At 45.1% G+C, this 144179-nt stretch overlaps 1 protein-coding gene across 1 annotated transcript; it reads left to right on the top strand.

The window, feature by feature from the left end:
- The first annotated feature begins 53161 nt into the window (after positions 1-53161).
- Positions 53162-135493, top strand: LOC149446173 (phospholipase A and acyltransferase 2-like). The gene is made up of 5 exons (XM_089652788.1): positions 53162-53262; positions 55685-55729; positions 82970-83069; positions 127297-127556; positions 135008-135493. Exons 2-5 carry the CDS (start codon positions 55718-55720, stop codon positions 135125-135127), a joined length of 492 nt encoding a protein of 163 aa, XP_089508914.1. The 5' UTR covers positions 53162-53262; positions 55685-55717; the 3' UTR covers positions 135128-135493.
- The last annotated feature ends 8686 nt before the right edge of the window (positions 135494-144179 follow it).

The raw sequence follows: 144179 nt of genomic DNA, 5'->3' as shown, positions 1-144179 counted from the left end.
GACACAACCGTTAGTTGGCATGGCCCGGGAGCAAGCCCACTGAAATCACGTGTCCTCTACCTGCCCCTGTCCTTTGGTGTTCCCTCACCAAGCGAAGTATCGCATGCTGTGGGCTCAGCCCCACTGTACAGTGAGGAAGAGCTAACAGAGGGCGGTCAGGAACGGGGGGAGACATCCGCCTCTTCAGCAGCCAGGCGAAGAAGTACTGGCGAGGAGAGTGGCTCAGTAGCCGGTCTAGAGACACGTCTGTCTCCTGACCCACACGCAGCCGAGGGGGCTAGTAGTGAGGCGGAGACCCTAATTGATGATGATGAGGCTGATCGCACTTGGCAGCCTCGTCGTCATCAGGCTATTGCTTCCGCATCATCAGGAGAAGAGGGTGCCAGCTTGCCAGCGAGCAAAACAGTCGGTGGGTTGCCCAGGAGGCAGCAGGGTCGCAGCAGTGTCAGTGGAGGCAAACGGCCACGGAGTAGAGCACCAGCTCCACTGCAGCCTACCACCACGGCCAGTAGTGGTGCCGGTGTGCACGGAGGAAGTAGCAGTCAGCCAGTGAGGAGTAGCGGGGGCAAAGTTTCCTACTCAGCGGTGTGGCAATTTTTCGTCAAGCCGCCCGAGGAAGTAAACGTAGCCGTATGTCGACTATGTGGCCAGAAAGTCAAGCATGGCCAGGGGGCCCATGTTGGGACTACAGCGTTGCGTCAGCATATGCAGCGTCGCCATTCGGTGGCCTGGGAAAACCGTGATAAAGATACGGCGGTTCTGCCTGCCCCTGCCCCCGCTCCATCACCCGCTCCGTTACTTGCTCCGTCACCCGACGTCAATCGCCCTCTATCAGCCAGTCAAGGCTCCAACACCTCTGCTGAGGGGAGTTGTCGCTCGTTGGTATCTTCCGCTCGTTCAGATGCTCCTTCTCCTGCTACTCCTCTTCACGGATTCCGTCAGCAGTCTTTCTTGGAATCCGTTTCCAAGAGACAACAGTTTGCGAGCACGCACCCGACGGTGCAGAAGCTGAACGTCCTCCTGTCCAAGTTGCTGGTGCTGCAGTCCCTCCCTTTCCAAGTGGTGGACTCAGCACCTTTCCGAGAAATGATGGCTTGTGCCGCGGCGCGGTGGAGAGTGCCAAGCCGGCATTTCTTCGCCAAAAAGGCAGTGCCAGCCCTGCATTCACATGTAGAAGAGATGGTGGCCCAGTCTTTGAGCATGTCGGTCTCTGCCAAAGTGCACGGCAGCGCCGACGTGTGGAGCTGTAACTACGGTCAGGGACAGTACATGTCATTTACGGCCCACTGGGTGAACGTGGTGCCGGCACAGCCGCACCAGCAACTTGGACAGGTCACGCCGCTTTTGCCTCCACGTTTGCACGTCCTTGGTCCAGCAAAGATGTCCGCCTCTACCACCTCTTCTTCCACCGTGTCCTCAGCCGCCACCCCCGTGCCAAGTCCCATTACCCGACCGGCATATCACATGTGCAGGGCGCAACGGTGTCACGCTGTGCTGCACCTGGTATGCCTTGGCGAACGTAGTCACACAGGGGAGGAACTTCTGAGTGTAATGAACAGAGAAATCGACAGATGGCTGTCTCCGCGCAAACTGAAAATCGGAACCATGTTGACCGACAACGGAAAGAACATGGTGTCTGCTCTGCATCAAGGAAGGTTGTGCCATGCGCCATGCATGGCTCACGTGTTCAATCTGGTTGTCAAGCGGTTCCTAAAATCCACCATCCCACTGCAAGACATCCTTAAAATGTCACGTAAACTTTGCATGCATTTCAGCCATTCCTACACCGCAAAGCACACCCTCCTTGAGCTGCAGCGGCAGAACGGAATTCCACAGCATCGCCTGATCTGCGACGTTGCAACAAGGTGGAATTCAACCCTACATATGTTAGACCGCCTTTACGAACAGCGAAAGGCCATCACCGATTTCTTGATGTTACAAGCGGATAAAGGTACTCCCCTGTGTAACTTAGATGTCAGCCATTGGCAGCTCATGCGTGACACCTGCCGCTTGCTCAGGCCCCTTGAGGAGGCCACGCTATTCGTGAGTCGGCAGGACTATGGGATGAACGACGTCATTCCTCTGTTGCACGTCCTGGAACAAATGCTGTTAACAATGGCTGGTCAGGGTGCGGTAGACGTGGCGCACAGATCTCAACGCCACATGACCCCTGTGGGGGCAGGACAGGAAGAAGAGGAGGAGGTAGAGGAGGACATTGGTGCTCAGGAATTATTGAGTGAAATGGGTGGTTTTTCCACTCAGCGGACAGGAGTGGAGGAGCAGGAGCATCTGGTAGAGGAGGAGGAGGAGACAGAGGACCCAGACGCACCGTGGCAGTATGCTGTGGAAATGGAGGCAGGGAGTCCCTCGCATTCCTTGGCACAAATGGCCCATAGCATGCTCGGTTGCTTGCGTAGCGACAGCCGAATAATAACCATCAGACAGAGGGATGACTTTTGGCTGTCCACCTTGTTGGACCCTCGCTACCGTTCAAAAATGGTGGCCTTTTTCACACCTGCTGAGAGGGAGGCCAAAATAAAGTACTATAAAAACCACCTATGTAGTCAGTTGGTCTCTGCCTTTCTGCGCCAACGTCCATCCTCAGACACTGTGGGCCCTGTGCGCTCGCGTTCCGCTGCCATGGCAGCAGGGGAGGGGTGGGGTGGTAGGAGCAGTGGCAGCTCCACCAGCAGCGGCTGCCTCAGTCTGCAGTCGATGATGAGTAGCTTTCTTCACCAGCGCAGTGAGGAAACTACTAACCAGCCGCAGCAGCAGCAGCATCAGGTGGACCTGGAGCAGGACCTCAAACAACAGGCTCGGGCCTACTTGGACAGCACCCTGCCAACCGAGGTAGACAATCCCCTTGACTACTGGGCAACGAAACTTGACCTTTGGCCCCAACTAGCTGAATTTGCCCTTGAAAGGCTGTCATGCCCGGCCAGTAGCGTGGCATCGGAGCGCGTGTTTAGTGCGGCAGGAGGTATTGTAACTCCGCGGAGGACAAGACTGTCCACCCAAAGTGTGGAGAGACTCACGTTTGTGAAAATGAATCAGGCGTGGATTAGTCTGGATTTCAAACCACCAGTTCCTGACACAACTGACTAAATCCGCCATGAATCATGCCCCAAACATGTTATTATTTTTAACATAGGCCTCTGTATGGCCTTCAATTTAAGCTGCTTACGCTTTGCCACTCTGCCATGGGCCCCTGTACCGCCTCCTCTTGCTGCTGCCAGGTCCAGAGTGTGTCATGGGTCCCTGTACGGCCTCCCATTGCTGCTGACTTCATCGCCAGACTCTGCCATGTGCCACTTTCAGGTCTCCTTACACTGTTGGTGGGTTCCATTTTGTGATAGGGTGCTGTATGGCCTTCCATTGCTGCTGCCTCCACCGCCACCCTGCGCCATGTGCCTCTGTCGTCTGCTCACGCTGCTGACGGCTTCCGCTTTTTAACCGAGGCCTGTGTTTGGCTTCCGAATACTGCTGCATCCACCGCCACCCTGCGCCATGTGTCTCTGTCGTCTGCTCACGCTGCTGACGGCTTCCGCTTTTTAACCTAGGCCTGTGTATGGCTTCAGAATAATGCTGCCTACACCGCCACCCTGCGCCATGTGCCTCTGTCGTCTGCTCACGCTGCTGCCAGGTCCATACTAATTCATGGCCCCCTGTACCGGCTCCTCATGAACGTGGTTCAGCGGGTTTGCATCACTTAACGGCAAATCGTTGACAAACGCTGGGACGTTCAGTGTTGTGCGCATTAAGCCAGACACCAAAGGGCAGCACAGACCTGTTATTACTCGCTCAAGCATGGCTGAACAAAACCAGTCTCTACCACAAATTGGACCCAGACCTGCCCAGGGTCTCGTAAGTAGATTGCACGGAGGAGTAGAGTTCGTTATTGGAATTAACTGTGAGGGACTTTTTAACCTAGGCCTGTGTATGGCCTTCAATTGAAGCTGCTTCTGCTCCGCCACTCTGCCATTGGACTCTTGATAGGCGTCTCCCCACGCTGCTGCTGGGGGGACTTTTTAACATAGGCCTCTGTATGGCCTTCAATTGAAGCTGCTTCTGCTCCGCCACTCTGCCATTGGACTCTTGATAGTCGACGACTATCAAGAGTCCAATGGCAGAGTGGCGGAGCAGAAGCAGCTTCAATTGAAGGCCATACACAGGCCTAGGTTTAAAAGTCCCTCACAGTTAATTCCAATAACGAACTCTACTCCTCCGTGCAATCTACTTACGAGACCCTGGGCAGGTCTGGGTCCAATTTGTGGTAGAGACTGGTTTTGTTCAGCCATGCTTGAGCGAGTAATAACAGGTCTGTGCTGCCCTTTGGTGTCTGGCTTAATGCGCACAACACTGAACGTCCCAGCGTTTGTCAACGATTTGCCGTTAAGTGATGCAAACCCGCTGAACCACGTTCATGAGGAGCCGGTACAGGGGGCCATGAATCAGTACGGACCTGGCAGCAGCGTGAGCAGACGACAGAGGCACATGGCGCAGGGTGGCGGTGGAGGCAGCAGTATTCGGAAGCCATACGCAGGCCTAGGTTAAAAAGCGGAAGCCGTCAGCAGCGTGAGCAGACGACAGAGGCACATGGCGCAGGGTGGCGGTGGATGCAGCAGTATTCGGAAGCCAAACACAGGCCTTGGTTAAAAAGCGTAAGCCGTCAGCAGCGTGAGCAGACGACAGAGGCACATGGCGCAGGGTGGCAGTGGAGGCAGCAGCAATGGAAGGCCATACAGCACCCTATCACAAAATGGAACCCACCAACAGTGTAAGGAGACCTGAAAGTGGCACATGGCAGAGTCTGGCGATGAAGTCAGCAGCAATGGGAGGCCGTACAGGGACCCATGACACACTCTGGACCTGGCAGCAGCAAGAGGAGGCGGTACAGGGGCCCATGGCAGAGTGGCGAAGCGTAAGCAGCTTAAATTGAAGGCCATACAGAGGCCTATATTAAAAAGTCCCCCCAGCAGCAGCGTGGGGAGACGACTATTAGCCTCCTCATGCTGCTGCCAGGTCCAGAGTGTGTCATGGGTCCCTGTACGGCCTCCCATTGCTGCTGTCTCCATCGCCACACTCTGCCATGTGCCACTTTCAGGTCTCCTCACACTGCTGGTGGGTTCCATTTTGTCATAGGGTGCTGGCAGATTACGGGCCTCCCATTGCTGCTGCCAGGCCCGTAATCTGCCATGGGCCCCCGTACCGCCTCCTCATGCTGCTGCCAGGCCCGTAATCTGTCATGGGCCCCTGTACCGCCTCCTCATGCTGCTGCCAGGTCCACAGTGTGTCATGGGTCCCTGTACGGCCTCCCATTGCTGCTGTCTCCATCGCCACACTCTGCCATGTGCCACTTTCAGGTCTCCTCACACTGCTGGTGGGTTCCATTTTGTCATAGGGTGCTGGCAGATTACGGGCCTCACATTGCTGCTGCCAGGCCCGTAATCTGCCATGGGCCCCCGTACCGACTCCTCATGCTGCTGCCAGGCCCGTAATCTGTCATGGGCCCCTGTACCGCCTCCTCATGCTGCTGCCAGGTCCACAGTGTGTCATGGGTCCCTGTACGGCCTCCCATTGCTGCTGTCTCCATCTCCACACTCTGCCATGTGCCACTTTCAGGTCTCCTCACACTGCTGGTGGGTTCCATTTTGTCATAGGGTGCTGGCAGATTACGGGCCTCCCATTGCTGCTGCCAGGCCCGTAATCTGCCATGGGCCCCCGTACCGACTCCTCATGCTGCTGCCAGGCCCGTAATCTGTCATGGGCCCCTGTACCGTCTCCTCATGCTGCTGCCAGGTCCACAGTGTGTCATGGGTCCCTGTACGGCCTCCCATTGCTGCTGTCTCCATCGCCACACTCTGCCATGTGCCACTTTCAGGTCTCCTCACACTGCTGGTGGGTTCCATTTTGTCATAGGGTGCTGGCAGATTACGGGCCTCCCATTGCTGCTGCCAGGCCCGTAATCTGCCATGGGCCCCCGTACCGCCTCCTCATGCTGCTGCCAGGCCCGTAATCTGTCATGGGCCCCTGTACCGCCTCCTTATGCTGCTGCCAGGTCCACATTGTGTCATGGGTCCCTGTACGGCCTCCCATTGCTGCTGTCTCCATCGCCACACTCTGCCATGTGCCACTTTCAGGTCTCCTCACACTAATGGTGGGTTCCATTTTGTCATAGGGTGCTGGCAGATTACGGGCCTTCCATTGCTGCTGCCAGGCCCGTAATCTGCCATGGGCCCCCGTACCGACTCCTCATGCTGCTGCCAGGCCCGTAATCTGTCATGGGCCCCTGTACCGCCTCCTCATGCTGCTGCCAGGTCCACAGTGTGTCATGGGTCCCTGTACGGCCTCCCATTGCTGCTGTCTCCATCGCCACACTCTGCCATGTGCCACTTTCAGGTCTCCTCACACTGCTGGTGGGTTCCATTTTGTCATAGGGTGCTGGCAGATTACGGGCCTCCCATTGCTGCTGCCAGGCCCGTAATCTGCCATGGGCCCCTGTACCGCCTCCTCATGCTGCTGCCAGGTCCAGAGTGTGTCATGGGTCCCTGTACGGCCTCCCATTGCTGCTGTCTCCATCGCCACACTCTGCCATGTGCCACTTTCAGGTCTCCTCACACTGCTGGTGGGTTCCATTTTGTCATAGGGTGTTGGCAGATTACGGGCCTCCCATTGCTGCTGCCAGGCCCGTAATCTGCCATGGGCCCCCGTACCACCTCCTCATGCTGCTGCCAGGTCCACAGTGTGTCATGGGTCCCTGTACGGCCTCCCATTGCTGCTGTCTCCATCGCCACACTCTACCATGTGCCACTTTCAGGTCTCCTCACACTGCTGGTGGGTTCCATTTTGTCATAGGGTGCTGGCAGATTACGGGCCTCCCATTGCTGCTGCCAGGCCCGTAATCTGCCATGGGCCCCCGTACCGACTCCTCATGCTGCTGCCAGGCCCGTAATCTGTCATGGGCTCCTGCACCGCCTCCTCATGCTGCTGCCAGGTCCAGAGTGTGTCATGGGTCCCTGTACGGCCTCCCATTGCTGCTGTCTCCATCGCCACACTCTGCCATGTGCCACTTTCAGGTCTCCTCACACTGCTGGTGGGTTCCATTTTGTCATAGGGTGCTGGCAGATTACGGGCCTCCCATTGCTGCTGCCAGGCCCGTAATTTGCCATGGGCCCCCGTACCGCCTCCTCATGCTGCTGCCAGGCCCGTAATCTGTCATGGGCCCCTGTACCGCCTCCTCATGCTGCTGCCAGGTCCACAGTGTGTCATGGGTCCCTGTACGGCCTCCCATTGCTGCTGTCTCCATCGCCACACTCTGCCATGTGCCACTTTCAGGTCTCCTCACACTAATGGTGGGTTCCATTTTGTCATAGGGTGATGGCAGATTACGGGCCTCCCATTGCTGCTGCCAGGCCCGTAATCTGCCATGGGCCCCCGTACCGCCTCCTCATGCTGCTGCCAGGCCCGTAATCTGTCATGGGCCCCTGTACCGCCTCCTCATGCTGCTGCCAGGTCCACAGTGTGTCATGGGTCCCTGTACGGCCTCCCATTGCTGCTGTCTCCATCGCCACACTCTGCCATGTGCCACTTTCAGGTCTCCTCACACTGCTGGTGGGTTCCATTTTGTCATAGGGTGCTGGCAGATTACGGGCCTCCCATTGCTGCTGCCAGGCCCGTAATCTGCCATGGGCCCCCGTACCGACTCCTCAGGCTGCTGCCAGGCCCGTAATCTGTCATGGGCCCCTGTACCGCCTCCTCATGCTGCTGCCAGGTCCACAGTGTGTCATGGGTCCCTGTACGGCCTCCCATTGCTGCTGTCTCCATCGCCACACTCTACCATGTGCCACTTTCAGGTCTCCTCACACTGCTGGTGGGTTCCATTTTGTCATAGGGTGCTGGCAGATTACGGGCCTCCCATTGCTGCTGCCAGGCCCGTAATCTGCCATGGGCCCCCGTACCGACTCCTCATGCTGCTGCCAGGCCCGTAATCTGTCATGGGCCCCTGTACCGCCTCCTCATGCTGCTGCCAGGTCCAGAGTGTGTCATGGGTCCCTGTACGGCCTCCCATTGCTGCTGTCTCCATCGCCACACTCTGCCATGTGCCACTTTCAGGTCTCCTCACACTGCTGGTGGGTTCCATTTTGTCATAGGGTGCTGGCAGATTACGGGCCTCCCATTGCTGCTGCCAGGCCCGTAATCTGCCATGGGCCCCCGTACCACCTCCTCATGCTGCTGCCAGGTCCACAGTGTGTCATGGGTCCCTGTACGGCCTCCCATTGCTGCTGTCTCCATCGCCACACTCTGCCATGTGCCACTTTCAGGTCTCCTCACACTGCTGGTGGGTTCCATTTTGTCATAGGGTGCTGGCAGATTACGGGCCTCCCATTGCTGCTGCCAGGCCCGTAATCTGCCATGGGCCCCCGTACCGACTCCTCATGCTGCTGCCAGGCCCGTAATCTGTCATGGGCCCCTGTACCGCCTCCTCATGCTGCTGCCAGGTCCACAGTGTGTCATGGGTCCCTGTACGGCCTCCCATTGCTGCTGTCTCCATCTCCACACTCTGCCATGTGCCACTTTCAGGTCTCCTCACACTGCTGGTGGGTTCCATTTTGTCATAGGGTGCTGGCAGATTACGGGCCTCCCATTGCTGCTGCCAGGCCCGTAATCTGCCATGGGCCCCCGTACCGACTCCTCATGCTGCTGCCAGGCCCGTAATCTGTCATGGGCCCCTGTACCGTCTCCTCATGCTGCTGCCAGGTCCAGAGTGTGTCATGGGTCCCTGTACGGCCTCCCATTGCTGCTGTCTCCATCGCCACACTCTGCCATGTGCCACTTTCAGGTCTCCTCACACTGCTGGTGGGTTCCATTTTGTCATAGGGTGCTGGCAGATTACGGGCCTCCCATTGCTGCTGCCAGGCCCGTAATCTGCCATGGGCCCCCGTACCGCCTCCTCATGCTGCTGCCTGGCCCGTAATCTGTCATGGGCCCCTGTACCGCCTCCTCATGCTGCTGCCAGGTCCACATTGTGTCATGGGTCCCTGTACGGCCTCCCATTGCTGCTGTCTCCATCGCCACACTCTGCTATGTGCCACTTTCAGGTCTCCTCACACTAATGGTGGGTTCCATTTTGTCATAGGGTGCTGGCAGATTACGGGCCTTCCATTGCTGCTGCCAGGCCCGTAATCTGCCATGGGCCCCCGTACCGACTCCTCATGCTGCTGCCAGGCCCGTAATCTGTCATGGGCCCCTGTACCGCCTCCTCATGCTGCTGCCAGGTCCACAGTGTGTCATGGGTCCCTGTACGGCCTCCCATTGCTGCTGTCTCCATCGCCACACTCTGCCATGTGCCACTTTCAGGTCTCCTCACACTGCTGGTGGGTTCCATTTTGTCATAGGGTGCTGGCAGATTACGGGCCTCCCATTGCTGCTGCCAGGCCCGTAATCTGCCATGGGCCCCCGTACCGACTCCTCATGCTGCTGCCAGGCCCGTAATCTGTCATGGGCCCCTGTACCGCCTCCTCATGCTGCTGCCAGGTCCAGAGTGTGTCATGGGTCCCTGTACGGCCTCCCATTGCTGCTGTCTCCATCGCCACACTCTGCCATGTGCCACTTTCAGATCTCCTCACACTGCTGGTGGGTTCCATTTTGTCATAGGGTGCTGGCAGATTACGGGCCTCCCATTGCTGCTGCCAGGCCCGTAATCTGCCATGGGCCCCCGTACCACCTCCTCATGCTGCTGCCAGGTCCACAGTGTGTCATGGGTCCCTGTACGGCCTCCCATTGCTGCTGTCTCCATCGCCACACTCTACCATGTGCCACTTTCAGGTCTCCTCACACTGCTGGTGGGTTCCATTTTGTCATAGGGTGCTGGCAGATTACGGGCCTCCCATTGCTGCTGCCAGGCCCGTAATCTGCCATGGGCCCCCGTACCGACTCCTCATGCTGCTGCCAGGCCCGTAATCTGTCATGGGCTCCTGCACCGCCTCCTCATGCTGCTGCCAGGTCCAGAGTGTGTCATGGGTCCCTGTACGGCCTCCCATTGCTGCTGTCTCCATCGCCACACTCTGCCATGTGCCACTTTCAGGTCTCCTCACACTAATGGTGGGTTCCATTTTGTCATAGGGTGCTGGCAGATTACGGGCCTCCCATTGCTGCTGCCAGGCCCGTAATCTGCCATGGGCCCCCGTACCGCCTCCTCATGCTGCTGCCAGGCCCGTAATCTGTCATGGGCCCCTGTACCGCCTCCTCATGCTGCTGCCAGGTCCACAGTGTGTCATGGGTCCCTGTACGGCCTCCCATTGCTGCTGTCTCCATCGCCACACTCTGCCATGTGCCACTTTCAGGTCTCCTCACACTAATGGTGGGTTCCATTTTGTCATAGGGTGATGGCAGATTACGGGCCTCCCATTGCTGCTGCCAGGCCCGTAATCTGCCATGGGCCCCCGTACCGCCTCCTCATGCTGCTGCCAGGCCCGTAATCTGTCATGGGCCCCTGTACCGCCTCCTCATGCTGCTGCCAGGTCCACAGTGTGTCATGGGTCCCTGTACGGCCTCCCATTGCTGCTGTCTCCATCGCCACACTCTGCCATGTGCCACTTTCAGGTCTCCTCACACTGCTGGTGGGTTCCATTTTGTCATAGGGTGCTGGCAGATTTCGGGCCTCCCATTGCTGCTGCCAGGCCCGTAATCTGCCATGGGCCCCCGTACCGACTCCTCAGGCTGCTGCCAGGCCCGTAATCTGTCATGGGCCCCTGTACCGCCTCCTCATGCTGCTGCCAGGTCCAGAGTGTGTCATGGGTCCCTGTACGGCCTCCCATTGCTGCTGTCTCCATCGCCACACTCTACCATGTGCCACTTTCAGGTCTCCTCACACTGCTGGTGGGTTCCATTTTGTCATAGGGTGCTGGCAGATTACGGGCCTCCCATTGCTGCTGCCAGGCCCGTAATCTGCCATGGGCCCCCGTACCGACTCCTCATGCTGCTGCCAGGCCCGTAATCTGTCATGGGCCCCTGTACCGCCTCCTCATGCTGCTGCCAGGTCCAGAGTGTGTCATGGGTCCCTGTACGGCCTCCCATTGCTGCTGTCTCCATTGCCACACTCTGCCATGTGCCACTTTCAGGTCTCCTCACACTGCTGGTGGGTTCCATTTTGTCATAGGGTGCTGGCAGATTACGGGCCTCCCATTGCTGCTGCCAGGCCCGTAATCTGCCATGGGCCCCCGTACCACCTCCTCATGCTGCTGCCAGGTCCACAGTGTGTCATGGGTCCCTGTACGGCCTCCCATTGCTGCTGTCTCCATCGCCACACTCTACCATGTGCCACTTTCAGGTCTCCTCACACTGCTGGTGGGTTCCATTTTGTCATAGGGTGCTGGCAGATTACGGGCCTCCCATTGCTGCTGCCAGGCCCGTAATCTGCCATGGGCCCCCGTACCGACTCCTCATGCTGCTGCCAGGCCCGTAATCTGTCATGGGCTCCTGCACCGCCTCCTCATGCTGCTGCCAGGTCCAGAGTGTGTCATGGGTCCCTGTACGGCCTCCCATTGCTGCTGTCTCCATCGCCACACTCTACCATGTGCCACTTTCAGGTCTCCTCACACTGCTGGTGGGTTCCATTTTGTCATAGGGTGCTGGCAGATTACGGGCCTCCCATTGCTGCTGCCAGGCCCGTAATCTGCCATGGGCCCCCGTACCGCCTCCTCATGCTGCTGCCAGGCCCGTAATCTGTCATGGGCCCCTGTACTGCCTCCTCATGCTGCTGCCAGGTCCACAGTGTGTCATGGGTCCCTGTACGGCCTCCCATTGCTGCTGTCTCGATCGCCACACTCTGCCATGTGCCACTTTCAGGTCTCCTCACACTAATGGTGGGTTCCATTTTGTCATAGGGTTCTGGCAGATTACGGGCCTCCCATTGCTGCTGCCAGGCCCGTAATCTGCCATGGGCCCCCGTACCGCCTCCTCATGCTGCTGCCAGGCCCGTAATCTGTCATGGGCCCCTGTACCGCCTCCTCATGCTGCTGCCAGGTCCACAGTGTGTCATGGGTCCCTGTACGGCCTCCCATTGCTGCTGTCTCCATCGCCACACTCTGCCATGTGCCACTTTCAGGTCTCCTCACACTGCTGGTGGGTTCCATTTTGTCATAGGGTGCTGGCAGATTTCGGGCCTCCCATTGCTGCTGCCAGGCCCGTAATCTGCCATGGGCCCCCGTACCGACTCCTCAGGCTGCTGCCAGGCCCGTAATCTGTCATGGGCCCCTGTACCGCCTCCTCATGCTGCTGCCAGGTCCAGAGTGTGTCATGGGTCCCTGTACGGCCTCCCATTGCTGCTGTCTCCATCGCCACACTCTACCATGTGCCACTTTCAGGTCTCCTCACACTGCTGGTGGGTTCCATTTTGTCATAGGGTGCTGGCAGATTACGGGCCTCCCATTGCTGCTGCCAGGCCCGTAATCTGCCATGGGCCCCCGTACCGACTCCTCATGCTGCTGCCAGGCCCGTAATCTGTCATGGGCCCCTGTACCGCCTCCTCATGCTGCTGCCAGGTCCAGAGTGTGTCATGGGTCCCTGTACGGCCTCCCATTGCTGCTGTCTCCATTGCCACACTCTGCCATGTGCCACTTTCAGGTCTCCTCACACTGCTGGTGGGTTCCATTTTGTCATAGGGTGCTGGCAGATTACGGGCCTCCCATTGCTGCTGCCAGGCCCGTAATCTGCCATGGGCCCCCGTACCACCTCCTCATGCTGCTGCCAGGTCCACAGTGTGTCATGGGTCCCTGTACGGCCTCCCATTGCTGCTGTCTCCATCGCCACACTCTACCATGTGCCACTTTCAGGTCTCCTCACACTGCTGGTGGGTTCCATTTTGTCATAGGGTGCTGGCAGATTACGGGCCTCCCATTGCTGCTGCCAGGCCCGTAATCTGCCATGGGCCCCCGTACCGACTCCTCATGCTGCTGCCAGGCCCGTAATCTGTCATGGGCTCCTGCACCGCCTCCTCATGCTGCTGCCAGGTCCAGAGTGTGTCATGGGTCCCTGTACGGCCTCCCATTGCTGCTGTCTCCATCGCCACACTCTACCATGTGCCACTTTCAGGTCTCCTCACACTGCTGGTGGGTTCCATTTTGTCATAGGGTGCTGGCAGATTACGGGCCTCCCATTGCTGCTGCCAGGCCCGTAATCTGCCATGGGCCCCCGTACCGCCTCCTCATGCTGCTGCCAGGCCCGTAATCTGTCATGGGCCCCTGTACTGCCTCCTCATGCTGCTGCCAGGTCCACAGTGTGTCATGGGTCCCTGTACGGCCTCCCATTGCTGCTGTCTCGATCGCCACACTCTGCCATGTGCCACTTTCAGGTCTCCTCACACTAATGGTGGGTTCCATTTTGTCATAGGGTTCTGGCAGATTACGGGCCTCCCATTGCTGCTGCCAGGCCCGTAATCTGCCATGGGCCCCCGTACCGCCTCCTCATGCTGCTGCCAGGCCCGTAATCTGTCATGGGCCCCTGTACCGCCTCCTCATGCTGCTGCCAGGTCCACAGTGTGTCATGGGTCCCTGTACGGCCTCCCATTGCTGCTGTCTCCATCGCCACACTCTGCCATGTGCCACTTTCAGGTCTCCTCACACTGCTGGTGGGTTCCATTTTGTCATAGGGTGCTGGCAGATTTCGGGCCTCCCATTGCTGCTGCCAGGCCCGTAATCTGCCATGGGCCCCCGTACCGACTCCTCAGGCTGCTGCCAGGCCCGTAATCTGTCATGGGCCCCTGTACCGCCTCCTCATGCTGCTGCCAGGTCCAGAGTGTGTCATGGGTCCCTGTACGGCCTCCCATTGCTGCTGTCTCCATCGCCACACTCTACCATGTGCCACTTTCAGGTCTCCTCACACTGCTGGTGGGTTCCATTTTGTCATAGGGTGCTGGCAGATTACGGGCCTCCCATTGCTGCTGCCAGGCCCGTAATCTGCCATGGGCCCCCGTACCGACTCCTCATGCTGCTGCCAGGCCCGTAATCTGTCATGGGCCCCTGTACCGCCTCCTCATGCTGCTGCCAGGTCCAGAGTGTGTCATGGGTCCCTGTACGGCCTCCCATTGCTGCTGTCTCCATTGCCACACTCTGCCATGTGCCACTTTCAGGTCTCCTCACACTGCTGGTGGGTTCCATTTTGTCATAGGGTGCTGGCAGATTACGGGCCTCCCATTGCTGCTGCCAGGCCCGTAATCTGCCATGGGCCCCCGTACCACCTCCTCATGCTGCTGCCAGGTCCACAGTGTGTCATGGGTCCCTGTACGGCCTCCCATTGCTGCTGTCTCCATCGCCACACTCTACCATGTGCCACTTTCAGGTCTCCTCACACTGCTGGTGGGTTCCATTTTGTCATAGGGTGCTGGCAGATTACGGGCCTCCCATTGCTGCTGCCAGGCCCGTAATCTGCCATGGGCCCCCGTACCGACTCCTCATGCTGCTGCCAGGCCCGTAATCTGTCATGGGCTCCTGCACCGCCTCCTCATGCTGCTGCCAGGTCCAGAGTGTGTCATGGGTCCCTGTACGGCCTCCCATTGCTGCTGTCTCCATCGCCACACTCTACCATGTGCCACTTTCAGGTCTCCTCACACTGCTGGTGGGTTCCATTTTGTCATAGGGTGCTGGCAGATTACGGGCCTCCCATTGCTGCTGCCAGGCCCGTAATCTGCCATGGGCCCCCGTACCGCCTCCTCATGCTGCTGCCAGGCCCGTAATCTGTCATGGGCCCCTGTACTGCCTCCTCATGCTGCTGCCAGGTCCACAGTGTGTCATGGGTCCCTGTACGGCCTCCCATTGCTGCTGTCTCGATCGCCACACTCTGCCATGTGCCACTTTCAGGTCTCCTCACACTAATGGTGGGTTCCATTTTGTCATAGGGTTCTGGCAGATTACGGGCCTCCCATTGCTGCTGCCAGGCCCGTAATCTGCCATGGGCCCCCGTACCGCCTCCTCATGCTGCTGCCAGGCCCGTAATCTGTCATGGGCCCCTGTACCGCCTCCTCATGCTGCTGCCAGGTCCACAGTGTGTCATGGGTCCCTGTACGGCCTCCCATTGCTGCTGTCTCCATCGCCACACTCTGCCATGTGCCACTTTCAGGTCTCCTCACACTGCTGGTGGGTTCCATTTTGTCATAGGGTGCTGGCAGATTACGGGCCTCCCATTGCTGCTGCCAGGCCCGTAATCTGCCATGGGCCCCCGTACCGACTCCTCAGGCTGCTGCCAGGCCCGTAATCTGTCATGGGCCCCTGTACCGCCTCCTCATGCTGCTGCCAGGTCCACAGTGTGTCATGGGTCCCTGTACGGCCTCCCATTGCTGCTGTCTCCATCGCCACACTCTACCATGTGCCACTTTCAGGTCTCCTCACACTGCTGGTGGGTTCCATTTTGTCATAGGGTGCTGGCAGATTACGGGCCTCCCATTGCTGCTGCCAGGCCCGTAATCTGCCATGGGCCCCCGTACCGCCTCCTCATGCTGCTGCCAGGCCCGTAATCTGTCATGGGCCCCTGTACTGCCTCCTCATGCTGCTGCCAGGTCCACAGTGTGTCATGGGTCCCTGTACGGCCTCCCATTGCTGCTGTCTCCATCGCCACACTCTGCCATGTGCCACTTTCAGGTCTCCTCACACTGCTGGTGGGTTCCATTTTGTCATAGGGTGCTGGCAGATTACGGGCTTCCCATTGCTGCTGCCAGGCCCGTAATCTGCCATGGGCCCCCGTACCGACTCCTCATGCTGCTGCCAGGCCCGTAATCTGTCATGGGCCCCTGTACCGCCTCCTCATGCTGCTGCCAGGTCCAGAGTGTGTCATGGGTCCCTGTACGGCCTCCCATTGCTGCTGTCTCCATCGCCACACTCTGCCATGTGCCACTTTCAGATCTCCTCACACTGCTGGTGGGTTCCATTTTGTCATAGGGTGCTGGCAGATTACGGGCCTCCCATTGCTGCTGCCAGGCCCGTAATCTGCCATGGGCCCCCGTACCGCCTCCTCATGCTGCTGCCAGGCCCGTAATCTGTCATGGGCCCCTGTACCGCCTCCTCATGCTGCTGCCAGGTCCACAGTGTGTCATGGGTCCCTGTACGGCCTCCCATTGCTACTGTCTCCATCGCCACACTCTGCCATGTGCCACTTTCAGGTCTCCTCACACTGCTGGTGGGTTCCATTTTTTCATAGGGTGCTGGCAGATTACGGGCCTCCCATTGCTGCTGCCAGGCCCGTAATCTGCCATGGGCCCCCGTACTGACTCCTCATGCTGCTGCCAGGCCCGAAATCTGTTATGGGCCCCTGTACCGCTTCCTCATGCTGCTGCCAGGTCCACATTGTGTCATGGGTCCTTGTACGGCCTCCCATTGCTGCTGTCTCCATCGCTACACTCTGCCATGTGCCACTTTCAGGTCTCCTCACACTGCTGGTGGGTTCCATTTTGTCATAGGGTGCTGGCAGATTACGGGCCTCCCATTGCTGCTGCCAGGCCCGTAATCTGCCATGGGCCCCCGTACCGACTCCTCATGCTGCTGCCAGGCCCGTAATCTGTCATGGGCCCCTGTACCGCCTCCTCATGCTGCTGCCAGGTCCACAGTGTGTCATGGGTCCCTGTACGGCCTCCCATTGCTGCTGTCTCCATCGCCACACTCTGCCATGTGCCACTTTCAGGTCTCCTCACACTGCTGGTGGGTTCCATTTTGTCATAGGGTGCTGGCAGATTACGGGCCTCCCATTGCTGCTGCCAGGCCCGTAATCTGCCATGGGCCCCCGTACCGACTCCTCATGCTACTGCCAGGCCCGTAATCTGTCATGGGCCCCTGTACCGCCTCCTCATGCTGCTGCCAGGTCCACAGTGTGTCATGGGTCCCTGTACGGCCTCCCATTGCTGCTGTCTCCATCGCCACACTCTGCCATGTGCCACTTTCAGGTCTCCTCACACTGCTGGTGGGTTCCATTTTGTCATAGGGTGCTGTATGGCCTCCCATTGCTGCTGCCAGGCCCCTAATCTGCCATGGGCCCCCGTACCACCTCCTCATGCTGCTGCCAGGCCCGTAATCTGTCATGGGCCCCTGTACCGCCTCCTCATGCTGCTGCCAGGTCCAGAGTGTGTCATGGGTCCCTGTACGGCCTCCCATTGCTGCTGTCTCCATCGCCACACTCTGCCATGTGCCACTTTCAGGTCTCCTCACACTGCTGGTGGGTTCCATTTTGTCATAGGGTGCTGTATGGCCTCCCATTGCTGCTGCCAGGCCCGTAATCTGCCATGGGCCCCCGTACCGCCTCCTCATGCTGCTGCCAGGCCCGTAATCTGTCATGGGCCCCTGTACCGCCTCCTCATGCTGCTGCCAGGTCCACAGTGTGTCATGGGTCCCTGTACGGCCTCCCATTGCTGCTGTCTCCATCACCACACTCTGCCATGTGCCACTTTCAGGTCTCCTCACACTGCTGGTGGGTTCCATTTTGTCATAGGGTGCTGTATGGCCTCCCATTGCTGCTGCCAGGCCCCTAATCTGCCATGGGCCCCCGTACCGCCTCCTCATGCTGCTGCCAGGCCCGTAATCTGTCATGGGCCCCTGTACCGCCTCCTCATGCTGCTGCCAGGTCCAGAGTGTGTCATGGGTCCCTGTACGGCCTCTCATTGCTGCTGCCAGGCCCCTAATCTGCCATGGGCCCCCATACCGCCTCCTCTTGCTGCTGCCAGGCCCGTAATCTGTCATGGGCCCCTGTACCGCCTCCTCATGCTGCTGCCAGGTCCAGAGTGTGTCATGGGTCCCTTTACGGCCTCCCATTGCTGCTGTCTCCATCGCCACACTCTGCCATGTGCCACTTTCAGGTGTCCTCACACTGCTGGTGGGTTCCATTTTGTCATAGGGTGCTGGCAGATTACTGGCCTCCCATTGCTGCTGCCAGGCCCATAATCTGCCATGGGCCCCTGTACTGCCTCCTCATGCTGCTGCCAGGTCCACAGTGTGTCATGGGTCCCTGTACGGCCTCCCATTGCTGCTGTCTCCATCGCCACACTCTGACATGTGCCACTTTCAGGTCTCCTCACACTGCTGGTGGGTTCCATTTTGTCATAGGGTGCTGTATGGCCTCCCATTGCTGCTGCCTCCACCGCCACACTGTGGCTCCACACTCTGGTTTTGGCCCCGTGACTGGCCAAATGAGTGAAGTGTGCGGTGATTCTAAGATCGACGGCACTCATCTGCATGTCATACTGACTGACAGTATTATTTCTCTTCCCCAGCAGACTCCAAGGGCATTTAAATTAAAGGTACAGTGTTCTGCACTAATATAAAGGCTCTCTGAAGCCTAGAAACACCCTTTTTATAAGTTAAATTTGCAGCGAATATATTCGACTCGAATCTAATTTATTCCTCGAATTCGCCGAATCAGCCGAATCGAATTTTTGAATACTTCGCTCATCTCTAATTGTGATTCCTACTGAACCAGACAGAGAGACAATTTAAAGGCTCAGGAACCCTTTGCAGGTGTTATGGCTTAATTAGCTGATTAGAGTGGGACACTTTGAGCCGAGAATATTGCACCTTTTCACAATATTCTAATTTTCTGATATTGTGGATTTGGGGTTTTCATGAGCTGTAAGCCATAATCATCACAATTATGACAAATCACGGCTTGAACTGTCTTGCTTTGCATGTAATCAGTCTATCTCATATATTAGTTTCACCTTTTAAGTTGCATTACTGAAATAAATGAACTTTTGCACTATATTCTAATTTTTCGAGTTTCACCTGTAGACGGATCGAAATTCAGCTAGTTCAGAAGGAACTGGACAAATTTCGATCCATCTATTCTATGGGAAGGCTGGTTGTACTGGAGTTGATCTATTGATAGACTTCAGTACAACCAGCCTGTTGTTTTTTTTTTGTATGATGACTGCTGTTGGCTAGTGACCATTGTATTCTTACAGAATACAGTAACGCAGCAGGAATTTCCCCTTCAGAACTATGTTGATGGGGGAAATCGAGCAATTGAAGAAAAGAAAATTTCATAGTGTATGGCCAGCCTAACCTCTGAATGGTGGGAATTGTGAAAGTTTAACCACTTCCCATCCAGCCACTGTACATAAACTGGTAAGTTCTCCCACTCCATGCGCAGCTACGTGATCCTTTGATGGCCATATCCCTCAGACATAGTGTGTCACAGATTGGGACATAGGCTCTCTGACTGGCCCTTAAGATCATGTGATGGTTTTGTCCAATCACAACCATCACACAATGTAAACAAAGACATGTGCCTCTGTATTAGCAATCCTTGTGAGAGCTCAGTGTGGAGGGGGGCAACTGATCACTGCAGCCTGTCAGGGATCTGTGTGTAGCTGCTGATTTTACTGTGCAGCTACACATAGATCACACAGAGTGCAGCCATCCATAAACAGTGCAACAAGCACCATCTTTCATAGTATTCAAGTGCACATTAACATGTACCAGTGTCCCATCAACATGTGTCATTTACCAGTGTTCCATAACATCTGTCACAGTGTACAAAAACATCTGTCATAGTGTGCCAGTGTCACATCAACATCTGTCACAGTGTACTAGTGCACAACTTCTGCAACATCAGCATCTGTCAGTGTCCCTAGATTCACATCAATATCTGTCACAGTGTATCAGTGCACATAACTATCTCTCAATGTCCCAAGTGGACTGTAAACATTGGTTGGTGTCTTCAGTGGACCATCAGCATCTGTCATTATACCCAGAGGACCAAACATCTGTCACAGTATACCAGTGCACAAAAACATCTGTGAGTGTATACGTGCACATAACCATCTGTCAATGTTCCTAGTGGACCATCAACATATGTTAGTGTCCCCAGTGCACAAAAATCTGTTAGTGTCGCTAGTAGACCATCAACATCTATCAGTATCCCTGGTGCACTGTCAACATCTGTCGGTGTCCCCAGTGGACCAAACATCTGTCACAGTGTGCCAGTGTACAAAAACCTCTGTCACAGTGTACCAGTTCACAAAGTCATGTCAGTGTCCCTAGTGGATTGTCAATATCTGTGTCCCTAGTGGGCCGTAAACATCTGTTGATGTCCCCAGTGAACTGTCAACATCTGTTGCAGTGTACACTGCAGAAAAACATCTGTTAGTGTACCAGTTCCCAATCAACATCTGTTGCAGTGTACCAGTATCCCATCAAGATCTGCAATAGTGTCCTATTGCAACATCAGTGTCCCTATTGGACCTTCAACATCTGTCAATGTCCCTAGTAGACCCTCAACATCTGCCAGTGTTCTACGTGGATCAACAACATCTGTCACAGTGTCCCAGACCTGGTACTAGTAGTGGGGTGTCCATCACAAAGAATTAGGGCCCATACCACATGTAGTATCACCATTCTCTGGAGGAGTAGCAGAATGTGTTTTGAGGTGTAATTCTAAGTATGCCTCTGTTGTGCGTTAGAAATAACTTTGAAATTGACAACGTTGTGTAAAAAAAATACATTTTCTCATTTCCAAAAGCTTGTGGCAAAAAATAAATTGACACACTCATTATGTGGGCGTTTCCACTGTCTGGGTGCTCCAGGGCCTCCAAAAATGTGATGGGTATTCAAGAAATTGGATGTGTAATTTATGCCCCTATAATGTCTGAGGGTGCTCCTTGGATGTTGGGCCTATGTGGCTAGGCTATATAAAAAAAATAAAAAAAAAAAAGTCTCACACATGTAGTGTCACCATACTCAGGAGGAGTAGCAGAGTGTGTTTTGTGGTATAATTCTTAATATGTCCATGCTGTGTGATAGAAATATCTCAACTTTGTGTAAAAAAAAAAACTTTCATTTTCTTTTCACATTTTCCAAAAATTTGTGGCAAAAAAATGGTATCATTATTCTCATTCTCAAAAGACTCATTATTCCTCATAGAAAATACATTAGGGTGCTTGCTTTTCAAAATGTGGTTGTTTTGTGGAGGTTTCCATTGTCCTGGTGCTCCAGGGCCTAAAAAGGTGTGATAGGTAGTCAGGAAATTAGTTGTGTAATTTATGCTCCTATATATATAAAGCCCAAAAGTTGTTTCTTGGATTTTGGGCCCCTCTATCTAGGTAGGCTGTGAAAAACATCTCACATGTGGTATACACATTTTCCCTTAACTTCTGTTAAAAAACATTGCAAATAAATAATCTTTCTTCATAAATGTAAACCAAAATGTATTCTATATTTCATTGGTAAAAAATAACCCAAATGAGTGTAGATTATATAGCATGTGTGAAAGTTATACAGTCTACAAACTATGTGTATGTATATATATATATATATATATATATATATATATATATACACACACACACACACACATATATATATATATATATATATATATACACACATATACACACAGTTGTGTTCAAAATAATAGCAGTCAGACATCACTAACCTGATCAATTACTGTTTTTGGTAGAAATATTTCTACATGGCAAATAATTTACTAGCAGGTGTAGTAGAGTGATAGCAATCCAACAGACCCAACAGTCATGACGTGCATGCTGCTGATTCTGTGTCATTGAATCACTAATTGAAAGGGAAATGTTCAAAATAATAGCAGTGTGGAGTTCTATTAGTGAGGTCATTCATTCTTTGAAAAACAGGTGGCAATTATTGCCCTTATTTAAGGAAGGAAGGCAGCAAATGTTGTACATGCTGGTTACAGTGCATTTCTCTCTGAAATTCTGAGGAAAATGGGTCGTTCCAGACATTGTTCAGAAGAACAGCGTACCTTGATTAAAAAGTTGATTGGAGAGGGGAAAACATATAAAGAAGTGCAGAAAATGATAGGCTGCTCAGCTAAAATGATTGCAAATGCTTTAATATGGCAACCAAAACCTGAAAGACGTGGAAGAAAGCGAAAAACTACTATTCAAATGGATAGAAGAATAGCTAAAATGGCAAGGACTCAGCCAACAATCAGCTCCAGGAAGATCAAAGAAGGTGTAAAGTTCCCTGTGAGTACTGTTACAATTAGAAGACGCCTATGTGAAGCCAAGCTATCTGCAAGAAGCCCCCGCAAAGTCCCACTGTTGAAAAAAAGACATGTGCTGAAGAAGTTGCAATTTGCCAAAGAGCACATTGACTGACCTAAAGAGAAATGGCGCAACATTTTGTGGACTGATGAAAGTAATATTGTTCTTTTTGGGTCTAGTGGCCGGAGACAGTTTGTCAGACGACCCCCAAACACTGAATTCAAGCCACAGTACACTGTGAAGACAGTGAAGCATGGTTGTGCAAGCATCATGATATGGGGATGTTTCTTATACTACAGTGTTGGGCCTATTTATCGCATACCAGGGATCATGGATCAGTTTCTGAGACAAAACCAAGAAATAGAGAAGAACTGTGGAATGTCGTCCAATCATCCTGGTCTGGAAAACCTGTTCACAGGTGCCTGAAGTTGGTTGACTCCATGCAACACAGATGTACAGCAGTTCTCAGAAACAGTGCTTATACAACTAAATATTCATTAAGTGATTCAAAGGAAAGCAAAATCTTCAAACATTTTTCAGTTTATATAGCGAATGTTTGAGTTTGTAAAGAAGAATACAAACACTGCTATTTTTTGAACAGTCTAATATTCACTTTTCTTCAATTTTTTTTAGAGGAACAACACAAATGTGATATATCTTTCTTAATGTTTTGATTTGGAATAGAATGTGTAGTGTTCCCAATGCATTTGTGTGTATGGAAATAAAAGCTATTAGAAGGATTTTGAGCTTTATTCACTTTTTTCAACACACTGCTATTATTTTGAACACAACTGTATATATACAGTGGGGCAAAAAAGTATTTAGTCAGCCACCAATTGTGCAAGTTCTCCCACTTAAAAAAGGTAGACCTCAACTATGAGAGACAAAATGAGAAAAAAAATCCAGACAATCACAATGGCTGATTTGGAAAGAATTTAATTGCAAATTATGGTGGAAAATAAGTATTTGGTCACCTACAAACAAGCAAGATTTCTGGCTCTCACAGACCTGTACCTTCTTCTTTAAGAGACTCCTCTGTCCTGCACTCATTACCTGTATCAATGGTACCTGTTTGAACTTGTTATCAGTATAAAAGACACCTGTCCACAACCACAAACAGTCACACTCCAAACTCCACTATAGTGAAGACCAAAGAGCTGTCGAAGGACACCAGAAACAAAATTGTAGACCTGCACCAGACTGGGAAGACTGAATCTACAATAGGCAAACAGCTTGGTGTGAACAAATCAACTGTGGGAGCAATAATTAGAAAATGGAAGACATACAAGACCACTGATAATCTCCCTCGATCTGGGGCTCCATGCAAGATCTCACCCCGTGGGGTCAAAATGATCACAAGAACAGTGAGCAAAAATCCCAGGACCACACGGGGGGGCCTAGTGAATGACCTGCAGAGAGCTGGGACCAACGTAACAAAGGCTACCATCAGTAACACACTACGCTGCCAGGGACTCAGATCCTGCAGTGCCAGACGTGTCCCCCTGCTTAAGCCAGTACATGTCCGGGCCCGTCTGAAGTTTGCTAGAGAGCATTTGGATGATCCAGAAGAGGATTGGAAGAATGTCATATGGTCAGATGAAACCAAAATAGAACTGTTTGGTAGAAACACAACTCGTCGTGTTTGGAGGAGAGAGAATGCTGAGTTGCATCCAAAGAACACCATACCTACTGTGAAGCATGGGGGTGGCAACATCATACTTTGGGGCTGTTCCTCCGCAAAGGGACCAGGATGACTGATCCATGTACAGGACAGAATGAATGGGGCCATGCATCGTGAGATTTTGAGTGCAAACCTCCTTCCATCAGCAAGGGCATTGAAGATGAAATGTGGCTGGGTCTTCCAACATGACAATGATCCCAAACATACCACCCGGGTAACGAAGGAGTGGCTTCGTAAGAAGCATTTCAAGGTCCTAGAGTGGCCTAGCCAGTCTCCAGATCTCAACCCCATAGAAAGCCTTTGGAGGGAGTTGAAAGTCCGTGTTGCCCAGGGACAGTCCCAAAATATCACTGCTCTAGAGGAGATCTGCATGGAGGAATGGGCCAACATACCAGCAACAGTGTGTGCCAACCTTGTGAAGACTTACAGGAAACGTTTGACCTCTGTCATTGCCAACAAAGGATATATAACAAAGTATTGAGATGAACTTTTGATATTGACCAAATACTTATTTTCCACCATAATTTGCAAATAAATTCTTTCCAAATCAGCCAATGTGATTGTCTGGATTTTCTCATTTTGTCTCTCATATTTGAGGTCAACCTATGATGCCAATTACAGGCTTCTCTCATCTTTTTCAGTGGGAGAACTTGCACAATTGGTGGCTGACTAAATACTTTTTTGCCCCACTGTATATATATTTATTTTCACACACAAAACCCACATACACACTATGTTGCCAAAAGTATTAGGACGCCTGCCTTTACACGCACATGAACTTTTAATGGCATCACAGTCTTCGTTCGTTGAATTCAGTATTGAGATGGCCCACCCTTTACAGCTATAAGAGCTTTAACTCTTCTGGGACGGCTGTCCACAAGATTTAGGAGTGGTTCTATGGGAATGTTTGACTATTCTTCCACAAGCACATTTGTGAGGTCAAGCACTGATGTTGGACGAGAAAGCTTGGCTTGCAGTCTTTGCTCTAATTCATTCCAAAGGTGTTCTATTGGGTTGAAGTCAGGACTCTGTGCAGGCCAGTCAAGTTCCTTCACCCCAAACTCGCTCATCCATGTCTTCATGGACCTTGCTTTCTGCACTGGTATGCAGACATGTTGGAACAGGAACGGGCCACCCCCAAACCCCATAAAATTGTCCAAAATGTCTTGGCATGCTGACGCCTTAAGAGTTCCCTTCACAGGAACTAAAGGGCCAAGCCCAACCCCTGAAAAACAACCCCACACCATAATCTCCCCTCCACCAAACTTTACACTTGGCCCAATGCAGGCATGCAAGTACCTGGCAACCACCAAACCCAGACACACCTATTGGATTGCCAGACAGAGAAGCAGGATTCGTCACTCCACAGAGCACATCTCCAAAGCTCTAGAGTCCAGTGGTGGCTTGCTTTACACCACTGCATCTGAAGCTTTGCATTTGGTGATGTAAGGCTTGGATGCAAATGCTCAGCCATGGAAACCCATTCCATGAAGCTCTCTTTGCACTGTTGTGCTAATCTGAAGGCCACATGAAGTTTGGAGGTCTTTATCTATTGACTGTGTGATTCTATACACCTGTGGCCATGGAGGAGATTGGAACACCTGAATCCAATGAATTGGAGGGTTGTCCCGATACTTCTGGCAATATAGCGTGTATGTATGTGTGTATATTTATTGATCAGTCATTATTTACTGAACGCCTCTTATTTTTTGAGTCATGGGGTGATTAAGGACACATAGAACTGTGCTGATTAGGGACACTGACTGGCAGCACTGGACTGGTGACATTGTACTGCTGTTACGGTGATCAGACATAATGGCTGGTGGCACTGACATCAGAGCAGCCAGCCACTGTACATGATCAATGCCAGCGTGGCACAATGTCACCATAGTGCAATTGCTCTGGCACGAGATTTTTAATTTTACAATATTTAATTGTTTAACAATGTACTACTCGGGAAGGGGAGAAATCAGGGATTTTTTTTTTTACACTGCTTGATTATCAATCTGTAACACTACTCAAAGGTTTCACTTATTAACCTTGCTTACTACTGATTGGTCACAGCCATGGTCACAGTGGTTGGCCTTGGTACTATGTAATCACTGTGGCCAATCACAGAGATCACGCAGTAGTAAGTAAGGCATCATGAATTCCTAATACTTGCCACTGCATGCCCCAGGGGTCACATGCCATACGGGCCTCTGGGAAGAAGTATGGATACCTCCGGAACAATAAAGAACCTGCCTTTGTATGTACATTTGCTGGGAGGGAAGCAGTTAAGTGTACAGTCAGGTCCATAAATATTGGGACATCGACACAAGTCTAACGTTTTTGGCTCTATACACCACCACAATGGATTTGAAATGAAACGAACACGATTTTCTTTAACTGCAGACTGTCAGCTTTAATTTGAGGGTATTTACATCCAAATCAAGTGAACGGTGTAGGAATTACAACAGTTTGCATATGTGCCTCCCACTTGTTAAGGAACCAAAAGTAATGGGACAATTGGCTTCTCAGCTGTTCCATGGCTAGGTGTGTGTTATTCCCTCATTATCCCAATTACAATGAGCAGATAAAAAGTCCAGAGTTCATTTCAAGTGTGCTATTTGCATTTGGAATCTGTTGCTGTCAACTCTCAAGATGAGATCCAAAGAGTTGTCACAATCAGTGAAGCAAGCCATCATTAGGCTGAAGAAACAAAACAAACCCATCAGAAAGATAGCAAAAACATTAGGCGTGGCCAAAACAACTGTTTGGAACATTCTTAAAAAGAAGGAACGGACCTGTGAGCTCAGCAACACCAAAAGACCCGGAAGACCACGGAAAACAACTCTGGTGGATGACCGAAGAATTCTTTCCCTGGTGAAGAAAACACCCTTCACAACAGTTGGCCACATCAAGAACACTCTTCAGGAGGTAGGTGTATGTGTGTCAAAGTACACAATCAAGAGAAGACTTCACCAGAGTGAATACAGAGGGTTCACCACAAGATGTAAACCATTGGTGAGCCTCAAAAACAGGAAGGCCAGATTAGAGTTTGCCAAACGACATCTAAAAAAGCCTTCACAGTTCTGGAACAACATCCTATGGACAGATGAGACCAAGATCAACTTGTACCAGAGTGATGGGAAGAGAAGAGTATGGAGAAGGAAAGGAACTGCTCATGATCCTAAGCATACCACCTCATCAGTGAAGCATGGTGGTGGTAGTGTCATGGTGTGGGCATGTATGGCTGCCAATGGAACTGGTTCTCTTGTATTTATTGATGATGTGACTGCTGACAAAAACAGCAGGATGAATTCTGAAGTGTTTCGGGCAATATTATCTGCTCATATTCAGCCAAATGCTTCACAACTCATTGGACGCTTCACAGTGCAGATGGACAATGACCCAAAGCATACTGCAAAAGCAACCAAAGAGTTTTTTAAGGGAAAGAAGTGAAATGTTATGCAATGGCCAAGTCAATCACCTGACCTGAATCCGATTGAGCAAGCATTTCACTTGCTGAAGACAAAACTGAAGGGAAAATGCCCCAAGAACAAGCAGGAACTGAAGACAGTTGCAGTAGAGGCCTGGCAGAGCATCACCAGGGATGAAACCCAGCGCCTGGTGATGTCTATGCGTTCCAGACTTCAGGCTGTCATTGACTGCAAAGGATTTGCAACCAAGTATTAAAAAGTGAAAGTTTGATTTATGATTATTAATCTGTCCCATTACTTTTGGTCCCTTAACAAGTGGGAGGCACATATGCAAACTGTTGTAATCCCTACACCGTTCACCTGATTTGGATGTAAATACCCTCAAATTAAAGCTGACAGTCTGCAGTTAAAGCACATCTTGTTCCTTTCATTTTAAATCCATTGTGGAGGTGTATAGAGCCAAAAATGTTAGAATTGTGTCGATGTCCCAATATTTATGGACCTGACTGTATATCCACTCCAGACAAATGATTTTGCAGCATATTACGTTTTTAAAGAGATACTGTCCATTTGCAAGTGTCTCTAAAGCCAGCACCCCACCACCAACCCACTGATCCTGCTCCAGTGCTTCCAACGACTTTCTTCTCCATCACAAACTCCACCAAAATACCTGGTGACAGAGCCTACCGGGTTGGTTTGTAATGTCCTTTCATTGTGAACACACAGCTCAAAAAAAAAAAAATCTATAAACCAGTTAAGGACATAAGAGCTGTTTGAAGTACATTGTATATTATTTCTGACAAATTACAAAAATGTTCTTTAGTTTTTGTAGGGCTACACCTATCAGCTTTGTCCAAGCATGGAGAATTTTCTAGTCCCACAGAGGGAGCATGATAAAGAGTTCAGTAAGGGAATCATGTTGTGGCTAGAAATGGAAGCCCATTTAAATATTTCTGCTATGGTCCATGTATTAATAGTTTTGTATTTGTAAAGGTTATAGATGTGGTCTTGTTCCTAACAAAGACAAAAGTAGTCACAAAATTAAGATAATGAAATTAATAGGAAAAAAAAAAAACACAGAAAAACAAGAGTGATATTCTCTCTAGTTTAAATACAACTTCAGATGGAGATCAGATATTAGCAAAACACAAGTAGTTTTATTAACTATTCACAGCGATAAAAAAACACTACTACGTATCCAGAATGCGTATGCTAGTATGATCACACAAATTGGTCACACCAACAGTCTGCCGACACAGACCAGAAAATTTAGGATACAATTCTAATCCAACATCCTCTGAAGCCATAAGTAGGCAGAGTCAATGTGCAAGTTGGAAATCTCCACCACATGTGCCACTGAAAACGACATTTATAAAGATGTCTTAAATCCACGATAGAAGAGACTTCCACTGATGGTCAAATATGTAGACAAAAACACCCTGAACCCCCTAATTGTACAAAAAAAAAAAAAATCATTGGCATTGTGCTGAAATGTATCACTCCACATGCCATTAGGACAACTATATTATAGCACCATTTCCACGCAAGGCCCATTTATTGTTCAATACTGTTCTGTTAGATACAGACAATTCTGTACACAGGTCTTATTACCAAGCCAATACTCCCATAAATAAACCCACCCAATTAACACACTGTATATAAACAAAACATTCATTAGATCCCTCAGGAGAAAGCTGGCTCTGCATGATTGCCCAATAAAGCAGGTGGTGCTCGTGGGCTCTGGCGGGGAGCTGGCCAGACAAGAGGTGGAGGACGAGCTTGGAGAAGACGTCCAGGCTGGAGTGGAGGTGGCTGACGATGAAGTATAGGAGCAGAAGGAATTGTTGGTCTTAGCAATGGAGGTGGGAGGGACATGGTAGCAGCTGTTGGAGTTGTAGAAGCTGTTGAAGTAGTTGTCACTGTCTGAGAGGAGGCAGAAACAGATGTGATTTGTACCTGTGAAAGGAGAAGAGGATGAAAATTTAGCATGTTTCCATTGTCACATTAGGCAATTTTTATGTCAAAATAAAAGTGCAAATAAAACAAATTAGACATGAAATTAGGCAATTTGTCAAAATTAAAAGTGAAAACAAAAACAAAAAAAATAATGGGACAACATGAACCTTTGCTTTAGAGCAAGGTTTCTTAACCAGGGTTCCTCCAGAGGTTGCTGCAGGTTCCTTGAGCAATGAGCAATTTCTGCCTCTCAGATAAGTTCCCACTAACACCAATGATCGTTTTTAGCTTTCTGTAAGGGGGGACTCTTCGCACTGACCACAAATGTAAGGACCATTCTTCCCAATGAAGAACACAAATGCAAACCAGTTTTTTGGTCAAATATAAAAGATGAAGTTGTGCTGAATAAATAGAGAACTAATGCATCAAGCCTTAAAGCTGTGTGGTCCCATGAAACAGCAATTACTTTAGTACCCTAAATTTTCCATAGTCAATTCACAGTTCACTCTAAAGTCACGGTTCACTAAGGCCCTAGAATTATTACGCTCACTCTCACTGTGCTATACGTTATATACTGTCAGATATACCAATGTTTTTGCACATAGGCACCCCTGACGTGTGCATTTATGTTTATATGTGGAGCTCAAAAATTTTTTAGTGAGAGTTTGATTGTAACTTTTTGCTGCATAGAGAAGGTTTTTTCCTAAACAGTGAGCATAGGAAACAATGCGACTGATGAAAAAAGAGGTAGCTCTTGGTGTTCATCCCAACTGGCCTACTCACTGGGGTTGATTTACTAAAGGCAAATAGACTGTGCACTTTGCAGGTGCTATTGCTCCAGAGATTAGTAAATGGGGGAAAAACCAAAACAAAAAAAAAAAACAAAAAAACAAAAACACCACAGCATTTTTGCTTGCACACAAATTAATAATTATTATTATTATTATACAGTATTTATAAAGCACCAATAGTTCGCTCAGCGCTGTACATTACAAAGGGGGACAGAACATGTGACAGAACAATACCAATACAATGCAAAACATGAGGGGATTGAGGGCCCTGCTCTTTCGAGCTTACAATCTAGGAGGGAGGGGATAGTGGTACAGGAGGAGATAGCTGTGGGGGATGGAGTGGTAGGAAGGGTGGAGGAGGTCGGTCAAGTTAGCAGGGGGGTAGGGTAGGCTTCCCTGAAGAGATGGGTTTTCAGGGTGCGGCTAAAGGAGAGGAGAGTAGGTGATAATCTGATGGGTTGGGGCAGGGAGTTCCAGAGGATGGGTGACACCCTGGAGAAGTCCTGGAGGTGGGCATGGGAGGAGGAGACCAGGGAACTAGAGAGAAGGAGGTCTTGTGAGGAGCGGAGTGTGCGTGCTGGGCGGTACTTGGATATTAGGTCAGTGATGTAGTTCGGGGCAGTATGGTGGACGGCTTTGTACGTCAGTGTTAGGATTTTGAATTTGATCCGTTGCGCAATTGGAAGCCAGTGGAGGGATTGGCAGAGGGGGGTGGCGGAAACGGAGCGGTTGGAAAGGTGAATGAGTCTGGCAGCCGTATTCAGGATCGACTGAAGCGGGGATAGCCAGCGGCGAGGCAGGCCAGTGAGGAGGGAGTTTCAGTAGTCAAGTCGTGATACGATAATGGAAGTCAGCAGACCTTCCCCTTATTTACCAAGCTCTGAAGCATATGCAGTTGCAGAGTGCAAAGTCTATTTACCTTTGCTAAATCAGCCCCACTGGGTGAGTCTGTAAGGACAGGCAAGTGCTGTGGACATTCTGCCGCCTCTGGACCTGGACAGCACTATGCAGCTAACGTTTACCATAACTGGAGTCTGTTATACACAACACGCAGATTCAAGTGCCTGAACGTCACTTCCAGGCTATCCCTCAACGTACAGTTCAGATAACTGCGGAATGGAGGGGAAAGGTCCAGTAGCGGCGTAAAGAGAAAAGTATGTTTTCTTTTTTTTAAATAAATTCCTTATTTTGTTTTTGCAAAAGTACTAAAGAATAGCATAGCTTTACATCAGAAAATATGTTTACATCCAGATGGCATATATTTAAGTTTTGGGCACGAATTCACAAAAAGAAAATTGGGGAACTGGAGAAAGTTAACAGAGAAGGGCAACCAAACTGATACGGAGGCATGGAGGAGATCAGCTATGAGGAAAGATTAGAGGAACTGAATTTATTCTCTCTTGAGAAGAGGAGATTAAGGGGGATATGATCAACATGTATAAATACATCAGTGGTTCATATAGTGAACTCTGTGTAGAGTTATTCACCCTGAGGTCATCACAGATGACAAGGGGGCATCCTTTACATCTGGAGGAAAAAAAATGTAAATCTCCAAAACATGGAAAGGTTTCTTCACAGTAAGAGCTGTGAAAATGTGGAATAGACTCCCTAAAGAGTTGGTTCTGACCAGCTAAGTGGATTGCTTTAAAAAAAAGCCTGGATTCTTTCTTGGATACACAGAATATAACTGGATACTAACATTTATAGGTAAAGATAATCCAGGGAATATCCGATTGCCTCTCGGGGGATCAGGAAGGAATTTTTTTCCCAGCAGAAGTAAATTGGATTGTGCTTTGCTGGGTTTTTTTTGCCTTCCTCTGGATCAACTGTTGGTATAGGATCATAACTTTTTTTTTTTTTAATGGTTGAACTGGATGGGCTTTTGTCTTTTTTTCAGCCAGACTAACTATATAACTAAGTTAAAGTGACAGAAATTGATACAGCATGCAGAAGTCGTTAAGCAGTAATTATTGACAATCAAAGTTATAAAACCAGGAGAGTTCTGCCGAGGACACTGGAATCTGAGAATGTAGCAAATTGCTGTCCTGTAATGTGCAAAAGTATCTCTTGAGCTGGCAGGACCCAATGAAGGCAAGACAAAAGATAATAAACTGCTGGTTATGGTCAATGGTAAAAATGCAAACCATCTTGTGTGTGAATGAATGCTTGAAAGAAGAACCCGGCCATAGGCCAAAGGACTTGGAATTAGACTGTAGAAAGCATAAAACCCTTGAAGGGATTCCATCAAGACAGGAGGGAAAGTGAAGGACTGGGTGAGGGGAGGGCAAAATAAAATTCCACACCAATCCTATGTATGCATATATAGGTACACGTACCCATATACTGTATTTATGGTGGGGGGCACTGAGGGAAGGCATCAGCAGTGGACACAAGATTCAAGAGCAGAGAAAATTGCTTGGTTTTAATGATATATAGAGGAGTTTAGGCATCTGCAGATGCCAAGAGGTCATGATATTCTGAAAAACAGATAAAGTCATGCCAGTAAACCAGGTTTTATGGAACTGTTCTGATCTCCCATTCTCCACGAGGTCAATTTAATGAATTCTTGATAAATACTTGCACATAATAGCAACATGCTGCTCTTTGACTGAAACCTTCTTTAATGTTTAAATGCCAAGACAGCATTTGTTTTGCATATAAAGTAGACAGCATACAGCTCATTCTAGCAGAAAATAATAAACACAAGGGGTAGACTGTAAGAAAATGGCATCATTATTCAGGTATGCCTAGGGCGGCGTTTCCACCCAATGCTTAAAAGCCTGTCAATCATCCTACAACAACCCAAGTAAAGGCAAATGTAAATGATTTTTGGAATTTAAAAATGTGTCCTTGGTGTACAACTTAACACTTCTGCAGCCAAAACAAATCCTCTGCCCAAGCATACTGAAGACAAAAAGTCCCCTAGTCTGTTATTTACCTGGCCACAGCAACCAGGGTTTGACAGCTCTGATCTTGGAAGAGCTTAGGACTGCATGCATGCCTCTCTGTTAATACCTCGTAGGAGAGATCACATTCACTGATCGCTCACCATTCACAAATCCTGATAATATTTTTGGAGGTGGGAGGCTCCAAAGACCATCTCAGGATGGTGATCAGCAAACAAGATAAGGAAATATTAAAATTCCCACCACTATACAAATTTGTATACATGTGTTACAATTTTCGGGGCATAGGTCCCTCAAATAGGGACACATAGGCATGTATTTTACAGAACTAATGATTCACAAACTGCAGAAGGAGACAAGACGCTGCAACTTATTTCGCATTAATCAGTCCCTTTAAAGTGTGCAAACCAGTGCAAAGAAAATTCAGTGTCCATCTTTGGAGCGGCAACAGATCTGTTTCACTCTGGTCTTAGATGCTTTCAAACTGCAGGCAAGTCCCTCAAACGCTGTGACTGCATTTGTTTTCTTTTTTTTTTTTTTTTTAACTGATCCTGCTAGTAACACACCTCCTGTCCTTGGGTGACAATGCACATGCAGTCAGTTTACTGCATCTACAGTTGCAAGAAAAAGTATGTGAACCCCTTGGGATTACGTGGAGTTTTGCATGAATTGGGCATAAAATGCGCTCTGAACGTCATCTAAGTCACAACAATAGAAGAACACAGTCTGCTGAACATAATACTACACAAACATTAGATGTTGCCATGGTTTAATTGCACATAACATGTAAACATTCACAGTGCAGGGAGGAAAAAGTATGTGAGGCCCTAGCTTAATGACTTCTCCCAGAGCTAATTGGAGCCAGGAGTGAACCAACGTTGGGCTAATGCTGTAATCTCTCACCTCACATCTTCACTGCTTATCTGGGGGGAAGCAGTGCTCTTACTGGTGGAATCACTGCCAGCTGCAGATGAATCCACTCCCTGCTCCGCTTCCCACTCCTGAACTACTTCATCCAAGTTAAAACGTCTACGGTAACTAATGAAAAAGGTCTTCACTTGTAAAGGTGTCTTATTTGCAAGAACTTCTGAGATGGCCTTAAAATCCTTCCCATATCTCCTGAAAGCTGAAAGGGAAACAGCAAAGAGGTTTTAGTCTAGTACAGTATATCCATGTGTTGTATTACCACCTCCCACACATTCTGTGATCTGCAATCATCTCACCCGGTGTTACAAGATCAGGCACTCACCTTGCACAGCCAGCAATTGCTCATCTGTAGTCCACCGTGAATTAAGCATAACCATTTCAATACCGGGCAATTTTACACCTTCCTGCCCAGGCCATTTTCACGTTTCAGTGCTCTCACACTTTGAATGACAATTGCGCGGTCATACAACATTGTACCTAAGCTAAAATTTTATCATTTTCTTCACACAACTAGAGCTTTCTTTTGGTGGTATTTAATCACCGCTGGGGTTTTTATTTTTTGCAAAATTAACAAAAAAAGACGAAAAATTTTGAAAAAAACCCACGTTTTTCTATGTTTCTGTTATGAAAATTTAGAAATAAATAATTGATCTTCATAATTTAGGCCGAGATGTATTCTGCTACATGTCTTTGGTGAAAATAACCCAAATTAGGATGTATTATTTAGTTTGTAGGAAAGTTATAGAGTTCACAAACTATGGTATAGATCTGAAAATTGATCAATCCTGAAGTACTGACAGCCAATCTAATTTCTTGAGGTCCAAGAATGTCAGAATAGTACAGATATCCCCAAATGACCCCTTTTTGCAGAGTAGACAGTCCAACGTACTTCATAAGAGGCATGGCGAGTTTTTTGAAGTTGTATTTTTTTGTCATAAATTTTCAGAAAATGAAAAAATTAAAAAAATTATTTTCACTATTTTTTTTTTACATACTGTCACCAGTGCAGAACAGCATCATCATATAACTGGCATGGCGGTGAACAGGGACACTGACTGGTGACAGTATGAAAAAAAAAATATATATATTTTTTTAAATTTTTTTTAATTTTTTTATTATTTTTAAGTTTTTATTACATTTTTTTTATTTTTTTTAAGATTTTTTTTTCATATTTTACTATGACCAAAGTAGTACAATGTTACCATAGTAACATTGTACTACTTTGGGGAAGTGATCAGTATTTTTTTTTTTTTACACAATTTGCTTATAGCAAAGGATTACTTTGCTATAAGCAAGCATTTACCTGAATGAAATCGATTCATTCAGGGTTTTTTTTTTTTTTTTTGTGCTTAGCTGTGATTTGGTCACAGCTAATCACATGACATGTGCATGTGACCTGCTGTGACCATTCACAGCTAGGCACTAGTATACAATGGATGGCATGAAAGAAGCCATCCATTGTATACAACTGTCATGTGACAGGTCACATGGGACCGGCAACGGGGGCCGGTACTCAGATCTGTCATCGGCCGTGTCCGAGATACACGGCCAGTGACAGATCGCGCCGTTGCGCGGCTCTGCAACCACGCGAACTGTGCATGTGCGGGAGCACGCCAAATGTCGTGCACCCAGAATGCCGAAGCGTTTTTGCGGCCGCCAAACGGACATTGGCCGGGCGGCTAATGGTTAATATTCAGCTAAAAATCAAGAGAATGCCCGTTTAAGGCTGAGAAGGTTTAAACAGGACACAGACATAAAAGACAACAGGCCTTATTTTTCATAGCAACAAATCAGATTCATGCATGCTACCAGTGCAGCATGGGAGAGTTAAGACAGAATCTGAGTTGTTGCTTTGGATAACAAAGACCTTTACCTTTAGGTAAAGTAAAGCCCAATAACAATGGTATATAGCAGGGATGCTCAACCTGTGGTCCTCGGAGCCCTCTGATGTGGCCCTCAACCTCAAAATAGGGAAGTGCATGCCCAGGGTTGGCAACCCGTTGAACATGATCTGGGTTTGCCAACCCGCCTTTCCAGAGCATCAGAGTGCAATGAGCCAGAAACAGAGGAAGTAGGTGGCCATAGAGGGAGCAGGATCCACATTCCTCTGTACTGCCAGCACCTGTCCAAGGTGAAGTGATACCAAGTGCACTTCACCTGGGACCTTTCTAGCAGCCTGGAGGCAGAGAGTGATGCCAGCAGAACCTGGACAAGGAAAAAGAGGTCAGTGTATTAACCACATGCCGCCCAGCCACTGTAGAAATACGGCGGCAGGGCGGCACGGCTGGGTAAAACCACGTTTTAAAACGTGTGTTTTTAAACCGGGTAGGGGGCGCCCTACCTGTCCCACAGATCACAGCCGCCGATGTCAGTCGCCAGGTCACAGCCGGTCGTTACCGGCTATGTCCCGGCGATTAGCGGCAATCAGTGACAGAGAGCACAGCTGCAGTAGCTGTGCTTTCTGTCAGTTCCCTGACAGCTCCTGACACACTGATCGGGACAGAAGAGTTTATCTGTCCTGATCAGCGGTGTTCCCTGCAGTACACACCCCCGCCCCCTAGTAAAACACTCCCCTCACACAGTTAACCCTTTCACTGAATAATAAAGTTAACCCCTTCCTCCCCAGTGCCATTAGTACAGTGTCAGTGGTTTTTTTTTGCACTGATCACTGTATTGGTGTCACTGGGGATGTCAGTGACCCCAAGTCAGTTCCCCCCCAGTGTCAGAATGTCTGCCGCAGTCCTGCCATAAGTCGCTGATCGCCGCCATAAGTCACTGATCGCCGCCATAAGTCGCTGATCGCCGCCATTATTAGTATAAAAAAAAATTTAAAATCCCAGTATCTTTCCCGCCATTTGTAAATGCTATAACTTTCACGTAAACCAATTAATTTACCAATTTTATAGCTGAGATTAAAAAATATCGTTTTTCTTCAAAATTTTTGGTCTTTTTTTGTTTATAGCGTGAAAAGTAAAAAGCGCACAGGTGATCAAATACCACCGAAAGAAAGCTCTATTTGTGTGAAAAAAATGAAGTAAATTTTGTTTGGGTGCAGCATTGCATGACCGCGCAATTATCAGTTGAATTATTGCAGCACTGAGTAGCAAAAAGAGGCCTGGTCATTAAGGGGGGTAAATCCTCAGGAGGGCAAGTAGTTAAACAACATATACACTGCGCATATGCAATTGGCATTTTAGCATTTATAAAAAGGTTAACAACTATTAGGCTACTTCCACACTGACCCGTGGGTGCCAGCACAGTGCGTGTTATAGAGTTATTATGCAAATACTGTGACCCTACTTGCATATGGTAATATTGCATTGCTTTATACTTCCTGTTTCCTGTTCTATGCCTGACCTGGATACAGTTTGGTTGTTCAACATGATTCCTCACACTAGCAGCTTGTGTTGTCTTCATTCCTGTACATGAAACAGTGCGCCTGCAGCTCTCCTGCAGGTTAGTTGCACTGAGCCATAGACTTCTATTATATCCTGCGGGTTTAGTGCGCTTTCTGAAAGTGCATCACACTCACAAGTTATAACAGAAGTCTATAGCAATGTACACCTAACCTGAAGGAAAGCCGCAGGTGCACTGCGCTGTACAAGCGGTGTGGGTATACTGCAGCACATCAGTGTAAAAGCAACCTTATAGGTGGATAAAGGGCAGCAAGGGCGTGTAGTGGATTGTGATAGACAGTCCACGTTCTATTAGATGATCAGTAAAATGACAATTTTATAGTCTTGCTACTCTCTGCTTCTCTCTCTCTAAATTCCTTACTCTCTTAAGAAAACAATCAGATATAGGGCAATGGAACAATGATAATCAAAGATGGTGCCTTCACCCAGAGTCTCACCCTAGGTGACTCATTAGTAGAAAAGTATCTTTTAATGTAAACAACCCCCATAAAAGGGAATGAGTCGTTTTGGTGACAATGATTGGACGATATCAACATGGATGGAAGAACACGCAGGAAACTTAGGGGACTTTTCACCCAATCATCGTATATGCTTTGCCTGCGTCATGAAACTTATAAATGTTACTTTTATTTCCTCAATAAAGTAGAAATTAGGAAGTTAACAAACTGCATTTTGTGCCAGTGTCTTACTTCCACGTGCACGTATTCTCACATTAATTAGGCTCACTGGTAGATCACAACAGCTGTGGTCGGTAAGTGACCACATCCAAAACATTTTGGCGCACCAACGTGGAGCCTGAGTTCTGAACACTGGACCAGCCGACCCAGAGTGGACGAGGTGGACCCGTGGGGCACTAGTGGACCCAGAGACTGATCACCTCCGAGAAGGGGTAAGTGAATTTTATGTTTAATATAATTCCTTACCTGCACGGTCCGGGATTGCCCAGCGGGACTACCCACCTGTCTGGCTGTCCGTTGATCGAAAAAGGACAGGTATTTGCTCGGGGCTCCTTTGAACCCACCTGTCCGCGTAACGTCATCTACCAGTGTGATATGTCTTGTCTTTTGTGTTGTCTGTGTGTACCAGTGTGTGATTGGTTGTTGCTGATGCGCCTGTGAGGGAGGGGAGAATTACAGCAGAATATTCCTCATCAGGAGTGGATAGGTTACACCCTGATTAGAGAGAGGGTGCCTGGGAACTCGAAGTCGCAGTGTTGGCGACACGAGGGGAGACCACAGCCGGAGTTTGGCTTTGTGGGAAAGAAAAAAAATTTACTCCCGACAGGCGTGTCTGAAATACTATGTCATGCCCACACTGTGTATGTGGATTAATGTTTGGTGTACATGAAGAAGGGTGGGGATTGGTGAAAGTAGTACAAGGAGGATACAATCGCACCCTCCTGGGATTGCAGTCAGTGATGCCTGCAGCCCCTGATATATTGGTTTACAGGGTTAATGTACATTACTCAGTGGAGCTGGAAATAGGGAAGTCACTGGAGGAGATAGAGGACAAAGAGAGAAGCCGGGGGGGGGGGGGGGGGGGAGTGCTGATTGCTGTCCGTGGGTTCTGCTTAAACCGTCTCACGACACAGCACTCTTAGAACAGGAGAGAGTGACGGCTTTGGGGTTCACCTTAGGGTCCCCGGGAGGGAAGTAAAGCAAAATGGGACAGAACTTATGAAGCCAGAGAACAGTTCGTTTACTTGTGAACTGGTGGAGGAGAGAGAGGGAGGAGAGTATCAGAACCACCACCCACCCATCCTCCACAACCACTGGTGTAGGGTCAGGGGTCGTAATGGTAACCCCACCCCACGTGACCTCCCTGTCACATTCTGTTTTACATTTGGACAGGAGGGGTGGCAGGAAAAGATATATAGGAACCAATCCTCTCCATTTTCCTCCTGCTCCCTCTGAAAGCCTTCTTATCCCCCTCTCCCTCCTGCCAGCATTCAGCAGCTGCTGCAGGAAAAAGATCATTATGTTATTCAAAATAAAAAATTCTAAACCATTTTCAGTTTATTGTGGCCCGTGACCGGTTTCCAAATCACTTAAGTGGCCCTCGTTCTTCAAAAGGTTGAGCACCCCAGATTAGTAACCCACAACCACCAATCAGAAATCAGTTAAGAAAATTGCAGGCAGTCAGACTGAACAGCTTTGTGATTAGTAATTATGATTTGCTGCACACCATTTGAATATACATCAGACTCTCAAGGAGTACAGTTAAAGAAATCTTACCTCCTGAGGCCTCAAATCATCAATTCCTCCACTGAGTATTCCCCTCAAACTGCTGTTTCTCTGTTTAATGATTTGTACCTAAAAAGGCAAAGAAGAAAAAATGTTATTTAAAAAAAAAATATATATAATATATATACACATATATATACATATATATATATATATATATATACAGTCATGGCCGAAATTGTTGGCACCCTTGATATTTTTCCTGAAAATCAAGTATTTCACACAAAAAAGGTATTGCATTAACACATGTTTTGCTATACACATGTTTATTCCCTTTGTATGTATTGGAACAAATATAAAACAGAGGCAGAAAAGCAAATATGACATAATGTCACACAAAACCCCAAAAATGGGCTGGACAAAAGTATTGGCACCCTTAACTTAATATTTGGTTGCACACCCTTTGGAAAACATAACTGAAATCAGTCGCTTCCTATAACCATCAATAAGCTTCTGACACCTCTCACCCGGAATTTTGGACCACTCTTCCTTTGCAAACAGCTCCAGGTCTCTCTTATTGGAAGGACACCTTTTCCCAACAGCAATTTTAAGATCTCTCCACAGGTGTTCAATGGGATTTAGATCTGGGCTCATTGCTGGCCACTTCAGAACTCTCCAGCGCTTCTTTGCCATCCATTTCTGAGTGCTTTTTGACGTATGTTTGGGGTCATTGTCCTGCTGGAAGACCCAGGATCTTGGACGCAAACCCAGCTTTCTGACACTGGGCCCTACAGTGCGACCCAAAATCCTTTGGTAATCCTCAGATTTCATGATGCCTTGCACACAGTCAAGGCACCCAGTGCCAGAGGCAGCAAAACAACCCCAAAACATCATTGAACCTCCACCATATTTTACCGTAGGTACTGTGTTTTGTTCTTTGTAGGCCTCATTCCGTTTTCGGTAAACAGTAGAATGATGTGCTTTACCGAAAAGCTCTATCTTGGTCTCATCTGTCCACAAGACGTTTTCCCAGAAGGCTTTTGGCTTACTCAAGTACATTTTGGCAAACTGTAGTCTTGCTTTTTTATGTCTCTGTGTCAGCAGTGGGGTCCTCCTGGGTCTCCTGCCATAGCGTTTCATTTCATTTAAATGTCGACGGATAGTTCGCGCTGACACTGATGCTCCCTGAGCCTGCAGGACAGCTTGAATGTCTTTGGAACATGTTTGGGGCTGCTTATCCACCATCCGGACTATTCTGCGTTGCAATCTTTCATCAATTTTCCTCATCCGTCCACGACCAGGGAGATTAGCTACAGTGCCATGGGTTGCAAACTTCTTGATAATGTTGCGCACTGTGGACAAAGGCAAATCTAGTTCTCTGGAGATGGACTTGTAACCTTGAGATTGTTGATATTTTGCCACAATTTTGGTTCTCAGGTCCTCAGACAGTTCTCGTCTCCTCTTTCTGTTGTCCATGCTTAGTGTGGCACAGACAGACACACAATGCAAAGGTTAAGTGAACGTCTCTCCTTTTTATCTGCTTTCAGGTGTGATTTCTATATTGCCCACACCTGTTACTTGCCCCAGGTGAGTTTACAGGAGCATCACATGCTTGTAACATTCTTATTTATCCGCAGTTGTGAAAGGGTGCCAATACTTTTGTCCAGCCCATTTTTGGAGGTTTGTGTGACATTATGTCGAATTTGCTTTCTTTCCTCCCTTTTTTTGTTTTGTCCCAATACACACAAAGGGAATAAACATGTGTATAGCAAAACATGTGTTAATGCAATACGTTTCGTGAGAAATACATGATTTCCTGGAGAAATATCAAGGGTGCCAACAATTTCGGCCATGACTGTATATATACACATATACATATACACACACACAAAAGTGACAGCTTATATGGGGAACCTCTCCTCGTACTGCTGTCATGGGGATGGGATGAGGGGGGTCAGGCAGCAGCTGCAGCATTGGGGACATGTTACATGTTCCTCCCTAAAAACGAGTGGAAGATGGAACATGTTCCCAAAGGTGAATTTTTCCTTTAAAAATGCTGTTTTCTGAGCCAGCATTAGGTTTTATTCACAGGACACAGTACATGGAGAGGAGGGACATTCCCTGGTTTTCCCCATTTCATATGATTTAGAACAGCTGGAGTTCACAATCACTTCACCTTTTACTTTCTCAGGTTATGTGTTGATAAGCACCTCAGTAGGTATAACACTAAATATTGGTTGCTGGGGCTCTGGGACGCCACATTAAGTATCACAGATACAACACCCCCTGTGCTCGAGGATCCAGGACCGATGAATCAATATAAAGTATGATATATGGAAGTTACTCCAGGACCGGTCAAAGGTTGTGCAGCTCTAATGTGAAGCTGGGGAAGCTCAATATAGACTGTAGTAGTGAACAAAAAGCAGAGCGCACCAACTATGTGCAAGGTTGGTGCGCTCTGTTTTTTTGTTCTTTACTACGCTCCACCTGAAGTACCAAGGGTCCATGAGTTGGGCACCAGCACCCTAAATCAATTTAAAGTACTCTGTGGAATTGGTTTGATGCAAGGAATGTATTAGGGTAAAAAATGTTTAGACATTATGGTACAAAATGCTTAGACACTACAACCCCTTTAACAAACGTTACTCAGGTTACATTATTAAGCAAAACTTCTGGACTGCCTGCATGAGGATACATGGAACACCTGCCCTCACATGGGTGTACACTTAAAGTGGTGGTAAACCTCTGCAATAAAATCTGAACAAAGCATATACCTCTATAGTGTGTACTTGTCTGGATCCAGAGCACTACGTGTCATTTCTGTCTGCTGCTTTGTTCCTCTGCTATCTACATGAGTCACTTCTGACAAGTATTCCTGACCCCAAGAGAAAAAAATCTGAAAATAAATAACTAATAGTGCTCGAGAGATTGCTTCTACTGGCTACTGGTGTGTTTTATACAGTGTGCCCAAGACTCCAGAGGATGGGAGAGACAATACATGCAAATATATGAATCTCTAAACTTACAGTATATACTCCAAGGCTTTACAAGGTACTTTGCATATACTCCTTGTATGTAGTGCTTCCACTGCAGGTGCTGCTGATTTAACTGGTTGGCCCCCAAACAGTACAGAGGCCACCAGCCACTCAAGCAACAGTCCATTCAATCTGGCTCCATCAAACAGCCAAGGGGTTGTTGGTACTCAGTGCAATCTCTGGAACACTGCACAGCACAGGAGAGCATTCTTCTCTAAGCTCCCACTCCAGGACACTGCGGAGGACTTGGACTGGACAGTATCTAAGACCCTATGAGAGCTGACTCAGTCCACCTTACTTCTGGCACTTATATCGCAAAAGCACACAGTCACCAGGAATCAATTCACGGTCATTACAAATCCACAGGACAGCTGCCACCTTCCAGCTTCTTCCAGACACAATACAGTGAGTGAGCCAACCCTCCTATAGACCAGATCCCTTTGGTAAAGTTCTACAATCAGTTCTAGATATCTTCCAGGTCCCAGCTTTGCCACCGCTGAGACCTCACAAAACAGCAACATAGTCCTCAGTCCAATAGCCTCCTGAGGCTTGGAACTCTCTTTGCAGGGGAAGGAGAATTCCTGCAGAAACCCAGACTATTTATCAGCTTGCCAACCACCATCTGGGCACACCTCCCCAGAGATTAGCTAGACCTTGAGCAATATTCAGGTTGGTTATTTGAATTCTCCCTCCCTAAACTCTAGAGACTTCTTCTAGAGACAGGAGAAGCAATCAAACTCCCAATCTGTGAAATGCTGAACAGACCAGACCAAATAATAATTGTTCCTTGATTACAGAAGGAGCAAAAAACTAAATTTACCTAGCATCCTTCGCTATGAGGGTGCTACATGTATCATAATTTTAAATATATTAATGAGGATAAAATGTGTTAAAAATATTGAATTAAAGACTTGCCGACCTCCTGCAGTACATTTACTGCTGGCAGGAGGCAACCCCAGGCACCGCAGCGTACCTGTGTGTCTCGGTGCACATGCCTACTAATGTGCCACCTGGTGCAATCACAGGCAATCAAAGCATCACAATAGTAAGCAAGCTGTCAATGAAAGTCATTCATGACAGTTAAAACAGTTGTAAATAAAAAATTCCCTGATCACCCCCAAGAGTAGTACAGTGTTATTATGGTGATGCTGAACTACACTGATGACAGTATGTAAAAATAGAATTGAACAAAAAGTTATTTAATTTCTTTTTTTCTGATATACTGTCACCAGTCAGTATCCCTGATCTCTGCCATGCCAGTCATATGATGATGCTGTACTGCACTGATGACAATAAGTAGAAAAAATGGTGAAAACACATTCTATTAATTTTAATTTTGCAAAAAATTGTGAACAAAAAAAAAATCACACTTCATAACAATGCCGTAACCAGCTGTGTTATTTGGACCATTATCTATACACACCCCAGTAGGAGGAGTCTGCCCAACACTATGTGATTCCACTATTTAACTTTATAAAGACTGTTTTTGTGGCAGGCAGGACTGAGGAAGAGGGAACTGTTCCTTGAGATGCGTCAGTAATCTGAGGGTCTTCTCGAGGTTTGGGAGTTGACCTGGTTCCTTTGAAATGCTTTTGATACATATACAATAGTTTGTAGACTCTATAAATTTCACACAGACTAAATAATATACACTGATGTGGGATATTTTTACCAAAGAAATGTAGCAGACAACATTTTGGGCTAAATTTTTATGAAGACAGATTTTTTTTTTGCAAAATTTTATAACAGAAAACATGTTTATTTTCAAAATTTCTGTATATCTTTGTTACTATAGCAAAAAACCCTCCCAAAAAAACAGTGAATACCACCAAAAGAAAGCTTTATTTGCGTGAAAATTTTTTTATAAATTTCATTTGGGTACAGTGTTGCATGGCATTTTCCAATTGCCTGTTAAAAAATGCCCTGGCCATGAAGGGGCTAAAACCTTCTGGAGGTCAAGTGGTTATGAAGATCATAATAATTGTGATGCATTAAAATGATCACATACATAATAATAATTAATTATTACTAAATAATTTCAATCCATCGGTCTGTGTAACCAAGATGAGGACCTACTGAGACTAATTTGCACTATGTTTATGGGGGGGGGTTCGTTATAAAGATCATAATAATTGTGACTAAAAGAAAGCTCTTTGTGGGGAAAAAATGAACTAAATTTTATTTATATACAGCATACGGCATTTGCAATACGGCAGTTTTGTGCCGTATCGCAAAAAATGGCCTGGTCAGGAAGGGGGGTGGGAGTAAATCCTCTGGAGGGCAATAACAATACAAATAGGAATAAATTAAAATAAATATAAACTAAAATTGAATTCAAATCTTGATGTGATATCAATTGGGGTTATAAAATAAAATCATATATCTTGCATATATCTATAATAACATCAGATGAAATAGCAAATCTACTCCATTTGCAAGCTGTTTTCCTATATTATATCAATAAAAACCAGCGCAAACCGACATAATCAATTGCATTACTCAACTTATTAAACAAACTTAAAGACCGTGACACAAAACCACTTTTGTGCTAGTAAAAAATAAAATAAAAAATAAATTATATATAAATAAATATATAAATAAATATATAAATAAAAAACATTAAATTCATAAGTCCAGTGACAAAAAAATCCCAAAAAATTAATTGACAGTCCCGTGACAAAATAAATCAAATTGTAATTAAATTATAATTTTCATTGGATTCTTCCGTGCCTTTGATCCCTTCACCATCCACCAGTGCAAAAACCAACATTAACCGCACTCACCAGATATTAGTGAGTCACACGCCTTTCAGGAATATTAAGGGCTCCTGGACCCCCTTTACTTTTTGTGAGACCTCCAAATGCTGCTTCCTCTTATGTCTGGGTACCTCTTCTGCTTACTCCTCTCACCGAATCCCCCAAGGAAAATCAGGAAGAAGAAAAGACCATAGCGTGATACCGTAGTGGTTTCTCCTCAAAATAATCTCTCCAGACCACTCACATTCTTTTGCGGGATATAACCCGCATTTTATTTGAAACAACAATGATTTTCTTTCAAAATGATCCACTTTTCAAGTACAGCGACTTTTCATAAGAGACCCCACAGCCTAGTATACAGCAGGATGGCAGACCTCAGATGCAGACTCATCCACTATGCTAAGATGGCCCCTTGGAACGCACCGCTCGGCGTGCGTTCCACTCACCGGAAATGACGTCAGACGACGGAACAGGCAACCGGAAGTGCGTCAACGCGTTTCGCCCCACCCACAGGGCGTTATCAAGACGCTCATTTCCACTTCCAAGCCGCTTATAAAGCAATGGGAGATCCCTCCCACTAATGAATCTGGACACAAATCTGGACACAAGCATGTCCATCACCGCCATCCCTCTGTATACCCATGTGGGGTCCCTTTACATCAGAAACAAATACCATTAAATTAGATGCATTAAAATTAAAAAACATAATACCTACTTTTAACCTTAAGTCTTCTACCCCAAACATAAGGGTAATATGTTCTCCCAATCTGGTGGCAAGTTTCCTCGTTGTTCTCCCTATATACTGGAGTTTACAAGAGCACTCCAGCAGATAGGTAACATGCGTACTGTCACATGATATAAACTTATTGATCTTATGGGATGCTATATAGAAACATATTAGAAACATAAAGAAGGGATTCAAACATCATAGTTTATCATATCATTTTAGAAGGCATCATAACAGAGATCCGGCATCGTTGAAATTTTGTGGGATAGATAGAGTAGAAGCCCCTTGGAGAGGAGGAAATATGGTAATAAATGTGTCTCAAAATGAAACGAAGTGGATTTATCAAATGGGTACATTGTATCCTAATGGGTTGAATGCAGATATTGATATAAATTGCTTTTTGTCAAATTGGTAATATCCAGTTAATGTCCGAAGTGCGTGTTCATGATTAGGTGTTTTTGAAGTTTTATATTATATATAATATTCAGATGTCATTTTTATCTTATTTTGATATTTATTTTTATTTTTATTTATTTTTATTTTTATTTATTTTATATTTTTATTTTTATTTTTATTCTTATTTTTATTTTTTTAATTTTATTTTAATTTAATTTAATTTATTTTTATTTTTATTTTAATTTTATTTATTTTTATTTTTATTTTTATTTCATTTTTATTTTATTTTATTTTTATATAAATTTTTATTTAATGTATTGTAATTCTCTGTCTTTACCCTTATGTTTGGGGTAGAAGACTTAAGGTTAAAAGTAGGTATTATGTTTTTTAATTTTAATGCATCTAATTTAATGGTATTTGTTTTTGTTGTAAAGGGACCCCACATGGGTATACAGAGGGATGGCGGTGATGGACATGCTTGTGTCCAGATTTGTGTCCAGATTAATTAGTGGGAGGGATCTCCCATTGCTTTATAAGCGGCTTGGAAGTGGAAATGAGCGTCTTGATAACGCCCTGTGGGTGGGGCGAAACGTGTTGACGCACTTCCGGTTGCCTGTTCCGTCGTCTGACGTCATTTCCGGTGAGTGGAACGCACGCCGAGCGGTGCGTTCCAAGGGGCCATCTTAGCATAGTGGATGAGTCTGCATCTGAGGTCTGCCATCCTGCTGTATACTAGGCTGTGGGGTCTCTTATGAAAAGTCGCTGTACTTGATAAGTGGATCATTTTGAAAGAAAATCATTGTTGTTTCAAATAAAATGCGGGTTATATCCCGCAAAAGAATGTGAGTGGTCTGGAGAGATTATTTTGAGGAGAAACCACTACGGTATCACGCTATGGTCTTTTCTTCTTCCTGATTTTCCTTGGGGGATTTGGTGAGAGGAGTAAGCAGAAGAGGTACCCAGACATAAGAGGAAGCAGCATTTGGAGGTCTCACAAAAAGTAAAGGGGGTCCAGGAGCCCTTAATATTCCTGAAAGGCGTGTGACTCACTAATATCTGGTGAGTGTGGTTAATGTTGGTTTTTGCACTGGTGGATGGTGAAGGGATCAAAGGCACGGAAGAATCCAATGAAAATTATAATTTAATTACAATTTGATTTATTTTGTCACGGGACTGTCAATTAATTTTTTGGGATTTTTTTTGTCACTGGACTTATGAATTTAATGTTTTTTATTTATATATTTATTTATATATTTATTTATATATAATTCATTTTTTATTTTATTTTTTACTAGCACAAAAGTGGTTTTGTGTCACGGTCTTTAAGTTTGTTTAATAAGTTGAGTAATGCAATTGATTATGTCGGTTTGCGCTGGTTTTTATTGATATAAGTTTTTTTGGTTTTTGTACCTGTGTACAGCAGCATCTCACGGGGAATTGTGTGTGTAATAAGTGAGTCCTGGGCGCTGAGGTTTTGTCTTCTTTACATGTTTTCCTATATTGTAATCAATAAATTACTATGATGCAATCTATACTGGGTTAATAGTGCTTTTATCATCATTAGACAGACCAACAACGCAGGAGGTTTGGTAGTAAATGATAAGGAATCTTCTCTGGCAGAAGCGATCATCAAACATATGGAAAATTTAAGGGAGATCATATATAGACAGACATTGAAGGCGCTGCCAGACCAAGTCCTTGATCGCAAAATACTGACCAAACAGGAATTACGTTTTTTATTTAGACCATTTCCCTTTATTCCCCACTTCTACCATATCCCTAAAGTGTGATTCCCCCATACATAAAGAGAGTGCAAATTATTCTCAGTAGGTCCTCGTCTTGAGGCAAGTAATAGTGTATTTAGCTGAGTCACTTTAGACCACAATTTTTATAAACGGGAGCAATACCCTATGCAATAACAGGTTTGCCTAAGCCCTATTTTGAGGGGAATTTTTGGACTTTATAGGTATATACTATATACTGTGTGTCATACAGTCAGCGATATGGGACATCAGTCTCTTGTGTTTCTATAGGAACTGCTATAGTGATCGAATAAATACAATATTGCATCCACTTTTGTAGTGATATATTACTCCGATTTCAATTAACCACTTTCCAGGCGGTTTTGCACTAGTCAACTGCCATTTTTTTCTGTGTTCTGGCTAAATACAACTGCATGCCACACTTTTCAGATATTTGTAAAAAAAATTGAAAACCATTTATCATTTCCCTTTCACTTCACAATTATGTGCCACTTTGTGTTGATCTATCACATAAAATCCCAATAAAATACATTTACATTTTTGGTTGCAACATGACAGAATGTAGAAAATTTGCAAGGGGTATGAATACTTTTTCAAGGCACTGTAGATCCAATTTTCATAATTCATGTATAATTTTAACTATATACAATTGGATAAAATGTGTTAAAAATAATAAATTAATTAATAAGATCATAATAAATGGGATGCATTAAACATTATCACAACTAATAATAATCAGAAAATATTAATAAATTAAGTATTACTAAATCATATCAATTCATTAGTCTATGTAACCAAGATGAGGACCTACTGAGACTAATTTGCACTCTCTTTATGTAGGGGGGATTCACACTTTAGGGATATTGTAGAAGTGGGGAATAAAGGGAAATGTTCTAAATACATTTTAATTCTTTGATTTTATTATGATTGCAACATGTTCACCCTGTCAATGTCAACCTTTTTCACAATCTATGTGATCGAATAAATACAATATCGCATCCACTTTTGTAGTGATGTATTACTCCACATAGGATTTCAATTAACCACTTTCCAAGTGGTTTTGCACTGCCATTTTTTCCGTGTTCCAGTATATTTAGGTTTATAACCCACACTTTTATTCGAAGTGAGTTGGAGATACTATTTAGATACGGTAATCGTATCAACTTGGATGGCACTTTTCCTTTTTTTACAGTTGTATTAAGCCCCCTCTACTCTGATACCCCTAACTAAAATCTCGTGGAACCAATTGCCTTCAGAAGTCCCCTAATTAGCAAATAGAGTCCACCTGTGTGTAATTTAATCTCAGTATAAATACAGCTTTTCTGTGAAGCCCTCAGAGGTCTGTTAGAGAACATTGTAGTGAACAAAAAGCATCATGAAGGCCATCTAAATCTGCTATTCCCTTGGTGGCAACACGTGATTGCTAGGCAGCCATGTAGAAAGCAGAGCAGCAGCAGGGTGCCGAGCACTGGAGCACCCTGCGTGTTTCAGTTCTGTTGCTGAAAGAGAGACTGTACTGTGGGTCGAGTTATCTCAATTCTGGGGGTTATTATTGCGTCCACTGACACCAATGTTGAGGGTTATTATTGCGTTCATTGACACCAGTTGTGGGGGTCAATATTGTTTCCACTGACACCAGTGCTGGGGGTTATTATTGCGTCCAATAACACCAGAGCTGGGTGTCATTACTTTGTCCACTGACACCAATGCTGGGGGTTATTATTGCGTTCACTGACACCAGTTCTGGGGGTTATTATTGCGTCCACTGACACCAGTGCTGGGGGTTATTATTGCATCCACTGACACCAGTACTGGGGGTCATTACTGTGTCCACTGACACCAGTGCTGGGGGTTATTATTGCATCCACTGACACCAGTGCTGGGGGTTATTATTGTGTTCACTGACACCAATGCTGGGAGTTATTATTGCATCCATTGGCACTAATGCTGGGAGTTGTTACTGCAGTCACTGACGCCAATGCTGGGGGTTATTGTACTCCAACTTCTTTAGTGTGCATTGCAATATGGTGCTAAAAATTCAGCGGGACCAATGTTTTGGGGCGTCGAGATGTAAAAAAGTGCTGCTATTGTTCGGTCCTCTGGAAGTGTCAGGGACAACACTTGAGACCATCTATGATTTTTAAGTTGACCACCACTGTGCTAGTCTAACACTAATCTCTCCAAAAAAGACAATCATGACATTCAAAGATGTCTCCATTGCTGCTCCATCCAGAGGGCAGACTGCCCAATACCCCGTACACACGATAAGAAAATTGTACAAAATTTTGCGGAACCACTAATTGAAAACTTTTCCCTTAGTTGATGAGCAGACTTCGCAATGCCCCGTGCACACGATAAGAAAATTGTACAAACAATTTCGCAGAACCTCTGATCGAACGATTTTCTCTTCATTGATGAGCAGGATGTTTCAACCGATAACAATATTGTGAAAGAAAAAATCTGGTTGAACAGCAGTGAAAAATTTTGCATATGAACGACCGATTTTCTATGTGGTGGTATGATGGTCGTACGATAAAAATCTATCAAGCGCTATCACGCATGAGCGGAAACAGAAGATGACCCGGTTGTTTATGTTCAAGGAATTTTCGTAAACACGAACGAAAAATCCAAATGTTAAAAGTAGATTGGCCTAATGAGATAATGAAACCAGAATTCTGCATATTATATTTTTATGTATCACTATTTATGTATATAGGTAATGTAATTATTATTATATAGGATTTATATAACGCCAACAGTTTGCTCAGCACTTTACAATATAACGGGAGACAATACAGCAACAATACAGTTCAATACAAGAGGGATAGGAGGGCCCTGATCCTTGGAGCTTACAATCTAGGAGGGAGGGGTTAGTGGTACAAAAGGTAATAACTGTGGTGGATGGACTGGTAGAAAGAGTAGAAGATTCCATTATTGGCTGAGGGCAGGATAGGCTTCCCTGAAGAGATAGGTTTTCAGAGATCGCCTAAAAGTGAGCAGAGTAGGCGATAGTCTGATAAATTGGGGTAGAGAGTTCCAGAGGATGGGGGAACCTCTGGAGAATTCCTGGAGACGAGCATGGGAGGAGGAGACAAGGGAGCTAGAGAGCAGGAGGTCTTGTGAGGACCGGAGAGTACGATTTGGGTGATATTTGGAGACAAGATTGGTGATGTAATTTGGGGCAGAGTTATAAATGGCTTTATATGTTATTGTTAATGTTTTGAATGTTATCCGTTGGGCAATGGAAAGCCAGTGGAGGGATTGGCAGAGAGGGGTGGCAGATACAGAACGGTTAGTAAGCTGGATGAGTCTGGCAGCAGCATTCATGAAAGACTGAAGAAGGAATAGCCTGCGATGAGGTAGGCCAATGAGGAGGGAGTTACAATAGTCAAGGCGAGAGATAACAAGGGAGTGAATAAGTTTCTTAGTGGTTTCCGAGGTTAGGAACGGGCGTATCTTGGAGATGTTGTGGAGGTGAAGTCTACAAGATTTGGACAGTGATTGGATTTGGGGCTGAAAGGACAGATGGGAGTCTAGGATTACACTTAGTACCCTGGCATGAGGGGAGGGACTGATGGTTGTGTTATTGATCTTGATGGAGAAGTCAGGGGAGGGGGGCACGGGCAGGGGGGAATACTAGGAGCTCAGTTTTGGAAAGGTTGAGTTTGAGGAAGTGGAGTGACATCCATGCCGATATGTCGCTTAGTAGGTTAGTAATACGAGAGGAGACTGAAGGGGTGAGGTGAGGGGTAGAAAAATAGATTAATGTGTCATCAGCATAGAGATGGTACTTAAAGCCATGGGAGTTTATCAAGTGACCAAGGGAGAAGGTGTAGATGGAGAAGAGTAGGGGCCCAAGGAGGGAACCTTGAGGGACCCCTAGAGAAAGAGGGAGTGAAGAGGAGGAGCAATAGTTATAAGTAACACTGAAGGAGCACTGCGATAGGTAGGAGGAGAACCAGGAGAGAGCAGAGTCTCGGAGGCCAAGAGAGTGGAGTTTTTTGAGGAGGAGGGAATGGTCAATAGTATCAAAAGCCGCAGAGAGGTTGAGTAGTAAGAGTACGGAGTAGTGGCCATTGGTTTTAGCAGTTAGTAGATCATTAGTGAGTTTTAGTAGGGCAGTTTCAGTGGAGTGTAGTGAGCGAAAGCCAGACTGTAAAGGGTCAATAAGGTTGTTGTCAGTGAGGTGGGAGCTCAGGCGATTGTAGACTAACCGTACTGAGTTTAGAAGTAAGTGGCAGCAGGGAGATGGGTCTTAAGTTGTTCAGGTTGGTGGGGTCCAGGGAGGGCTTTTTAAGTATGGGAGAGATGTGTGCATGCTTTAGAGGGGAGGGGAAGGCACCGTTAGAGAGGGAGAGATTGAAGATGTGAGTGAGGGAGCATAGGATGGAAGAAGAGGGTGACCGTAGTAGTTGTGAGGGGACAGGATCCAGGGGGCAGGTAGTGAAACGGGATTCTGAGAAAACCTTAGTGACCTCTTCAGGAGTAGCAAGGTCAAAAGAGGAAAGTGTTGGGGGAGGTTTAGTATAAGGTATGCTAAGTGGGATGAATGTCTGTACAGTGGCGATGCCCCTACGAATTGCATCAATCTTGCTTTTGAAATGATTTCCAATCTCGTGAGCAGTGAGTGAGGTGCTGGGTGGAGGTGGAGAAAATAGAGAGTTAAAAGCAGAGAAGAGATGATGAGGACTGGATGTAATAAACTATATTATACTCATTGCTGTTAATTGTTGTGTATATCGCTCGTTCTGGCCGGAAGGGCGTGGCTACAAGGTCACACGCACACTGCATCACTTCCACTTGTATGGAAGATGCCAACATTACGTATTGCCCGGCGAACAATTTTTTTAGATTGGTTAATGTGGGCCACGATTTAGAGCAACCAATGAACGAACGCGTCTCGGTCGTCGGATGACCGATCGGTTGATTTTCTAATCGTGTATTCCCACCTTAAAGCAGGATATGTGTCAATGGACAGATAAACAGGTGAAAATAATACCTAAAAAATTTTTTTAAGACTGGTTAATTGCAATATACTAAATATTTGTTTTGGGGTTTAATACCGCTTTCAACTGTTTCTTTTCTTATCCCAAGCAATGGTATTACTTTGTGGATGACGTCTCCAGAATCCTATGGGAATCCAGAGTTTTGGCACTGTGTATGTTTAAATTGCCTCTATTTGACGTCCGAATACAAGTGTGTATTTGGCTTCCTGGAGATGATAGAGGAGGAATAGAAAATGAAAGCAAAAAGCAAATATTAATGCAACTGACACGTATAACCTGCACATTACAAGATACTAAGCCGCTAAGGAGGTAAGATGCCCAACATCTGCATCTTTTGCATGAATTTATTAACATTTAACCGTGTTGGTTTTGGTTTAGCATATGCAAAGTGATAAATGAGAATACTTCTGATTTCACTGACCTGGAAAGAACAGAAAATAAATAGGTATACTGTATATAGGTGTTATGGCTTTTGCTATCACTTATTATTTTAATTTTGAGTGGTGACAGAGAACATACTGTAAATGTTAAGGGTTAAAGCTGTTTCTTCTGGATCTACCTTTTGGAGTAGTTTAGATACAAATCTTTGGACTCACCAGAAAGCCTGAGATTCTTTTTCTACTAGGAGTCACAGGTGGAATATATTTTTTTTTATGTGGGAAGGATCAGGAAACAGGTGCAGACTCATCTAAAATGGTTTGAAAAATACCATGAAAATACAAACTAACACAAAAGTAAGGGCTCGTTTACACTATTGTTGTCCTCTGAAGTGTGATCCACTGTGGATTACTTTTCAGAGGGTGTTTAAAAGGTATCTGGGAAGCATTTACCTCCTCACCACCTGTTTTGACTCCTAAAAGCCTGCACTGTGCACTACTGTGCAACAGACACTGTGCTTCAACCGCGTGCACTGCACACAGTCACAGGGTGATTGGGGCACAGCCCCGTTCACTTGAATGGGGCGCCTGTAGATAATTGATACTCTTGGCTTTCCCTTGTGCTGGTTATAATCTTTTCATGGCATTGAATTTGTAGTTTTATTGTAATATCCCAAATTGTAATATTAATAGCCAAGACTGAGCCTTATGTGAATATGTCATTGTTTCTGTACCCTGCTTATATTATCGGCGAAACTTGGACATGAATTATTGTTTTACATCAATTCTGATATGTGTCTGGTAAGAGGCAATACAATGATAGTAAATGGTAACCTCCCAAGCCATATTAGGTGGATCATTCAGTAAGCTATTAAATGTTACTGAAGGTTTTATTAGAATTAAACTTTTGTACAGTTAGTTTATTGACCAATGCAGGGCGTGATTATTAAATGTGGGACCGCCTGAATATGAGGGGTGGCCGGGCAGCACATAGAGGAACTGGGCCGTGTATTTCTCAGTTCCTCTATGTGCCATCTGGCCGCCCCTCCTATCCATCTCCTGCATACTGTGGGCTCCTTTCTTTCTTTCCCTCTTTCTTTCCCTCTTTCCTTCTTTCCCTCCTTCCTTCTTTCCCTCCTTCCTTCTTTCCCTCCTTCCTTCTTTCCCTTCTTCCTTCTTTCTTTCTATACTTCTCTCTCTCTGTCTCCTGTTTCTCTCTTTTCTTTCTTTCTTTATTGACCAATGCAGGGCCTGATTGTTAAATATGCTTTGGGGTAGATATAATTACATTAGTTTTAGTTAATACGTAGGCTATTATTGGTCAGGTCCTGCAGCATACCAAGTTAAATAAATAACAGCCTCCCCACCCATCCTGTTGATGTAATAGCTGGTTAACAGGTTTTCTTTCTGTTTTCTTCTGGACTATTGTTAATGCTAAAACCATTCAGCTTGGTGTCTGTTACCTTGGAGCAGTGCAATGCATTGTTACAATGTATCACACTGTCAACCATTTCTCTTTTTTAATGCATTTTTATTATCATTACACGTACTTATATAGCAGCATCAATTTGCACAATGTTTTATATATATATTGTACATTCCAGGCCCGGACTGACCATAGCTCACACTGGACATTTGCCCAGTGGGCCGGGACCACCTGAATAGGAGGGGCAGTCGGGCAGCACATAGAGGAACTGGGTCGTGCATTTCTCAGTTCCTCTATGTGCTACCCGGCCACACCCATTGCGGCGTGCACCCCCCTGCACGTGCCTAGGGACACCACTGAGTGCCCCCCTCTGGATGAAGGAGCACAGGGGGCACATATGGACAGCAGCATTATCAGTCAAGGGAGAGGGAAGAGTTAGCTGTACTAGCAGATTTAGATGCACTAACAAAATGAAGCCAAACTCCAGCTAACACTTTATAATGTTACATCAAACTGTTTTTTCCCTTTTGGGATAAAGATTTTACATGAATAGATAAAAGCTGATCATTGTAAGCGCTATTTCAGTGGTAAGTGACATGTCTTATTCCTGTAACTGATACATTCTGCTGGAGAGCATGAGCTATTGAAAAACAACAGACTTACTGGCCAGATCAATAGGTTAAAATCAGAGAAAGAAAGCCTAAAAAAGGAAATGTAATGCAGCCATCACATCTAAGAACTGCTAAGCTGCAATATAATAAATGTTTGCTTTTGGGTTTAATACCACTTCAACTGCGAGGGCTGTATTAAAAAAAAAAAAAAGCTGTCATGAGAAAATAGAGCAAATGCATAACTTATTATTGAGGTATGAACATTTTTATAGACGTTAATTGTTACAATTATACATTCTCTGACCTTCTTTTGGCAGAAGTGAACAAAAAGCTACTGGAAGTTACGAGACATGCCTTTGATAGTAAGTATCAGTTTCCCCTGATATTTTCTGTTATTCTCAGCATATTTGCACCTCCAAACACCGGGCCCTACAGCACCTCCAGACGTCGCGGCCCTCAGCGCCTCCAGACGCCGCGCCCCGCAGCACCTCCAGACGCCAGCCTACAGCACCCACAGACTACCGTGACTAGCCAGTAGCAGATCCAGCTGCCCACCACTCTCCCTCCCCTCCCACAGATGAACTCCTCCGCCACTGCGCGACAGACTCTCCGCATCTACACGGCCTGATGTGAAACCTTTCACCTCCCTCAATTGACCAGCACTCCGCCCACCCTCCTAATATGCCACCTGTACTCCTCCTTCCCCAAAACAACTATACATCGGACCCTCACTACTTTCATCTCCCCACTACGGCTCTCACCACCTTCTCCTGATACTCCACTCTCCCACCGACCCACACGCCACCACTAACAGACCCTGACACTCTTGCACATCCCGCTCCCATGCCACCTTTCTCACCCTCCTTCTCCTCCTTACCGCCGGGGATATCTCCCCAAACCCTGGCCCCTCACCACCTCACTCACCCACTAGGCACCCTCCTACTCCCACAAACCGCCGCAACCCCCTCAACCTTTTACCTGTCCCCCTCCTCCCCGCATCCACCCCTCCACTCTTGGTTGCACTCCTGAACGCCCGATCGGTGTGCAACAAGCTCACCGCCATCCATGACCTCTTTATCTCCCACTCCATCAGCAAAACCTGGATCCAAGCCACTGACTTCACCTCCCCTGCAGCACTCTCCTATGGGGGTCTTGTCTGGTCCCATTCACCCAGACCGAGCGGCTGTAGAGGTGAGGTTGGCATGCTCTTGTCACCGCTGAGCACCTTCCAGGTCCTCCCAAACCCCCCCCCTATCCTTCTTCTCCTTCGAGGCCCACTCCATCTGACTCTTCTCCCCCACCCCTCTGAGGATTGCAGTAATCTATTAGCCTCCTGGACCCGTATCCCGCTTCCTTGATGACTTTTCCGCCTGGCTACCCTTCTTCCTCTCCTCTGAGCTACCCACCAGCATCCTTGGAGACTTCAATATCCCTATCAATGTCAACAACCCGGCTACATCCCAACTCCTCCACTTAACCTCTTCTTTTTCACTCACACAGTGCACACAGTCCTCCACCCACACCGACGGGAACACCCTGGACCTCGTTTTCTCCCATCTCTGCACCCTCCACAACCTCACTAACACCCCTTTCCCTCTCTCTGACCACAACCTCAGTACGTGCTCCATCTCCCCGTCCTCTAACACACCCCCCCCGAACCTCAAACCATCACCAGCCGTAACCTCCGCAACCTGAACCCTGCCCCTCTCCACTCTGCAGCTGTCCGTCTGTACGACAGTATCCTCCCACTGTCATGCCCTGACCTGGCCACTACTGCGTACAACAACTCACTATCAGACTACTTAGGACCCCTGACCACACGTAGCATTAGACCCCGACCGCTTCAACCCTGGCAGAACGACCACACTAAAGATTTTAAAGGACTCAATCGTGCACTGGAGAGATTATGGTGTAAAACCAGATCCCCTTGAGCTTTCTCCCTCTACAAATCCGCCTTCCTCACCTACACCTTCTCCCTCCACGCCGCCAAACAAGCCTACTTTGTTACCCTCATCAACACCCTCTCCACCTGTCCTCGCTGGCTCTTCTCCACTTTCAACTCCCTACTCTCCCCCCCCACCCCCACCCAGTACCTCACTCATCGCCCACGAGATTGCCAATCACTTCCAAAACAAGATTGACGCAATCCGTAAGGACATCGCCAATGCTCAACCTACCTCCCCACCTAGCCTCCCTCCCACTATAACCCCATCAACTCTCCCCTCCTCTGACCTCGCACCCGCCCTGCCCCCCACCACACCTAACATCCCGCACACCTTATCCTGCCCAACACTCCGCTCCTTCAGCACTGCTACCACTGAGGAGGTCACTAATGTCTTCTCAGAAGCCCGCCTCACCACTTGCCCCCTTGACCCTGTCCCCACAGAACTCCTCCGGTCACCCTTCTTCTCCATCCTACGCTCCCTCACCCACATCTTCAATCTCTCCCTCTGCACTGGCGCATTCCCCTCCCCCCTAAAGCACGTGCACATCACTCCCATACTCAAAAACCCTCCCTGGACCCCACCAACCTGAACAACCTTAGACCCATCTCCCTGCTGCCATTTACTTTCAAGCTCCTTGAGCGCTTGCTCTACAATCGCCGAAGCGCCCACCTCACTGACAACAACCTCCTCGATCCACTACAGTCTGGCTTCCGTCCCCTACACTCCACCGAAACCGCCTTATTCAAAATCACTAATGACCTGCTAACCGCCAAAGCTAATGGCCACTACTCAGTCCTCTTACTCCTCAACCTTTCCGCGGTCTTCAACACAGTTGACCACCCCCTCCTCCTTAATAAACTACACTCCCTCGGCATCAGAGACTCTGCTCTCTCCTGGCTCTCCTCCTATCTATCCCAACACTCTTTCAGCGTTACCTATAACGCCACCACCTCCCCCTCTTTCCCCCTCTCTGTTGGGGTCCCGCAAGGCTCTGTCCTCGGGCCCCTTCTCTTCTCCATCTACACCTCCTCCCTCGGCAAACTGATACACTCCCACGGCTTCAACTACCACCTCTACGCTGATGACACGCAAATTTACCTCTCCACCCCTCACCTCACCCCCTCAGTCTCCGCCCGTATCACCCAGCTACTGAACGACATATCAGACTGGATGTCGCTCCATTTCTTCAAATTGAACCTTCCAAAAACCGAGCTCCTAATTTTCCCCCCAGCCCATGCCCCCCACCCTCTCCATCACGACCAACAACGCCACCATCAGTCCCACCCCGCAAGCCAGAATCCTAGGTGTCACTCTTGACTCTAACCTGTCTTTCCAACCCCATGTCCAATCGTTGGCAAACTCATGCAGGCTCCATCTCCGCAACATCTCGAAAATACGTGCGTTCCTTACCCCGGGCACTACTAAACAACTCGTTCACTCCCTTATTATCTCACTACTCGACTACTGCAATTCCCTCCTCACTGAAAGGAATTTGACTCTCATCCCTCTCAAGACACTGACCCCCGTCAGTCCCAGGCTTGATCAGTGATTGTCCTCAGGCCTGGAGTCCACTCTGAGACACAGGAAACAGACGCAGACACAAGGTGGTATCTCAGAATGAACTGAATTTATTCTTCCGTGTTTCAGCTTATATAAGAAACTTCAAACAATGCATAAAATATAGAAGCCAATCAAATATCAGATATGCATAAGCCAATCAAGTGTTACATACGTCAGTCATGGCCAATCATTTGTGATATACGTCATATTTGAACTCTTAAACACTTATGGAAATTTCTAAATTCTTAAGAAAAAGAAATATGTATATTTTTAATATATCGCTTAACCACTAACTGTCAGTTTGATCTGATTAGAAGAAAAAAGAGAACTTGGAGTTTAAGAGAAAGAGGAAGTTCTTTAGGTTTCTTGAGAATATGAGACAAAAAGAGGAACCTCTAAGTTTCTTGTAAAAAGTAACATACAACAGAAAGAGGAAGTTAGTTTTTAAGTTCTTTGAAAAACAGAGAATATACAAGTTTTAACAAATATGAAATAATACTTAGCTTAAGCTATCATTAAACAAGATGGCCTTTACTAATTCTTAGCACAAAATGGCGGTGCTTTTAGGCTAAAAAGACTAATTCCTTCAAATCCCCTCTTAGGTCACGCACGTGACCTTACACCTTAATTACAGGTTTGTACCTGAGGCCCTTAGTACGTCTTTTGTCAAGACACTGATTCCACATAGTTTTAGTAATGGTGGCATCAATAAGCTTCTGCAATAAACCTCGGATACAGGGAATACAACAGCAACCACACAGAGTTAATACTGCAGCAGCCATTACTATAGAAACTAACATAGTTTTCATCAGGGTTCCCCATTTACCAAACCAGGTTTCAAATAGGCTGGCTAGTGGATTTTCTACTCCTGAGTTTTCAGCCAATTCTTCAGATAACATTTGGAGGCCTTGAAGGGCTCTAGTAATGCTTCCATCAGGAGCGGTGTTATTGGGGATAAAAGTACAACAGTAGGAACCAAACATTTTACATACTCCTCCTTTCTCAGCTAATAACATATCAAGAGCAATACGGTTTTGCCAAGCAGTAAGGGATGTTGCATCAAGTTGGGCAGAAACACCTTTCAGAGCATCCCTAATATAGTTAACAAACCTTTGTTGATTATAGTAAATGTAATTAATCCAATCCACATTTTTGTTAGGCTGTAGATAGAAGCGATAGAAGCAAACCCTGCAGCAATCTGATCCTGAGCTTTAAATTCGTCAGGGACTCCTCTTGGTACGCCTATAGCATCTATATAAACTCTATTATCAAATGAACCACGGGGTGCACTTCTCTTATGCCTTCTTGATCCGGATTTTTCCAAGATGGGCAAGCTTCTTATCCCATCTTCCACTTTGACCATAAAGAAAGGCATGAGAAGATGGGTCAGAGCACAGCTTCCCTTCCATCTGTTGGGGAATCTGGCTCTGAGTCTCATATCTCCATACAGCCACCACACATCTGACAGTTGCTGCCGGTGGTCCTGAAACCATTCCTCCCGGTAGCCTTCTGCAGAGGTGCGGATGGTCTTAACACAGTAATTAGGTGGGAATGTACCTAAATCTTTACCTTTAGTATCATCATGTTCAAAACAGGTGAAATTTCCTGGTACCGGTTTAGAGGCTAAAGGTAAGTTTCTTAGTCCGGTTACAGGGAACTTCTTAACAAAATCGGAACATTCCTCCTCAGTGATGTTATCTTTATACATTCTAATTAGGCAGGACATATTAGTTTCTTCTTCTAAAAAAGGAACTGTGGCAAGTAAGGGGTGGGGGTTGGCACATGAAATACAGTCTCCCTGGCCCTTGTTCTTAGTTGTCCATCTCACCCATTCTATCCATTCATTTTTGTCAGAGTAACCAGTTTCAATGCTTAATCTGTCTTCTGATTGCATCACTACTCCTGTCACCTCGTTATCCAGTCGATCCCTAACTTTGGGGAATGAATTGTCTATGGTACTGACAGGGATTCTTGGAGAGGGCTTTACCTGTAATATGACTTTGGCCCAGGGATCTGTTCCTGACACAGTTATTCCCAACCTATATTCCCCACTATCTCTGACCTCTGGGTTTCTTATTGTGAAGATAATATTCCCTTCGCCTTTTGCTATAGAGATTCTTTGATAGGTGCCTACGTCATCTGGGGAAATTCTAGCTGATTTGGTCTCCCATTTATGGGGGTCTGTTGTCCACCATACATTTTCCCAGTCACCACATGACTTATCCTTCCCACACATATATACATTATGAGGTCCAAGATCATAAGTAACTTTAGTCGGGTCAAACACCTGGTTCTTAGTCAGAGTAAACATTATGGTCTGATTTAAATCCTCAGTAGTCAGGACTGGTGTTTCCTGTACCCCCCATCCCTTATCTGGTACAAAGGACATTCTTCTCAACCTTCTCTTAGTGCGGGTTAGACCTTGTTTCTTTCTGACACTAGGATGTTGTGTACTATAGTTTTGTGTGTGTACTGGTTCTGCATTATCTTTGTCACTAGCTTGGATGGAGGTATTACATATACTCTTAATCACTCCAAAATCATCTGGGTGATAAATACAGTTAGTTATTGTCCATACTGGGAGGAACGCAATCAGGGTTGCTAGTACAAGGAAGCAAAATGTCTGCCCAGAGTACTGTGAGAGCATACGAAAGGTCATCTTCTTCAAAGACTTTTACACCGGCTTCACTTCCTTTTTCTTCTTCTGTATCTGTGTCTTTGCCTTTGTCTTGCTTCTTAGGGGCTTGGTTCACCCTTTTTACACGACTGGCATGGATCCAGGCCTTGGAATCCTCAGTCAGAACAGCGGTCCTAGTGACAGCGATCACAGAAGTGGGGGGCCCAAAGGGATACTCTTGCTTCCGATTCCTATGGAGGGCTTGTATCACCACACGGTCCCCGACTTGGAAAGAGTGAGTTGGTTCCTGTGAAGAAAGAGGAAAGGTGCGAGCGACATTTCTTTCAACTTTGTCCAAAGTTTCAATTAGTTTTCTCACATATTCCTCCTGAATCAATTCTAAGTCCCCTCTTTCTACCATGAGTGGCTGTCTGGCCCAGGGAGTGGGAAAGGGCCTACCCATTAGAACCTCAAAGGGGGAGTAACCTGTCTTTTAAGAAGGAGTCATTCTTACCTCTGCCAAGACTGCAGGCAGTACTTTCTTCCAATTTGCATAGGTACCTCCAGTAGCTTTCCTAATTTTATCCTTGATGGTCCTATTCATCCTTTCCACTATGCCTGAGCTCTGGGGGTGGTAAGGAATGTGAAACTTCCACTCAATTTTGAGTGTTTTCACCAAATCCTGGCATACTTTGGCCACAAATGCTGGGCCGTTCTCAGAATTAATCTGGAGTGGACATCCCCATCTAGGAATGATTTCCTGTGTGAGGATCTTCACTACCGTTTGGGCATCTTCTTTTGTGGTTGCAAAAATCTCTACCCAGCGGCTAAACATGTCCACAATTACCAAAAGATATTCCTGTCTTTTCCCTACCTTTGGTATGTGTGTAAAGTCTACCTGTAGGTGTGTAAAAGGTGTTGATGGGTATGTCAGGTGTTCATGTCTTGCCTTGTGAGGATTGTTTGGGTTATTCCTTATGCATGTAATGCATCTAGACACATATGATTTTACCAAAGAGGGGAGGCCAGGGATGAAAAAATCATTGTCCAGCAGTTCACATGTAACCTGCCATCCCCTGTGACCTACTCCATGATACTGTGAGATGAACAGAGGTGCACTGGCCTTTGGAATACATGGTCTCCCCTCTGTGACACAAAGTCCAGTTTGTGGATCTTTGGTCACACCAGCTGAATTCCACTGCTTAATATCTTCGGAGGTAGCATTTCAGGGGTGAGCATTGGCATCTGGATCATGGCAGGCTGGGTAAGGGCCGCTTCTTTTGCTATTTTGTCAGCTAGAGCATTTCCCTTTGCAATATCAGTTTGTTCATTTGTGTGTGCCTTACAGTGTAGGATAGCAAGGGATCTTGGCAGTTGTATGGCTTTGAGTAAAGCCTTCACCAGAGATGAATGTGAGATGGATTTTCCATCTGCTGCTATGAATCCTCTCTTTTCCCAAATTATTCCAAAATCGTGGCACACGCCAAACGCATATCTGGAATCTGTGTAAATATTTACATCCTGTCCCTCAAAAAGCTGACATGCTCTTGTGAGGGCAATCAGCTCAGCGGCCTGAGCTGACTGATATGGGATGGGTTTTGCTTCAAGTACTTTATCTGGCAACTGCACCACCGCATATCCTGCATGGTAAACAGTGTCAGTAGGTCTTGAGCAAGAGCCATCTACAAAAACATTCTGTGCCTCTGGAAGAGCCACAGAACACATATCCTGCCTTGGGGAGGTGTCCTGATGAATCAATTCCAGGCAATCATGCTGTGGAACAATTTCATCCTGCTCTCCTTTTAAGCCTAATAAGGCATTTAAAATTGGAGCTGGACCTGAAGTGGGAGAGGTATATTTTATTCTCAACTTAGGGTTTGACAACAGTATAACCTCATATCCACTAAGTCTTTGGGCTGACATGTGTTGGGTATGTATATTCTTGAGTAGAATAGACACATTGTGGGTGGTATGTAAGGTGGTCTCATGTCCCACAGTGAGTGACGTAGCCATTTGGACCACCATAGCGCATGATGCTAATGCCCTGAGACACACAGGCATGCCTTGGACCTGTACCGGAACCATTTTTGAGAAAAAAGCAACAGGGCGGAGTTTACCTCCATGCTCCTGAGCCAGGACTCCTGCCATAGTTTTACAATTTTCCATAGCATACAGATGAAACATTTGATCATATGCGGGCAGACCAAGACCAGGGGCTATTACCATAGCATTTTTCAGATACACAAAAGCATTGCACATTTCATCTGACCATTTCACAAGATCTGACATTTCTGAACCTGTGGCTTGTCTCAAAATGTTGTCATAGTAGGAACAGTCAGGTATCCATTGGCGGCAGTAACCAATCATGCCAAGAAAGGTGAGCATGTCTTTCTTGGTCAATGGGCGGGGCAGACCCATAAGAGCCGCAGATCTTTTGTGACTGACTTTCCTTTCACCTTTTGTGAGAACAAAACCAAGGTATTCAACAGTTTTCTGACACCATTGTAGCTTTTTCTTAGACACTTTATGACCACATTCACATAACCAGTTCATGAGATCTACACTGTCCACCTGGCTAGCTGCCCGATTAACACTACAAAGAAGCAGATCGTCTGCGTATTGAACCAAAACTGAACCATGGCGAGGAGTCCATGGCTTCAAGATGGCTTGGAGGACAACAGAGTAGACCACAGGCGAATCTACATACCCTTGCGGTAACCTACACCAAGCAAGGGTCTTTTTCCTAAAATGGAAAGCAAAGATTGGGCGTGTCTCCTTGGCAACAGGGATTGAAAAAAATGCATTTGTTAAATCAATCACTGTGAAAAATTCAGCATCAGCTGGGATGGAGGAAATGAGTGTTGGTACATCAGGCACTATTGGGGCAATGGGAGTCACAAGATCATTTATGGCCCTCAGGTCCTGCACAAATCTGTAAGAGCCGTCCGGCTTCTTAACTGGATTTATTGGGCTGTTGTATGGTGAGATCACCTCTTGAAGGACTCTTCCTTGAGAAAGTGTTCCACCATGGGCGCTATTCCTTCCTCCTTTTCTTTTGACAAAGGGTATTGTTTGTGAAACACAGGCTGAGCCCATGGTTTCAGTGTGGCCTTATATGGAGTGCAGGAAATGAATCCCACATCCAAGGAACTTTCTGCCCAAACTTTATCATTGATTGTTCCAGCAGGAAATGAGGGGTCATCTTGAGTAATCATTGTCATGGCAGGGATAATTGGCATTTTGGCAGAGTGGGCCACAATACCAGCTCTCCTTGTGGATTTTAGGTTGATGTTCAACTCTCCCAGGAGATCTCTCCCTAACAAGTTAACTGGACAATTGGGTATGATTCTGAATGAGTGATCTAGCAGAGTGATCCCATGTATGGGGTCAAAAATTAGAAGAGGCGGTGTTTTAAAAGTTTTGGTAAGTATCCCATTTATTCCCATGGAAGGTTCAGCATTCATTATCTCTCCCTTATAATAATCCTCACTCAGACTCGAGCGCGTGGCTCCGGAGTCCAACAAAAATGGGATTAATTTTCCGTATACATGTAAGGATACAAGCGGTTGTTCCTTATAAGAGTGAGAGACAAGTGGGAATGCTGGGATACCACCTTCTGGGCACCTTCATTTGTTTTGTGATGGTGTCTGCCAAGAGATAGGAAACCTCACATTCTGCTGTGGGAGATCCCTTTGTGGTTGGCCTGGGGAGGGGCTATGCTGGGCGTGGTCCTGAGTTTCATATGGACATTGATTTCTCCAATGATCCTCAGCCCCACAATTGAAACAACCCGTGTCCCGTCCCCTATTATCCCCTCTTCTTCCCCTAAACCGGCCTCTACCTCGGTTATTAAAACCACCCCTTCTCTTGTACTGTGGGTTTCTGCGGGGAAAGGGATCTTCCTGAAAATGAGTGGCCACCGCCTTGGGTATCTCGAGACATCCAGCAGCATCTTTCTCAGTCAATTTCAATTGAAATTGTTCTCTGGTACAAGTGGGCCATTCAGAAATCATCTGTTTTACAGTTAACATGACACTGGGTTTTAGATTGGACAGGAAAGTCTGAATCAGTAGACTATGCATGGTGTCTTGCAATGTCAGTCCTGCCTCTTGTGTCCATGTCTCATTAAACCTTTTCCAAAAATCTAACACAGTTTCTCCTGACTTTTGCTTGCAGGCTACTGCGGTAGGGAGGGAGGATCTAGATTGGAAAGCTCTTTCCATTTCCTCAGAGATCTCTCTCCACATATTGTTTCTACCATCTTCTGTGTTTAATTGATAATTTGTGGCAGTAGTGCCACCTGCTTCTAAGATGGATATGGTCCTAACATTACCCCAATTCCAAGGGGAAGTTTGTCCCAATATTCCATCGAGGATAAGATGCATATCCTCTTGTGTGTAGTTTCTACCTCTACATGCTTTCTTCAAATAGCTCACAGTAGCCATTGAAGAAACAGTAGGCTTTGGACAGTGTTTGACAATCCTATTTATGTCTTCTATCTCAATGGGTTTCTTCAAAAGATTGTCTCCTATTGTCATGAAGGGCATTTGTTGTGTATTGGAATCAATACCATATTGGGCATTATTACGTGTGTGTGATGGACTTAGGATGTCAGTTATACCTACCCATTCTAAACAGCAGAGAGCCTGAACTAGCGGATTTTTCAACAAGTGAGTCATCTGCTTCAGTAGTTGAAGAAACAGCTATTCCCCCTGTCGCTCCCTGTGTGGTAGAAATTTGAACCACACTCTGGGAGTCTGCGGGAGTTTGAACTGTACTAGGCTGTGTGGCAGAAATGTGAACTGCACTAGGTATCTGGTAGGTCTGTGAAAGTGTTGGTGCTGGAGGTGCTGGAGGTGCAGTGGGATTCTGGACTGCATAATGTCCGGCTAAAAAATATCCTCTTCAGTAAGAGATGGATAAAGTTTTGTGGGCTGTGGGACATATGGGGGAGGAGATGGCATGAGAGGGTGTGTGGGTCTGTCTATTTCTGACTCCAATGCATGTATTTTTGTTGCATTTATATTTCGAACTTTGGCTTTATTTTGTTTCCCAGTTTGTCTATGAAACAAAGAGGAGCAAATTCTATCCAATTTTGTCCACCTTTGGTCATGTATTTCTGGTCCCACTCAGGATCTCCCTCATACCATGGAAAAGCCTGTTTATCTCCTAAACAGAGACCTTTAACCATGTCCATATGAAAAGTATTATTACTCCCATCACGGGGGAACGGGTCAACACTACCCATTAATTCACTCCAGTCCGCTATTTTATCCACCCAGGGGTTAATTAGATAGTAATCTGTCCCACAGATACGAGCTACGTAATCTTTACATGTTTCACCAACATTTGGGGGAGGGAGTTTATCCTTACTTTGACTACTCCCCATGTTTTACACTTGCAAAGGTCTGTGTTACAAATCTGTCCTATAGGCTGTCCCAAGAGACAGGGGTCAACTTCCAAATGACAATTTACTTTATAAAAATGTCTGGACTTAAGGTATTTATTTGGTCTCTCTCTAGTGGTTGACCAAAAGTGGAGATTATAACCTGGATATACAATACTTCTAATATATCCTGTCTTTGACTATCTCCAACCTTTTCTAACAATAAGCCTACAACACAATTTGAACAAGACATTTACATAGGCACCCAACTCAGTGTCACCATGCTTTCACCTTCCCCAGGTCATCAACCAATAAGGTTTAGCTGGAGGGGTGGGGTGTCTTACACTGAAATTGACAATACCTTAAGTGACTTCTGGTCACTTGTGTCACACAAACAAATTATCTTATACTTCTATGCGATAGGAAGAAAAGCAAAGAATTGCAGGACAAAACTGATCAACCCGGACTTTCCCTGGTTTCTTCTTAAAGAAACTCTTTTAGTCCCTTCTCTAAGAGACTTGCACTTCTACAAAGTGCTCTGGTCTTCCCAAAAGACCTGGTGCTTCCAAAAAGCACACTGCGCCTGGCCACTGGCGTCTTATGACGCGAGGTCCAGTGCAACAAAGGGCCTGAAATTTTATCACAGCCTTACGGCAAGACAGATTGTTTGGCAAAAAAATGACAAGAAATCTTACTTACCGAAGGGTGATTATTTCATCCCGGACGACGAGCCCCCAGCTGACAGGAATTTGACTCTCATCCCTCTCAAGACACTGACCCCCGTCAGTCCCAGGCTTGATCAGTGATTGTCCTCAGGCCTGGAGTCCACTCTGAGACACAGGAAACAGACGCAGACACAAGGTGGTATCTCAGAATGAACTGAATTTATTCTTCCGTGTTTCAGCTTATATAAGAAACTTCAAACAATGCATAAAATATAGAAGCCAATCAAATATCAGATATGCATAAGCCAATCAAGTGTTACATACGTCAGTCATGGCCAATCATTTGTGATATACGTCATATTTGAACTCTTAAACACTTATGGAAATTTCTAAATTCATAAGAAAAAGAAATATGTATATTTTTAATATATCGCTTAACCACTAACTGTCAGTTTGATCTGATTAGAAGAAAAAAGAGAACTTGGAGTTTAAGAGAAAAAGTTCTTTAGGTTTCTTGAGAATATGAGACAAAAAGAGGAACCTCTAAGTTTCTTGTAAAAAGTAACATACAACAGAAAGAGGAAGTTAGTTTTTAAGTTCTTTGAAAAACAGAGAATATACAAGTTTTAACAAATATGAAATAATACTTAGCTTAAGCTATCATTAAACAAGATGGCCTTTACTAATTCTTAGCACAAAATGGCGGTGCTTTTAGGCTAAAAAGACTAATTCCTTCACTCACCAGCCTACCTCATCACAGACTATCCCCGCTTCAGTGCATCCTGAACTCAGCGGCCAGACTCATCCACCTCACCAACCCTACCGCTTCTGCCACCCCCCTGTTATTCCCTCCACTGGCTTCTGATTGCCCAACGCATTGAATTCAAACTACTAACACTGACATACAAAGCCATTCATAACGCTGCCCCAAACTACCTCACTGACCTGATACTCAAATACCACCCTACCCGTAATCTTCGCTCCTCACAAGACCTCCTACTTTCTAGCTCCCTGGTCTCCACCTCCCACTCCCGACTGCAAGACTTCTCCAGGACTTCCCCCATCCTCTGGAACTCACTACCCCAATCCATCAGACTGTCACCTTCCCTCCTCACCTTTAGGCTCACCCTGAAAACCCATCTCTTCAGGGAAGCCTACCCCACCCTCACCTAATTGCCGATCTACACCCTACACTCCTTCTACTACTCCATCCCCCACAGCCACTTCCTCCTGTACCACTATCCCCTCCCTCCTAGATTGTAAGCTCGAAAGAGTAGGGCCCTCGAACCCCTCGTGTTTTGTCTTGTTACTGTATTGTCTCATGTACTGTTCCCCACTATAATGTACAGCGCTGAGCAAACCTTTTGGCGCTATATAAATAATGTATAATAATACAATAATAATATTTGTGACAAGAAAACAGTTGTAACTGAATCAAATCATCAATTACTTCCGTACTCTTAAACACTTCATTCCCTTATGATTGTGTAACCTTTTTTGCCTCAGAGCCCTTAAAAAGAGTTAAGCCTTAGGGAACCCCTGTAAAAATACATTTACTGTTCTAGCATGAACAGAAAATTGTAGGAAGGTTTAAATAACATAATAAATGATTTGGTGTACCCGGTGTATTCGGCACCTGATAGGATCAATTCCTGTCTGTAGCCCAACTTGTCCTCGATTATTTTTCAACACCAGGCCCGGGAGAAATAAAGCTCCAGACACCGAAGTGTGAAAGCGAAATCTCTGAAAGTTTAATGCGGATGAGCAGTATTATACAAGAACTCTATAGGCGTTGTTAGGCCAGAATGACCAATTAAATATTATATTCTTATCAAAGTAGATAGAAACTACAAATGGCTGATGAATACCATATAAGGTGAATCCGTTTACAAAAAAAAGAAACTAAACTCAGGAAACGAGAGAGGTTACAAGCAAAACTCAAAATCGAAACTAACTATTTACACATCTAAAAATGAAGGCATTATACAAAATAGATGCCAGTTAACCCCTTGACATTTATCGCATGAAAATATGCCTCTCGGTGTCGAGGCCTTGATGCAGGCCTTTGCGTGCAATTAGAAAATACATATGTGCTGAGAGCGCGCGCCCTGCACACTCCCAGCACATTTGTCCGCGACTCCCGGAAAGGTCCCGATCTCTCCTTTTGATCAGGACCTTTTCCAATAATGTGACGGCAACTCACGGTGGTCACATGACCCTAAAACCCCGCCCTGCCTCCCGGCTTCTGAAACTCTTAAAGGGCCAGGAGGCGCCGATGCCAAGAGGTTAAAAAAAATATTTCCTTGCAGCACCCAGGTTGGATCACTTAACCCTGACCCCTCTACATTGATGGTTAGTGGAAAATTGTTTCTTTGGCATTGGCAGTCAGTGTAGCTAGGACCTGCTCAAGGAACCCATAGACACCACAAGTGGAACCCTGGTTGAGAGAGACTGCTGTACAAGAATTAGTTGTTCTCATTTAGAAATGTTCCACTTTTGCTGGCTGACCCTGTTGACACATGAAATATTGCATCTCTGTGAGCATTCTGCAATAAACTGCAGTCAGACACCACCAAGTTAATGAACGCAATTTAAACACTTTCTTGCAGCCGTGATTTTGCTTCGAAAGAATAGCTAGATATGTGCAAACATTTGTTAGATTTCTGTTTCATTTGTTAAGTAAGTTAAGTTAAGTGATTCATCATAATCCTTATGTTAAATTGATTCATTTTCAGAATGATTTGTTGTTTTTGGAGAGTATACAGTGAAGGAAATAAAAATTTGACCCCCTGCTGATTTTTAATGTTTGCCCACTCACAAAGAAATGATCAGTCTAAAAACCGAATGGTAGGTGTATTGTAACACCGAGAGACAGAATAGCAACAAAAAATTCAAAAGAAATGCATGTCTAACAAATTATGCACTGATTTGCATGTTCATGAGGGAAATAAGTATTTGATCCCCTATCCTTAAGCAGGATTTCTGGCTACCAGGTGTCTTTCATACAGGTAACAAGCTGAGATTACAAGCAGTCTCTTAAAGGGAGTGCTGCTAATCTCATTTTGTTACCTGTATAAAAGACACCTGTCCACACCAGCAATCAAACAATCAGATTCCAAACTCTCCACCATGGCAAAGACCAAAGAGCTGTCCAAGGATGTCAGGGACAAGATTGTAGACCTACACTAGGCTGGACTGGGCTACCAAACTATAGCCAAGCAGCTTGGTGAGAAGGTGACAACAGTTGGTGCAATCATTCGCAAATGGAAGAAACACAAAACAACTGTGAGTCTCTCCCTAGGTCTGGTGCACCATGCAAGATCTCACCTCGTGGAGTGTCAATGATTATGAGAATATTGAGGAATCATCCCAGAACTACACATGAGGATCTTGTCAATGATCTCCAGGCAGCTGGGAGCACAGTCACCAAGAAAACAATTGCTAACACACTATGCCGACAAGGATTGAAATCCTGTAGTGCCCGCAAGGTCCCTCTGCTCAAGAAAGCACATGTCCAGGCCCGTCTGAAGTTTGCCACTGCACATCTGCGACAGGACAACTGCAAACTGCAAATGGGTCGTGGATTGGGTTGACCCAAAACACACGGTCAAGGCAACAAAAGAGTGGCTCAAGAAGAAGAACATTAAGGTCCTGGAGTGGCCTAGCCACTCTCCAGAATTTAATCCAATTGAAAATCTGTGGAGGGAGCTGAAAGTTCAAGTTGCCAAACATCAGCCACCAAACCTTAATGACTTGGAGAGGATCTACCAAGAGGAGTGGGCCAAAATCCCTTCTGAGATGTGGCCAACTACAGGAAACGTCTGACCTCTGTGATTGCCAACAAGGGATTTGCCACCAAGTACTAAGTCATGTTTTGTGAAGGGGATCAAATACTTATTTCCATCACGAACATGCAAATCAGTGCATAATTTGTTAGACATGCATTCCTTTTGAATTTTTTGTTGCTATTCTGTCTCTCAGTGTTACAATACACCTACCATTCGATTTTTAGACTGATCATTTCTTTGTGAGTGGGTAAACATTCAAAATCAGCAGGGGATCAAATACTTATTTCCTTCACTGTATATTCATTGTTCCAAATCGATTCGTATTTTTGGAAGTTCTGTTATTCATTTGTTATTCTGGAATATAGTTAATTAATATGTATTCATCGACTATGTAATTAAGTTGAATTTTATTTCCCCATTCCCAACTGACTTTATTTGTTGGGCTGCGCACATAGAAATTATTATTATTATTATTATTATTATACAGTATTTATAAAGCGCCAATAGTTCGCTCAGCGCTGTACATTACAAAAGGGAGACAGAACATGTGACAGAACAATACCAATACAATGCAAAACATGAGGGGATCAAGGGCCCTGCTCTTTCGAGCTTACAATCTAGGAGGGAGGGGGTGGTGGCACAGGAGGAGATAGCTGTGGGGGATGGAGTGGTAGGAAGAGTGGAGGAGGTCGGCAAGTTAGCAGGGGGTGGGGTAGGCTTCCCTGAAGAGATGGGTTTTCAGGGTGCGCCTAAAGGAGAGGAGAGTAGGTGATAATCTGATGGGTTGGGGCAGGGAGTTCCAGAGGATGGGTGACACCCTGGAGAAGTCCTGGAGGCGGGCATGGGAGGAGGAGACCAGGGAACTAGAGAGAAGGAGGTCTTGTGAGGAGCGGAGTGTGCGTGCTGGGCGGTACTTGGATATTAGGTCAGTGATGTAGTTCGGGGCAGTATGGTGGACAGCTTTGTACGTCAGCGTTAGGATTTTGAATTTGATCCGTTGCGCAATCGGAAGCCAGTGGAGGGATTGGCAGAGGGGGGTGGCGGAGACAGTGCGGTTGGAAAGGTGAATGAGTCTGGCAGCCGTGTTCAGGATGGACTGAAGAGGGGATAGCCAGCGGCGAGGCAGGCCAGTGAGGAGGGAGTTGCAGTAGTCGAGTCGTGATATGATGAGGGAGTGGATGAGCTGTTTAGTGGTTTCTGGGGTTAGGAACGTGTGGATTTTGGCGATGTTGCGGAGGTGGAGTCTGCACGAGTTTGTTAAAGATTGGACTTGGGGCTGGAAGGATAGGTTGGAGTCCAGAATGACACCCAGTACTCTGGCCTGCAGGGTGGGTTTGATGGTAGCGTTGTTGGATGAAATAAACAAATAGTCTCTCAAGTTCAAAACCCATACAAAAAGAATCCTATTAGAATATTCACGGTAAGCTCACTAGAATAAAAATGAATGTATCTGAATCAATTCAGATCATTTGTTATGTTGTTATGTTTTTTCAGATGCTTCAAACATTAACAAAAGGCCCACACTATTGCATCATGTCATCTGGATGAAACCATGTCACCTCCTGTAGTATATCTGCAGTCTCTGACCATATCTTGTATCATGTCCATGGGGGTGGGGGTGACACCATGCTTTACCTCACCAGGGGACACCAACGCCGGGCCTGGGCTGTGTGTCGCTCCGGGGTGAGAGCCAGGAGGGTCCCAGGAACTGAAATTACCCTGAACGAAGAGAGCTCTGTTTTGTGTCCTATATGACGTATGAGTGGAGGAGAAGTGGAGACCCTGTGATCCCCTGCTGAGCTACCGAGAAAAAGAGATTGGCCATAGAGGAGATCAGTAGCCTTTTGGCCCCTTGAGGGTCAGTGCGGGGAGGTGAGCAGGCACTGCTGCCATTTGAGGATTTGTGTTTGAGCACTAGAAGTGAAGATCACCGTTTTGTCACAAGTTACACCTGCATGGACTTTATTTATTGATATATATATGATATAATATTTATATATATATTTTTTGTATATGCACATAGAAAAGTTTTTTCGTATACACTTGTTCACCTTTAATTATTGATTAGCACTCTTCACTTTAAATAGTGAATGAGAAGAAGGAATTTTTTGGAGATATAAGATTATTTGTCACTGGTTTGATTATTTTTTATTATTTATCACTGATATATTATGGATTCAGTTTGATTCTTCTATTTAGTATACACTATTGGTTGTAGTGTTCCATTGACTAACAAGGAACTATTAACACTATAGCACTTATATTCACTGATGGCACCTTAATATATATATATATATATTGATTTATTTATTTAGCGCTTCACTATTTTAAGGTATATATTTGGCTACTTAATGGTTTAAGGTAAAGTGACAGCAGCTGTTGATATAGGGATCTTGCCTGTATTGAGCGCAGGAGGATACTTTCAATATTGTTACCAACCCTAGTGACGCCACTGCAAGAGGGACATATGTTAGAATCTAAGCAAACAGATATTTGTTCATCTTAAACTGTAAACGTTAGCCTTTAGGGCATCAGCTAGAACAAGTATTTGAAAAGCATTTCACAAATCTGAGTAATTTTCTCAACGCCCTTAACTCACACCCTTAATTTTCAACCTCGATGTTAAATACGAATATGAATTGGGGAGTGATTTTCAGCATTAAAGGATAAGTTCAGCTTTGGGAACATGTTACATGTTCCACCCATTTTTGGGCAGAACATGTAACATGTTCCCATAGCTGCAGCTACCGCCTGCAGCTCCCCCTCCCTCTGACAGATACTACAGGGAAAAATCTCTCCGTACTATCTGTCAATATGAAAACAGCGCGGCCATGTGTGGCTCCACCGACATGGCCGCATCATTCATTCACAGACTTCCGTGAATGAATGAACTGCAAGTCCTGACAGCCTTAGTGGCTGTGGGCTTGTAGTTTTCAATTAACTACCACGGCACTGTAGTAGTTCATTGATTCTTCCTGTCAGTATATCTGCTTGCTTGTACATCCCATACGGCAAGCAAATATTTACATGCTTTTTCTGGTCTGTGCTATCAATGCTGCAGAAATGAATGGAAGGCCATTACCAGGATGTTGGTGTATCAAAATGCTGTACCAGGAGAACACAGATGTATGTAATGAACTTTTCTAACCAGTACACCATAGACCCAGAGGTTGTTGTTGGCAGGTGCCTACAAGTCAAGCTGCTGGTAGACAGGGAGTCTAGGTTGCCTAGGTAGGAAGTGGTTAACTTAGGTGTGACGATCGCGGCGTCAGACCCCTGACCTTCTCACCAAACTCGTGACCGAAGGACTAGCCAATCTAAAACCACGATGTCACGTGCGTAACAATGCCACGCCCAGCTGCACCCTGCACAAAAATTTTCGAGCTAATGGACTACAATCTGTGTACCTGCAGCCTGGAAGCGATTGTTACTGGGTCAGGTTAATTACGAAATTAACCCTTCACATGGCCACCACCTCCTTTTTGTACAGAGAAAGAGGAAACTCGGCAATATCAGCAATAACACTATGATGGTTGAAATAATCGTCTGTATACCACTGTCACCGCAGGCAGGTTATACAGAGGGTTAAACACACATAGTAGCGCTCTTCAGCGGCAGGAATTCGTAAGTTGCATTAAAGAGCTTTAGAAACAGTTCAACACTTTCAGAAAGAGAGATTTATTACTAAAAGGTCAAAAGGGTGCAATAAAAATATTTACAGAAAAAAGATGTAACCAATATACAGTATATATAAATATACAGAGAACAATAGCACAGCAAAGAGAAATCAGAAAGGAGTTTAAAGGGTTAAAGTACTTGCCAATCAGCCTTGGGCTAAGCAGTTTCAAGTCTTATGAGCTCCAGGATGCTTTTGATCTCCCACTGCTAGTTTCGAGATCTTCTTCTCTCACACACACACACCACTCCAAACATAACAGCCCTTTTTCTAGAATCTCAGCAGGGTGTCTCTTTGGAGTAGTAACCAATGGTCTCCTTTTGGGGAGGGAGGTGTAGGTGGAGACCTAAGTTACAACCAGAAACTCTCCCAGCTTATATTTTTGCTGATAACTTTCCCTAGGTATATTTGCCGGCCTGGGCACTAGTATATTAATACTCAGCCGCATCTGCGGAATGGTTAGAGATGAAATATGAAATATGCACTTGAATGGTTCAGTAGATATACTTTTCTGCTTTTCTATATATGCCAGCTAAGGGGTGTAACCTATCAGGAGAATGGTCCCAATTGAGCCTTCCGAATATAGGCTCCATGTTTAGGTAATTATGTCCTACGTGCAGATATCAATTTATATGAAAAGTGAGTTTTTAAAAGTAAGTCTGTCTTTATGACCCCTTGGAAGGTCTTTTGAAGTTCAGTGAGGGACTTGCTTTATATTTTTACGATATGCCAGTTTCTTAGACAGCTAGGCACCCAGCTAGTGAGGTTTTATATCTCGGAGCTCTCCTGCTGTGCTTTGGCTGCCTGTGACCTCTGCAAACACACTCAGACCATATGTCACTCAACAGAGAGGGAGGGGGGATGATGGGATAACATGGAGAATTCTTAACAAAATGGAGGACTGCGTCCTTCTCTGTGGGCACTATCCCCCTCAGGTGGTTGCATGGGAGGGGACTGAAATTTCCCTCCTGATGCAATCGACTCTTGCCGCCACTGTGCCCAGAAGTTCACCTTGGGGTAATATGGTGCCATTGCACTGCAGGAGAACCAGGTTCCTTCTGAGAAGGGTGCTGTTCTCCCCAGCAATACTGTTGTGCCAACCAAGTGAGTTGTCAGGGGTGAGCACCAGTCGGCTGTGACTACCCGGACATTGTGGCAACTGCCGTGGTGCCCACCTGCTCACACAACACTTCTGTTCAGGGGTGTCATATGCTAACATATTGAGAGGTAGCTTCTTGTTGAGGTAGAGAATGAGATTTCCCTCTCCCATCTCCTTCCTCCGGCCCAGGACTACATCTCATCTGAAGGAAGTGGTGTCTCTGTGTGCCAGAACCGGACAGGCGAATTCTGGAACTCGCCTTCCAGATGTTTCCACAGGTACCTTCGTCCAAGATGAACAGTCCTCTGTATCTGCTAGCATCCAGGAACCCAATTCCGCCAGTTCCCTGTCTGCTAGGTCAGTCACGGGTCCAGCTGAGCCATGATAGTTGCATCCAGGCGGACAGGCGAATTCTGGAACTCGCCTTCCAGATGTTTCCACAGGTACCTTCATCCAAGATGAACAGTCCCCTGTATCTGCTAGCATCCAGGAACCCAATTCCGCCAGTTCCCTGTCTGCTAGGTCAGTCACGGGTCCAGCTGAGCCATGATAGTTGCATCCAGGCGTCTTACTTACTTGTAGCCAGCTGCACTCAAGACTGATGAAACCTGCTTTTTGGCCTGGGGAGTAGGCCAGGCCATAACCGCCTCAGTCTCCCCATTCCCAGACCTCAGGGGCTCTCTTCCTACCAGTGGTTCCCAGTGCTGAACCACTGACATGCCCCTCTGACAGTTACCAATCTCGACTGTCAGACTAGGCACGGGCAGTTTGTTCCTGACAGGGGCCCAAGTTGCTCTTCCCAGACCGGGCCGAACACTGCAAGGCCCCTCAAGTGAGCAACTGCACACAGTCCCACTTCACATTGTAGGTCATTCCTGACCTCTGGGGAAGTGGTTGGTGCGTTCTCAACCCCAACTAGCTTTCCTGTGAATTCAGGCAAGCCACATGGGGTGGTGAAGGCTGACCCATCCTGAGCCTCCTGGCTTAGAGATGGTGGCCCATACCCTCTGTTCAGGTCCATGATGGTTAGACAGCGGGCACCTTCCGGATGCTTCGTTACCTCATGGCTCCTGGGCATGGGGTGGGCCACAGTGTTCCAAGGTCCTCAAAAAGCCTGGTCATCGGATCCTGTTTGGGGATCGAGACTACCGGGGATGCCCAGACTCTAGCTGACCCCTGGATTCCTGACTGCGCTATTCCCTCTGTCTCTTTGGCCCATTCAGTCTGCACCTCCTGTGAGATGAAGTGGGCCGAAGGCATGAGGGAAGGATACACCCTGCCGTCCAACTCATGAACAGCACAGTGAGCTCTCCCCAGGTTTCCCTGAACCCTGACACCATCTACTATAGGCCTTACCAGCAGCTCCTGTACCTGAATGGAAAGGAGAGGTGATTGGAGCCGAAGGCCTCAGACCCCTCTCTGAGAGCCAACGATCAACTCCAAGGAGACCCCTCGCACTTCCAATCCAGGTGTGCTGTCACTACCTCTGATAAGTGTTGTCTTACACGTGAAACTACTAGTACTAGCCAGCTGTTGTTTACCTTTCTCAGCAGGGAAGCTCACAGCTAGCTGGCTGCTGAAGTCCATGTGTGGATTGCTTTTCAGTGCTGCCTTACACGTGGAACTACAAGTCCTAGCCAGCGGTTGTTTACCTTTCTCAGCAGGGAAGCTCACAGCTAGCTTGCTGCTGAAGTCCTTGTGTGGATTGCTTATCAGTGCTGCCTTACACATGGAACTACAAGTCCCAGACGGCTGTCCAGTACCATGCAAGGACAACAGCTGGGTGCTTACCAAGGTAGAATCCTCTGTGCCTGGGCCAGAAACAGGCCTATCCAGACCATCCCTTTGCTCAGCCCCTAGAGATTGTACCTCTGCCCCTTCACAGCACCATGGGTGACCCCCAACAATGAAAATGCATCATTTTTATCATCATGACCATCATCATCATCATTAGCATTACCAACATTATCATCAACATTACTGACATTATCAATATCAGCACCATCATCATCATTATTGTCATCATTATCAACAGTTATGTTTATAATATCAATGACACATGAGTTTGTTACCTCCCCAGGCAAGGGGATTTCTTCTCGTTCTCCAGCTAATGGAGAATCTTGCAACCCCATTCCATTCCCAGCCCCCTCCCTCTGTCCATCCACAGGGTGCCCAGACATTACCCCAACATCTGCACACAGTACCTTGGCATGTCCAGAGAGTTCCAGGGGGGCCTTCTGCGTATTCTCGGCAGAGGCATAATAGGACACAAGAGTACCCAAATCGGCACCCAACAAAACAGGTGTGGGAACTTCATCCGAGACCCCCACCTCCCTCATCCCCCTTCCCGCACCCCAATCAATGAATACCTTTGCACAGGGTATGCGTGAACGGGTCCCCCCAACTCCTGTGAGGGTAAGGAACTTTCTTGGGATGAGGTTCCTTTGCTCAATCACCTCTGACCGGATCAAGGTGACTTCTGCCCCGGTGTCACGGAAACCAGTTACAGACAAACAGCACTGAAGAAGAGTTGCTGGCCGGCTGGCCAGGTGATGTCATTTGCTTCTGCTCAGGACACTGTGAAGTCCGGATTTCCCACAGGTGAAACATCTGCGGTTGTCAGTCAGGAATGCAGCTTTAGTAGATGCTGGCTCTCTCTCCAAGACAAACTGTCTGACGTCTGCCGGGCAGATATGCAGGAGTTGATCTCGTATCATGAGATCCCCTAAAGACTTGTAGGAGTCAGCTTTCAGTCCTTTATTCCACTGCCGGAATGTGGTGCGTAAGCGACTCGCCACATCCATGTAAGAGTCCCCAGGTCCCTTTTGCGAGGACCTGAACTGCTTGCGGTACACTTCCGGGGTCATCTGGTACTTCCGGACAATGGCATCTTTTAAAGCTTCATAATCGTCATCCTGCCCCTCTGACAATTTGACAAACGCATCCAGGGCCTTGCCTCATAGCCCTGGTGTCAGGTACCGAGCCCATTGAGCTCGGGGCAGATGGTACTGACGGCACGTTTTTTCAAATGACAGTAAATACGTGTCAATGTCACTATCTTTTTCCATCACTGGAAATTTGGTTGCTGTGCCCACGGGCAGAGAGGCGTCCCTATGCACTAAAGACCCAAGGTTCTGAACCTGTCGTTGCTGGAGCCTAACCATCTCCAGTTCGTGCCGACGATCAGCTTCCCTTTGGCGTTCCTCTCGCTCAGCCTGGCGTTCTGCAGCTGCTCTTTCAGCCGCTGCTTGGCGTTCCGCAGCCTCTCTGTCAGCCGCTCTCTCAGCCTGGCGGTCAAGGAGCTGCAAGTATGCCATAGGATCTGTCTCCATGATGCGTTTCAGGGCTTCCTGCATCTAAGGAGAGTCTCTGCTGGTATATATATATAAATATACAGAGAACAATAGCACAGCAAAGAGAAACCAGAAAGGAGTTTAAAGGGTTAAAGTACTTGCCAATCAGCCTTGGGTTAAGCAGTTTCAAGTCTTATGAGCTCCAGGATGCTTTTGATCTCCTACTGCCAGTTTTGATGTTAAAGGCAGGGAGATCTTCTTCTCTCACACACACACCACTCCAAACATAACAGCCCTTTATCTAGAATCTCAGCAGGGTGTCTCTTTGGAGTAGTAACCAATGGTCTCCTTTTGGGGAGGGAGACCTAAGTTACAACCAGAATCTCTCATAGCTTATATTTTGGCCCATAACTTTCCCTAGGTACATTTGCCGGCCTGGGTACTAGTATATTAATACTCAACCGCATCTGCGGAATGGTTAGAGATGAAATATGCACTTGAATGTTTCAGTAGATGTACTTTTCTGCTTTTCTATATATGCCAGCTAATGGGTGTAACCTATCAGGAGAATGGTCTGAAATTGAGCCTTCCGAATAAAGGCTCCATGTTTAGGTAATTATGTCCTACGTGAAGATATTAACTTATATGAAAAGTGAGTTTTTAAAAGTAAGTCTGTCTTTACGACCCCTTGGAAGGTCTTTTGAAGTTCAGTGAGGGACTTGGTTTATATTTTTACGATATGTCAGATTGCACAGTTTCTTAGACAGCTAGGCACCCAGCTAATGAGGTTTTATAGCTCGGAGCTCTCCTTCTGTGCTTTGCCTGCCTGTGACCTCTGCAAACACATTCAGACCATATGTCACTCAACAGAGAGGGAGGGGGGATGATGGGACAACATGGAGAATTCTTAACAAAATGGAGGACTGCGTCCTTCTCTGTGAGCATGATTGCTACATTTGGTTTTGCAGTTTTCTTGGGATTTTTGTGCTCCACCCTGTGATGCACATAAAAAGAATGACGGCTGGGGTCAGAGGGCAGAGGAAGACCACATGGGAGAAGTGCAAGAGGGCCATAGGAGCAATCTGCAACAACTACTCCTTGGGAACCTACCTGCCAAGGACTTTTCTAGCTATTGACTTCTACCTGAAAATCTATGCCCAGTCAGCCTAGGAATAGCTAGTTAGTTAGGGACTTATGTTTTCATAAACTGTGCTGCTGTAGGGTTTTCAAGTAAAGTCTAGTCTGAAGTCATTGCAAAGGGGTGCATGGTGGTATATGGCATATGAAAGGAACAGGGCCTGTAGCTCTTACAGCTACTTACAGCATACAGAGGGACGAAGAGGAAAAGACAGGAGGTCACCATGAAGGGTTGACTCTGCAAAGGAGTTTTTACAAGGAGGGCAGTTGCTATGAGTAACTGTGAACTGGTGGGAATGTATATCAATCAGTGTAGAGTGGTACCAGGCATGGGTGATAGATCATCTGGTAGTGAGGGGGTCGGTACACTGACTCCCTCCCTTGGTTCCTCAAAAGCAATTGGGACCAGACCTGTGGTACAGAATGCTCATTGACCTAACTGCATGGTAAGGGAGAGCTGAAGGAGGTAATTAGAGCATGCATGATGTCCAGACTCAATGCATGGCAGGACCCCATTCTGTCACTGGGAGAGAGGTGGCAGAGAATAGCTGGACTGGTAGGTGGGACACAGGCTCAGCGGTTTCCCCCTCTAAATGCTACATTCTGGAAAGCACGGTGTGCAACGATATAGGGCAGAGAGCATCTCACAGCAGAGACTGGTATGTTACTTCACAGTTGCACACGGTGTATGGCTCATCTCTAAGCCAGGGTTCCACCTTAATGTCAACTTTCACATGAACATGGCCCTGCCTGGTCCCGGGCATTGGTAAACGTGTACATGCAAGAGATATCCCCAAGTGCAGGGCGAGTAGACCCTGCCCACATGCAGGTATTGAAAATGGATCCCTTTGAACTTAGCCTGTGCTGAGGGACGTTTGAGGGAAGTATGTAGGCTACCATAGCTGAGCTCTCCTGCTGAAAATGCCATTTGCCTGGTTTCTGTTCCAGTTACTTTAGCACCTCCTGAATCACTGATCCTGAACCAACTGGCAGATCAGGGGTGCTGATTTCACTTGTCCTATGTGAGTAACTCCAAGCCAGGTAACTAACATTTTCAGAAGGTGGTCAGCAAAAGCATCCTTAAAGTGGAACTACATTGTAAATGAACACCACAAACCAAAAGCGCTATTTAATTAATTTTTAATATTCAAAGCAAACTTACCTATCCATCCATGTCTCCATGCTTTATTTTGCTGAGAAATTATTTTTAAAACACCCCCTAGCATTCCGGCCATGGCCATCTTGAGTAAAGGCAGATGATTTATATAGCAATTACTTCCTGGAATCCATCTAACCTTAGCACAGGCATGCAAGAAGGAGGGTGTGCTTAGCTGAGAAAACCCCTCCTCCTCTCCTGCAGACTCCTGGGATGCATGACATAATTTGCTTAGGCTTGGAAACTAGGAATTTAATAAAGAAATGTAAACAAATTATTTAAAATAAGTAAATATGATATGCTTTCCTATATATATTTACTAATGCTAGCAGCATAAGGATTCAAAATAGTCAGTTGATTGAGAGAGTGAAGTTCCACTTTAATGTTTCTCAGTAAATGATAAATACATACTTTTAATGGGTTTCATCAAGCTAAGGCTGGCTCAAAAATAGGAAGAGCTTGCTAAAGCTCTACCAATATGTTCTGTGTTGATCATAAAAAACTCTGAGTTAGCAACCCTCGCACCCTGCCTTGTTGCTAGGATAGGAAAACCATTGGGTACATGAGGATTGCCAACTGGGAGTTTCCCAGCCAGGCTTTTTTTTTGGGGGGGGAGGGGGTTGGTCACACGGCATACAGGTATGACAATCACATTTTTACATAGATACACAGTTTATTGATCTCTACTTGAGCCCCTTGGCTGCAAAGGCTATTTTCTGGAAAGGTGAACTTATACTTTAAGTGAAGTGCATCTCCAGTAAAAACATTGTATTAGTTTTGGATTGAAGGGAGGAAGGTTATAACCCCTGTCAGGTTTTTATTATCTGTTTCACCACTGGGGAGATGTGCTCTCTCTACGTATTCTGGAGATCACTGTCAAATCAATTGAACAAGAATTGATGTAAAATACTAATGTTTACAGGCATCATTGGAGCAGGAGTAGTAGAGAGATCTTTGCATGGGAACAACTAAAAAGGAAGTTCCACTCAAGAATAAAACAAATTGGACTATTGATGAAACAAGATCTCAAAATTTGGTTGTATTGACCAGCTTAGGTCATTTTATGAACTAAGATGAAATCCAGGAAAACTCCATAGGAATCAGATCAGCTACAATTTCTGGAGACTATTGCTTCTCTCCTGTTAATGTTGTTAATGTATATTTAAAATTGGTGGTTATAGCATGAAACCATAGAAAAGTCAAGGAATTTCTTTAGTTTGTCTAATATCGCATACCTCTAAGATTTAAAACAATCTAACACACTTCAACACTTTCACAGGGACCAGAGCCAAAGCCAGGAGATTTGATAGAATTTGATCGCACAGTTTATCAGCATTGGGGTGTATATGTTGGAAATGGATATGTTGTACATTTAACAGGTGAGGATACATAAATATACAGATCTGATCTTTCACTTTTTTTACTATAAATGTTCTAAACCAGTGGTCTCCAAACTGTGATCCTTTGCTAGCCTTTGGGCCCTTGAGGCATTATTCCTGCCACTGACACCAACAATTGGGCATAATTCCTGCCACTGACACCAACAATGGGGCATAATTCCTGCCACTGACACCAACAGTGGGGCACCAACTATTTCTCCCCCTGATACCAAAGATTAGGCATTGCTTACTTCCACTGGGCACAGCCAACCCCACTAAAGTCTGAAGGACAGTAAACTGGTCCTTTCTTTGGAAAGTTTGGAGACCTCTTCATTAACAGTATTTTTTCATACATTGTACATTTATTATTGTTAATATACATTTTTTGTAAATCTTTTACTTTTTAAGACCTAACTTCAGGCAAAACCTTTTTTTAAGATTTGAAAGGAAGGGCTAGAGACTTTATCATGTTTTCTTACAATCTCTGTCCCCATTGCAGAGATCTTTCTTCACTTTATATAGGGACAGTGATAGCTAATCTTTTAAGTTCAGGCATAGTCTGTAACTAATGTTTTTTAAAGGTCGAAGGGTAAGAACCTCTCTCTGGTTATCATTACTGTCTGTCTTACTGCCTTTGATAACCATGGAACTACAAGTGATGCATTTATTTCAACCAACCAAACCATTCCAGAATACTTCAATTGCCTGTGGAGAGGGAAAAAAAAAGAAGGGGCAGCGGGAGAGAAACATCTAGAGCAGCAATGGGCAAACTATGGCCCGGCGGACCTTTTAATCCGGCCCGCGGAGCGTGGCAAACATTGGCTGTCAGAATGTGTGTAGGCAGGGCAGCGTGAGGAACGTAAGGGGAGCTAGGCTCCTCTCACAGTCCGCCCTGAAGACCGGAACGGCGCGGGAACACGGCGAGAGGAACGAGAGGAACCTAATCTTCCAAGATGTATCCAGTATTTTCCTAATAAAGCTGCATGGGTGGTAGTTATGTCTGGGTGACCGTTTACTAGGACCAGAGTCACTGCATGAACACTGTAATCAAACAAACATTTTGAAGTAGTAGCACCTTTAGTCAGGTCTAGTAGATAAGTCCTAGATTGTAAGCTCTAAGGAGCAGGGCCCTCAAATCCCTCTTGTATTGAACTGTATTGTTGCTGTATTGTCTCCCGTTATATTGTAAAGTGCTGAGCAAACTGGTGGCGCTATATAAATCCTGTATAATAATAATAATAATAAGTCAGTCTTTTAGTCAGGCCTAAAGAACTGAAATTCCAGTCAAGCTGCAAAAAACTTACGTAACACCTGTCCTCTGGATCTGCAACAGAACATGGATTTATTAGGTTTGATTTTACAGTAAAGTGGTTGTAAACCTCAGACATAAATATGAACAAAGCAGAAGTGTCATTTCTGTCTGCTGCTTAGTTCCTCTGCAATCTACATGAAACACTTCTGACAACTTTTCCTGACACCAGAAGACAAATGATGACAGAGGAGGGACCTCCAGCTGATTGACAGCATCAGCTCTGTTCATGTGAGCTGTGTGTCCCTTCCCTCCAATTATATCTCAGAGCTCTCCTCACTGAGCTCTGCAGCATGTAATTTCAGATCTCCCCCCTTTTTTTCAGAACTTTTAGACAAGCTTTAAAATTCAGCACTTTGAATGGATGTAGAGTAGAGAAGGCTGCAGATACAGATACCACTTGTGTAGGAGGATTTGTTTCATCTGTGTATCACCTAAGCACAGTCACTTCACTGGGGATATGTAAGGGTTTACAACCAATTCAATGGAATGGAGTCACGTAAACCTTGTGAATTAATTTTAATTAAATCACTTTATAATTTCTAAGATTTGGAATATGTTTCCAATAGACATGGTGAAGAGTGGAGAGTGCAAAATCTGGTGCAGCTGTGTATGGAGACCACGACCGGTGCTACTGCTAGGCAGATTAGGCAGCTGCCTAGGGTGCACTGCCGTCTAGGGTGCAACCAGGGCCGGGCCAGGGGGGGGGGGGCTGTGATGAGAGCTCCTGCTGCTACAAGCTGACACAGGATTAGTGACTCTTGTTAGCACAGAAAGTGACAGACCAAATCTATAAAGGAAGAGAGAGCTTGGAGTAGGCTGTGATCTCTTCCCTCCAGCTCCACACTTGTACCACTGCAGTGCTCCCGATTGAGATTGTCAGACAAATAATGTGGTTAGGGGCTGGGTAAACACCCTGCACAGTCCCGATCTGACAACCTGTGCTATCACGGGTCCCTGGTGCCGCATTTCTGTGCCTGGCAGCCTGCAAGCTAAGGAGGAGTCGGGAGACAGCCCGCAAGGTGAGGAGGAGGAGCCGGGAGACAGCCCGCAAGGTGAGGAGGAGGAGCCAGGAGACAGCCCACAAGGTGAGGAGGAGGAGCCGGGAGACAGCCGGCAAGGTGAGGAGGAGGAGCCAGGAGACAGCCCACAAGGTGAGGAGGAGCCCGGGTCTATCTCTACATACATTAGGTTTGACATGCTAAAGAACAAGAATATGTTTACTTTAGAAAGTGAAATGTCAAATGGATAACTCAATACGGTGATGGTGTTAGTAGTAATTTATCATATTCAGCTGGACGTGTTCATTAATGTTGAAGACATTTAACAGCTTATCCAAGCCTATCTCTTAAGCAGGCCGTAGATTATGCAATTTTCTTTCCTTTCACCATGGGTGGAAGGAAAGAAAATTGGTACTGCCGAATCTTGGCTTCATTCTTCACATGGCTGGGCCATTAATATTCCTGGCTATGTTCTTTTTGGAGAGACAGGGTAAAAAGGAAAGGTGGTGGCAGGGGCGGACTGACAACTCATGGGGCCCCCGGGCAATAGGGGATCATGGGGCCCCCGGGCAATAGGGGATCATGGGGCCCCTGTGTCCTTGCCCAAACTCAAAAAAGCCTATGAAAAAGGTACCAGGGGCATCTCATGGGGCCCCCTACTGACCCCGGGCCCCACGGGCAGTGCCCGAGATTCCAAATGGTCAGTCCGCCCCTGGGTGGTGGTGTCTGTCTCTATGTGAGAAGCAATCTCAGAGCGAGTGTGAAAGAGGACCTAGTTGATGGAGAGTGTGATGAGGCTGAAGCATTATGGGTGGAACTGCACATGGGGGTGCGTACTACAAAGGTAATCAATGGAGTTTGGTATAGGCCTTCTAGTGTTAATGAGATGGAGACTCATCTCCTTGCACAGATCTAAAGGGCTGGGACAGTGATAATGAGGGATTTTAAATACTCGGAAATTGACTGGAGCAATGGTACTGCAGGAACAGTTAAAGGGCAAAAATTTATAAACCTACTATAGGACAATTTTATGGTATGCTTTACCTGGTTATTTCTCAGCCAGACTAACTATGTAACCCAACTCCCCTTTCAACACAGACAATGTTGATGAGGTAATTCCTCCCTCAGCTCTATTGTGTTCTGCTGGCAGGGAGCCTTCCCAGCCAGCAGAACACAATGAATATTGCTAGTGGCTATAGCCACAGGCAGTAATCCCATGTAAGAAATCCGTCACTGTGCTTGCTATGTGTATATAAATGATGGCAGGGCCACTGACAAAGCAGTAGAGCCTGCCCTTCTTTAATGGGCCAGGGCCCCATCAGTTCAAAGGCTGACTGTACATGCCTTGTGACTCTTGCAGATCCCCCTGCAATGCTGCCGGTTTTCTCTCTGGCTGTTCTGTAGGGGGATCGGTTTTACATACCTGCCAACTGTCCCAATTTTGGACAGTTGCAATTTGAACACTGCTGAGTCCTGAAACTTCCCCTCCATCTCCCCTCGAAAGTTCAGGATTCAAAGATGGGATAAATGTGCCAGGACCCAGCCTAACACTGTAGGTAGACACTAGTTGCCACTGCAGTGCTGGAGATAAGGGCCAGTGAATACACCTCTCTCTTCAGTTGATAGACATCTCTACCCAGCCATTTCTATATGCCAGTCCTAAGGCCCCATTCACAATTCGCATAGCGGGACCAGGGGCGGACTGACAACTCATGGGGCACCCAGGCAATAAGGGATCATGGGGCTCCTGCGTCCTCGCCCCCACACTCAAACCACACCCAAAAAAGCCTATGAAAGGCACCAGGTGCATCTTATGGGGTCCCCTACTGACCCTGGGCCCTCGGGCAGTGCCCGAGTGCCCGGATGGTCAGTCCGCCCCTGAGCGGGACATTCATTCCTGCTCACATATTTTTTTTTCTCACATAGGGCAGCCCATTCACAATGCACTGTGCGCATTTGCAGTGCGTTTCTGAATTGCAGTGCAAAATAAACTTTCCTGTACACTTTGTCACATGTTCAGGAAATGCCAAATGCGAATGTCGCCTAAAAGCTTTTTAACATGGGCGACTGAGATGTGGATGTACCGCTATCCCTGGCTGCTCACCCAAATCCTAACAATACAGTCAGATAGGGCTGTATACATGTAAATTTACTTATATAAGTAATAGGTGCACCGCTAGAACAAATATTGCAGCATAATATATGATCTAAAATATAGCATAACAAAAACACATATAATGTGCAGAGTCATATGTCACCATTAGGTGAACAGAGTATGTGAATGAGAATTATGTCCCATAGAGGAGAAAAAATAAATATATAAATCGCGGGGATCCGATGAGATCCTAATGTAAGTGCGTGGGGAGCTGATCCGGGGTGGCAGATGATAAGTGATAAATGAATGAATTGCGCACTCACCAGAAGTGCGTAAATACACGTAGATACCCTGTCTCATCAAGTATAACTCAGGTACATCTGCTTCCAAATAGGGCCAGGATCCTGTACACCTTCTGGTCATGTCTAGGGCAGGGTGCTCAGAAGACCTTCAAACGTACCACCACCAGGGGCCCTTTAAAAAGCAGGTTCTGCGGATGGAGGCTCTCAGTGAAGAGAGCCCAATAAGGGACACCACATAGTGTGATACCGTAGACGATTTATTCATCAAATAGGTGTATACAGGCAAATAAGAAAGCAATAAAAGGAAAAAAAACTGACCATATAAAATTCAGGATGGCCACCAGCGGTGGCTAGACGTCCAGTAACTGCTGCCCCTCCCTGATGCATTTTGTGCTATGCACATCATCATAGGGTGCTGGGCTTGCATACCATCTTTGGCTATCATGTAAATTTACTTCACAGTTTCAGCATTTTAAACACAGGCTTTTAAACACAGGCTGCAGAGTTTGACAGGCAGCCCCACCTATCGAATGAAAAAATAAAATGCAACAGGATTCCCACAGTACTAGGTCAAAACATATGAATGTGATATGACAACGATGACCTACTTTTAAGCGATGCTGACTCACATATAAATGTATATGTGGTGTCCTCGAGACCCTATTGGTATATAGGAAAGTAACAAGAGGGCAACTTGTTGGGTAAAGGACCCACAAGTAAAAGGGGGTCAAAATGAGGACAAACCACAGCTTATAAACGCTAATAATGAAGATAAATAATTTATTGAATGCAGTAAAAAACAGAGTATCAAAAACCAATAAAAAACAGACAAAATAGCCTCACTACCACCATAGAGGAAAGTGAAGAAAGAATAACAAGGTGATCCTGGACATCGCTAGGCATGCAGTGAGGCCCATACCAAGATGATGAAAGAAAAGACCTGCTAGAATTGTAATGCAAAAGGAGAAAAATATATGACTGGAAATGTAATGGCAAAACATGAAAAATATGAATGATATATAAATAACAAAAACATACATGTTACACATAAACGCATATAAAACACATATTAAAGTGCATAGTAAAGCCAAATAACACGGCCAACGACTTTTCCATGGGTGTTTAAATAAACATAGGACCCCTGGTAATAACTCAGGGAATGTGGTATAAACATGTAGCAGGTCACTAATCAAAAATGCAGGCGGCGTGGCTTGGAAAGAGCTGGATAGAGAATAGGTCTCCTATAGTTATGCAAATGAAGACATGGATAGAGGAGGAATATACCCCTCAAAATGGCGATAGTGATGGCTATATGAGGCTTGCCATCAGCTGTAGAATCACAGCATTGGGGGAGTCGCCCGATTAATCACACATCAAAATTGTCAAGGAGACAGAAAATGACACAGCTTCCTCGTAATGCCTGCTATAGTGGATGATGGAGGTAAGAGGGTTGCATGAGGAGGATTAAATAACAGTCAGAGGCAGTATGGTGATGGTATGACTGAATGAAAAACACATATCAAGCCTGCAATGATAGGTAGACCACAGCAATGCATTCAGTTGCACATAGATAGGCACTGTAGTTAATGAAGACATGTAGTAGGCAAATAAAAGTCCTCCAGCTTAGAATGCAGTGTAGTTTACCAAAGTATCAGTCCTTAGATTAGCAAACCCATGTGTAGAAAACATACACATTGTAAATAAATCAAACCATATCCAGCAGGACAAGTGGAGCGGCGGGAAGTGGCATCTGCACACATTTCTTAGAAACCGCTCAGGAAGATAGGCATGTGTCCAGTCAAATATTCAATGGCACATTTGAGTAGCTAGATGTGGCATTCGTGCACATATCTTGGAGAGCCGCTCAAAGATAAGCGCATACGACATCAATATCTCGAGGCAAGCCACGCCGCGGGGCTGCGCACGTGTCGGCATGTCCAGGAAGTGATGTTGACGCGTTTCGCCCACTAGGTCACATGGGCTTCTTCAGATAACGGCAGCCATGTTGAGAGAGTCCTTATATAGGCACAGGGAGCCTTGTGATGGCCAATAGTGTGCTAATTAGATTTTAAACATGGCTACAATAAAGAAAGTCAATTATCATTCATAAACACATATAACAACTATATAGAAAGGAAAGCTAGGGATGAATCGCATTGTGGCATAAGGATACATCTCCAGTATCCACTAGCCATAAATAAAAAAAGTATATAAAGAAACAATTTAAAAATAACGCAAAAAAAGGAAAATGCATAAAATTCAAGGCTGTAAAGAACATGACAAATTTGGGAAAAAAAAAAAACAATAAAACCACCTTCCATGAGAAATTAAGGCTTTAAGAATAGCTGGAGACTAAATTAATTGTTAAGGCCAAAAGGGGCCATAGACCCCAACTTAAAAATCCATTCTTTCTCCTTTTGAAGTAGGATGGTGTCAAAATCTCCCCGTCTTTGGGATAATTTTAAGACATAGATTACCTTGGCCCTTAACTCCAGTGGAGATGATTGGTGATTTAAAGCAAAGTGTTCTGCAACAGGGGTGCGATCTGTGTTATTAGAAATGCTACTGATATGTTCCCCTATGCGTGTTCTAAAGGCTTGTTTGGTCTTGGCTATATATATCTTATTGCAAGGGCATGACAACATTTATATTACGCGCATTGTTGCACAGTTAGCAAAATGCTTGATGGAAAAAGTCTTCGTTCCACCGGAGTCACAGAAGGTATCAGTGCGGTCAACGATTCTGCAAACAGAGCAATGGCCGCAAGGGTACATCCCACGAAGGGGGGAAAGAGAAGTCAACCAAGTGCGGGGAGTAGAGAGAGAGAATTCTGAATGAACCAGATGATCAGACAGATTAACCGCTCTCCTAGCTTCCATAAGTGGCCGAGGGCCTACTATACTAGACAGTTCTGGAGTTTGAGTGAGGATATGCCAATGTTTATTAAGTATAGTCCTCACAGTGCCCCATTGTACACCAAACCTGGTGATGAGTAGGTGAAACAGTTTCACTGGTAGGTAAACCAGGTGGAGATATATGTAAAAGATCATCGCGGTTACATTTGGATGCCTTAAAATGAGATCTTTTGAGGTTAGCGTGAGAGTAGCCCCTGTCACGAAATCTGGTGTATAGATCCTGAGCCTCCTCCTTATAATCATTGTAATCTGTACAATTATGGTGTATTCGAAGAAACTGGCTGGTGGGTATACCTCTAATAAGGGACCTAGGATGATGACTTGATGCCATAAGTAAACTGTTTGCCGCGGTAGCCTTGCGGAAGGTTTTAGTAAAAAGTCGGTCATCCCTCACCGAAATCGATAAGTCCAGAAACAAGATCTGATGTAAATCATAAATATAGGTAAGATGGATATTTTTATTATTTTGATTCAGCTCAGTCAAGAATTGGTGAAGATCAGAGGGACTACCAGTCCATAACATCAACACATTATCAATGTAACACAACCAAAGTGCAAAATGTTCGTAATAAAATTGAGAACAGCATACCACCTGTTCCTCCCACTAACCAAGATGTAAGCACGCATAAGCAGGAGCCCAAGGGGCGCCCATAGATGTGCCTCGTATTTGGCGATAGGAGGTGCCGAGAAACTGAAAAAAGTTGTAATGTAGAGCTAGGTCGAGTAATTCGATCACAAATTCATTCTGAGCTCCCATTTGTGGATAGGATTGATCTAAGAAATATGTCACAGCTTTTATGCCCCACTCATGTGGAATCGATGTATACAACGACTCAATGCCGACCAGAAGGGCGCCAGGCGGAACTTTGACAGAAGATATTTTGGAAAGTACATCACAGGTATCCTGTACATATGATGGAAGTCTGACAACCATACCTTTGATCAGAGCATCAATGTATTTACCAATCCGTTCAAGTGGGCCGCCTACCGCCGAAATGATGGGACGTCCAGGTGGATTGGGTAATTTTCTATGCACTTTGGGAATTACATAGATGGTGGGGATATTATAGTCATGGACCTGTAGATATTTACACTCATTAGGGGAAATAAGACCGGCCTCACGTGCAAATACTAATTTCCTATTTAGTAGTTCGGTCAGTTGTGGAAAGGGATTAAAGTCTAAACTTCACATAGGTGGATTCGTCCTGTAGTTGACGCCGAATTTCACATTCATAGTCAGAGGCAGTCATGAGTACTATATTGCCGCCTTTATCAGTTGGCTTGATGACAAGATCATGGGCATTACTAAGCTCATTGAGTGCCTGACGTTCCTCTCTGGTGAGATTATCACTCTCACGCTAACCTCAAAAGATCTCGTTTTAAGGCATCCAAATGTAACCGCGATGATCTTTTACATACAGTTGTGTTCAAAATAATAGCAGTCAGACATCACTAACCTGATCAATTACTGTTTTTGGTAGAAATTATATTTCTACATGGCAAATAATTTACAAGCAGGTGTAGTAGAGTAATAGAAATCCAACAGACCCAACAGTCATGACATGCATGCTGCTGATTCTGTGTAATTGAAAGGGGCATGTTCAAAATAATAGCAGTGTGGAGTTCTATTAGTGAGGTCATTCATTCTTTGAAAAACAGGTGGCAATTATTGCCCTTATTTAAGGAAGGAAGGCAGCAAATGTTGTACATGCTGGTTACAGTGCATTTCTCTCTGAAATTCTGAGGAAAATGGGTCGTTCCAGACATTGTTCAGAAGAACAGCGTACCTTGATTAAAAAGTTGATTGGAGAGGAGAAAACATATAAAGAAGTGCAGAAAATGATAGGCTGCTCAGCTAAAATGATCGCAAATGCTTTAAAATGGCAACCAAAACCTGAAAGACATGGATGAAAGCGAAAAACTACCATTCGAATGGATAGAAGAATAGCCAAAATGGCAAGGACTCAGCCAACAATCAGCTCCAGGAAGATCAAAGAAAGTCTAAAGTTACCTGTGAGTACTGTTACAATTAGAAGACGCCTATGTGAAGCCAAGCTATCTGCAAGAAGCCCCCGCAAAGTCCCACTGTTGAAAAAAAGATGTGCTGAAGAGGTTACAATTTGCCAAAGAGCACATTGACTGGCCTAAAGAGAAATGGCGCAACATTTTGTGGACTGATGAAAGTAAGATTGTTCTTTTTGGGTCTAGTGGCCGGAGACAGTTTGTCAGACGACCCCCAAACACTGAATTCAAGCCACAGTACACTGGCAAGACAGTGAAGCATGGTTGCGCAAGCATCATGATATGGGGATGTTTCTCATACTACGGTGTTGGGCCTATTTATCGCAGGGATCATGGATCAGTTTGAATACATCAGAATACTTGAAGAGGTCATGCTGCCTTATGCTGAAGAGGAAATGCCCTTGAAATGGGTGTTCCAACAAGACAACGACCCCAAACACACCAGTAAATGTGCAACATCTTGGTTCCAGACCAACAAGATTGACGTTATGGAGTGGCCAGCTCAATCCCCGGATCTTAATCCAATAGAAAACTTGTGGGGTGCAAAAATGCAGTTTCTGAGGCAAAACCAAGAAATAGAGAAGAACTGTGGAATGTAGTCCAATCATCCTGGGCTGGAATACCTGTTCACAGGTGCCAGAAGTTGGTTGACTCCATGCAACACAGATGTACAGCAGTTCTCAGAAACAGTGCTTATACAAGGAAATATTAATTAAGTGATTCAAAGGAAAGCAAAATCTTCAAACATTTTTCAGTTTATATAGTGAATGTTTGAGTTTGTAAAGAAGAATACAAACACTGCTATTTTTTTGAACAGTCTAATATTCACTTTTCTTCAGATTTTTTAGAGGAACAACACAAATTTGATATATTTTTCTTCAAGTTTTGATTTGGAATAGAATGTGTAGTGTTCCCAATGCATTTGTGTGTATGGAAATAAAAGCTATTAGGATTTTGAGCTTTATTCACTTTTTTTCAACACACTGCTATTATTTTGAACACAACTGTATATCTCCACCTAGTTTACCTACCAGTGAAACCATTTCACCTACTCGTATCATCACCAGGTTTGGTGTACAATGGGGCACTGTGAGGATTATACTTAATAAACATTGGCATATCCTCACTCAAACTCCAGAACTGTCTAGTATAGTAGGCCCTCGGCCACTTATGGTAGCTAGGAGAGCGGTTAATCTGTCTGATCATCTGGTTCATTCAGAATTCTCTCGCTCTACTCCCCGCACTTGGTTGACTTCTCTTTCCCCCCTTCACGGGATGTACCCTTGCGGCCATTGCTCTGTTTGCAGAATCGTTGACCGCACTGATACCTTCTGTGACTCCGGTGGAACGAAGACTTTTTCCATCAAGCATTTTGCTAACTGCGCAACAATGTGCGTAATATGTTGTCATGCCCTTGCAATAAGATATATATAGCCAAGACCAAACGAGCCTTTAGAACACGCATAGGGGAACATATCAGTAGCATTTCTAATAACACAGATCGCACCCCTGTTGCAGAACACTTTGCTTTAAATCACCAGTCATCTCCACTGGAGTTAAGGGCCAAGGTAATCTATGTCTTAAAATTATCCCAAAGACGGGGAAATTTTGACACCATCCTACTTCAAAAGGAGAAAGAATGGATTTTTAAGTTGGGGTCTATGGCCCCTTTTGGCCTTAACAATGAATTTAGTCTCCAGCTATTCTTAAAGCCTTAATTTCTCATGGAAGGTGGTTTTGTTGTTTTTTTTTTTGCCATATTCCATCGAGTGCTCGATACAACTCTACCGGAATCCCTAGAGCTTGATAGGGTACATAGAGCACTAGGCTCCAAATCGGTTCACCCCAATAGACCGTGGGACATCATCTGCCGCCTTCATCGGTACACGCATAAAGAATTGATACTGCTTAGAGCCTGGACCATGAGGGAAGTTGATTTCGATGGGGCTACTATCAAGATATATCCGAACCTATTGAGAGCGACCCTACAACGTAGAACGCTACTGAGACCCCTGCTTGAGAATCTGCAACATCTAGGTTTGTCGTACAGATGGGGGTTCCCTTTCTCCCTGATGATCAGGAAAGATGATAGGTCCTTTACCCTTCATAGACTATCGGATCTCCCTGATCTGTTTGCATTTTTGGAGATCCCCCCTATTGTGATCCCAAACTGGGTACACCTATCATCTTCCCGTGGCCGGGGTGCTGAGTCTCCTGCTGTACCCTTGGGCCTACCTCCTAGACCAGCTAGACCCTGAAGGCGTTCTTGACTCTGACAGTTGGAGCCTATGAGTGAAACCTGAATGCCCTCCTCTGTAGGGTGCGTACCCATAGTTCCATTATGACTTTGTACTAGCTGTGCCTTCCCTGGTGAGGGGGATAATCTCACGTCCTGCCTTGCCTTGATCCAATTTTTTCTTCGTTGGAGGACTTGATCCCTCAATTTTTCTGGTAGACTATGTTTTGTCTTTTGGAGCCAACTGTATCCTAGATACTTTTTCTCTCCTGTACCTTAAAGTGACCACACGGTTGGCATTCAGATGGCTGTGTTGCTGTGGCCCCTTGAGAGAGCCCATATGCTGAATTTCTACAACATTGTCAGAGAGCTTCGCTCAATTTTTTATGTTTACCTGGGCCCCATCTCAACAACAGGAAATCTATCATATAACCCTCATCTGTGTGGTCTCACCCCGTGAGCGTGGTCTTCTTGCAGTCTGTGTTCTGGAGACCACAATGATGTTTTTCAGGACTTCCAAGGGTCTACTGGGACTTTACTCCCTGTAGCCTGATCCCAGATAGACTTGAGCTATACATGGTTTTAATGCTATCTTCCTGATTTGGAGGTCTTGGTACCTCAATTTTTTTCTGCGTACTCTTCCCCCTTTGTGCCGTGGGAGGAGTAGAGGGGACATGCCGGTGATGCTCAGGAACTAACCAGACACATCTGGCGGTGACCACATTACATGGGCACTGCCTCGAATCTTGTTTTTCCCACTGGGGTCCCCTCCCTCTTGTATGCGGTGCTGGGGTGAACTGGGTCTGACAGGATGGAGGATGGAGGGTCATGGGCGGTGGGCTTCCCGAGCTCGGGGCCATTGCCCTGATCTAGGGGTAGATGCTCTGCCTTCCTCGGGGGACCCCACCACCCCTGATGCTGACTGACGGGTGCTGGACCTGTTGGAATCTGATTTTTAAGTGATGGGTTGGTGGAGGGTGGGCTCCTGATGGGTTCTGCAAAATGATGTGCCAAGGAGTTAGTTGTGCTTCAAGCTTTTGTCAATGACTGTTTGTTACCTGTTGGTTTATTATCTATTGTTGGGATCTGTTCTCTACACTTGGAGTTTACGCGATGACCTATATATGCCATGTCCGGTTATTTGTTTCATGAGTCTGCACATATATTATTTTACTGTCAACTGTATGTACAGCTGGAGGTAGGGGGATAAACCTTTGCTGACATCTCTGGGCCTCTTCCCCACTTAGGCCTGTGCTCACTCAAGAGGTCAGTTGGTTATGTGAGTGCCTTCTTATACTCTTTTTTTTTTTCCTCTTTGCTCCTTTTTGATGGGGTGGTGGCAGATTCCATCTGCCCCAATCATTAGCCTCGGTGCAAGGCTTTCACTTTCTTCCTACTTACTACCTGTTACTTTTCTTTTTTCTTTTTTTTCTTTTTTTCTTTACCTGTTGCTTTTTCTCTTCTCCAGCTCTAATCTTTCCCTTCTTTCTCCCCCCCCCCCCCACCCCAGAGGTCGAAATGGATGTAGTCACTGTTACCACCCTGGATGCGAAGGGGCTCAATGCTCCAGAGAAACACAGGATGTTACTCCACGACCTGAAACGCTCTCATACGGACATTGCGTTTATTCAGGAAACTCATTTCAAAGAAGGGAAAGCCCTGACGCTTAGAAACAGATTTTTCTCGACCACCTACCATGCCTACAATTGGACGTCTAAATCCAGAGTCGTATCCATTTTGATATCCAGAGAGCTACCTTGGCTGCTTCTTGACTCCAGGGCAGATGTGGAGGGCCGATATTTGTTTTTCAAAGGTACGATTGGCAGAGTTAAGGTGACTTTGGCCACACTTTATGCTCCTAATAGTCAACAAGATTTTTTTCTCTGTACTACTATTGACACACTCATGTCCTTCACAGAGGGTACTCTCCTTCTTGGGGGTGACTTTAATCTGCCCTTGAACCCCACACTCGACACTTCGACGGGAAACTCTTCCATTGCCTCAAGGGGCCGTAAATGTGTACTGCAGACCCTTCACCATTTTCAACTTACTGACGTTTGGCGGCTATTTCATCCGGATGAAAGAGACTACACTTTTTATTCGCTTTCACATAAGATGTATTCTAGTATCGATCTTTTTTTGGTTCCTCACCATCTCCTGTCTACGGTAGTAGCAACCGAGATCGGACATATAACTTGGTCGGACCATGCTCCGGTCCTGTTGCGCATATCTGTGGCGAAGCATGCCCCCCATCAGGGACATTGGAGACTCAATGAGGGTCTTCTTCAGGATAAATTAGTAGTAGAGGATATTACCAAAGAGATCCAATTCTACTTTCAAACGAATGTTACCCCGGATGGTGACCCTGGTATAGTTTTGGAAGCTCATAAAACGGTGATCAGAAGGATCCTTATCAAGCACGGCTCGATAATTAAAAGTGAACGTGAAGCTGAACTTTCTCAGTTAATCTCGGCGATTCACTCATTAGAGACCCACCATAAACATTTACCCACGCCGGCTGTAAAAAAGGAACTTTTGAGCTTAGGACAACAAGTTATGTCCCTTCTCCAATATAAAGCCAAAGCAGCGTTACAAGTCTGTAGGAAGTCTTTTTTATGAGTTTGGAGATAAATACAGCCTTTTATTCGCCAGAGCCTTACAGGACCAGTGCGCTCAATCCTATATTCCTCATCTCATGGGACGTGCCAGTAGGAAGATAGGTCTACCCTCTAAGATCACGGCAACCTTTCGTGAAGTTTACCAAGATTTTATAATTTGCCATATGATCAGACCCCTCCGGACTCAGACACGAGCAGAGCTCGAAAAACCTATTACCTTTGAAGAACTGCAAGTAGCATTGAGCACTATGAAACCAAGCAAGGCTCCTGGCCCGGATGGCTACACACTCCGATACTATCAGCTTTTTCTCCCCATTTTGGGACCCCATATGCTACGGTTGTTTATTGGCTTGGGACCTTTTCCTATTGATTCGCTGCGATCTCACATCTCTGTTATTCCCAAGGAGGGAAAAGATCCTTCCTCCTGTGGAAGCTACCGTCCCATCTCTTTATTGAATGTGGATCTAAAAATCTTTCCGAAAATCTTGGCAACCCGTATTCAACCACACCTGCTGGATTTGGTGCACCTTGACTAAGTGGGCTTCATACCCACGTGGGAAGCCAACGACAATACCACCAAGGTTCTTAACTTGGTACATATGTCTAATCTTTCTAAGACTCCTGCTGTGACTTCCGGTTTTGGCGCTGGATGCTGTAAGTCGCGGGACCCGCGGCTCCTGGCTCTATAAAGCCCGCACACTGCCTCGGGGGGCCCCCGCTTTCTAGCCCAGGGGTGCCCCACAGCATAGCACATTGCTCCCCAGCCCTGGAGCGTTATCTATTGCCGGCGCAGACCGGCTCTGAATCAGCTACCCGAGCAGAGGGATGCGGCTTTCCCCCTCCTGCAGCCAAGATGGCCGACGGTGCCTGCCACAGCATGGACACAGGCACAGATCTGGGACACAGTGCAGGGACAGGTATGCAAGAGCCTATTATTCACATCTCCTCCACCTCACCACTCCCTTCTGGCACTAGTAGTCCTACTGAGCATTATGACAGGATTGCACAGGTGGTTTCTTCCATACTATTGCCCACTATCACACAGGTGGTAGATAAAGCAGTCACAATGGGCATTGAACAGCTTAGAAAAGATTTGGGCGAACATTCTAAATGTCTATCTGAGGCTGAGCAGCACCTTTCAGATTTAGAAGATGAAGTCCTTTCAATGCAAGCGGACACGCTTCAATCTAATGGCATGCAACAAAGTATTCTAGACAAAATTGACGATTTGGAAAACCACTCACGCAGGAACAACCTGCGCATCGTGGGCCTCCCAAAATCTTTTAACTCAGGGTCTCTTCCAGATCTCTGTTCTGTACGGATCCCCGCAGCTCTTGGCCTATCCACTCCCTGCCAGATAGAAAGAGCACACCATCTAGGGTCTTCCTCTAATGAACATCATATGCCACGCTCAGTGATTGCCCGCTACCTCAACTATGCTGAAGGTGTAGCTATTCTCAATTCTTTTCGGAACTCCTGCTTTCTACAGATTGAGGGTAATAAACTACTTCTCTTCGCTGATTACTCGCAAGAAGTCTCACGTAAACGGAAAGCATTTCAGCAAATCTGTGCCAATCTTTATCAGAGAGGAATCAAATTTACACTGGCGTACCTGGCTACATTGTGGTTCACCACACCCTCTGGTGATGCTAAATCTTTTGTTCATCCAGAGGAAGCCCATCAATATATTCATGACCACCTAATGGACGGGGACCCGTCGATGCATCGCACGGCTAGAAATTCCGGCCCTAGAGATGAACGAAGTCCTTGCAAAGACCCTCCTAAGCGACAACGTATCAACTTCTCTTCATCCAAAACTTGTCCACCTTGACGTCATAGATGACATCTGAATTTGCACAATTGCTTTAAGTATTCTTCCCGCTTGTCTAGACCAGATCACCAAGTTATCAAACTTCCGAGTTGTTCACCCTTTTGCTGAAAGCCACTCCTGTTCAGCGGTTTGAGAGATGTTGGGTGCTATGCATTTGCTGTCCTAGGCCTGTGGTGGTTTATGTAAGGATATATTTTATTTATAAAGGGCGTGTCCCTTTCCCTTAGATGAAATATTACAGTGCCTCCAGCCGTTAAAATACGGCAAATATTTAGTAAACCAATAATTTGGACACCTTGATAATTTGATCACCACTTATTATTATACCTTGAATTCTTTTAGCCAATATGATTTCATACCATACACACAAAATTTGCCTTATAATAGATAAATATAAAAATTTATTTATGTACAAAAATTATATATATATTAACACAAAACGCAAAAGACTGGTGATAAATGAATACTGGTACACACAATCAAAGATATACCCTACCAATGCAATACACAATAATAAGATTTCTAACTAATTACATCAATATCACAATTTTTAAATGATCTGATTATTTAATTAAATTTATTAATAATTAATAATTTCGAATATCTCAAAGGTTATATTCTCACAAGCCGTGGCCATAGGATTGCAAGAAGCAAGCCCTTGATATATGATACTCTGGTTATTAATATTCAATAAATTATGAAATATGAAAAAAAAATTATAATATGGCAACAAACAATTTTTTACAGTAAAACAGGATCTCTCTACATATATCTAACTACCCAATATTGTTGTGATACACTAAGATAATTTTATGATTCCACACCACAGAGAAAATAGGTAATACAAAATCAAATAAACAATCTCACCGCACCCGGCATTCAGACTAGGCAACTCTCCCGTGGATTTAGCTGGCAGTGGAACGCCTTTAGACTGATATTATAGGGCAAGTGATAGGTATTTAGTATGGGAAAATGTAGGAAGTTATAAGGATAGAGGTTTAGAAATTTAGTAAAGTTTTAGGAAGTTTGAAAGTATGGAAGAGTAGTTATTCAGCAGAGATCTTCTTCAGTCAGGTTTTCTTTTGCTGAGGTCTTTTCTTTTGATGAGTTTTTCTTGATGAGGTCTTCTGATGAGGTTTTTTTTTATCAGGTTTTTTCTTTTAAAGGTACAAGGGCTTTTATATCCACTAATCCATTGTTCTAAGATACCTTCCCACCAGGCTTCTTGATTGGCTAGTTGAGAAATGTGTGTACATAAGCTATTTCTCACCTGCCCGCCAGGTGGCGGTCATGTATCATAGAACAATTTGAGTATTTGAGATGACTCATACCTCGGGTGGAATCTTAAGGTAATTTCAGGGATCAAATATACGTCTTTTTCCAGATATAAGTGATCATACCTATAATATTCTAAATAGTGACCATGGAATATAGGTGTATATTCAGTTATTCCTTCTTGAAATACCATCCTGTTTGTTTCCTGATAAGACATGTAACTAATGCTAGTTTATAATACATCTTACTTCCCATCATCTCAATACTCAAGTTAGTGATATATAGTTCCCATTGCTGAATATTTAGTGGTGTGTAAAATCTATAACATCTTATTTATAATATGCTTTTGTAGTATAACTTTGTAATTATATACAGTCAATTTTTAGATTTAAATGTCCTGAATTTCACCTCTTTGTTTTAGAACCAACATTTTCTATGTGTAGGGAAAAACTCTCTGTTTGCCTGGCTCTTGTATTGGAATCATGGTAAACAACTGTTAATGCTTTCACCCTTGGTGAACAATAGTATATTGTAATAGTTTCAGAGGTCTGTTAGTTCATCACACTCTGCAAGTTTTGGTTAAGCTTTCAACCAGTTGAGTTCCCGTCTCATTATTGTTAAAATGTTTGAAAGTCGAAGTCCTATCTGGCTATTTGTTTGACTTTCTGTATATGCATTCTTCTCAACCTCAATATACAAATAGTCCTTGTTGACAGTCCAAACAGTCTTATTGTCTTGGAAAAGTCTTACTTCCCCCATTCTCTCCATTTCTTTAACTAGAATCCTTGAGGGTTCAACCAAGACAAAATTAACTCTTAGCATCCGGCTATACTGAGCTGTTTGTCATATAATATTATGTCTTGATAAAGTCATATTTTTGAGACATAATTCAAAAGGTCCACAACAGGCCATCTCTTACAGCACTGTTTCTTCACGTAGTTACCTGTTTCCATGTCTCTGTATTACATATGCACATGCCTGATTTTTGTTTTTTCACTCCTGTTTGTGCCTGGTTCCATCCCCAGCGGCGCTGTGGTTGTTGAGGTTGTTGAGACCTTCCCTTTATGGCATATCCTTATGTTTAGGGGGCACCCCTCTCAACAATTCCAACATGGGGCGGAGCCTAGCCATGGCGGCGTAGGAGTGCACGCTTTCTGTGCTCGCCGCCATTTTCCCATCACCCTGGGGTAAAGCCTGAGGGAAGAGTGATGGGGACCTACCTTGGGGCGGCGGATCTCGGTGAGGAGACGGCGGCCTGAGGAGCTGAGAGGAGGCGGTGGATCGTGGAGGCGGCGTCTCCGGGAGTCGGAGGGTGGAGAGCCGGTCCGACGTGAGAGGTGCCAAGGCTGTGATTGGTCCCCGGATGTCGGCAGGGGGCTGAGCGGTGAGCCGGAGGAGGAAGCTGGGAGACACATGGATGCGGTGTGACTAAGTGATCGGGCGCAAGGGAGTGCCGGGTAGGAGAGAAGCCGGCCGGCATTTAGCTGTTGGAGGAAAACGCTGGCTTCTCCCCCCCTTTCCCCTCCTCCTATGTTTGGAAAGATTCAGAGAGACATTGAGTCCCTGAGCTGACAGCTTGTTCACTAAAGGCTGGAGGGGACCTGGAAGGCTGATGAGAGGAAGAAAACTGGTGGAATCCCCCATAAGATTGTGGGTCAATGGAGGTGAGAGCTGATAAATATAATTGCATGCCTGTAACTTGAAAAATCCTAACGTTTGAGTACATGGGAATAAAGGCTTGCAGCAGTGACTCTATTAAACCTATGATATTATAAGAAGAAGGAAAAGAAGGTTGTTATGTGAAGGGGGGGATTCTCTGGGAAGGCTAAAGAGAGGAAGAGTAACTGAGAATTTTGGAAAGTATTAAGCAGAATAAGGCGGATGGAAGATTAAATCTAGGTCCCTGGCGCAGGTTTTTGTTTATTTTTCTTTTGGACTTGGTTCCTATGTTGGAGAAAAGAATAAGCACAGAAGAGATGAAGAATAAAAATGTTAAAAGTAATAGGTCAAAGGGGTCTCAAACTGGTTCGATAAAAAAATACACATCACAAGGCAATGTGACTCCAGAAAGATCCCAGGGGGCTAGTGAAAAAAGTGAATTGGAAATAAGTGTGGATGGTAGCCCCAGACTGTCTCTGGGAGTGAAATGTAGCAATCAACAAATAATCGGAAATATGGAGATATGAGAACAACAAAGTGAATTGCAAGTACCAAATAAAAAAGAAATGGCGGATATGTTCAAAGGTTTGGAGGAAACAATAAAACAAGAAATGGCAAATTTGCGGAGTGATATGGGGCAGATGTTATGTAGAGTGAAGGAAATGGAGGGAAAAGTTAAAAACCATGCCCAGAATATTGCCGATTTAGATAAAAGGACACTCGCCATAAAGAGAGATCAAAGAGAATTGCTATATAGGCTAGAGATACAAGAAAATAGGGAGAGGAGGTGTAAGATAAGGGTAAAAGGTATTCCGGAACTTTCAAGAGGAGAAGAATTATGAGGTCTAATCTGCAAAATAGTAAACTACATAATGGGTAGAAATGAAACTGAATTAGTCAACATAGGAGAAATATTTAGAATTGGAAGGCCCCAGCAAGGAAGTGGAAAAGAGAAACCAAGGGATGTAATTGTTCAATTTCAGAAGTAACGAGATAAGGAAGAAATATGGAGAAAGATCAAGGGAAGATCAAGTATTAAATACGGAGAAATAGATATACAGATTTTTGCGGATATTTCGATAGAGACCCTAAGGACAACGAAACTTTTAAAACCCCTGTTAGAGCAGATGAAAAAACAGAATGTGCACTATAGATGGGGTACTCTGGCGTGCTTAATCGGATGGAAGAATGGAGTTACAGTTTATTTGAGATTCCCTGAGGACTTAAATGACTTCTGTGATAGACTCGAATTACAATTTACAGAGACTCTTAGATGGGATGGGGAGGAGGGAGATTTGGGAGTTAAGGGAGGAAGAGAGTGGCAGTTGGTTAGAAGAGGGAGATAGGGGAGAGAGAGTGGGGGAGGAGACGGGGAAAATTTTTTTTTTCCCTTTCTTTATCCTTCCCTCCCGGTCTCTCACTAACTCTTGCTCCTGTATTCCCTTTTTCCTCTTCATCCTTTCTGGAGATAAATGTATATATGAAGGAGGGGTGTTTAAGTTAAGAGGGAGCCATACAGAGTCTGAGAGATAGACGAGAGAAGCCTGGGGTGGTGGGAGAGGGGAGGAGCCGTGCAGGGTTAGAGCTCAACCCCAAGTTTTAAATCTAAGGTGGGTTAGAACCCTCAAATGATTAGAAGGCAATTGATAAGCCAAAATGGGGATGGGATGGGAAGTGGGGGGGGGAGAGGGTGGAGGGATGGGGGAAGGGGGGGAGAGAGGGGGAGGGGTGGGGGGAAGGAAGGAGGGGGTTTTAAGGTTTGATATCCTGAGTGAAGAGAAGAATGATAAAGTAGGGAAAAGTAAGGAAGAAAAATAAAAAAAAAGGAAGAACAATGAGAGTAGAGAGAAGTGAAGACAAAAAATTAAAAGAAGAATAGAGGAGTTACAGTTTATAACATATAATTAGAGATGAGCGAATCGAACATGACGAAGTGGAATTCGTTCCGAAGATTTGGAAAAATTCGATTCGCGACGAATCCGAAGATTAGCAAACTTCGGATGCACGAATCGAATTTTTCCCAAAAATGGCGGCGACATGTGTGGCGACGGAGAAAATGGACAGAGAAGATGGGGCGGGGATCTCTGGGAAGGCGCGCAGACAAGGCGCGCTGACCCATAATGCATTCATGACATGTGATCGCATTAGCCAATCAGCAGCCAGCCAGCACTGTGTAATGGTGGAGCTATAAATCGCGGCCATCTTAGAATTCTCCATTAGCCTCCGGTCATTCAAGAGAGACAGACCTGTGTGTATTAAGGGACAGAGTTAGGGCCACAGAGACTTTAGGGCCACAGAATCGTTACTCAGGGACACAGAATCGTTACTCAGGGACACAGAATCGTTACTCAGGGACACAGAATCGTTACTCAGGGACACAGAAACGTTACTCAGGGACACAGAAACGTTACTCAGGGACACAGAATCGTTACTCAGGGACACAGAATCGTTACTTAGGGCCACAGCTATCAAAGAATCGAAAATTTAAAGTGACATACACCCTTTTTTTTTTTTGGTGGCTGTCGTGCACAGTTGGTGCTGCAGTTTGCCGATTGTGCAAAATAAACTGACTTTATGCTTCACAACCACTATTGTACGTTCAAAGAGTTAAATCCATTTACACGCCGGCTGGCGGTAATATTTTTTGGGTGATTAGTGCATTCCAGTGACACAAACGTACAGTTTCCAGCCAACGGCAAGCTGCAATTGACCGATTGTGTACAATAAACTGACTTTCTGCTTCACAACCACTATTGTACGTTCAAAGAGTTAGATCTATTTACACGCCGGGTGGCGGTAATATTTTTTGGGTGATTAGTGCATTCCAGTGACATAAACGTACAGTTTCCAGCCAACGGCAAGCTGCAATTGACCGATTGTGCTAAATAAACTGACTTTCTGCTTCACAACCACTATTGTACGTTCAAAGAGTTAAATCCATATACACGCCGGGTGGCGGTAATATTTTTTGGGTGATTAGTGCATTCCAGTGACATAAACGAACAGTTTCCAGCTAACGGCAAGCTGCAATTGACCGATTGTGTACAATAAACTGACTTTCTGCTTCACAACCACTATTGTACGTTCAAAGAGTTAAATCCATATACACGCCGGGTGGCGGTAATATTTTTTGGGTGATTAGTGCATTCCAGTGACATAAACGTACAGTTTACAGCCAACGGCAAGCTGCAATTGACCGATTGTGCTAAGTAATCTGACTTTCTGCTTCACAACCACTATTGTACGTTCAAAGAGTTAAATCCAGTTTTATTTTTGGGGTGCTTATTGAATTAAAGAGTATGTCAGACAACACGCAGAGGAGTGGCAGAGGAGGCAATGTTTCAGGAGCGAGCAGACGTGGCAGCAGAGGAAGGGGTCGAGGCAGCACTAGTCGCAGCCAGAGGCCAGTGCTCCCCGTGTCATCCAGCGGTCGTGTCTCCACCGACAAACCTGCCGTCATCGATTGGTTGACTCGGTCGTCTTCCTCTTCCCAGGTCACCTCTGACACCTACAGCCAACGGTCGGTGGGTACGTCAGACACAACCGTTAGTTGGCATGGCCCGGGAGCAAGCCCACTGAAATCACGTGTCCTCGACCTGCCCCTGTCCTTTGGTGTTCCCTCACCAAGCGAAGTATCGCATGCTGTGGGCTCAGCCCCACTGTACAGTGAGGAAGAGCTAACAGAGGGCGGTCAGGAACGGGGGGAGACATCCGCCTCTTCAGCAGCCAGGCGAAGAAGTACTGGCGAGGAGAGTGGCTCGGTAGCCGGTCTAGAGACAGGTCTGTCTCCTGACCCACACGCAGCCGAGGGGGCTAGTAGTGACGCGGAGACCCTAATTGATGATGATGAGACTGATCGCACTTGGCAGCCTCGTCGTCATCAGGCTATTGCTTCCGCATCATCAGGAGAAGAGGGTGCCAGCTTGCCAGCGAGCAAAACAGTCGGTGGGTTGCCCAGGAGGCAGCAGGGTCGCAGCAGTGTCAGTGGAGCCAAACGGCCACGGAGTAGAGCACCAGCTCCACTGCAGCCTACCACCACGGCCAGTAGTGGTGCCGGTGTGCACGGAGGAAGTAGCAGTCAGCCAGTGAGGAGTAGCGGGGGCAAAGTTTCCTACTCGGCGGTGTGGCAATTTTTCGTCAAGCCGCCCGAGGAAGTAAACGTAGCCGTATGTCGACTATGTGGCCAGAAAGTCAAGCGTGGCCAGGGGGCCAATGTTGGGACTACAGCGTTGCGTCAGCATATGCAGCGTCGCCATTCGGTGGCCTGGGAAAACCGTGATAAAGATAAGGCGGTTCTGCCTGCCCCAGCCCCCGCTCCATCACCCGCTCCGTTACTTGCTCCGTCACCCGACGTCAATCGCCCTCTATCAGCCAGTCAAGGCTCCAACACCTCTGCTGAGGGGAGTTGTCGCTCGTTGGTATCTTCCGCTCGTTCAGATGCTCCTTCTCCTGCTACTCCTCTTCACGGATTCCGTCAGCAGTCTTTCTTGGAATCCGTTTCCAAGAGACAACAGTTTGCGAGCACGCACCCGACGGTGCAGAAGCTGAACGTCCTCCTGTCCAAGTTGCTGGTGCTGCAGTCCCTCCCTTTCCAAGTGGTGGACTCAGCACCTTTCCAAGAAATGATGGCTTGTGCCGAGCCGCGGTGGAGAGTGCCAAGCCGGCATTTTTTCGCCAAAAAGGCAGTGCCAGCCCTGCATTTACATGTAGAAGAGATGGTGGGCCAGTCTTTGAGCATGTCGGTCTCTGCCAAAGTGCACGGCAGCGCCGACGTGTGGAGCTGTAACTACGGTCAGTATAGTAGTCTGCCCACACTGCTGCTGGGGGGACTTTTTAACCTAGGCCTGTGTATGGCCTTCAATTGAAGCTGCTTCCGCTCCGCCACTCTGCCATTGGACTCTTGATAGTCGTCTCCCCACGCTGCTGCTGGGGGGACTTTTTAACATAGGCCTCTGTATGGCCTTTAATTGAAGCTGCTTACGCTCCACCACTCTGCCATGGGCCTCTTGGGTATCCCAGAAGCTGCTCAGCGGGTCAGGGCAATAAAGCTCCCGGTTCGCAGGTTGTTCCGTCTTATGGATGGAAGTACGACGGTATATGATCTTCTTCGCACCCACGGCATCACCTCACAGAATCTCTGCATTGCATCTGCAATCACAACGCTGACTTCCCGGATCGCCACTCAGCCATTGGACTCTTGATAGTCGTCTCCCCACGCTGCTGCTGGGGGGACTTTTTAACCTAGGCCTGTGTATGGCCTTCAATTGAAGCTGCTTCTGCTCCGCCACTCTGCCATTGGACTCTTGATAGTCGTCTCCCCACACTGCTGCTGGGGGGACTTTTTAACATAGGCCTCTGTATGGCCTTCAATTTAAGCTGCTTACGCTTCGCCACTCTGCCATGGGCCCCTGTACCGCCTCCTCTTGCTGCTGCCAGGTCCAGAGTGTGTCATGGGTCCCTGTACGGCCTCCCATTGCTGCTGACTTCATCGCCAGACTCTGCCATGTGCCACTTTCAGGTCTCCTTACACTGTTGGTGGGTTCCATTTTGTGATAGGGTGCTGTATGGCCTTCCATTGCTGCTGCCTCCACCGCCACCCTGCGCCATGTGCCTCTGTCGTCTGCTCACGCTGCTGACGGCTTCCGCTTTTTAACCGAGGCCTGTGTTTGGCTTCCGAATACTGCTGCATCCACCGCCACCCTGCGCCATGTGTCTCTGTCGTCTGCTCACGCTGCTGACGGCTTCCGCTTTTTAACCTAGGCCTGTGTATGGCTTCAGAATAATGCTGCCTACACCGCCACCCTGCGCCATGTGCCTCTGTCGTCTGCTCACGCTGCTGCCAGGTCCATACTGATTCATGGCCCCCTGTACCGGCTCCTCATGAACGTGGTTCAGCGGGTTTGCATCACTTAACGGCAAATCGTTGACAAACGCTGGGACGTTCAGTGTTGTGCGCATTAAGCCAGACACCAAAGGGCAGCACAGACCTGTTATTACTCGCTCAAGCATGGCTGAACAAAACCAGTCTCTACCACAAATTGGACCCAGACCTGCCCAGGGTCTCGTAAGTAGATTGCACAGAGGAGTAGAGTTCGTTATTGGAATTAACTGTGAGGGACTTTTAAACCTAGGCCTGTGTATGGCCTTCAATTGAAGCTGCTTCTGCTCCGCCACTCTGCCATTGGACTCTTGATAGTCGTCTCCCCACGCTGCTGCTGGGGGGACTTTTTAACATAGGCCTCTGTATGGCCTTCAATTTTAGCTGCTTACGCTCCGCCACTCTGCCATGGGCCCCTGTACCGCCTCCTCATGCTGCTGCCAGGCCCGTAATCTGCCATGGGCCCCCGTACCGACTCCTCATGCTGCTGCCAGGCCCGTAATCTGTCATGGGCCCCTGTACCGCCTCCTCATGCTGCTGCCAGGTCCAGAGTGTGTCATGGGTCCCTGTATGGCCTCCCATTGCTGCTGTCTCCATCGCCACACTCTGCCATGTGCCACTTTCAGGTCTCCTCACACTGCTGGTGGGTTCCATTTTGTCATAGGGTGCTGTATGGCCTCCCATTGCTGCTGCCTCCACCGCCACACTGTGGCTCCACACTCTGGTTTTGGCCCCGTGACTGCCCAAATGAGTGAAGTGTGCGGTGATTCTAAGATCGACGGCACTCATCTGCATGTCATACTGACTGACAGTATTATTTCTCTTCCCCAGCAGACTCCAAGGGCATTTAAATTAAAAGTACAGTGTTCTGCACTAATATAAAGGCTCTCTGAAGCCTAGAAACACCCTTTTTATAAGTTAAATTCGCAGCGAATATATTCGGCTCGAAGCAAATTTTTTCGGCGAATTCGGTGAATCAGCCGAACCGAATTTTTGAATAATTCGCTCATCTCTACATATAATGTAAATGGGTTGAATTGTTTGGGGAAAAAGTTTAGATTATTTAGGGAACTTCAACATAGAGCAATTTCAGTAGTATTTTTACAGGAAACACATCTTGAGTTAAAATCAAATGTTAAGCTGAACTCTAGACATTATCCAACATGGTATTATGCAGATTCCCCTATTAAGTGTTAGGAATGGACTCAGCATTGGTGATGGGACTCATCTGCCGTGTGGGCTGCAGTACCAAAGCTGACCAGCGGGTGCTCTCAGCAGCCAGAAGCTCACACGTGCAATCAGCCAAACCTGGGGCTGATTGCAGAAAGGTGTATTTAAGGCATGACCAGGCCTGTGATCTGGGCCTTGGTGTATGTTTTCCCATGAGCCTCTGTACCTGGTATCTTGTGTTCCTGCTTCGTTGCTGACCCGGCTTGATCCTGACCTCTGCTGACCGTCTCCTGTTGAACCCCTGGCTTGCCTGACCATCCTTCTGCCTGATCCCCTGTACCGCGCTGCCCGTGAGTTACTGAACCCGGCTTGTGACCTTGACCATTCTCTGCCTGCTCCTTTGGTACCTTGCTGCCCGCACTTTGCTGACTTGGCCCGTCTGACCACGCTAACTACTCTGCCATCCATCCATGCTGCACGGATCCAGCCGTACCTGCACATACCTCTGGCGGATCCCTCTACCACTAGCAGGTGTACTCAGGGGCCGCGACCTGGTTCCTGTCTGCTCCAAGTCCATCCCCACCATCAGGGGTCCTGGTGAATAAGCAGACTGGGACTTAGACTCCGCGCCCTGGGGAATCCTGTCCTGGGGACCACTAGAGGTACCACCAAACGGTCATTACAGAACCCTACGGCCGGCCTGATCGTTCCACCTCTCCAGCCCTGACTACGCCTGTGTTCCTGCACCTACTAAGATTAGTGGAAGGTTGGTTTGTTCACTGTGCGTTTATATATATATATATATCTGGGTGGCTAATAATAAACTGTATTATTATACTATACCTGAAACCTGCGTTTCCCTGTGTCAGTCCACACCTTTCTGGTCATTCCTAGATTCCTGACATTAAGAGGGCAAAGGGTGTTGCTATAGGATTTGAAAAGAATATAAGATTTGAATTGGAGGGTAGAAAAACTGATCCTGAGGGGAGGTTTTTGTTTTTGAAAGGTAAGCTGCAGGATATGGAGTGTACAATTGCTAATATTTATTGTCCAAATAAGAAGCCGGAGGTATTTTTGAAAGGAATTTTAAAAAGCTTGTTGGATTTTAAGAAAGGATTTTTGATAATGGCTGGGGATTTTAACCTATGTATGGACCCACAGATGGATACAACTTCTCATGCTCAGAGAGAGGGTAGTAGGTCTTTGAGATTATTGAAAAAAGAGATGAAAGAATGTCAATTAGTGGATAGTTGGAGAATTATGCATATGCGGGATAGAGACTATACTTTTTTTTCAAGTGTCCATGAGGTGTATTCCAGATTAGATTATATTTTGATCGATCACCAATTTATTGAAACCTTAGCTAAAGTAATAATAGAAGCAATGTCTCTTTTGGACCATGCCCCTGTCATAATGAAATTGGGATAGAGGAGGAGATTGGTAAGAGGTACGTCATGGAGGCTAAATGAGTCATTTCTTATGGATCAAGACACTGATAGGAAGATTGGAGAAGAGATTAGGAGATTTTTTGAGGAAAATGAGATGGGAGATGTTTCAGTGGCTACAGTGTGGGAGGCCCATAAGGTGTATATAAGAGGAATCCTTATCGCAATCGGGGCAAAAAAGAAAAGAGAAAGGAGAGAAAAAATTAGTAGGCTCTTGGAGGAATTAGCTGAATTAGAACAACTGCATAAAAATAATATAAGTAAAGAGATTAAACACAAAGTTATAATAAAGAAGGAAGAATTGGAGAATATGATGGAGGAAGAAAAGAGGAGAGTTTTTAATAAGGTGATAGAGGAGAGATATAGATGGGGAGATAGACCAGGAAAGCTTTTGATGAGAGCCGTGAGGAAAAAGAAAAATAGAAATTATATAGATAAAATAAAAAACCCCAAGGGAGAATTGGTGTATTCAACTAAAGAAATTGCGAAGGTATTTAAGGATTATTATAGTAAATTATATAACATTGCTTCACATGACTCTATATGTAAGGATGATAGTATAAATAATGAAAAAAGAAGGGAATATTTAAAAAAAATGCAGACCTACCTAATTTAAATGAAGAACTTTTAAACTCCCTGGACTCTGAAATTACACAAGATGAAATAAAAATGGCATTAAAAAGTTTTAAGACGGGAAAGAGTCCATGGATATACTGTGAGGTATTATAGAAAATATATTGAACTACTGATGCCTACATTGAAGAGTTATATGAATTCCTTGGGGGGGGAGATGGAAATGAGGAGGGAATCCTTGCAGGCTAAGGTGGTCCTTATTCGTAAGGAAGGAAAGGATGTTTCCCAATGTTCAAGTTATAGACCCATATAGTTGTTGAATACAGATACAAAGCTGTATGCAAAGGTTTTGGCAAATAGGTTGAGAGACCTAACCCCTGAATGGGTGCACAGAGATCAGGTTGGGTTCGTCCAGGGTAGAGAAGGTAGAGACAATGGGTTAAGATCGTTATTGTTAATTCAGAAATGTAAAAAAGAAAAGCTCCCGGTGGTTGTGTTTTCTGTTGATGCAGAAAAGGCATTTGATAGAGTCAATTGGAGTTTTATGATGGATGCTTTGGTAGCCTTGGGAATAGGAAGTAGAATGAGAGAGTGGATAGGAAAATTATATAAAAAAGGCCTTCTGCAGTGGTTTCGGTAAATGGGGAAATGTCAGAGACATTTGAGATGTCAAATGGAACAAGACAGGGTTGCCCATGGTCCCCTCTGTTGTATGTCTTAACTTTGGAGTCCTTGCTGTCAACAATAAGGAGAAATGTGGATATTAGGGGAATAGGTATAGGAAGTACTGAAAATAAGGTTGCTGCTTTTGCAGATGATTTATTGTTTTATGTTGGAAACCCTAGAATAACAGTCCCTAATTTAATGAGAGCGTTGAAGGAATATGGGGAGGTGTCTAACCTAAAAATCAACCCTAATAAAACGGAGATATTGAATATAAACCTCCCAAATAGTGAGAAAGAAAAGATACAAAGGGAATTTCCCTTTGTGTGGAAAGAGATGGAATTAAAATATCTGGGGGTGAAACTTACTTCTACATATAAATATTTGTATAGATCAAACTATATTCCCCTATTACCGTATTTTTCGCTCCATAAGACGCACTTTTTTCCCCCCAAAAAAGGGGGGGAAATGTCAGTGCGTCTTATGGAGCGAATATGGAGTGGCCGGTCCGGTATTTCCACTGCCGCCCTGTCAGAATACCGGGCCGGCCGCTCAGCTCTACAGCGGGACCTTAGAGATGACTGCTGACCTTTGGGGAGGGGGGGGAGCGGGTACCTGAATTTGACAGGTACCCGCTCCCACTTCCGTGGAGTTGTTCTTTCATCTTACCCGTTCCTCTATCCAGCGGCGCGGTCTTCCCGGCTTCTGTAGTGTGGGCATGACAGCCGGGTGCCAAGTGCGCATGCGCAAGAAGCGGTGCTTTTTGTGAATGGTAAGGCGGCACCTGGGACACATGACAGATCCCAGAAGCCGCCGGACCAATCACAAAGCGCAAGTGCTTCTTGCTCATGCGCACTGGGCACCCGGCTGTCATGCCGAGCGCCATTACAGAAGCCGGGAAGACAGCGCGCGGCTGGATAGAGGAACAGGTAAGATGAAAGAACAACTCCGCGGAAGTGGGAGCGGGTATCTGTCAAATTCAGGTACCCGCTCCCCCCCCTCCCCAAAGGTCAGCAGTCATCTGTACTGTCCGCAGTCTCTGGTCATCCCTGTACTGTCCGCAGTCTCTGGTCATCCCCTGTACTGTGTCCGCAGTCTCTGGTCATCCCCTGTACTATCCAAAGTCTCTGGTCATCCCTGTACTGTCCGCAGTCTCTGGTCATCCCTGTGCTGTCCGCAGTCTCTGGTCATCCCTGTACTGTGTCCACAGTCTCTGGTCATTCCCTGTACTGTGTCCGCAGTCTCTGGTCATCTCCTGTTCTATGTCCGCAGTCTCTGGTCATCTGCTGTACTGTGTCCGCAGTCTCTGGTCATTCCCTGTACTGTGTCCGCAGTCTCTGGTCATCTCCTGTACTGTGTCCGCAGTCTCTGGTCATCCCTGTACTGTGTCCGCAGTCTCTGGTCATCCCTGTACTGTGTCCGCAGTCTCTGGTCATCCCTGTACTGTGTCCGCAGTCTCTGGTCATCTCCTGTACTGTGTCCGCAGTCTCTGGTCATCTCCTGTACTGTGTCCGCAGTCTCTGGTCATCTCCTGTACTGTGTCCGCAGTCTCTGGTCATCTCCTGTACTGTGTCCGCAGTCTCTGGTCATCTCCTGTACTGTGTCCGCAGTCTCTGGTCATCTCCTGTACTGTGTCCGCAGTCTCTGGTCATCTCCTGTACTGTGTCCGCAGTCTCTGGTCATCTCCTGTACTGTGTCCGCAGTCTCTGGTCATCTCCTGTACTGTGTCCGCAGTCTCTGGTCATCTCCTGTACTGTGTCCGCAGTCTCTGGTCATCTCCTGTACTGTGTCCGCAGTCTCTGGTCATCTCCTGTACTGTGTCCGCAGTCTCTGGTCATCTCCTGTACTGTGTCCGCAGTCTCTGGTCATCTCCTGTACTGTGTCCGCAGTCTCTGGTCATCTCCTGTACTGTGTCCGCAGTCTCTGGTCATCTCCTGTACTGTGTCCGCAGTCTCTGGTCATCTGTACTATGTCCGCAGTCTCTGGTCATCTCCTGTACTATGTCTGCAGTCCATTAGTTCAGAATTTTTTTTTTTCCTGTTTTCTGCCTCTAAAACCTAGGTGCGTCTTATGGTCAGGTGCGTCTTATGGAGCGAAAAATATGGTAAATTAAATTAAAGAAGAAATAAAGAAATTAAGAGGAGGGAATATGTCTTGGATGGGAAGAATAAACCTGGTAAAAATGATAATTGTTCCTAAAATCCTATATAAATTCCAAATGGTCCCTATTAAGCTTCCAGAGATATATTTTAAAGTAATGAAAAGATTGATAACAAGATACGTATGGAGAAATAAAAAGCCTAGAGTAGCATATGAAGTGTTAAGTAGAAATAAAGAGAAAGGGGGTTTGGGAGTGCCAGATATTAGGAGATATTATAGAGCGGTAATCTTGGCAAAAATATTTGATTGGACGCATAACCCAAATGGGAAAAGTTGGGTTACAATTGAAAATACACTCAGTGGAAATAATTTAAGTAAACGTATATGGGTGCCTTCACAATATAGAAATTTAGAAGAGAGCACGAGTTTGTACACGTTAAATGTTTTTAGAGTATGGGATAAAATGCATAAGCAGATGAAATGAGATTTTAACTCGCTTTTAATGCCTTTGAGAAACTCAGATTATTTTCCCCCAGGTAGACAGGAGTTTACGGGAAGTTGGTTTCAGAAGGAAAAGGCACAATTGTGTGATATAATGGAAGGAGTAGAATTGAAATCATATGGGGATTTGGTGAAGGAACAGGAAGTGATATTTACTAAACTAGATGTGTGGAAATATAACCAGTTGAAACATTTTGTTGGGACCCTTCCGAAACCTTTGAGAGCGAGGGAAAATTGGAATGCGTTTGAAAGGTTGTTGGAATCACGAGGAGATGGGAAGCATGGCACAGCTAAAGTATATAAAATCCTCACTGAATTAGATATGGATACTAAATTAATGTATATAGCAAATTGGGAAAGAGATTCAGGGGTGGAGATTGGGGAAGATAAACAGAAAAAAATATATAGATTGATTCACGAAAATATAAGTATGTGTGAGGTGGAAATGAATTATAAGTGTTTGATAAGATGGCATATTACACCAAGGGTGGAACACAGAATGAGTGTGGAGAGATCTTCAGGGTGTTGGCGAGAGTGTGGAGAGATTAGCACGACATGTCACATTTGGTGGGAGTGTCCAAAAATACAGATATTCTGGAAGAAAATAATACATCAAATTAGGTTGATAACGGAAGTAGAGTTGAGGTTGGATCCAGAAATATGTCTTTTTCAAAGAACAGATTTGTCAGATAAGAAATATAAAGAAACAGGAATATGGCACTACTTGAATGCTGCAAAGGGACTGATACCTAAGTTTTGGCGTAAAGTTGAGGTGCCGGGGGAGGAGGACTGGATGGCAAGAGTGGAACAGAATAGTAGGATGGAAAAATTGTATTACACTCAAGAGGATAGATTAGGAGCATATTATGTGAAATGGAACAAATGGGAAGAATATAGACTGAAGGTTAAATGTATAAAGTAATAATGATTATTTTTGAAAATATTTTCCTTGCTTTAAGAATTGAAGTGTTTATGTTTGGATAAGGTGGAAAACGTAGGATAAAAGTGGGGGGGGGGGGGCAGGAAGGGGGGAGGGAAGGATGGAGATTTTGATAGGAAGGGAGAGGGGATGTTATTAAATGAATGGAAATGGAAGTGGAATATGTATTTTTGTATTTTGTGTGAAAAATAAATAAATATTTAAACTAAAAACAAAAAAAAACAATTCCAACATGTTCCCGAGGCAGGCTCCTCTTCTTGCTACTCCCAGTTACGCTGGTCGATGGTGGAAGCAGCATGCAGATTGAAGTGAAGTCCCTTATATTGTTATGGTATGATGTACAGTTGCAAGAAAAAGTATGTGAACCCCTTGGGATTACGTGGAGTTTTGCATGAATTGGGCATAAAATGTGCTCTGAACGTCATCTAAGTCACAACAATAGAAGAACACAGTCTGCTGAACATAATACTACACAAACATTAGATGTTGCCATGGTTTAATTGCACATAACATGTAAACATTCACAGTGCAGGGAGGAAAAAGTATGTGAGGCCCTAGCTTAATGACTTCTCCCAGAGCTAATTGGAGCCAGGAGTGAGCCAACCTTGACTCCAATCAGTGTGATGATATTGGATGTGTTGCTGACAGCTGTCCTGCCCTTAAAAAACACACACCTGTTTTGGGTTTACTGGTTTCAAGAAGCACTGTCTGATGTGAACCATGCCTCGCAGAAAAGAGCTCTCAGAAGACCTACAATAAAGAATTGTTGACTTGCATGAAGCTGGAAAGGGTTACAAAAGTATCTCCAAAAGCCTTGATGTTCATGTGTCCACGGTAAGACAGACTGTCTACAAATGGAGAAAGTTTAGCACTGTTGCTACTCTCCCTAGGCGTGGTCGTCCTGTAAAAATGACTGCAAGTGCACAGCGCAGAATGCTGCATGAGGTAACGAAGAATCCCAGTGTCAGCTAAAGACCTACAGAAATCTCTGGCACATGCTAACATTTTTGTTGACACATCTACAATAAGGAAAACATTAAACAAGAATGGAGTACATGGGAGGACACCACGGAGGAAGCCATTGCTGTCCAAAAAGAATATTGCAGCACATTTGAAGTTTGGAAAAGAGCACCTGGATGATCCACAGCACTACTGGCAAAATATACTGTGGACAGATGAAACCAAGATTGAGTTGTTTGGGAAGAACACACAACACTATGTGTGGAGAAAAAAAGGCACAGCACACCAACATCAAAACCTCATCCCCACTGTAAAACATGGCGGAGGGAGCATCATGGTTTGGGGCTGCTTTGCTGCCTCAGGGCCTGGACGGATTGTTGTCATTAATGGGAAAATGAATTCCAGAGTTTATCAAGACATTTTGCAGGAAAACGTACGACCATCTGTCCGCCAACTGAAGTTTCGCAGAGGATGGGTGATGCAACAGGACAATGACCCAAGGCATACAAGTAATTCAACAAAACAATGGCTGCAACAGCACAGAATACGCCTTCTGGAGTGTCCCAGTCAGAGTCCTGATCTCAACCCGATTGAAATGCTGTGGCATGACCTTAAGAGAGCGATTCACACCAGACATCCCAAGAATATTGCTACACTAAAACAGTTTTGTGAAGAGGAGTGGTCCAAAATTACTCCAGATCGTTGTGCAGGTCTGATCTGCAACTACAGGAAATGTTTGGTTTAGGTTATTGCTGCCAAAGGAGGGTCAACCAGTTATTAAGTCCAAAGGTTCACATACTTTTTCCTCCCTGCACTGTGAATGTTTACATGTTATGTGCAATTAAACCATGGCAACATCTAATGTTTGTGTAGCATTATGTTCAGGAGACTGTGTTCTTCTATTGTTGTGACTTTCAGAGCACATTTTATGATGTTCAGAGCACATTTTATGCCCAATTCATGCAAAACTCCATGTAATCCCAAGGGGTTCACATACTTTTTCTTGCAACTGTATATTATGATTTTTTGTTAGGCCTCGGTTGGGCCCATGCTCTTCTCTCCCTCCCTTTTTCTCTCTTTCTTTTCTACTTTTACGGAGAACTCCTTTATCTTCTGAAACCAGACCTACGCTATTTGAACTCGCTTGACAGTGCAGCACCAGCCATCCCTACACTTCAAATTGGTAAGCTCTTTATCTTTCTCTCACATATATCCCTTCAGACAGAATGACATGCATTTTTTCATGGAATGTTAAGGGCCTTAGATCTCCTCACAAACGCATGGCAATTCTTCGTCATTTGCAACGATTACGCGCGGACATAGCTTTACTTCAAGAAACTCACCTTGCTCACACTGACTTTATCCGTATGAAAAAACTATGGGTGGGACATGGCTTAGGCTCCTCTTCCCTCAAGAGCAAAGCAGGGGTACTCATCCTCATCCACAAACGGCTTAACCCAAAAACCGTCTCTGTAGATTCCGACACTGAGGGCTGTTTTATAGCAGCTCACATCAAACTAGTGGCTCCACGATGCTCCGGCGTGACGTCAAGGCGTGCGTAGGCTCCTCCTTACGCGTTACATGCCAAGCACATCTTCAGAGAAAGAACCGGTGGCCTCCGGTTCTTTCTCTGAAGATGGGCTTGGCACGTAAAGCGTAAGGAGGAGCCTACGCACACCTTGACGTCACGCCGTCGGAGCATCGTGGAGCTCCGTCGGCCACAACATCTGACAGGACGGTTAGTCCTGTCTGTTTTTTCGTATGCTACTTTTTGCCATTATACTGGATGCATCCTGCCTACCTTATTAAATACCTTTTAATAAATACTTTTTAACTATACTTCACTATGGGCATTTTTTCTTGATCCCTTGTGGGGAGCATCTTTTCTCTCAGATATCGTTGGTGTACAGTGGAGGAGCAGTGGTTTCTTTGGTGGAGCCGTGATCACTTTCTGCCATCTAGTGGATTTCTTCTGCCTAGCTTTGTATCATCGTGTGGACCTTCATTGATCATGGGAATATATCTATCCTCCCCATGCTGATGACTACTTTATGAACTCCATCCTTACTACACTGCACTATTTATGTGCACTTCTGGTTAGTGTGCATTGTTACCCTAGGTCGCCATAATTGGGACTTTTTATGATCGCTTTTTATTGTGTCACATTTAATTTTTAGTGCTGCACTTTTATTTTATTTATATCCATTTGCCGCTTGTAATAGGAGGTGATTTCAACTCAGTCATGCAGGAGCAGGAGGATAAATCGCAATGCTACGATCAATGTAGTCGCCCTTCCCAGCCCCCCCGTTCAACGCCCACTTTACTCTGCAATTTCGCAGAAGCTATGCAAATTACTGATGTATGGCATTTAGCTCACCCAGATGGAAAAGATTACACTTTCTACTCCCCTGTTCACCATTCATTATCTAGAATTGACTATATTTTTTGTAATTCCACGTTATTGCAACACATTGTATCCTCTACCATATACAACATTGCCATATCAGACCACTCTCCAATTTTTATTACTATAAACTTCTCAAACCCTACACCACACCCTAAGATATGGCGCTTTCCATCCTTTCTAGCCAATAATCAGGAGCTATCCCAACAGCTTCAAAATAATTTCCAGGTCACAAATGCGGCTCACGTTTCAAATCTGAATTTATTCCGGGATACGGGGAAAGCGGTATTACATGGCACAATTATCGCTTTTACATCAGCTTACAAAAAAAGACTTGTGCACAAACTCACTGAGGCTAGTAACTTTCTTAGATTCACCCAAAAAATATGGCAGAATCAAATACACATGACAACAGCAAAGCTTGGACGGAAGCTAAAAAACAATTTGACACTTGGGCCGCAGCCCAGGAAGCACTACATCAATCATACCTTGACCTACATTACCACAAATTTGGCAACAAGCCGGGCAAACTGCTGGCTTGGTTGTGCAGGAAGCCTTTCACCGACACTCAATTTACTACTCTGAAAGATTCCCAGGGGAAGCTCAAACAGGCCCCGGGAGATATTATATCTATTCTAGAAAGCTTTTATGCAAATTTATATGGCCCTGATTGTAACGACCAAGTGCCAGCAAAATCCTTTCTTGAGAGTGTCAATTTACCCCAAATTGATCCAATAGCACTACAATCTTTAAACTCCCCTATATCGCAAGCTGATATTTTTCTGGATATTAAATCCTTAGCTAACGGCAAAGCTCCGGGACCAGATGGATACACCTCTGAATTTTATAAGCTTATGGCCAAAACCCTCTCCCCTACTTTACAGACGGTCTATCAATCAATCCAGGAGGGTGGGGCATATCTTCCTTCGGCTTCACAAGCCCACATTAAATTAATAGCAAAAAAAGATAAGGACCCATCTGATCCTGGATCATACCGCCCGATTTCCCTCTTCAATCTAGATGCAAAATTCCTTCTAAAATTATTGCTAACCGCTTGGCTATTATTCTACCTTCTCTTGTTCACCCATCAAAATGGGGCTTTATAGAGGGACGTTCGGCCACGTCAAACATTTGCAACGTGCTAACAGTTATTATTATTATTATTATTAATAATATACAGTATTTATAAAGCGCCAACAGTTCGCTCAGTGCTGTACATTACAAAGAGGGACAGAACATGCGACAGTACAATATCAATACAATGCGATACACGAGGGGTTCGAGGTTCCTGCTCTTTCGAGCTTACAATCTAGGAGGGAGGGGTTAGTGGTACAGGAGGCGATAGCTGTGGGGGATGGAGTGGTAGGAAGAGTGGAGGAGGATGGCAATTAGCAGGGGGTGGGGTAGGCTTCCCTGAAGAGGTGGGTTTTCAGGAGAGGCAAGTAGGTGATAGTCTGATGGGTTGGGGCAGGGAGTTCCAGAGGATGGGTGACACCCTGGAGAAATTCTGGAGGCGGGCATGGAAGGAGGAGACCATGGAACTAGAGAGAAGGAGGTCTTGTGAGGAGCAGAGTGTGCGTGTTGGGTGGTACTTGGATATTAGGTCGGTGATGTAATTTGGGGCAGTATGGTGGACAGCTTTGTACGTCAGTGTTAGGATTTTGAATTTGATCCGTTGGCAATCGGAAGCCAGTGGAGGGATTGGCAGAGGGGGGTTGGTAAGGTGAATGAGTCTGGCTGCCGTATTCAGGATCGACTGAAGCGGGGATAGTCTGTGGCCAAGGGAGGAGGTGTAGATGGAGAAGAGAAGGGGCCCGAGGACAGAGCCTTGAGGGACCCCAACAGAGAGGGGGAGTGAGGGGGAGGTGGTAGCATTGTAGGTAACGCTGAAAGAGCGTTGTGATAGGTAGGATGAGAGAGCGAGGAGGGGGTGGTCGACTGTGTCGAAGGCCATGGAGAGGTCAAGGAGTAGGAGCACTGAGTAGTGGCCATTAGCTTTGGTGGTTAGAAGGTCATTGGAGAGTTTGAATAAGGCTGTTTCGGTGGAGTGTAGGGGACGGAAGCCAGACTGTAGAGGATCAAGGAGGTTGTTGTCATTGAGGTGAGAGCTTAGGCGAGTGTAGACTAAGCGCTCGAGGAGTTTGGATGTGAATGGGAGCAGGGAGATGGGTCTGAGGTTGTTCAGGTCATTGGAGTCCAGGGAGGGCTTTTTAAGTATGGGGGTGATGTGTGCATGCTTCAGAGGGGAGGGGAATGCGCCGGAAAAGAGGGAGAGATTAAAGATGTGGGTGAGGGAGCGTAGGATGGAGGGGGAGGGAGGTTGTAGGAGTTGTGAGGGGATAGGGTCGAGGGGGCAAGTGGTGAGGTGGGCATTAGAGAAGACCTTGGAGACTTCCTCGATGGTAGTGGGGTTGAAGGTGTGGAGTGTTGAGGGGGCTTCAGTGTGAGGAATGTTGGGTGGGGTGGAGGTCAGAGCAGTGGTGGGGCCGTGGGAGAGGGGTGATGAGGGGGTAGCTGTGTGAGAGGGGACGGGGTTGGAGGGAGTTTGAGCAGCGACGAAGTCCCTGCGGTTTGTGACGAGGGAGAGGGGTGATGAGGGGGTAGTTGTTTGAGAGGGGACGGGTTTGGAGGGAGTGTGAGCGGTGGCGATGTCCGTGTGAAAATGTATCAATCTTGTTTTTGAAGCGATTGGCAATCTCAAGGGCGGTGAGTGAGGTGCTGGGTGGAGGTGGGGGCAGAGAGAGTGAGAGTTAAAGGTGGAGACGAGTCGGCGAGGATTGGAGGAGATGCTAAAAACAATCCACTTCAGGATCTAGCGATTATTTCTCTCGACGCCAAAAAAGCCTTTGATAACGTTAGTTTTCAATGGCTACATTTAACTTTGCTTGGGTTTGTTTTCTGCACTATTCACGCATCTAATTCAGGCAATGTACTCAGCTCCAATGGCTCAGGTAGTAGCAGCGGGACAAACATCTATCCCTATTCCACTCCATAAGGGAACAAGGCAAGGTTGCCCTTTATTCCCCCTGCTTTTCAATTTAGCTCTAGAGCCATTAGCCCGCTTCTTGCTATTCAAATCACAACTCCTTGGCATCCAAATTGCACAAGATCTATGCCTAGCTCTATTCGCAGATGACATATTAATATTCACATCCAATCCGTCTTTAGATTTGCCATACATCCAATACGTCTTTTTAGATTTTCGACGTTGCTCAGGCCTCCACATTAATTTTGCAAAAAGCGAAGTTCTCCCCTTATACCATGCATGTCCTCCTATATGGGCCCGTGACTCACTTTTCAAAATTAATACAAGTCATATCAACTATCTAGGTATTTAAAATTGGGAAATTAGCCTTGTCTTTTTATTCTCTTAACTATTCGCCAGTAATACAAAAAATCATAGGGGAATTAGAAATGTGGAAAGATATCGCTCATGGGTAGGGCTCTTCTCTTCAAGATGGTGAGTTTCCCGAAACTATTATACCCCCTTCAAACTATCCCTCTCCTGCTCAAACATACAGATATTGTCAAGTTAAACAAAGCAATCTCCAGCTTCCTTTGGAAAGGGTGCAGCCCACACATTGCTCTTCATAAGTTGTTCCTCCCCATATGTGAAGGTGGAATGGGTCTCCCTAACATTAAAACCTAAAATCTATTTTGTACCTGGTAATAGAAGAAGCGTCAGCAAAATAAATCAAAATAAAGCTGCAATCCTAAACAAAAAGAGGTACGTAATATAGATGAATAAAGTAATGCGCTAAATAATGAATTACCACAAATAACAAAATAAAATAATAAATAAATACAAAATAATGTCCGTAATGCTTATATAAGTCCAACCACCATCAAAAGTGATAATCAATTCTGGAATCTTGTATAAATCAAAAAACACCGTGCAAAAATACACCACCGAATGAAATGAATAAACTCACCAGAGCTATATGATGATCAAATTATAAATCAGCATAATAGCAATTGCTCTGGGAGCGATGATCTGTAGAGTTATCCAAAGTATGGGAGCAACAAATTGCAATCAGCCAATCAGCACATATTAAACAGCCTTATCGGCAAGTGGTCATCATTTCTCCATAAATATTGGTAATGCTCGGGGAATCAAGAAAAGATATAATGGTGCAGTAAATTTAAAACACATATACTTTATTAAAACATCGGATATGCACTCACAAGAAAAGTGTCTGAGCCGACACCAGCAATGACAGCCTCTGAAATAGCAGGGACAAACCTCGCTCACCGCGATACCACAGCCGACAGTCTCGAGGAGCGTCCTGACGTCACATCCACTAAACCCTGCCCAGGTTTCCGAATGGTCAGTCCGCCCCTGCTTGGAAGAATCCCCGTTCATCACTTCCCACTTGCATTATTCAGAGCTGCCAAACCATGGCTTTCCACCTGCCTGATGGCTGCAAGGAGGTCTATCTTAAAAAAAAATGGGTTTCTAGTTACCCACCTAGCATCTCTGATGTTAAGCAGGACTTGAACTTCCTACTTCGTCTAGACCGGCTCAACTTATACACCTCTCCTTCCACACACGGAGAGGAAAAGTAAACCCAAAAGTGGGGACGTTATATTTCAAGAGTTTCTCCCACCCTGGATTCTCAGTCTCCTTCCCAAGGTTTACAGGTCTAGGCACAGGTTTCCTAATGTTATTTCCCGATGCATTGTGATATCTTTGTCTCTGAATGCAAATGTGTGTTATATTACTTTTGCTGTGCTCCCTAGACACTGATCTTTCACTATTACTAAGATCTGTCTTTCTTTTACCCTTGCACTTTACCCTCTTATCCTCTCTCATCCCTTCCTACAGACAATCTTTGAAGAGCTCCTTTACTGTCACATTCTAACATATACCGCTGCGCTGTATTCAAAATCCCTGTCATGCGGTATGGTTTCTCAGTCATATAGCCTTTGGTCTCCGGTAACGCAACATAATGTCTAACGTGCCCTCTTCTATCTCCCTTTGTATGCTGATACCCCCCAGTTCTTTGATCTATCTTTCTTTTCTGATCTATACCTAACCTATCTCCCTTTTCTTTCTCGATCTGCTACTCACATGCACGAATATCAGCCTCATTGGTCATAATGACAAATGGTCAACATTCGGCTACACCTGTATATTCTTATACTTACACATTCAACTTAGCACATTACTCCACACCCTGAATCCCCTCTTCTTAACCCCTACATCTTGGTACATTACACAATATTTCTCCCCTTATAAGGGTACTCTTTCTGTTTACTATCCTGCATCCTTGGGGATCTATAAATATAATTGCTGTTATTCTATGAATACTAAACAGCTCTGTTTGTTATACTTGAATTATCGCCTGCTTTGGCATGTTGCCATGCTCTATTTACCTACTAAATTCCATCGTTGGTTGATGTTATGTATACAATAAAAACCAATAAAGATTTCTTTAAAAAAAAAAAAAGACTCCTGCTGTGTTCTAGAGTACAGACGCAGAAAAGGAGTTTGACCATGTAGCCTGGTCTTTCATGTTTATGGTTCTGCGCCATGTGGGGCTGGGAGAGAAGATGCTTAATTGGATTTCCAGTGTCTATTCAGTTGCGACAGCTCAAGTCAAGGCGAATGGTTTCCTTTCTGAGCCTTTCTCCATCTCGAACGGTACTTGCCAAGGTTGCCCTTTATCGCCTCTGCTCTTTGCCCTTTCTCTTCAACCGTTTCTTTGTATGATTAAAAGTAACCCAGATAGTACCGCTATCCAAAGTGGAGAATTCCAGTACAAAGTCTCTGCATATGCTGATGACATGCTTTTTTCACTGACCAACCCGACCATCTCTGTTCCTAATTTTCTCAGGGAACTAGAAGTATATGCCTCCCTTTCTAATTTGAAAATTAATGTATCTAAGTCGGAGGTGGTGGGGATGTTTTTGCCCTATAACCAACTGGCGGCCCTGCAAAATACGTTTAATTTAATTTCGACTACTACGGCACTCCGTTATATCGGTACCTATATCCCTCCACGCCTATGTCAACTTTACTCACTTAATTTCATTCCCCTACTATGTAAAGTACTTACCCAGCTGTCCACCTGGCATCAAGGCCTATTTTCGTGGTTTGGCAGGTGCAATATCATTAAAATGTCTATTCTACCGAAATTCACCATTCACCGAAATTCATCTTTTTCAAGCTTTGCCGATGCATATACCTAGGGAATTCTTCAAACAGGCTACTGCCCTATTTATTGAGTTTATTTGGACTCATAGGCAGCCCAGATTGCACAGACAGTTGCTTACTCTCCCTAAACAACATGGGGGCGTTGCCGTTCCGTATCTTTACAATTAGTATCAGGCGGCACACTTGGGACGCCTAATAAACTGGTGCAGACATGTTGACCTTAAGCTGTGGCTACGGAATGAACAATCTCAATGTGATACCCCCTTACGCTGGGCAATGTGGTGCTATAAATATCTTCCTATCAATATTAAGAAACACCTGATCCTGGGGACCACATTACTTATTTGTTCTTGGGTATGCCTTTCCACCCCGTTATTTGCCTAGTCTCCTCTTTTTTCGATGTTGGGGAATCCATTTTTAGCTGGGAATGATGAGAAGATCACTTTATGCCTCATTGGGCTCCCTATGCTACCAAGCATCCCATTTCTTGAATTCTTCACAGTGGCCGTTCCTTGCAATGCTTACTTCCAAGACTGAACTTTTGGAGCACCCTACAACTAAGACATTTCTTGATGGCACTCCCTCCTCCGAAGCGATTTCATCCTTTTGAATGACTTTGCACGGATGAGGGCCCTTTGCCACACTCTCTCTCTCAAATGTATGTGCAATTGATTGCTCCACCAGAGAACTACTCCCCCCCCCCCCACCTTTTTTGCGGAAATGGGTACTGGCGATGAACAGATCCTTCTCTCCCGTCAAACAGAGGCAAATCACCCGTTTTGCTCTCAAGTCCTCCATCTGTACGTGGATACAAGAAACCAACGTCAAACTTCTCAACAGATGGTACCGTACTCTGTTGATACTCCATAAATGCTGCCCTACACTCCCCAACCGCTGCTGGAGATGTCAGGGGGATGGGGGTTCTCTATTGCATATTTTTTGGACGTGTCCAAAACTGGAATCCTTCTGGAAGGAGGTGCATCGTATCTCTCAGAAATTTACTGATTATGTCCTCCCTGAAGACCCGGCTCTATTTCTTTTACATGTCTCGGACATTCCTGAAAAAACATATGGCAAATCGATTGTACGTCACCTATTCAACTCCGCCAGATCCTGTATCGCCCTGCGTTGGAGAGACTCCTGTCCTCCCTCTGTCTCGCTCTAGTTGTCAAGGGTAGAGGAGGTCAATAGAATGGAAGATTTGATTCTAACGTCAAAAAATAGATGTGAGGCCTACTCAAAGACCTAGCTTCTCTGGAATATGTTTGTTTTCTCATGTGGTGAAATCCCTCTTTGTTTCCAGCTATCAGGACTGAATTATTTTACACTCAGAGGCTGGACTTCCCTTCCTTCTCCGGTATCCTGTACCTATCCTTTCCCCCTGCCCCCCCTTTTTTTTTCCTTCTCTCTTCCCCTCCTTTTTTCTCTTCCAGCTTTTTGTTACTGACACCATTCTGTTCCTCATTCCTTTATATACACTTTCTATAAAAACGGACAGACCCCAACACTCATAGTTGCAGTTAGTTTTGTTGCCCCCCCGGGGTACACCTGATGTTGGCACTCTTCTCTACAGTATATTGTATTGCCTGTTGATGTTTACTTTTTGTCTTACTCCTGGCTGGTTACTGCATTGTGATCTCTGTACTTGGGGGATGTTATCCCTTTCCTTCCTTATATACTGGAGATGTTTTGCACTGTTTTGTGAGTGTGGTGCTGTCTACATAAATAAAGAATTTGAAAAAAAAAATTGAGGTTGAGTAAATAGATTCTCAGTATCGTAAAAGCTATTGGGCATCTGTAGACTAGGGTGGATTATTTTTACTGAACAACTTTTCACTGGCTGAAAAAATTACACCAAGCTCATGATATAGGGAGGAAAGATGGCAGTGCAAGATTTAGCCTGTAGCAGTGAAGCAGCAGGACAATGCTGGATTTTCTGGGCATGTGAGTTTTTTTTCTGAAGAAAACCCTGCACAACTGGTAAGATTGGATGAAGAAAGAGTTGGGGGGAGGGGGAGTTGATGACGTTTCTTTGGTTTCAATGGTCTTTACATGGCTCCTAAAGGCTACAGAAAGCCCATTTTATCCATAAACTAATTGTAGGTAGTAGTGCTAAACTTATTAGCTCCATCTGCTGCACAACTTACATATCTACTCTACCCCTTCTATTCAGATCAAGCGGGCTGGTCCACCGCATCTTCTGCACTTAAAGGAACAGCTGTGGTGAGAAAGCAGAAGTTGGAGTTTGTCGCCCATGGATGCGATTATAGTGTGAAAAACAAGTATGACAGCATATGCTCTCCTTATCCAGCTAAAAAAATTGTTAATGCGGCATTAAATGAAGTAGGGAAAACGATGGAGTATTCCCTCACTAGCTCCAACTGTGAACACTTTGCAACTAATCTGAGATATGGGGAAGCATTCTCTAAGCAGGTACTGTATGAATCACTGACAACTAGACATTATTACTGTTTATAGTTCAGCTACTATGTATAAAGCCCATAGCAGAGCTGTATTCCACAATGCTCGTTATTCCATATTTATCATACCTACCATTAGACAACAAATTTGTGTGGATACACAATTCCTGAAACCCTTTTATAAACAAAGTATATAAAAAACTAAAATATGCTGGAACTGTGGTAAGATGATAAAAAATCATGCTGTCCAGCCACCAGCTTAGCCTTGCTAGGCCAGGTACTCTAGCCATATAGGCAAACCCCTAAGGTAAGAGAAATAGAAATCAGTATATTATAGGTATAGTTTAAGCAATCCTACTAATTTAGATGCACTACGATATGAAGATTTGGGTCATTTTATTAAATTTGTATATTTTATAAATAACTTTTTATTAAAGATTTTCCAAAACATACACAGCGTACATAGCACTCTGTAGCAACATGAGTAAAGAAAGTACATTACACTGAAGTTGCATTGTCATGTGGAAAAAAGAATGTTATAAAAGGCAAAGACAATGGAATGGTGGGTAACAATATCATTACACAGAAGGCAAATCCATCTTGAAAAAGCTGTATATAGCTATAATCTGTCAGTGTATTTATAAATGAGTGCCAGCAACCAAGTACTCAGTGTACTATTAATAAAATGAAAATAGGAAAAAGAGAGAAGAGAAAAAGAGTAAAAAGAAAAGGGGGGGGGGGGAGGGAATGCCTCCTTCACCATCACTTTCACCGTCAACTTACATATTAGAAGCCGGATAGACCAAAAGGAAAAAGATTTTAAAAAGACAATTATTGCAGCTCTTCCTTGAGATGCCACAATCCCCATACTTTATGAAGCTCTAGAGTATTGTGTGATCTAGCAATGAGCTCTTCCATAACTTTTACATCCTTAATTCTAGTGTATAGGGCAGAATAAGATGGGTTCTTTTTTTTTTACAGTAGAGAGCAATGAGATATCTTGCAATTGTAAGGATGTGTCTCAGCAATTTTTTATTTTGCTTAGATAAAGTCAAATAATTTAACCCCAAAAGAAACAGTTTAGGCAAAAAAGGGATGGGAAGGTCAAATTAGCACTGTAACAGTCGATGTACTGATTTCCAAAATGGTATAATACAGGAGCATTGCCAGTAAATATGGAAAAGGTTGCCTCGGTCCCGTTGGCATCTCCAATGGCGATCACTACTAGTGGCATAAATAGCATGGAGGGTGTCAGGAGTCATATACCAAAAATACAGTATTTTATGTTTTTTCTATAGAGAAGACAAATGGAACTTTTGGCTGCCTGAGACTATACAACCTGCCATGTTTCTGGGGAGAGCTCCTCACCTAGGATTTTGTCCCAGAAATAAAAAAAAACCAATATCGTGGTGCCTGCATAACTTTGTGAGGTATTAAATACCAAAACCATAAATAGGCAGGAGCTTGCTTAATGAAATTATAATATATACATATGTGTCATGAAACCTAAAAGTTGAAATACAAATATATACAAATATATATAAAGTGCTCTCCTAACACCACATGTAGTAATGAATCTAATACAGGGTATGGTAAAGTCCAGAAAATGTAAATGAATGAGAGTCCCATAGGAGGGTGTCATATTGTTCCAGTAGGTTCTTCTATACCACTTTTGAGTAATAAATGAATTTCCCACTCTGGGTGGTCAAATAATGCTAGGATGATTAAATGACATATGGATTCCCAAGTGTAGGCTTTCACATGGTGGGTTTTCAGGCTCCCCTTCTTATAGTAGTAACTCTCAAAGAAGCTCAAAACGAAAACGAATATCCATGAAATGTGCTCTAAATGTAGTATTTATTAGGAACCATGGTTCATAAAATAAGTAAAAATGCACTCACATTGTCTGGTGCCTGTACCCCGGCACCAGTCTGTACAGCCAATGTGGGGACAGCATGTTTCTCTGTATTTCGCCGGCGTGTGTTTCAAGCTTCGTGTTAGTGAGCTGGACATGACATCGTGTAGGACCCAAAAGTGACAGGATCACATTTCTACTTACGTTTCACCTGGCGGCATCACTTCCTGAAGATGGCATCTGTCTCATGCCATTGGACATATCCAATGGAGACAAGGTGGCATAGGGTGTCTTAACCTGTGTGGAAGGGGTACAGTATAAATGCTTAATTGCTCACAGGAACTGACCTTTTAAAACCCATACATTGAAGTGTAGCAAAAAGAAAAGGCCAGTTCAGGCGATCAACCACCTTTTCAGCGTCCAAGCTCAGTATAAGGAATTCCGTCCCTTCTCTATTTTTCCTGGGGCATCTTGGCAGCATAAATTGGGTTGTGACTCTGCCCCTACAACCTGATAGGACTGGTTAACTATGAATCAAAGACAGACCTGGCTCACAGCATTTTCCTCTTTGTTCTCACCTGATCAGGACTAGAGTCACGAGGCATCTCTTACAGTTTGTTGCCCCAACCAGGTTCAGCCTCTCCTGGGTAGAAGTCCTTCCTGTGCAATCCCTAAATTGGCTATATGGTTGGAGCCCTATTCTGGTGGTGCTTTAGAAAAGCTTTGGTGTAATGGCAGTATTTTCTCTTTTCTTTCCATATGCTTTTCCCTTCCTTTCTCTGTTTTCCAGTACTTTCCTGGACCTGTCTGTGTTGTGGGCGTTTACTATTTCAAAGATGGCTTCAGCAGTGCAAGTACACTCTGAACATGGATGGCAGGAAGAGATGCGGCCACTGTGGAAAGTTTCCTGTCTTGCCCTTTTCCGAGATTCTGTAAGCCCCAGACTGCGATCTGAGCATGCTCAGGTGCTGATACCAATACTAATGGCCAAGGGTGACAGTTTTAAATGGTTTTAATGAATTTTTGGGAAACACATGGTGGTGTTCTCTACTCATGCATTTAGGATGCGTATGCGATCACTGTTTACAGGTATATTTTCCCTTTTTTATGGCATTTCACCTGGGCTTTTCTTATCTCCTTCTCAGTGTTGCTCTGGGATTACCGTGTCATGTTGCTTTTCATTTCAGTCTGCTGCTTTTCTCTGTTTCTACGGGGAATGCTGCCCAGTAAGACCACCCATTGCTTGTAAGGTAAAAGGATTAGGTAAGTAGTGAAGATATTGAGAAAAAGGGAGCCAATACTGTTGTAATATCTACAGCCCTGTAAGGACCTCCAGATGGAAGGAACCATCTAAAGATCAAGACAAGTTGCCATCTAAGAGCAGACATCCAGGCAATGTTGTTTATGGTCTTCATCTCACCTCTCATTCTTATTGCTCCCTGTCTACAAACATCACAAATTACCAGCCCTAATAGTTGCTGCGCTTGTGGTGGAAATCTAGGACGCTCTAGTCCAAAAACTTAGATCTAGATCTGAAGTGCTCTTATGTATTGTAGCATCTGCAGCTGCCTGCAGAGCAGCTAAAACATTTGCAGTGGTAGACAGTGCAATATGGAGTTGGACAGTTAATATTAAAGAAATCCTGGAGGAAGTGGAGAGAGACAAGGTGGAAATAGCCTTGTAAGAGCTAAAATTGGTGGGAGACTCTGTGGCAGAGGCATCATTTAATGTTCTTTCTTGCAGTCACAGCAAGGAGGGTATTATGGCTGAAGCCATGGTCGACAGATTCCATCTTGAAATCAAACTAGTGCAAGATACCAGATGTTGGCTCCAATCTATTTGGGAGTAGACTAGATACAGCCATCTTAAGGGTGACCACTGGCAGGTTAAGGGGGATATCATCTGACAAAAACCAGAAAAATCAGAAAGGTCCAGCATACAGGCGGCAACTCCTGGGTAGATACGAGGAGGCAAAATCCTAAGGATTTGGAAAAGATTAAAAAGGGAACTATAGTAAACAATCTTCATTGTTGAAGCCTTAAAAAGCTAAGGCACCTGTCCTGAGAGAACAGCAGAAGTCCTTTTAAGGGTGCGCTCATCCGGGGGGTGCCTGTGGGAGCCAGCTGAAGCTTTGCAAACACACCTGGAGCGAAAATATTCAGGATCAGTGAGCCATATCACCTATATCAGTGTGACATTGGTGGAAGTTTAAGGGTATATCCACCTTCCAATCACTTACAGCCAGCCTGGCTACCAGATTTGATGGAAAAGCAAAACATTTTGGTTCAGTTTGTAGCCAAACGAATTGTAAAAATGAGCAATCGTGAAGGTTCCAAGCCCCCAGAGGAGATGAGAATTTAGTTCACCTCTGTTCCTAGTAAAAAAAACAAAAAAAACCTCAAAATCAAGTGATCTGTGCCCAGTGCTTAATTTGAAAAAACTCAACAAGCACAGAAGGTTGGAGTCATTCCAGATGGAGAATCTGCAATCAGTTCTTTTATTGATAAATCTAGGAGAGTGGATGCTCTCTGGTTTATCAGACGCCTATTTACTTTTCCCAATCCATTCCACTACCAGTTTTGGTGCCTTCCCTTCAGTCTGTCCACCTCCCCCAGGACATTGACATGGATGGCATCCTTTTTCTAGCTAGAAATCATGAGATGCTTATTCAGCAATGGGATGCTCTGCTGCACCTTATACAACAGTTTGATAGCTATTTAATTTGAAGAAAGCTTCTTCTGCCCAGCTCAAAGAATGAGGCTCTTGGGGGTATTTTGGATACACAGAAAAAATAAAGTAGAATTTCCACGAGGGAGGAGCCATCCTCTGATAGAGAAAATCAAAGGTGGTTTGGGAGCAAAGTCTCTTTCAGCAGGACAGTGCCTAAGTATCCTTGGTTTTTCTTAATTGCCCAATTGTTGTTTTCAAATGGAACATTATCACGTCCAGCCAGAAAGGTTTGGGGATGCATTTCAAAGAGTAGGAAGATCGTGGGATGTTCAGCTTTTGAGGCATGGTATGAATGCTCTCAAACTGAGAGCAGCATTCAAAGCTCTTCTGGCATTCACTCCTTTTATAAGAGGCACAAGAGTTGTACTGTGCCTAGACAGCAGTGGAAGGGTAGAATTCATAGGCTGCCAGTGAAACTTACAATATTGATAGGAGGCTCTGGTGTCTATCTCTCCTACAGTTGAGCACTGAGTCACCACTGCCTCTGCCAGTGATGATGGATCTACTCTCTCATTGCTAGTTTTGCCATACAGCTCCCAGAGACTACATTTGATGGCATGGAGGCTGAGGCTACCAAGTCAAGGGTGCTCAGTGCAGGTAGTGGCTACTTTGTGTCAAGCCAGAGAGGTCTCCATGAATCAGACTTACCAGAGAATATGGGTAAAATTTGCAGATCTCACAGCAAAAGCCTGGAATCCTTCATCACCAAAATCAGCCAAGGCTTCGCAGTTCTTTCAACTGGGGCTGGACAGGGGCTTAGGTTCAAATACATTTAACATTCAAACTTCAGCCTTGTCTGCCATTACAGGAGTTTAAGGAGCCCTTAACCATTTAGTAATTCTTAAAGGCTTGCATGAATTTAGACTTGCCAGGAAACTATTGTTCCCTAAGTGGGACTTGCCTATGGTCTTCGAACCTCTGTCTAGGCCTCGTTTTTATCCTGCAGAATTGGCTACACTCTGCAATCTCTGAAGATCATATTTCTGATTGCCACAACCTCTGTGAAAAGGGTGTCAGAGCCACAGGCTTTGTACGCGAGGAGCTTCACCTAACGTTCTACCCTGACAGAATAATTCTAAAATCAGACCACTTTTATCCATAAGGTTTCTTCCTCCTTCCACTTTAACCAGGAAGTCCATTTACCATCATTCTTTGGTGAATCAAGAGAACCATATCCTCTGGATGTTGGTCTAACTCTGATGGCCTGCTTAGCAGATACCTTTTCATTCAGGAAATCTGAAATCTGTGCTTGGCCCCGCATGGCTTAAGGCAGTGTCAGTCAGCATCAACAAGTACAGTCACCTCCTAGATTGTTAAGACAAAAAAAGAGCCTACTCTTCACAGAACCTTTCTATACCATAAGACTTAAGAGCATATTCAGCCAGGGCAGTACCAGCTCTGTAGACAGCAGTGCTGAGTGTCTCCTGAGGCTACTTGCAAGTCAGCAATACTGTCCTCCCAGAACACCATTATTACACATTATTAGGTGAACCCGGCTCAGCTTGTGACAGTAAATTTGGAAAATTTGTTGTGCAGGAGGATACTTACACTACTGAGCATTACAAATTTTTTCATGTACCCTCCCATATGGCGAGTTAGTTCCCATTGTATGCTGCCATGATACACCAGGAAAATTGAAAATTGTATATGCACCTTTCCATTATTTTCCTTTCCTGGTGCATTTTTATGGCAGCATACGGATTCCCGACCAAATGGTGAGAGTTACGGAGAATGATGTTAGCCAGGTCTGTCTTTGATTTATAGTTAACCAGTTTTATCAGATTGTGGGGGCAGAGACTCAACCAATTATATGCTGCCATGAAGATGCACCAGGAAAAGAAAATTATGGATTTTTGTTTTTTTTTTTAACAGAGGTCTTGTAGGTATACATTATATTTAAATTTTGAAAATATTGTGAGGGAAGGGTAAAGAAGAAAAGAATACAAATAATAAAATGCACTTATAATTTTAAGAAAGTATAAAACATTTATTCATAGCTTATTATTCACACTCTTTTAACTGTTAATGACCATGAGATACAAATATACAACTATGGGCTTTCTGCTTCATTCACATAACTTCTTGTCATTACAATGGGATAAAGCAGAGCTATGGTTTAAAAAAAAAATAAAAAAAAAATAATATATATATATATATATTGAGAGAATTGTTTCTAAACAAAAACATGGCAACATTTATTGATAGCAAACATCATATTTTAAAAAATTGAAATCCCACCTTCCAACGTTTCATTTTTTTTCTAATGATTTTTATTGTTACAGCAAATAAATCATTACAATTATTAGGATAAAACAGGTTTGTATTAGAAAGCATTAACATAATAACTTATGGGCAGCACAGTGGCTAAATGGTTAGCACTTCTGCCTGGCAGTACTAAGGTTGTTGGTTCGTATCCCAGCCACGGCACCACCTGCCTGGAGTTTGTATGTTCTCCCTGCATGAGTTTCCTGCTACACTCCAAAGACATGCTGGTAGGTTAATTGGATCCTGTCTAAATGGGCCCTAAAATATGAATGTAAGTTAGGGACCTTAGACTGTATGCCCCTTGAGGGTTAGGGCCTGATATGAATGTACAATATATATATGTAAAGCGCTGCGTAAATTGACGTCGCTATATACCTTAAATAAATAAAATAAAATCTTAATATAAATTGGAGATCTACTACTTTGGAGTGCTGCCTGTTTTTGTTTATAGTGATAAGAACCTAATAAAATCTTTCCCACTTAATCCAAACAAACAAACATGGCTGAAGTTGGGATTTTTTTATTTTGTTTTTGTAGAATCACAACAAGAAATAACAGTTTCTGTAGTAATATAAAGGGTTTACAAAGTTTTTTTTATGTTGCTCTTCTTGCAGGTGGATAATGCAACGATGTATGCAACTGGAGGTGGAATTATCGCTGGTGTTCTTGGATTTCTTACATTGTTAGCAACTTTAATAAGACGTTTATGGAGGCAAAGAAACCTTACAGAATAAGTTCACCATTTGGCCAAAAATAATAAATGCACATCTTTTTGCCGGTAAAAAAATGTGCATTTATTATTTTTGGCTGCAGGAGCCTTTTCCAATTTGGAATCTTAAGGCATTTTTTTGGACAGATTGTTAGCCCTAAATAAGTTAAATAATGGTCTTTATTGACTTTTATTTAACTCCCTGCTTTGCGCTAATCTTAGATTTTTATTTGATTAGATGCTTATCTATATTTTATATTATAATTTTATAACACTAATTGCACATTGTCATACTATGTAGTAAATATATAGTTGCCTTATTTGCATAATTGATGTCTGTGCTTTTATAATTCAAATGTAATATAATCAAAATAAATCTATGTAGTTCATACCTATTTGTTTTAGAGTGATCTCTGTGAATTTACTACTGAATGAGTTGTAATATTACATACAAATTTGTACAATATTAACTGAAAGGGTACTGGGACATCTAAAACACAAAAAAGTTTTTTGTAGCACTTTGTTGTCTTGTAAGGACTGATGTCCTTTGTGCTGGTCAGTGCTAGCATATCATGAGAGAGTCTGAGCGAGGGGTCATTAATAAGTTATATGATGGTAGCTATTAGGCAGATAGAGGAAATATCATCTCACTTTAGAGGACAAACATGTACTAGAATAGGATATCAGGCTGGCTATATATATTAGATATGATCAGGGCAGCCTTTAGATTATATTGTGCTCATGCAAAATAACTGCAACAGAAGTTGATTTCAATACAATTAGCCTTGTGCTTGGACCTCCTCCTGGTTGTCACATACCCTTACATTTTTATATTTCAATGGCTTTTATTGAATAGTTTTACAAAGGAAAAAGACATAAGTAAAACAAGCAATATCAATGAACAACGTTCCATCGGATATACAGATAGAAACATTTAAACAACAAAGTTTGCTGTAACAATTGGCAGTTAAGACAAGACATAAAGCATGGCCAATTTGAGATGAAGTATATCTCGCCTTGCCAACCTAGAATATACAATGCAAAGCAGTACAAAAAGAGTAAAAAGAACAAAGGAAAGAGTAGAAAGGAAAGTCCAGATGAGGGTCATTAAGGCACAGAGAGGTATTGGATCCATGGGTTCCATGTGTTATCGAATTTCTTCGAGTTATTGTGTAGGAAACAGGTGAGTTTGTCATTAATCAAGATCCAATTAACTTTCTTTTTAACATAGTCAAGTGGAATGACCGTTTGCCTCCAATGTCTAGCTATAGTAATTATCGCTGCTAGAAACATATAGGAAATCAATTTATGAGATTTCTTGGGAACATTATCTGGAAATTTGTGAAAGAGTGCCATCTCCGGGGATCTGCGAATATTTATACCTGTCACTGAGTTTACCAAATTGAACATTCAAATCTAAAATCTAGTTACAAGTGGACATTGCTACCAGATGTGAAACATAGACCCAACTTGGCCACAATGCCAGAAGCACATTGCAGAGGCAGACGGATGCATCTTTGCAATCCGGGTAGGTACCAGATACCATCTCAACAAAGTTTTATAATTTCAAATAAAGTCGTATTGATAGAAATTTTAGACATTGCCAAGGCGATATCTTGCCAATCTGATAATTGATAATTGATAGCTAAATCTTTTTCCCAATGTTCCATATAAGAAAGTTTACAATTGGGGTCAGTGAGGAGAGCATATATTGCAGAGACCCGGCCTCTTAGGGAATCCCTTTTCCTACAGGAGAGTTCAAAGGCGGTGAGCAAAGGTGACTCGTCCAATAAAGCGAGCTTCGAGTGGATAAATTAGATAATCTGGTTGTATCTAAAGATTTCAGTAGTATGCATATGCAACTTGTCTTTAAAATATTGCAGAGAATGTATACAAGCACCATTAAGATAGTCTCCTTCCGCAGCAAGCCCTTATTAATCCACTATTGAAAAGGGGCCGGTGTTAATCCAGGCACAATTTCAGGGTTGCAAAAAGATTGGAGCAATAGGTGTATGTGGTGATGCTAGTGCCTTGCATTGGTGTACCCTGTCCCAAACTTCTAAAGAGAATAACAAGGTGGGGCACAATATAGGAGGACATAATTGACTAGGAAGCCAGAGTAACGCCCCAATAGCCAAAGGATGACAGGAAAGAGCTTCTACTGAAACCCAATGAGGAGTATGTCTCCCAACCGTGCTATAAGCTAGTTGGGCGATCTGCTCAGCTTGGAAGTATGCTTGGAGATTAGGAAGGCCAATACCACCCGCACTCTAGAAATATATAATGTCTTCTGGTTCATCCGAGGCCATCTATTATTCCAAATAAAATGAAGAACCTCAGTTTGTAGAAGCTGCACGTCCCATCGAGGAATCGCTATTGGTAAGGTACGGAAGTAATAGAGTAGTCGAGGCAGAAACGTCATTTTGATTGAGTTGACTCTACCAAACCAGAACAAGGAATAGTCAGCCCAACAATGCAGATCATCCCTAAGTGCTTGAAAGAGGGGAGGGTAATTAGCCTGATAAAGTGTCTCGATGGAATTGGTAAGGTGTACTCCTAAGTAGGGTAAAGATTTATTCACCCATTGAAAACCATAGGAAATTCTAAGCTGCTGTTTATCAGATATGGGTAAGGAAAGATTAAGGGTAGTCCTTTTTTGGGAATTAAGGGAGAGCCCAGAAAGAGCGGAGAATTGGCGTAATAATGATAATAAATTTGGAATAGTTATCAAAGGAGAAGTAATACATAAGAACATCATCGGCAAATAGGACACATTTATGTTCCTGTAGGCTGCATTGGACGCCATGGATTTGGGAATGAGACTGTCAGGAATGGACTCACCAATGGTGGTGGGACTCACCTGCCATGTGGGCTGCAGTACCAGGGCTGACCAGCGAGTGCTCTCAGCAGCCAGAAGCTCACTCCTGCAATCAGCCAACACCTGGGCTGATTGCAGAAGGTGTATTTAAGGAATGACCAGGCCTGTGGTCAGGGCCTTGGTGTATGTTTCCCATGAGCCCCTGTATCTTGTAACCTGTGTTCCTGTGCCTCTGCCTGTCTGATTTGTTGCTGACCCTGCCTGATCCTGACCTCTGCTGACCGTCTCCTGTTTAACCTGGCTTGTGACCCTGACCATTCTCTGCCTGATCCTCTGTACCGCGCTGCCCGTGAGTTACTGAACACAGCTTGTGACCCTGACCATTCTCTGCCTGCTCCTTCGGTACCTTGCTGCCCGCACATTGCTGACCTGGTCCGTCTGACCACGCTAACTACTCTGCCATCCATCTATCCTGCACGGATCCAGCCGTCCCTGCTCACACCACCTGCTTCTTCACATCAGGCTTTCTACCTGCACATACCTCTGGCGGATCCCTCTATGACGAGCAGGTGTACTCAGGGGCCGCGACCTGGTTACTGTCTGCTCCAAGTCCATCCCCACCATCAGGGGCCCTGGTGAATAAGCAGACTGGGACTTAGACTCCGCGCAAAGCGAAATAAAAACGAGAAGCGCACAAACCTTGCGCATTACCTCAGTAAACAGAAGTTTATTAAAAAGAAAGGTACTCACAAACAGCGAATAAAATCAGGCATGTAAGTCCTCACAGGGACTTCAGAGATAGAGGGCCAGTGCGAGTCCCATCGTGGGGGTAAGCACTCAGTTCAGTTGACGCGTTTCGAAGGCCAGACCTTCTTCATCAGAGCCCTGGGTCTGGCCTTCGAAACGCGTCAGCTGAACTGAGTGCTTACCCCCACGATGGGAAGAATTTGTGTTTGGTCTATTACTTAGACTCCGCGCCCTGGGGAATCCTGCCCTGAGGACCGCTAGAGGTACCACCAGGCGGTCGTTACAGAACCCTACGGCCGGCCTGACCATTCCACCTCTCCAGCCCTGACTACGCCTGTGTTCCTGCACCTACTAAGATTAGTGGAAGGTTGGTTTGTTCACTGTGCGTTTATATATATCTGGGTGGCTAATAATAAACTGTATTATTATACTATACCTGAAGCCTGCGTTTTGCCTGTGTCAGTCCACACCTTTCTGGTCATACCCAGATTCCTGACAGAGACCGAATTGCCAGAGCCAAGGGTTCAATTGCCAGCGCAAAACGCAACAGGGAAAGTGGACAGTCCTGTCTAGTCCCTCTGCGGATAGGGAACACTGAGGATTTGTAGCCTTTGATGCAGACCTAGGCTGAGGGATTATCATATAGCAAATGTAACAGAGCAAGAAACTTCGGGCCTAAGGCCTGCAGGGTAGTAAATAAATATTCCCACATCAGACTATTGAAGGCCTTATGAAGGTCCAGAGAAAGAAGTAAAAGTGCCCTAGAGAGAGGAGCATCCCAATTGGAATGGGCAGCTAATATCAGGGTAATAGATCTACGAATATGGACCAACGTTTGATGACCCAATATAAATCGTGACTGATCTTTATGGATATATTGTGCCAGAAAGGAATTAAGGCATACAGCTAGGAGTTTCATTAAAATTTTCATGTCACAATTAATTAATGAAATAGGACAATAATTATGAACTATGAAGTGGAACCTTTATTAGGTTTAGGAATGACACTAATATATGCCTTGTGCTCATCTAAAGGGACTACACCTTCCTCTCGCAATGAATTAAAATACAGTGTCACATGAGGAAGTAAATGTTCAGAAAAAGTTTTGTAGTACTGGTTGGGGAGGCCATCAGGGACCAGGAATTTATGCAACGGTAATAATCTAATAGTTTTTAGTAACTCTTCAGAAGTAATGGGTTGTTCCATAAGCTCTTTATGGGCTTTAGTAAGGGAAGGGACAAGCAAGGACTCTAGGAAGGATCAAATAGAAGAGGGTTCTGCTGGCCACAGGGGACTATATAGAGAAGCATAAAAATTGTGAAATTCCTGAAGGATCTTCTGAGGATCCTGCCTGATAGTACCCACAATCTGTTGGAGTTTAGGTAATGCTAAGTGAGTAAATTTGGGGGTAAGCTTACGTGGAAGAAGAGAACCCGGTCTATCCCTCCACATGAAATATTTATGATTCATTCAATGCAGTTGTTTTTCCACCTTTGTGGTGAGGCAAAGGTTAAGCTCCGGCCGAGCATGTTTTACCTTAGATAAAAGATCCGAGGTGGGGGTAATTTTATGTTGGGCAGCCAACGATTCATATTCTCTAGATTTGGTAAAGATCAACTCGTCACAGGATTTTTTTTATTCTGGAGGACAGCTGGATAAATACACCCCAAACGGAGGCTATATGGGCTGCCCAGTTAATAGCTTGGTTTGTGTCTTCCGCTTTGTTAATTGCAAAATAGGTCTTGAGATGTTCACCCACTTCCAAGCAAAAGGCCGCATCACTTAAAAAGGACTCGTTTAATCACCAGTGTGGTTTAACCATTTTAACCGTCTAATTAGAGAGCGTTAAAAGTACAGGGTCATGGTCCGACCAAGGTGTCGATATAATTTTAGCTGAATGCAACTTAGCGATCATGTCCAAGGGGAGAAAACATGGCCTAAACGAGAATAATGACTATGAGCCCTTAAAAAGTGGGAGTAGTCTCTAGGGGTGGGATTGGCCTCCCTCCACCTGGTTCGTATTAGGGGCATAGTAGATAACAAAAGACACCATATTACCCTCTAAATGACCCTTCGACAGGAGATATCGTCCCTCCCTATCCCTTAAAACTTTAGTTGCAGTGAATGATAACTGTTTAGAAAAGCAGAGCGCCACCCCTCTCTTTTTTTCGTAGGCATTAGCGAAAAAACAAGTTGGAAAATCCCCATGAATATATCTGGGAGTAAAGGAAGGGGAAAAATGTGTTTCCTGTAAGGCCATAATATCTACTCCCAAAGACTTATAATGGGAGAATATTTGGAGTCGCTTAGAAAAGGAGCCCAACTATTGGACGTTATGAGAGAGCAATCGGATCATGGCTGGGCATTGTTTTTGGGGAGACATGGGTACCTTTACATTTTTAAATTTGCCATATGCATGACGCGGTGTTGCCAAAGTGATTTACAGCACACAGCTAGGTGAATTTGAAAGATGATATTGGACTGAAAATCTATAGATCCATGTGCTATCAATCAAAAGTAATGCAGACCTGATAGGGAACTAGTCTCTCAATTTATTATCAGGCTCCGCCCACCCCTGGAGCAAAACTCCTTGACCATGCGCCTGTCAATGTAAAGGCTGCAGTGGCCCAAGCAAGGTGCACAATGAGGACGGAATATCCATTATGGACACTCTGACCTCCATGCCAGGCACTGACAGATTCAGGTACCTGTCTCACAGGTACATGAATTGGAAGCAACCACTGTTTTTTTTCACTGTTGTGCCCTGATGGAATTCTAAAGTGTGTCCCTTTGTGAATTCCACCTTTTTTATGCATTCTGCATTTATTGAGTTTTACATGAACATGGAACACAGGAACAGTGGCATAACTAACTAGAAGTACAAGGTACATTAAAAAAATTAGACAGCATCCAGCACAGAGAGACACCAATTGTTCAGTGAGAAACAGCCAACAATCGAGGGATACAGATACCATAGAACATCAGTATAAATAACCACAAATGCCTTCAACTTGACTGTGACTAGACATGGGTGATTTGTTTCATTACAAATCAAAATTCTACTGAAATTTTTATTATTCGGAGCTTCGGATGTATATGAATCTCTGTATCACAATTGTAACGCATTTCTACGAATCCAAATTAAATTATAATGAAACGACAAATTCATTGATATTCATTTGTTTAATTTGGATGGCATAATGTCATAGTTTAGGCTTTATGTTTGTTTGAAGCATCCAAAATAACGTAATAACACAGCAAATTATCCAAATTGATTCAGATTCCATTTCATTTTCACTTTGCATTAACATTTTTCATTATTATAAAAAAATTATGCACTACATATGAAACGGAAACATATTGCAATAAATACAGCAAGGTATACAGCAGTAAACTGTGCAGTGGAATAACGTCCTTACAGGATGTCTCCAATTTACAAGCTGACCTCAATGCACTGTTTAATTGGGCAACTATGTGGCAAATGCGGTTTAATGTTGCTAAATGTAAGGTTCTGCACTTGGGGGCTAAGAATATGCATGCATCATACATACTAGGGGGGGGTACAACTGGGGGAATCAATGGTGGAGAAGGATCTGGGGGTTCTGGTAGATCGCAAGCTTAATAATGGCATGCAATGCCAAGCTGCGGTATCTAAAGCGAGCAAAATCCTCTCTTGTATTAACCACTTTAAGTTCGGACACTTTCACCCCCTTCCTGTCCAGGCCAATTTTTAGCTTTCAGCGCTGTCACACTTTGACAATTGCGCGGTCATGCAACACTGTACCCATATGAATTTTTTAGCATTTTTTTTGAGACAGATAAAGCTTTATTTTGGTGGAATTTATTTAATACTGGGATTTTTGTTTTTGCTATGTAAATGAAAAAGTCCAAAAATTTTGAAAAAAAGTGTTTTTCTTACAAAATTTTGCAAATAAATAATATTTCATCATAAATCTTGGCCGAAATGTATTCCGTTATCTTTTTAGTAATAAAAAAATAAAAATAACCCAAATTAGTTTATAACCAAAAATTATAATTTTTAAACATTTTTTTCTTACATTTTTATTTTATTTTTTTATATTATTATTTATGTTTTTTTTGTTTTTACATATTGTCACCCTAGCAGTACAGTGTCACCATGGTGATACTGTACTACTTTTGAGGGGTGATAATTTTTTTTTTTTTTTACACTGATTGCTTTTACACCCATAAAGGCTGTAAAAGCAATCATTTCTCCTTCTCTCTGGCTGCATTCTTGCAGCCATTGAAAACTACCGTGTGAGCTGTGATTGGTCACAGGTTGTCACATGGTACAATCCAACACAACAAACACTTTTCTCTCATCTCTCCTCCACCAAACTTTACACTTGGCCCAATGCAGGCATGCAATTACCTGGCAACCACCAAACCCAGACACACCTATCGGATTGCCAGAGAAGCATGATTTGTCACTCCACAGGACACATCTCCACTGTTCTAGAGTCCAGTGGCGGAGTGCTATACAGCACTGCATCCGAAGCTTTGCATTGCACTTGGTGATGTAAGGCTTGGATGCAGCTGCTCAGCCATTCCATGAAGCTCTCTTTGCACTGTTGTGCTAATCTGAAGGCCACAATATGAAGTTTGGAGGTCTTTATCTATTGACTCTGCAGATAGTTGGCAACTTCTGCGCACTTCAGCATGCACTGACCCCACTCTGTCATTTTACGTAGCCTACCACTTTGAGTTGCTGTTGTTCCCAGTTGCTTCAGCTTTGTTATAATACCACTAACAGTTGACCGTAGAATATTTAGTAGCAAGGAAATTTCACAGATGGACTTATTGCACAGGTGGCAACCTATGACGGTACCGCACTTGAATTCATGGAGCTCCTGAGAGTGACCCATTTTTTTACAAATGTTTGTAGAAGCAGTCTGCATGCCTAGGTGCTTGATTTTATATACCTGTGGCCATGGAGGTGATTGGAACACCTGAATCCAATGAGTTGGAGGGTTGTCCTGATACCTTTGTCAATATAACGTGTATGTATGTGTGTATATATATTTATTGATCAGTCATGATCTACTGAAATTTCTTGAGTCCTGGGATGATTAGGGACACAGAGGACTGAGCTGATTAGGGACACTGACTGGCAGCACTGGACTGGTGACATGTACTGCTGTAACGATGATCAGAGATAATGGCTGGTGGCACTGACATACAGTGTTATCAGAGCAGCCAGCCACATGATCAATGCCAGCGTGGCACAATGTCACCATAGTGCAATTGCTCTGGCACCAGATTTTTAATTTTACAATATTTAATTTTTTAACAATGTACTACTCAGGGGGGATCAGGGATTTTTTTTTTTTTACACTGCTTGATGATCACTATAATAAGCAATCTGTAACACTATTCAAAAGGTTTCACTTATGAACCTTGCTTACTACTGTGATTGGTCACAGCCATTACATTGTACGGGGCCACTGTGGTTGGCCTTGGTACTATGTAAATCACTGTGGCCAATCACAGA

Source organism: Staurois parvus, unplaced genomic scaffold (assembly GCF_062004578.1).
Source record: "Staurois parvus isolate SC_StPar_1 unplaced genomic scaffold, SC_StPar_1.0 ptg000694l, whole genome shotgun sequence".
Lineage (NCBI taxonomy): Eukaryota > Metazoa > Chordata > Amphibia > Anura > Ranidae > Staurois > Staurois parvus.
The sequence above is the reverse complement of the archived record's forward strand: the minus strand, read 5'-3'. Positions and strand labels throughout refer to the sequence as shown.

Bases quoted from the DNA above. Each gene is read 5' to 3' on its own strand.
- LOC149446173 (XM_089652788.1), top strand. The intron at 83,070-127,296 runs GTGAGGATACAT...CCTTCTATTCAG, and splicing joins ATATGTTGTACATTTAACAG to ATCAAGCGGGCTGGTCCACC. The intron at 127,557-135,007 runs GTACTGTATGAA...CTCTTCTTGCAG, and splicing joins GGGAAGCATTCTCTAAGCAG to GTGGATAATGCAACGATGTA.